We start from the raw sequence: 129,874 nt of genomic DNA, 5'->3' as shown, positions 1-129,874 counted from the left end.
ATAATACACTAATGGATCCAGCTATGAACACGAAGCTCATCATATGGACTTGCATAGCCTGCAATACCATCTTTAGCCGTTAGGTGCCAAACATTTCCTAATAAAGAGATACAAAGCTGGAAGCAAGCCTGTGAACTTAATTTATCCATGGTCCCCAGGTACTTCTGTGTGCTGTTTTCCTCTGCCATCTGAAACTCTTCAAATAGTTCAAAGATAGAGACAAAGAAATAGAAATGGAGATAAAAATTCCTGTTGACTGGTAAAGAGGGAGGAGAATGAAAGCTGAAGCAGCAAAAGGGTATAGGAAGAGGAAAATGTGAAGGAAAAAGGAATGGAAAGGAGAAAGTCAGAAAAGGAAGAGCAAGAGCACAAGGGTGGTTAGGGATTAAGGAATGTTAACCCATGTAAAGATGATACTTTTACCTTTGAAAACAAGCCTTAGTGTTCCTTGTCTTGATTCAGCGCTCTGGTTCACGGCAGGAAAAGGTAAAAGCAAAGCAGTATCCTCTTATTCAAGGGTGTGAGAAAAATGAATTGATTATCTGTAACCTTCCAGTGCTCACTGAAAGGACGGATCCTGAAGCTGAAGCTCCAAGACTTCGGCCATTTCATGAGAAGAGAAGACTCCCTGGAAAAGACCCTGATGTTGGGAAAGTGTGAGGGCAAGAGGAGAAGGGGACGAAGGAGGACGAGATGGGTGGACAGTGTCATCGAAGCTACCAACATGAATTTGACCCAGCTCTGGGAGGCAATGGGAGACAGGAGGGCATGGCGTGCTCTGGTCCATGGGGTCACAAAGAGTCGGACATAACTAAATGACTTAACAACAACAACAACAAACCTTACTAGAAAAAAAGGAAAAGGAATTATAAAGAGGAAGAGAAAAAGGCACTGGTGAAGTCCATGGTCCTCTTTTAGCTAGATTTGGAGATTGTTAAGTCAGAAAGGTCAAAACAGAACAAGATAAGGAGTAGGTTGTGGTACCAATCATGAAAAAAAAAGAAAAACCTAGATATATGGTGGAAGAAACATTTAAAACTGCAGAGGACAGACAAGAAGCTAAAAGGTGACAGAAACAGGGTCAGAACCCTAAAAGATTTTCAGTGATTGACATATAGAGACAGAACAAATACAACAACTAGTGCAAAGAAGTAGAGAAGAGCAACAAAGGGAAGAAACGGGATCTCTTCCAGAAGATCCAAGAACTCAAAGGGAAATTTAAGCCTAGGCTAGGAATACTGAAGGACCAACAGTGATAAGCACTCTATCTAATCTGGAAAAAATCAAGAGAAGGTGGAAACAATAACCTATACAAAAGAGATAAAAGAATGAACTATCACTGGATGCAAAAATGTTGAAACTGGGGCTGTCTACTTCAGGTACATCATGAGAAGGCAGAAGACCCTTGAAAAGACAATAATGCTGGCAAGGGTGGACGGCAGCAGGAAAAGAGTAAGACCAAGTATCACAGGGACTAAAGGAAGCCACAGACAAGTTTATAAAAACTGAGCAGGGCTGCTGAAGACAGTACATTTTGGAGAATGCTCATTCATAGGGTCTCCATGAGTCAGAGATGAGTCAGAGATAACTTGACGGCACATAACAACAAGAAGTTAGAAAGGGAGGTTTGGTTAGGTGTGGTCCAAGATGCAGGGTTCTTCTCCTAAGATCACCATTTTTTTCTTCTCACTTGTTCTCCTATGCCTTTAACACAACTTGAAGCTTGCCTTTTAATTTGCAAGCGTCCTTTGTGTCTTACTGCATGCAGGATCAGGAGTGGGTCTTGCGATATCTGGCACCTAACCTAGAACAGATGGGCTTCCATTTCTGAAGCTCTGTTTGCACAGCAGGGGTTTTGCTGCAGGTAAGGCTGTTGTGAACAATGTTATAGACTATCTCTACAGCAGCTGGAAGGCCATGTGTGTGATCAGCTGGCATTCCCTGCACAACCACTGGTGTTCTCTAGAGATAAGCCTGGCCACAGACTCTTAACTGAGAGACAAAACATGTTGAACCTTGTGTTTCTGGAACACATATCAAGGTACCGGCTTTCAACTCACCACCGACTAGCCAAAGCTGCTGAAGAGGAAGACCTGCTTAGATTGGCCTGTGAAGCCAGCTGCCCAGCCTGCCTTTTGGGATGAGCTGAGGAATAGTCTTAGTAAAAAGTGATAGTGCAGAAGAGGAGATTTAGGGCTTCTGTCTTTTAAGACCTGGCTAAACAGTACATCCCCTGCATGTTTATATACTCTTACCTTATCTTTGTTATAATAGCTGACATTAGATGATGCAGCTGGGACCAGAAAGGGGTGACTAAGATTGCCATGTGTGGGGATGTGCCCATGAGTGTGTGTCTTTTAAAGGTTGTTCTTGATGGAATTTGAGTATCAGCACTTGTGACAAGTGACCTGGATGAGTAGGGTGTGATAGATAAGACAGCCAAATCTCATCTCTCTCTCTCCTTTCCTGGCTTTCTAAAGATTGCTAGTTATATAGATTTATATAGATTGCTAGTTTTGGACTCTACATCCTTCCTGCTTCTTCCTTATGAGACTGCCTGTATTTCTTTATTAGAAGGAAGCAGCTATCTATCTATCTATCTATCTATCTATCTATCTATCTATCTATCTATCTATCTATCTATCTATCTATCTATCTATCTATCTATCTATCTATCTATCTATCTATCTATCTATCTCTATCTCTATCTCTATCTCTATCTCTATCTCTATCTCTATCTCTAATAGAACTGTAGAGCTGGAAGAGACCCTATGGATTATCAAGTCCAAAAAAGCACAGTGGGGAATCAAACTCCCAACAGCAGGCTCCAAAGCCAAATGCCTAAACCACTGAGGTATTCAGCTATATGCAATTCAAATATGACAATGATGCTTGTTTATATATATATATATATATATATATTCCTTTGTAGCAGCTATATAGAACCTGATGAGAATTTCAAGTCAGTGTATTTCTGACAATTTACCAAAATCCAGAAACTTCTTCATCATCAGATGGAAAGAATTTGATACTTAACAATAGTCAAACAAAGGAGAAATGGAAATTGACAGTTTCATCCATCCAGCCCTGTGTCTCTGAGTACTTAACTGTCAGAAATCTGTATTTGAATTCCAAAGTTAGTGCTCTAACCTCTTCTTCTGTTTCTTTTTCCACAAGCTCCTCATTTTCAACAGCTGTATGCAAGTAGAATATGATATTTTCCTTGCAGCGAGTAGCTCCACTTGTTCAGTCTGGCTTATGTAGAGAGGGGAGAACTTCAGTTCAGCTTCTTTGCTCATAAACATATGCGTTTCTCCACATAGGACAAACTTTGAGTTTTGAAAAGTCAAAAGCAGGAGAAGGCAGAATTGAGAGATCCTCCATACGGTAAACCACACACGCTTACAGCTCTGCTAGGATGGGTTACAGCTGTGTACCAATGGCTTTTTCATATTTCTCCACACTGTTTGTGGGCAGAGAAATGGCTTGTTCAGTTTCACTGCATATCTCCAGGGAAGGAGGAATTCTCCACAGTTTCTTAGAGGTGATCCTCAGGATTAGTAATGGCTCCAGCACAGCTGTTTTCTTTTTTCCGCCAGAAAGTTTTTGTCCTTTGCACTGCAAGCGGGAGCAACAGCCACTGTCCTGACGGCATGAGCACCGCCTCACTCCCTGCACGATGTTGTCTCTTAACTAGTGTCATCATGGTGTGGGGAAGGAGAGGAAGGAAGCCACTAGGAAAATGGTGGACAAATGTCAAAAATCATTCTGGACAGTCGCTTTCTATTTCTAGGGGAATAATTAAAATAACAATCTTCAGAGAAATTTTGGCTCAACACTTGTTATTCTCCAGTGTTCAGCATGCAGCTTTCCAAAATATTTGAGGTATACTGTACATTTCTCCTTCTCTGTAGATGTATATAATATACCTCTGCCCATGCAATGGATGTAGTAGCTATGAAGAGAGGCAATGGGGCTTTTGTATTTTCTTGAGCAATAACATTCAGAAATCTGCTGGATCTGCCTCAGAATTTTGAGGGCTCAGCTCCCCCCTCCAGGCCCTCAGGTGTCTGACATAAGTTACACCTGGCACAGAAATGAGCAAGGAAAAAAACCTGTATTTCTGACTTCCATGGCAGAGGAACTAGCTTAATGGGGCTAAGCAATGTGGCACTGCCATGCCTCGGTGGGTATTTTCATTTCCTGAAATGTATACTGTAAGGCAGACCTGGGCAAAGTGCGGCCCGAGGACCACATACGGCTCGCAAGCCGCTCCTGTCCGGCCTGCGGACAGTTTTGAACATCAAAACCATAGCTTTTTGTGTAAAGTTGATCAGTTGCTTATCTTTTAACATACCACAAAAAACCTCTTTCATATTTGTGAAGGTTAACAAGTTTAAAATAAAAACAATCATAACATCACTGTTTCATTTTATTTTTAAGTAAAGTTGGTTCGGGCCCCGAACACAGTTCAGATTTTTCATGTGGCTCCCCTTATAGAAATTAATTGCCCACTCCTGCTGTAAGGAGCATAATGGACAGAGAGGCTCAGTCTTGCCAGCCAGTTCCTCCACCTTGGAACTCAAAAATTAAGATTCTTCCGTTTTTTTCTTCTTCTCATTTATGCATCAGTGCTACATTAAATCAAAAAACCGAGGCAGCTTTTTTTGGGGGGGAGCTGAAGCCCTCAGAATTATAGATGGGGAAATTCTAGCAGACCTCTTGGTGCTGTAAATAAAAAAACAACAAAATCCCATCTCTAGTGGTACCTCATGTTAAAAAAAGTGACGTTTGTGTTGTTCAGTTATTTCCCTAAGTTTTCCTCTCCAAAGATATTCCCATTTTTCTGCCTTATCATAAAAGCTCTGAAAATGTTCTTTTAAACAACAACAACAACAACAACAACAATAATGATAATGATAATGATGATGATGATGATGATGATGATGATGTAAGCAGCTGCAGATCTCAGAAATAACACAATCAGAGCTACAAAAACTGGCAATATTACAAACAGTATGCATACCCTGCCAATACTTAACAAATACTTAGGTTTTTGGTTTAAACTTGTATCTGTTATATACCAGTCATGTTTTCATAACTTTGATTGACTGTGCCTGGTGTTTTTGACTACTGCTGCTGCTACAACAGCAACAACAACTACTATTAACCTTCGAACTGCAGAGCTGGAAGGGACCCTATGGATCATTGGGTTCAGCCTATATTACTGAACTTGCTGTAATACTGCTGCCTTTTTTGTCCCCACCCCACCCTGCTTTCTGTTATACATCTCTTCATTCATAATCCTGTAGATTTTGTGGCTTCCCACACTTCCTTCTCTGAAAAAGGTCCCATTGTGAAATTTGGCTTGTGACATTTTCTAGGGAAGTGTGAGAAGCTGGGAGGGGGGGGTCATAGATGCCACTGCAATGATTGTAAAGTGAAAGACAATGGAACTGCCCACAACAACTTGACGCACAGCGTTGAAGAATATGATTTATCATCAAAAGCTTGCTATTTGTTTTTTGTTTTGGCTTTTTGTTTTATATTCTTAGTGGTCTATTAAAGGTAGGCCAGGGCGTGGACTCACCTCCCTCTATTACCATCTCTACACAAGAATTGGAGGTTGTTCATGACTTTGTGTACCTTGGCTCAACGATCTCTGACAACCTCTCCCTAGATGTCAAGCTGGATAAATGCATTGGCAAAGCAGCTACCATGTTTTCTAGACTCACAAAGAGAGTATGGCTCAATAAGAAGCTGACGACATATACCAAGATCCAGGTCTATAGAGCCTGTGCCCTGAGTACACTCTGATACTGCAGTGAGTCCTGGACCCTTTGTGCATGGCAGGAGAGGAAGCTGAACACCTTCTATATGTGTTGCCTCCAACGGATTTTTGGTATCATCAGGCAGGACAAAGTTCCAAATAGAGTAGTCCTAGAAAAACCAACAACCATCAGATCCTGGCTGTGAACGCCTTCGAGAATACATTAAATGCTTAATGCTTCAAAAGAGCATCCAATTTATAATAATAGTCAGAGACCTAAGCCCCCATCACAGATTGCTGCCTTGAGTGGCAAAGGGGCTTGAGTAATTCAGAGAAGCTATGGGCTATGCCGTGCAGGGACACCCAAGACGGACAGGTGATAGTGGAGAGTTCTGGCTAAATGCGATCCACCTGGAGCAGAAACTGGCAGGCCACTCCAGTATCTTTGCCAATAAAATTCCATGGACAGAAACAAAAGGATAAAAGATATGACACTTGGAAGATGAGCTCCTCAGGTCGCAAGGCATCCAACATGCTACTGAGGAAGAGCAGAGGACAAGTACAAGTAGCTCCAGAGCTAATGAAATGGTTGGGCCAAAGCTGAAAGGACGCTTAGCTGCGGATGTGCCTGGAAGTGAAGGGAAAGTCCAATGCTGCAAAGAAAAATACTTCATAGGAACCTGGAATGTAAGATGTATGAACCTTGGGAAGCTGGATGTGGTCAAACAGGAGATGGCAAGAATAAATATTGACATCCTGGGCGTCAGTGAACTAAAACGGACAGAAATGGGCAATTTCAATTCAGACGATTACCATATCTACTATTGTGGGCAAGAATCCCATAGAAGAAATGGAGTAGCCCTCATAGTCAAAAAGAGTGGGAAAAGCTGTACTGGATTATAATCTCAAAAATGATAGAATGATTTCAATACGAATCCAAGGCAGACCTTTCAACATCACAGTCATCCAAGTTTATGTACCAACCACCGATGTGATGCACCAGTTGCACACACTCCTGGAGACATCTGATCTGGCCATGGTGGCATATGCCTTATTTACATCCTGGCTGAATTGCTGTAATGCTCTCTGTGTTGGGCTGCCTATGGAGAGTGTTTGGAAACTTCAGTAGGATCAGAACGTAGAAGCCAGATTGCTGACTGGTGCTGGGCACAGGGATCACATAACCCCCCTTGTTACAGCAGCTCCTTTGGCTGCTGATCAATTTCAGGGCTGAATTCAAGGTGTTAGTTCAAGGTGTTAGGCCTAAATGGCTTGAGTCCAAGCTCTCTCAAGGACCGCACCTCCCTTTATGTGCCTTCACAAGTGTCAAGATAATCAAGAAAGGCCTTTCTCTTGGTCCGGTCACCTTCACAGGTGTGCTTAGTGGGTACATAGGAGAGGGAGAAAGGTGGGTTATCAATTACAGTGGTGCCTCGCATTACGATCCCTTTGTTTAACAACGAAATCGCATTACGATGAACTTTTGTGATCACTTTTGTGATCGCAAAACGATGTTTCCTATGGGGGAAATTTCGCTTTGCGATGATCGGTTCCCTGCTTCGGGAACCGATTCTTTGCAAAACGACGATTTTCCAACAGCTGATCAGCGGTTTAAAAATGGCCACCGGGTAAATAAAATGGCTCCCTGCTGTGTTTAGGGACGGATTCCTCACAAGACAGGCAGCAAAAATGGCTGCCCTATGGAGGATCTTCACTGGACGGTGAGTTTTAAGCCCATCGGAACGCATTAAACAGGTTTTAATGCGTTTCTATGGGCTTTTTAATTTCGCTTTATGATGTTTCGTTCTACAGCAATTTCGCTGGAACGAATTAACATCGTAATGCGAGGCACCACTGTAATCAATTAATCAATCCCTCCAACTCCTTTGAACCGATCAAAAGTCTACTTTTCAAGTCACATTTTGTTGCCTTTAAATGAGTGCCTCAGCCTATGATTGGCATTGTCAGATATTCAGCCTGACATCAAAGGGTGCGTTTCCATGAGAGAACTGCACCGCAGATCATCATGTTAAGTTGCCTACAGTTTGGCAATGCAGACGTTAACACGTTATTGATTTCTAGAGACTGGATTTGTGGAACAAATGAAAAGGTCTACTGCCACCTCCTGGCACAAAGTGGTATAGTCCTTGCTCATGAAGTCTTCAGAAGCTATTTGCCTTAATTCTGCATTTTAAGAAATACAGTACCTAGGGAACACTTGACAGTCTCTGGAGATTGATATGAGGAGCAGGATAGAATAAAGGCCACGTATGGTCCTGTTGGATTTGCCTTTTGCACCCTAATTCAGGGGCAAAGGCACCATTCTTGTTTTGTTGACATTCTGATTGATTTATTCCTAGCCCCAAATATGGCACAACTTTATTAGTTACATTTATATTCCACCTTTTCTCCAGTGAGCTCAAGGTGGCACATGTGACTGTCCTCTCCCCTACTTTATTGTCACAGCAATCCTGTGAAGTCAGTCAAGCTGAATGAGAGAATGATTTGCTCAAAGTCAAGGCTGAAGACAGTGGTGTCTTGGGCCCATCGAGGTCCGTGAGGTGGAAGGTTCACGAACCAGTGATGGGCAGGGGTAGGAGCAACAGTAGGTATTCTCTCTCTCTCTCTCTCTCTCTCTCTCTCTCTCTCTCTCTCTCACACACACACACACACACACACACACACACACACACACACACACACACACCCCACCACCACCACCACCACCACCACCACCAGCCTTAACCTGAGGTGGAGTAGTTCACCATTTACCCAAATGAAATGGTTCCCAATGTGGAGTCCACCAATGTTCTTGGACTACCACTTCCAGAAGTCCTGGTCAACACAGCCAGTGGCGAAGGATTCTGGGAGTTTTAGTCCAAAAACATCTCGAGGCTCAATGTCGGGAACCACTGCCGTAATGTAAAGATGAACTGTGTGAGGGAGATAGGGGTAATTCTGATTAGGAAAATAGCTGCAGAGGAAGGGTATTGTTACTCCAGCAACTATGGAAAGGCTCACTCTTACATACTGACATTTGTCCTGCAAAGGCCTCAGTTTCTGTCTGAGAACGTGTGTAATTTTTATACAATCAACACCACATTGGCCACCCGGTTTTAATTCTTTTAAATGTTTTTCCTCCTCAGCACCAAAAGAGGATCTGGGTCTGGAGCTGGCATATCTAATACACTAGCCTTATAACGGTCAGCATACAATGAGTTTTCCATTTTCTCGCCACAGAGATAACAGATGCACTGCCTCACTAGCCCTTCCACATGACACTTCTGGTATTACTTTGCTGTTGCTTGTGCACCACCTCAGAATATCCACATCCCTCCCCCTATGAGGACCATCGTTAGAGAGAAAGAGGGCTGTGGTGGACAGTGTTACAGCAGAAACAATAATTTATTTGAGATAATGGCATGAACTGCTAGATAGCTCAGTGGTTTAGGTCCCTGGATGCGGAGTCAGAAGTTGGAAGTTCGATTCCCCACTATGCATCCTTGACAGGGGCTAGATTTGATAACCCATAGGGTCCCTTCCAGCTCTGCAGTTCAAAGATTACTCTTCAACATGAGGTGAACGGAGTGCTTGAAGACTTCTCCAGTAAGGTGGTCTGAGAGATGAGGATCTCTGCATTCCTACGCTCCCTCCAGGCAGACCCGTCTGGCACTCATAGGGGTATCTGTTCCCACTGTCAGAGATCAGCGTGGCTGTAGGGATGCTGATAGCTTGGGAGCAAAGCCAGGAGATTCCAGAGCAATGAGCTCGGAAGAGATGACCTCAGAGCGCAAGAGGTCCTGTCAGTCGGCAACAGGAGCAGCTGGCTAAACTCAAGAACTGGCAAAAAAGGGGGGGGGAAGAGTGTCCCAAGGGGAGTCACTAAGCTGCCCTCACAGTTCCTCTCATCTTCTTTCCACCTGCTGGGAAGGAAGGGTGGCGGGGGTGGCCTGCAAGATGGGAAAGGTTTTGGAGAGAAAGCTGAACTGTATCCTGGGGATTTATGGCTGGCAGGAGGTGGGAGAAGGGTTAAGAATGCTTTGAAATGAGGATGCTGTGCCCCGCCATCTGTGGGATAAACTGAAGAAATCAGATCCAATGTAAAAGAGTATAATCAAAAATGGTTTCTTTCGGACTTTCTGCCATTATATTACCATTATTGTTATTAATGAATTAAATTACATTATGACTGCTGAACAGTACTGATCCTGTGTTTAAAACATGTTGTTAATCATTGAATAGCCACCCACCCATCCATCTACAGTGGTGCCTTGCTTAACAATTACCTCGTTAAACGACGAAACCACTTGATGATGAATTTTTTGCGATTGCTTTTGCGATCGCAAAACAAGGTTCTAATAGGAAAAATTCACTTCACGATGATTGGTTCCCCCGCTAGATGATGATTTTAAAACAGCTGATCGGCGGCTCTAAAATGGTCGCCCGCTGTGCAAAATGGCTCCCCGCTGTGCTTTAGGAAGGATTCCTCGCTTTACAGGCACCAGAAAATGGCCGCCCTATGGAGGATCTTCGCAAAACGAGCAGGTATTTAGCCCATTGGAATGCATTGAACCGTTTTCAATGCATTTCAATGGGTTTTTAAAATTCGCTTGATGATGATTTCAATTAACAGAGATTTCAACAGAACGGATTATCATCATCAAGCGAGGCACCACTGTAATAGATAGATGAGTTATCTTTATTTTCTGCATAAAACTCCCCTCAAGTTCACTCTGTAGCTCACATCATTCTTTTGTTTAATTTAATCAATCTTACAATGGAAAACTGAAAAGCACATAAATTTAAAATATACTTATGTGTCCAGAAGCCATCACAATGCTACTGGTCCCAGTCTGGTGCTGGGACCCCCAATGGCAATTTCTGGATAGTAAAGCACCCCCAGGGAACCCATTGCTGGATGATGATGTCTTCTGGCTTATATGATGTATATTTATGCCAACAGAATTTCAGCTATCTATTGTTGATACTTCTGTGCCTGGAACCCTAACAGAAACTTTGCCCTCTCCATTAAAAAAATTAATGAATTAGCTTTCGTAATTGATCTTATTGTTCTTCGACTTGAGAACCCACCAAATAAAGGGTGATCCACAAATTTATCAATAGCTGTGCAACTTATAGGGTGATTCTAGCCTACACACCACCTCTTAGATTAAATTTTCCTCTGGGATTGTTGTGACAATGAAATGGGCAAGGAGGACTATTTATGCTATCTCAGTCTTTTTCAAATGTAGCTGACTGCCTTATACTGAATCAAAGCACTGTTTCTTTCGACTAGACACACCTAATATACTCGGCCACATGAGGCATCCCTGTGTCATTTGCATAATATCCAAACAGATGAGTTATATTGGCACTCAAAGCAAATTTAATTTAATTTAATTTTGAAAATTTAACCAATTTTTAAACTGAAGTTTCCCCCCCATCTCTGGTGGTTCAGATACAATAGTAACAAATAGCTAATAAATTTGCCTCTTTGTCTTGTCTTGCGGTCCTCTTCGCTTGGCTATAAATAGCAATAAAAAAATATTCAGGAATGAAGTCTCCAGTCCTAATGAACCATCCATATCATCTCAAAACTTTTAATAAAATGCATACTACTGTAGTGTAATGCATTTATTAGGATCAGTAAAATAGGCCCAAGAATGTTGAGCTTTCACTTTCTCAAAACAGTGGTTCTCAAACCGGGATCCTCAGATATTCTTGGACTACAATTCCCAGAAGCCTTCACCACTTGCTGCGCTGGCCAGGATTTCTGGGAGTTGTTGTCCAGGAACATTTGGGGACCCAAGTTTCAGAACCACTGATCTAGAACTGTTAGGGGACAGAGAAAGGAAACAAGTTCTTATGTCTTACACTTTATGGACAAATCCATCATGAAACTCTTCAGAACAAAACCCCACAAAATAAAGAGTAGTAGAGCAAGAACACTACCATCTCTTATTGGATCCCACCCTCTTAATTCTTGCACAGTGAAGTTCTCTCTGTTATGAAGATGTCCGTATTTGACTATTTTTGGGTTTACTTTTGTAAATGCATTCAATTCAATTGTTAGTAGGGAAACATTGTATTACATGTGATTACAACTTTGGGAAAAGAGTTCTAGTCATCTTCTTGGACTAAATCGCCCCCACCTCCACACTGGGACAGCTGTCAGGGTGACACCCTATCCAGATCATTCAAAGGCTAATTGAAAAGCTTAACAATGATCTCAGCTACTGATGGATCAACAAACAGCTCACTGGACTGCCACACATTCCATGTTGTGATGGAGTTAATCTTCCTGAACTAAACAAGGTTCTGGTGAGTTTTGGCACATTGTGTGCCATTTGAGACTAGAGGGCAGGTGGGGTGTATGTGGCTATATTGCCGTAGCTATAAGATTAAAAGCTGTCACAAGAGAGGAAGTGACCTCCTGGAATATCTTGCTATCAGCAATACCGGACCATAGAGGGCCCGCTCTGATACTCCTTGTTGCATATTCAGGAAATTCAATTTGGTAAAAAATAAAGGGGGGAGTTTCATAGGGATTTGGTTATTCCTTTAATTAGTAGAGTATAAGGTAGGAAACAACAACACTGAAAGAAGATATCAGCCTAGTCATCAAACAATACTCCCCCCTGGTTTGCACACAAAACTAGCACTTTGTACATAGTAAAATTCACTCTAGAGCAGTGGTTCCCAACCTTGGGTCCCTTAGACTACAATTCCCAGAAATCCTGGCCAGCAGAGCCAGTGGGGAAGATGTCTGGGAGTTTTACTCCAAGAACGACTGGAGATCGAAGGTTGTGAAGCACTGTTCTAGATGTTTTAAAGTAGAACAATATATATTTGCTTACAGTCCGAAGGAAAAAAGTGTGTGTGTAGTGTCTCCAGCATGCAGGAGCTCCTGCGTGCTTGCTACTTGGAGGAGGGTCAAAGAGAGAAAAGGGTCTGTCAACAAAACAATGCAAGCAAAAAATAAAATAAAATAAAAAAATAAACAGGAAGAGGGGATGGGGGCTTGCCTCAAATGCCATAGGTGGGGAAAGAACTTTTCCAATCAAGTTAGTGGCAAAAGAAAATCACTGATCCCCGGTGTTAGTGCATGCAAGGTTGCTATTATCCCTACAGTAATACTATGCTTTTGGTGGTAGTTATAGGGGTTGCGTGCACATTTTATATATACTGTACATAAACACACATGTATATATAGCCCATCTCAAAGTGGAGCTGCTAAATCTGGATGGAAAAAAACTGGCTGCCCTGCTAAAAATTATAGAAGCACTTAAAACTGAAGCAACTGCTTACAAGCTGTGCTAGCTCAATGAAATTCAGTCCTGGATTTTTATTTCCTTCTTTTTTGCCAGATCACATATTCCTGAAAGGCAAATGGTGGCTCTTCCAGGTCTCGTGCCCACAAGCCTTAAGGAAAGAGACGCTTTGCACTCTGCACCTTGGGAACATTTCCATCCACCTGCTGTTGTGCTAACCAGCTGAATGATGGGATTAGCGCTTGCTAAGGAAGAGTGTAACCTCCCTTATAGCACAGCGAAAAGAGATCTGATGATGGGGACAGAAGCCAAGATGGACCAGAAAGACAGCCGGCAACCTGGGCTTTCGGGATTGGAAGATACAAAAGGTTGCCCCCTCTTAAAGCCGGGGTTAAAACCGATGCACAGCTGGGTCCAGTTAAAGAGGAAACAATCTGCCTGTCAAATCTTAATGCCTTCTTAGTAATACTCAGCTCCCAAGAGGATTCTCAGAAGAATCACTTCTTATCTTTGGCACTTCCAGGTGGCTTTTTAACTGTGTAAACTGACAATATATAGAAAGAGGACCTTATGTCAGCTGCCTCATGCCTCTACATAATGATGAACATGTGTTCGTCTCGAAATTCCATGAACTGAAGGCCATTTTGGCAGATCAAGGCATGTCTGGCAGCATCTTATGACTTTCAGAAAGCCTCCTTCTCAGCCACATTCTTTTTTGGACCAGTAACTGGACCAGAAAAGAAATGCCAGGGGTCAAACGAAGAGCACTAACTGAATGGCAGTGGGAGGCAGAGCTGGCGGTGCCATTTGGCAGGTTTAGATATTCACCTCAGGTAGCAAAGGCGAGAAAGAGACAAAATGGCTGCTTTGCAATTAGATGATGACAAACCATTATCCCTCCGGAGAAACATTGGTCACAGCTGCCTTGTTCGCACAATTAACAGGCAAAGAAAGCCTTACATTTGCTTTCCAATGATAGATCACCAAATAAAGACAATTTAAGTTGCAATTTTGTGGAGCTGCAATACATTGCTGACAGGGACTCAGTTCCATAGAGTCTGCCCTCCTGATGGCATTGCTCTCAGCTTCACTGACACACCCAAACCCAAATAATCGTTAAAACAATTTCAGAGAGAGAGAGAGAGAGAGAGAAAGAGAGAGAGAGAGAGAGAGAATTGACTTAAATAGTAAACCTCAGAAGATTACTAGCAAATGTTACTTATCATATGAATAAAGAATTTTTTTCCTGTTCACTACATCACTTTTGAAATATTGCATCATTATATGCTTGTTACAAAAAGGGAGTAACTTATCATAAATTTGTACAGTATGTTGTATGAACCTTGCAATGTATTAAAATGAGCCACCAGATCACTGTACTACTCATACGTCTTCCAGAAACTCTACCTGCAATTTTAGATATTGTTACACCTATAAAACAACTACGCAGGGATGATTTATAACACAAATGAATTGCAGGAGAACCTCCCTTATTCTCTATTTTGTTCACTGGCCTTCTTACTTCTGATTGAATAAAGAATATGTGATCAAACTCTGAAATATATAGAACAGGCAAGTTGATATTGCTCAAACAATTTTAATGGTAATAGACGCCCTTTCATTTGAAAAATATTCTGAAATATTTAGTGCCAAGCATGCCAAGCAACAAAGAAATGAACAGACTATTTTTTTTCCAGCTGGAGCATTTATTCTAATTAAAGTACTAGATCCCACACCAATGTTAATTTGTGTTTTTGTGGCATTCACACAACATAAAGCTTGCCTTGACATATCCAATGACTTTTTCTGGAAGTTCACATGTTTTATATCTACCCTGGTCTCACATTGTTCCAGGGGTGGAGTTTAGTGTTATAGATCAGGGGTCCCTAATCCCCGGTCCGCAGCCTGGTAGAGGTCCGTGGGCTTCCTTGAACTGGGCCACGGACACGGATCTCCGGCACCCTGCACACATGCATGGGCATGTTGAGCTGGATGTGTCACACTTGTGGGTGGGCGTGTCACACTCGTGTGCATGTCCATAAGCATGACATGCCCCTCTGCAAAGTGAAACATGCCCACCCGTGAGCACGACGCACCCACCCATGAGCGTGACACCCACCCACAAGCGTGGGGTGCCCCCACTCCCCGCGCACGGAGCCCACACCCCCAACCAGTCCGCAATCCAAAAAAGGTTGAGGACCGCTGCTATATATCAGTGGTTTCCAACCTTGATTCCCCAGATGTTCTTGGACTAAAACTCCCAGAAGACTTCACTACTAGCTGTGCTGGACAGGATTTCTGGAAGTTGTAATCCAAAAACATTGGGGACCCAAGGTTGGGAACCACTGCTCTACTGCTTCTGGTTAAGTTGTTGTCCACCATTAGGGTTTCCTGCTTGGTAGCTTTCAATTAGCACTCAAGATAACTCAAATCCAACCAAAGTAATGCAGCTTCTGCCCAGAAGTTCCAGTAGGAAGTGGATTTTTAAAAAGTTTGTTAAAAGAGATAAGTGTCTTTCTGACAAAGAAGAGAAATAAGCTTATTTGGCTCCAAATTCCAGTAATATGGTCTTCCTTCAGCATCAAATAGCAAATGGGACAAGGAATGATTTGCCTGAAAGAGCTATAACGTGATTTGCTACTGCAATGGGGATAGGGAATGAGTAGCCAATGTTGTTAGAAGGCAGCCTCCATCATCTCTCCATATTTGCTACAGCCAATGGGAGCTCCAGCATCATTCAGAAGACCACATATTCCCTGTTCCTGAGCTACTGATTTGGCCTACTGTAGGATACAAGATTTGGCCTACTAAATGATCATATGGAGAGATGGGGGTCAAACTGCAAGCCCAAAAACTACATAAAATGATACCCACATCTCATATGTAGGATTCCTGCATCAAAAATATGTGCTTTGTCAATTTTACTGGTAAATAATCCCCTGGAGTCTTTCTGATAATCATAGACTCAGTAATTTACCAACCACCTGACCATCTAGTCCTTCTCTGGGTTCTGATGGCTTATGTTAAATCAAGGCATGTGAATCATGATAAAGTAAACAAACCAGTTACTCAGGAAGGTTTTAACAGCATTTGAATTATTTTCCATGTAGTGAATCCACTGGCCACAACAATAACACCCATTACAGACAAATGAAATATCTTCGTCAAAGTTGTATCATGCCGATTTGCCAAATCAATAAAGTTCTGGCCCAGCGATGCCCGAAACATTTGTAGAAATTTGGAACTCAACAGAGGCTGCTTCCAAAGCTCATCCTATTATTGTCAGACAGACAGGAGCACGTGGTAGAAATCCTTACTCCCCTAGGCGGCAGGGCTTAATCCGAGCAAGACAGTTCAATTCCAGAACCTGTTTTGTTTGGTAGGATTGAGTCCTGGCTCACAGACAGTAACCAAAAAAAGCAAGGTATGCCTTTGGTTTTGTGCATAGTACTTTTAAGTTTGATAAACCTGGGCTTGAGTCTGATTAGTAAGAGCTTCTAGCGAAGAAATTGGGTTAAATATGTTAGCTCTCATTTTAGAAACTGAATGTGCAGTGCTTGACTATGTCGATCAAACCATTGCAAGTTGTGACAGCAGAAGTACATTATTTTTTGTTTTCAACTTTTAATTCTCATGTTTTATCAGTTCACCAACTTTTTATGAAATATTGGGCATTGCAAATCTACTGCTAATTAGTTTGAATAATCTCAGATTCTAGAACTTTGAGATTTATGGGAAGGGACTTCTGTCTATCCAGTTTTCTCTCATGATTCATAATTCTAAATAATATATTCGCGAAGGCTTTCACGGCCGGGATCTAATGGTTGTGGTGGGTTTTTCGGGCTCTTTGGCCATGTTCTGAAGGTTGTTCTTCCTAACATTTCGCCAGTCTCTGTGGCCGGCATCTTCAGAGTGCGACTGGTGAAATGTTAGGAAGAACAACCTTCAGAACACGGCCAAAAGCCCGAAAAACCCACAACAACCAATTCTAAATAACGTTTTCATGTGCTGTCAACTTAGTTGTCTTCAATGCCAAAAAACCCCAATGACCCAATGCCTTTCTTCCTTAAGGGAGATGGTTCATTCCCATTTACAAAAAAATGTGGGCTATCTTAGTGGCTAGACTCATGCATTTCTGGTCTTACTGCAGCAGCCTGCTTTCCACATTTCCATAGGAATCACATTTGTAAGGTGGCCAGATGTTGGCAAGTGTAGGACAAAGACTAGGCTAATGTCACACAGACGTCAGCTACACAGGAGTTTATCCTGTTCTGCAATCTGCTGCTGGAATGGTTTGGATCTCTGTAAAAAAATGTGGACTACAATCATGATGTTCTTGTTAGGGCATTTCAGCCCATCCCGAACAGGGACCAATCCATCCCGGATTGGTCTAGGGCTGGAGCCTAATGCTCATGTGGAACAATTAGAATCAGTCCAAATACACTCTGTTTTCTTGCCGTGTGATCAGCAAGATTGTTCCAATGTGGGGTTGGAGGTGCGTTCTTCCTGCATGTCGATGGCAATGCGTAGAGGTGGGTGAGGTTGGGCCAACGCTGTGGATGGCACCCTCCATCCTATTTTGAAATTTAAAAAGCCATTTTGCCTTTAATGTTATATATTTTCATTAAAAAAATCTTTCCCACTCTTGCGCTGCAGGGATATCAATTCAGCTCTTTACACATGTTTATTGCCTGGCAGTTTCACAAATTTGACATTGCTCCGTATCAGTCCACGAAAACTACATAGCACAACAGGACGGTAGGCAGTAGTGGGGTTTTTTTGTTTTTGTTTTTAAAGACAGGAACGTATTCTGGTAATTGAAGAGAGCCCAAGGGTCATTTAGGGGTCTTCAGTGATGAAACACTTAGCATATTTATTTATTTATTTATTTATTTATTTATTTATTTATTTATTTATTTATTTATTTATTTATTTATTTATTTATTTATTTATTTGTTTGTTTGTTTGTTTGTTTGTTTGTTTGTTTATTATATTTATACCCCGCCTGTCTAGTCATTTCGACCACTCTAGGCGGCTAGATACCAAGTTTTTTAAAAAAACAAAGAGGAGAAAGGATAGGCTGAAAAATGGTACTCAGTGCCCCCCCCTTGTGCGCATAGCACAAAACCCACCACCAAATGCCCCAAACCCAGCACTAATGCCCACTTGCAAGCAAACGGGTGCAGGCTCTTTCCCAACCAGCTATTGTACAAGAGAAGACAGGAGATGGGAAATGAGAAGCAACCAGACCAAAAAGGAGTGATCTAATGTCAACATGTAGTTGACTAGATTGTAACTATAGCGGCTCCATGAGCGATTTCCATGTGAACGGGAGGAATGATCTAATCAACCCCCACTGTTCCAAACTGACCCAGACTTGATTGCTTCCTGTCACTAATGTTACCATACCCGCAGCTCCATCTTGTGAGGTAATCTACTACAGTAAAGACAGCACGGAGCGGAGGTGAAGTTGTGGGGTGCCGAAAGAGGGTCTCCGCTTTTCCCTCCTTCTTTGCCTTTTCCTCCCTCCCCCTATGCAGTGAATAGACATGGACACAGGATGTCACTGTATCACATTCACAGATTATAGCACAAAAGGTGGTGGGCAAGCCGGAGGAGCATGGGAAAGATAAAGGTGAAAGGCCACCAATGGCTCAGAAACAGGAGTCCAAACTCTTGCTAGGGGTTAGGTGTCTTGGCAGATGCCAGTGCCCGAAGCTGAACGCCATCGGCCGGAGCAGCCTGGCTGGTATGTTCAGGCTTTCATCTGTCCTGCAGAGATAGATGACACTCTCCCTTGCGCTCCTCCTTCCAAACTCCAGCTCCATAGGGTGTGTGGCACAAGAGACGAGGCGGAGCGTCACGCTTCAAGCGATAATGCCTGGCAGACACCCCAGCTGCAGTCTTACACAGTCTCACTTCAACAGCAGCAGAGGCAGGAGGGAAAGACTGGGCACCTCAGAGGTCTTTTGGCACAGCGGAGGACAGGTAAGTACCTTGCATAACCTCTGGTGCCAAGCCAGAGCAGTGAGGACCTGGGGGTGGGGGCAGAGGGCTCACGCATGTCAGGACCTGCACCTGTGCTGCAAAGAGGAAAGTCCTCACTGAACAATGTTAGAGGTCGATTTCAAAGAAACAGCTATGTGTTTGCTTGCAGCCTTGTGCGTCCAACATGTTATGCAAAGTTTCTAGGAAAATCAGCTGGAGGACTCTACTGCAGAGGCCAAAAGCAGAAGGCTGGGCTTATCTCTTGGTGAGAAACAATGCATACCATCAGCACCGAGTGCCAGCATACAGTGCACACTCTAGAAAGTGTCTCTGGCTTTTGTCCAGGCACTTGATATATGTATGAGGGATTGCAGCGTAGTGGCAAAAACGCACAGGGTCAGGCAGAGGAATGGTATAATGTGGAATTCCAGCAAAACCGGAGTCATTTTGCCCTGACTGCTATCCCCTTATACTGGTCCTGTTTATTATGACACAAATGGATGATGCAGTGTGATGTCACTGAATTATGTATTTTTCTCCTGTAGCCTCACATAGTTGGCTGTTAGTGGCAGAGCTGCTGCCACGTATTATGTCCTGTGACACATTACTGAGAGAAGGGTGGACATGCATGAAGAGCAATGAGAACTTTGGCTTCTTGGAGTGTGTAACCCCCCCCCACACACACACACTTTAAGATTGCTGAGAAAAGATGTTGGGAGTTTGGGAATAACACATGATGCTTTGTAGGGAATTTTCCTCATATCCACAATGAAAATTGGATTTGCCTTTGTCTAGAATATGGCTCAGACTGAGGGTAGGATACAGAAATACTTGCAGATAGGAGTGGATGCATTTCCCCCCCTGCTGTAGGCAAGTCTAGCTTCTGCCCATCTTTGCATCTCAGATTACTTGTGGTGATGCTACTCAGGTTCTATGTTCAGTGGATGTTTTTGGTGGATGCTCCATGCTTGTAGAACTCCAGTTTCTTAGAGTTTTGGGACCTTTATCAGTGGGCTTGTTTTTAGTGGTCCGTGGCAAGCAAGAAGCAGCCAACCAGTACCATAGAGACTCAGTTTGTTAGACAGTCTCAAAAATTAGTAGTCATGACAGATAGGAGATTACTAGAAGGGTGAGACATTAGGAATTGAAACAACCAGATTTATACCAGGTAGTAGATCTGCTGTTTCCCTCTTGGTAAGAGCTATCTTCCACTTTCCTTTACAGTTTTCATAAACAGTTCTTATAATTCTGTAAGTCCAGTGTTCCTTAACCCCTGGAAAATATGTTTGCTTTAACCATTTCAACCAAGAGCCAAACTATCCATTACGGATAACATATCAGTAGAAACAGAAATGGTGTAGGTACTGGAAATGTCTAATTGTTACAGCAGAAGATTTGTACTTCTCCCATAGTTTAGAGGTACCCATGTTTTGCTTTGAGATTTGTCCTCAGGAGTTAAAGCACAGGCTTTGTTTGCAAGTACAGTATCATTGCTCTGTCACAAGAATCTAAAGGAATCATGTTTCAGAAATATGTTTTCAGCTTCGAATTATGTTTTGTATAGTAATCTATATTTTGGCCCTGAATTAGTTCTTCCATCTGGATGTATTTATTTCCTCTCTTTCCTCATAGAGGTAGAAACAAATACAAAAGAAAACAAACAAAAAGCTGGGGGGAAGGGAAATTTACGGCATCAGTTCCCCTCACATTTGATTCTCTCAGAAAGCATCAGGTTGTGGGCAGAGTAGTTGCAAGAATTTGTTTTCAGTGCTGGGAATTGAGGAACCAATCTCCCTACAAATTCCTCAGTTAGATCATTTGATCAGAATATGTTTAGAGGTGAGGGGAAACTGAAGCTTGCTGACTGTGACCCTGTATAACCTAAGGGCTTATTCCTGGTCCATAGGGCATCTGGGCATTCTTATCAAGAAGGGGCTGCAAACATCACTAATTAACTTTTCCTGCTCCTTACTGCAGCTGTAAGCTGTAGCTACTGTAGAAAAGATAGCCAAGTGTAAGGTTGTGTCACTGGAGACCAAGATCATCTGCGTTCTTATCTTTCCGATCGCCATGTATGGGCGTGAAAGATGGACAATTAAGAAAGCTGACAGGGAAAAATTGATTTGTTTGAAATATGGTGCTGGAGGAGACCTTTGAAAATACTGCCAGAAAGATGAACAGGTGGGTCCTTGAGAAAATCAAGCCTGAACTATCGCTGGAAGCAAAAATGATGAAACTGAGGCTGTCCTACTTTGGGCACATTATGTGAAGGTAGGATTCTCTGGAAAAGCCAATAATGCTAGGAAAGGTAGAAGGCAGGAGGAAATGAGGAAGACCAAGTACAAGATGGACTGGCTTCCTAAAGGAAGCCACAGGCTTATGTTTACAAGAGCTGAACAGGGCAGCTGAGGATAGGACATTTTAGAGACCACTCATTCATAGAGCCACCATAAGTCAGAGACGGATTGACAGCATGTGACAACAAACTGTAGTTAATCAGGACCCTTGGGCACCTTTTGGCTCTTTAGTGTCAAGAAGGGACTCTTTCTTTCTTTATATCAGAACATTGCGCACTTTAAAAATTATGGACATGTCTGAAATATACATAAAATTGAAAACATATTAAATATTAAAATAAGAAGACTATTTGAAAACAAATTAAATATTAAAATAAGAAGACTATTTTTGACCAAAGTGGGTTACTTCAATTGCGTTATATCGGCTCTTACCTCGGGAGTGAACTCTTTTGATATTAGTTGTCTGGAGAGACCTTGTCAGAGTGAGCTTCTGAGATTTGGCCTCCCTGGCATAAAGTGGAAATAACGTGAATTCAACTTAATTGTGAAGAAACAACATCCAGAATGATTATTAGGAAGTAAATAGAGCTTTGCTTTGGGTGAAGACCACCAGCCATGCTAGAGGCCTCTAATGCGTCCATAGACTTTGCAAATTTCTGCAGTGGCAGATAGATTGTTTCCCCCCCCCCCTTATTCCTCTGAGCATGCTCTTGCAGTTATAATGAGTTCCCAAACTGTTTTCTCATTTACTGGAAAAAAAGAGAAGAAATTGGGAAGGCTGGCATGTCTTTCCTTACTTTTAGTCATTTGACATTTAACTTGCTCCGCTGTGGTTTTTAATCTGTATCCTTTCCATTTTAATGGTTTTTAACCAATACTTTGCTTGATTTCTATGGTTTTACAATGGGGCCGACTTATGAGAGTTTATTACGGTTTTCGCTAAATGTTGGTTCCATATGCTTTGATTTCTTTTTAAAACTTTGAGTGCTATCTTTTAGAGGAAAGGTGGGTTATAAATGTAATAAATCGATAAAGAAATTTGCCAGTGGAGAATGCATAAAATATGCTTCCCCCGTTGCATTAATAACACTTACCATTCTTAGGGCTACAATTTAGGAAGAAAAGAATAATTAATACCAGTAGTACTGGTATGGGCGGCAAATAGTATGAGGAGAATGGCGTCTAGCAGATGAATGACTGATCTCCCATCCCAAGACATTCCTTGTGCTCAGATTTTCAGGACATTTACCTCCTCCTGGAAAAGTATCTTGTGGCACCTTAAAAGACTTACACGTTTTAATTGTATGATCTTTCGTAGCCCATTTTTTGACATCTCATCCCTTCATGGTCAGTTAGCAAGCACGAACCCAAGATGTGCAAAGAGGAATAGAACCTCTATGCCCTTTGGAAATAACAAGAACCAAGCTGTAACTTTTTACAATGGGCCATTGGTAGTACCTTTTTCTAGTACCCCTTCTTTTTGGGACATAAAAGCTGCAGTGTGATAAATAAGGACTGCAGAGAGAGTTTTGCGAAGCTTTATTTCAACAAGTTTGCAAAGGCGGTTGGAGGGAGGTATAGAATGGATGGCTCTCGTCTAGCAAGTTAGGACCGCTCCTAAATAGCTTTTCCTTATTTGCCAATAATATTTCATTTGGGCGGAACTAATGAGAATGAAGACCTTTGGTTGGGCGATCGGATTTCAAAGCAGGAGGGTAAGGCAATAAGCTCACGGTCCAGATGACCCTATCCATTCAAAATGGGCCCATCTGCTGAATCCTTGTCTGTCTTATTGGAATACTTGCTGAGGAGAAGACAAATTTGATAGGACTGGAGGCATGCTGTGCACGCACACACAGATTCAGTGTGGTTATGTGTCCTAGTTTATAGAGAACAGTCTTTTATTTGAAGAGTTATTGTGAGGTGGCCCTCTATTTGAAGGCATCTTCCAGCCAATGGTCCATCTTACCTATGTTCTGGTTAGAGATAAATACCCAAAAGAAGGGAAAGCAGAGCGGGTCATGGTGTTCTTCCTTGACTAGATAGTGAGATGTACTGTTATTCCTACTTGAATGAAATGCAGATCTCTATATGCAAATAATTACTATATGAAAAAGTTCTAGAAATCTGTGCCATCTTTTGTTCTTTTATGGATGGTCAGATGTCTTTTCTTTGATAATGTCTAAGTGACCACTTGTGCACAGCATAGCAGATTCAGCTGTGATTCAAATATTGTTTGAGCCAGGAAGCTGAAATTATCAAATGTCAAGAAATGGTTGCACACAGAGAGCTAACTGGGACTCTTACTGTGGCCAGTGATAATAATATCACTCAGTTACCATTCATAGGTGGACCATGACATTTTCCTGCTTGGGGCAGAACAAATGTGCATATGTGTGTGTATGCACATGTATACATGTACGCACACATGCATGCATTCACGCACGTACACACACACAAAAAGAGAGAGAGAGATGTAAATAAACATACATGGCATCTGAAGCCAACCATGTTCTTTTTGAGGCAGAAAATCTCACAAACATATTTCCCTATTTCTGGGAACAAAAACAAAGTAAATAATGGGTTGCTGCCTTGTCAAGACACCCAAAATCTGCTGCATGAAGTGGGTACCTCAGTCTGGCTTATGATAGTCAGGCTGCCTCACATAAAGTGTGAAATAAAGTAAGGTTTTTGCTGAAAAGAAGCTTTCCTCTTGTTGGAAGATAAAAATGTTACTCTAGTTACAGGAAGCCAGCTTTTGGCTAAAAATCAGGAAACAATTCTTGACTGTTAGAGCAGTACGACAATAGAGCCAATTACCTGAGGAGGTGGTGAACTTTCCAATGCTGGAGGAATCTGAGAAAAAAATTGGATAGCTATCTCTCAGATCTGTTTTCATTTGGATTCCTGCATTGAGCAGGGGGTTGGACTCGATGGCCTTATAGCCCCTTCATTATTCTATGATTCTATGAAATTGTGCTTTTTGGTCCAGTGCCTTCTGCACATGAAGTGAACTTGGGTGAGGTTTGCTGGGCTACCAAAAAAGCCTGTTTCACCATCCCAACCCTCCTTTAGACCCTCCTCTGAATCATCCAGAGAGGCCAATGGGGCTGCTTGTACATGTTCAGACCCAGCTAAACAATGACAACAAGGAATGGAAAGGCCAAGCCCTTTGGACTTTGCAACAGAAGAATATTCTGTGAAACCTTGGTCTCTGGTGCTTGTTTCGAAGCAGTCACAGTACCAGTGGAAGAGGAGCCGTCCTTCATCTGATATTGAAGTTTAGGGGACGGTCCAGCTGCAATAGCCTGCAGCAATGAAAGCATAGTGAGATTTAATATAACTTTTTTGGTTTGTTTCATGTTTCTGGGGCTTTAAGAACTTTCTGAGGTAGTATAATTCACCCTAATTATTTCTTTATCACATAAAAACTATTGTCCACCAAGAACCTCCTGATGAGTGAAGTAACTTATTGAGTAGAAATGGTAAAGAACAGAAAGTCTATACATATTTGGACATATTTTAAATGCCTGTTGCTCTCGTCCAAAGACATTTAAAATTTAGGCTGATGGGTTCCAAAACTAATTTATCAGCAAATTGGAGCTCTGATCCAATGACAAGTCTTGTAGCACCTTAAAGATGAACTGGCTTTATTTGGAATAATTGTTCATGGTTTGTATCCCACTTCCACAGATATTATGGGCTACAACACATAAAAGTCTACATAAAATAAACTCACTTGGTCTTTGAGGTGACACTAGACTCTTATGTCTAAGGAAGTGGAATTGTCCACAAAAACTCACATTAAAATATAGCAGTTAGTCCTTAAAGCACCAAAATGTTTTGTTTTCTTTAATTTTTAATTTTGTTTTTGCCAGATATGTTACACAGACCAACTTCTAAAACTAGACTGTTTGTTGGTTTCGCTGTTGTTGTTGCTGCTGCTGCTGCTGATGATGATGATCACAACAAAAGAATAGCAACAGCTATCACCCATTTGCACTGTATTTGCTTTTGTACTTATCAAAATGTCTAGCTCTAAGCAAGGGAGGGAAGAATGGACCCACCTCATGCCCTTTCTCTCTGACTCCAGAAGCTTGGAAACAGATCTCTAGCAGCTTCAGGAGCGTGACAATCCCATTTGCGCCCAAATCCCCATGAACTTTTCTAGTGCATAAGAGAGGCCTCTTGGCATGGAATCAGAAGACAAGCACTCAGGGAGCACCTAAGCAGGGGAGCTGAAGCAGACGACTATGCCCATCTTTGGTGGGGCATCAGAAACTTAACACAGAACATGACATCGAGCCCATCTCCTGTATGCCTAATAACTTAGACAGGAGTGAGACTCCACCAAAAGTGGTTATTCTTTTTTAAAAAAAGTTTTCTGAGTAGCATTCCAGGATTCCAGAGTCTGGCACAGCTCTGCAACCCGGACAATGTCCTGTAAGTGGAATTAGTTGGGCACATTGATATACTTTAGCTAACACTGTTAGTTCTGCTTTGCTAAATTTGGAATGATCTGGGGGAATGTGAAATGAGGAAGTGGGGAGGGAGAGACTAATCATGGAAAGCTGCGGTTCAAAGAATAGCAGAAACAATACTGATGCAGTCTATCTTAGAAAACCTGCAGTTCATACTGCCCAAGGGACTTTCAGCTCATCCACACTGCTCATGAGAACAGCTAGTTCCTGTAGCACCATGTAATCAGCATGTGAGACTTCCCACATCTGGCATACAATTGGGTAGGATAACGACTATATGGCCCTTTCCAAGGGTAACAGGATTTACCCCTGATCATCTGCAGAGTGCTTTTAATATTCTTCATATCTTCTGTATTGGTTGATGTAAGAGATGGTCAATTCAATGCTTTTAAGGCACATAGTCTGCCCATACCTATAGTTTGCATATTGATGTATGGAAAATATATGATAACTGCATAGTGGAAAATAATAGCGTTTGCCTCTTATATGGGGATCAGATTAACTCACATTTATTGCATGTGCGTGCAGATAACAACCAAGATATTTGCTTTCTTGGCAATTGCAACTTCCTTCTGCAGTGAGATTCTTGCCAGGACATTAAAAGTCCAGCTGGGTGTCAATCCAAGGATTACATCCTGAAGTCATGATAAATAATGTTGAACAAGGGACACCTTTCATGCCACCCGAAAGGATGAATTCCTTGGAATTCATTAAATGCTGAAGATAGGCAGAATAGTTGTATACCAGATGCAAGCAGACTGTGCATTATGATGCTATTATCACAGGATAATCACAGGAATGCTTCAGCATCCAAGCCTCCCAGTCCACATGCCCACCAGATTAATCTAGCTGCGTGAATGAGTTAAGCTACAATTAGGGCTGAAGTGTCGATCCAATCAATTAACATGCTTAGACTGACTGAAAAGGTGTCTCTCATTAATCAGGCAGCAGGCTTAAAAATGGTATACATACTTAACAGCTCATGGCAAGTGTTCTTTTGAAAGAGGCATTCTTATTTTGAGTGAAAGAAAAAGGCCTTTTCTGTGACCCACAGAGTATCTGACTAGATGATACACTGAACACGTATTTAGAAGGGGTTTTCCCCTCAAGTGGGGAACGTGTTTTACCTCACCCACCTATCTTGAACTTAGTGTGCTTAATTTTGCTGTTGGGTATTAGAAGGCAAACATAGACATAATTCGCAGATCTGATTAATAATTTGCATTATTTGCATCGTGGGAGGAGAAAGAATTAATCTGAAAGAATACATGTTCCCATTGAGATCTAGTTTAGCCCCACATGCATAATTGAAAATGAATCAACTAAAGGTTTCATTTATTTGGGCAATGGTACTGAACTGGAAGAAGTTCTCTCCTTCCTCCTTGGTACCGTCTTCTTTTTTCAAAGAATCAAGCCTGAGATATGTTCCAAATGGGAGGTGAATGGTGCTAGTATGTAAAAGAAGGAGCTTGGAATTGAAGCTTGCAAATGTGAAAGCTTTAGAGACAAAGAGTGAACAAAACATGTCGACCAACCTTAAATTTGTGCTTTGTGATTGCACCAAGTTCACGCTGCCCTCTCTGCCTCTACTGATTTGGGGGGAAAGGGTGCAAGGCATGCGTGCTTCTTTGTTCCAAGGTCACTGAAAGGTTTTCTGCGTATGTAGACACCCTGGGGAGTTGCGGGGGAGGCAGAGAAGGAAGGGCACGGGCAAGGTTTCATCCTAGGGGCCTCTGTGGCAGCTTACAGGGTTGGGTCTATTTATTGCTGGAGCCCAAGAGAGACCACATAGTGAGGATGATGCGTCATTTACTGCCATGTGTTCAGGAAAGGGGCGGAGGCAGAATACATCAGTTCTATTTCTCCCTTGTCCTGCAAAGGGGACCCACAAATGGCTGCAGGTTCTATATATCCACTGCAAAGGGTATCACCCCCTTGCAGACAGAAAGCAAAACAAAACAACCCCTTCCAGTCTTGAGTCAGGGCATGGTTACACTGCTAATTTGTATCAGCTTTAGCTCTAATGTATTTTAAATTGATTTTTTTAGTCATGCAGTTTTTTGTATCACTGTGTGCGTACACTTTGCTCTCATATAAAGTAGGGGCAAAAAAACCCTTCGGGAAACTACACGTGAAATTTAAAATCCTTTCATTCATCGGCATGTTTGCAGACCATGCGGTTTCCCCTTGTCATTGATCTTGGCACATTGCCAATGATTGGAACCTTACCTTCCCATTTATTTTCAATGTTGTGCAATATTTCTTCAGTTTTCAGGCATCCTTTGGTATGCACATAGTTCTCTGTATTTTTTTTTTAAAGTAAAGTGACTTAGCGAAACAGTGATGTTCCATCAGAAACCCATGACCACCCAAAAAGGCAGCATTTAATACAACAGTGGCTTTCACCTTGCCCGAAATGATTCATGAAGAATCAATGTGTTAAATTAAAATGCCCCTGCTGGGCTCTTAAAACAAACTTTGATTTGAGGTGAAAGAAAGAAAGAAAGAAAGAAAGAAAGAAAGAAAGAAAGAAAGAAAGAAAGAAAGAAAGAAAGAAAGAAAGAAAGAAAGAAAGAAAGAAAGAAAAGATAAGAAAAGATAAGAAAAGAAAAGAAAAGAAAAGGAAAGAAAAAAAGAGCAGGCTTCACCATGTGTCATGTAGTCAGGATTTTTCAAGCCATTTTTAATATGCAAAACCTGATTCAAAAGCAGTTCTTATTGTCAGTGCAATGGCACACTTAGTAAAGGAGAAATGAATTTTTATTTTTATTTCTTTACCTTCAAAACCTACCTAAGGCTTAGGACAGGAGATATTTTTTACTTCATAATCAATACACAGCACGGGAATAGCCCCCCTGCATTCTAAAAGAGGATGCATGGGGAAAACAGAAACATTTAGGACCCAGGGTAAAAAAAAAATACAAAACATGTGCACAATTAATTCTTTGGCAGACCACTCCCAGTATGGCAATGGCCATACTAGCTGGAGAATTCTGGGAACTGCATTAAGTCACTTTTAGAAATTAACAGTGGAAAATAGGAGGGCCTGGTGTGCTCTGATCCATGGTTTCACGGAGAGTTGGACACGACTTAATGACTAAACAACAAGAAATTAACTTGAATAATTAGACTTTTCCAAATTTAGCAATGCGATTGTACCTCACTGACAGTTTCATTACACTCCTATGGGAAGTGGTATGCATGTCAAAATATTTTATCTACAATATTTCACCAACATAATTGTATAACAAAGAACAATGGAATGAAAGAGCTTCTGTACAAATTTGTATCTGGACCCTCTGGACCCTAGCACAGCTGATAAGCCTTTGGATATCCAGTGGTTACTGGACTCCCCTCTTCCTATTAGTCTTTATCCATCCAATCAATGATGAGAGATGGTGAGAATAGTAGTTAATCAGTGTCTAGAAGACCAAAGATATCCCAGCTCAGTTCTAGAGATTCAGAAGGTGGAAATAAACCATGAAAATTTTTGCTCTAATTAGATACCCTGTTTCCCAAAAAATAAGACCTAACCTGAAAATAAGCCCTAGCATGATTTTTCAGGATGCCCACAATATAAGCCCTACCCCCAAAATAAGCCCCAGTTAAGTGAAACCCCACCCTCCACCATTGTGCAGCAATCAGAAGAAGATGACACGACTGTAGAATAAAACATCCCGTGAAAATAAGCCCTAATGTGTTTTTATGGAGCAAAAATTCATATCAGACCCTGTCTTATTTTCAGGGAAACATGGAAGTAACCATTTTGGGGATGACTGGAGGGAATGGCATCAGAGAAAATTAGAGAAACAAGTCTGCTTCTACAACTCCACTTGCATGATCCTAAATCCAGATCCAATCCACTGTTATTTCCTATGTAACCCAATCCCCCACGTGGTGTCTTTTCACTTGTCCGCAAAAAAAGGAAGAGGTTTGGTGTGTGCAAAGTGTTCTCATTACGGAGAAGCCCCTGTAAAATCCTTGACGGTCCTCATTGGCAAGGAGAATAGTGTAGCAGTTCCTCTTCTTCCACAGGTGGAAGAGCCAGTGAGGGTTTACATCCTGATTCTTGCCTGACTCTGATGTTTTAGGAGCCTGCTCAATGCCAGAATCTACCAAGACACTTTACTGCCTGTGGGGCTCCTCCCATTCAAGGTGCACAATGCCCAAGGTAGGCAAAACATCTTGACATATAGGGCAAAAAACCACAGTAGCCTGGCAGTTAAAAGACAACCAAAACAAAGCAAGCAAGGAAATAATGCCCAGTAGACACAGGAGCTTTGTATTTGTATCCCAGGGGTACAGATGTGAAACTCAGCATGGGAGGTGGTCCATTCCTGCCCCCTAGAACCAGCCTGGTCCACTCCAAGCTTCTCACAGTGTGCACATAAGACAGTGGCAACATTGCACCAATTGTGGATGTAGTCTCACGGGCACTGCCTTGCCTCTCCCCTCAGCTGAATGCTCAGCAGCTGAGCAGGGAGACTCATCTTCCCACCTCCTTGTCAGAGTGGTTGGCAATGGGGAGAGGTGGGACAGCACCAGTGGGACTAGGTTCATGATTGGTGCAGTATTGCCACTGTCTGATGTGCAGGCTGCGAGGAGCAGAGAGTGGACCAGGTTGGTTCTGAGGAAGCCAGAATACAATGTTGGGGCACCTGTGGTGAGGAGTTTCATATTCATATCCTCTGGGATCAGCATATAAAGCTCCCATGTCTACTGGCCAGTTTGCAATTTTTCACGACAGCAAAAATTTGCTATGAGCTATGTAACAAATTGACCTTGTTTAGTGGCTCTTTTATGTGCATTCAGGAATGGACTGGAGAGTGCAGGGTGGAATATAGGATGCCGTCAACAACAAGAGGAACTGCCATATGGAAGAAATTGGTTCCAGCTCGTTTCCCTTCTGCTTCCCATTTAAATAGGAACTCTCCATGTCCCATAAAACATTTCACACATGCTGGGAAAAGACATAAGACTGACAGTAGATCCATGCCTCGGAAGCAAAAGGTTGACTCCTTAAGATGTGGAGTATGTGTATCAAAATAATAACACAGACAGACAGCTGAGATCTGCTCTGAAAGCCAGAAACTGGTAGCAACATGCCTGGAAAAAGGAGAAAATCAAACCTCTCTCCCCATATTTTTTCGAAATTTAGAAATGGAAAAAGAACAAGCAGAAATCAACAAACGGAGCAACAGATTATGACAGGATATGTATGTGTGTATGGTGATAGAGCTTTTGAAACCTACAGGACATCTAGAATTGCAACGGAAAAGATGTAATATTGGAAGCCGGCCCCCGCCCCAAAAGTTTTGTGGTGGAGCAAAGCGGTGAAACCAATGTCAGGATTCTTCTACATCGAGAATGATATCTATTCACCTAAGAGGTATAGATTTTTTTACAGGGGGAGAGAATGAGTTCATCCCCTTTTATGATTCCTGATGCCATCCAGTTTCATTTCTGCCCCCTCCAGCTGGACAGCAGGACAACCGAAGAAGACTTCAGAGATGTTGTTGAAAGAATGTGGGTTCTTTTCAGCTGCCTCATCTTCCTATTTTTTTGGGGGGGGGGCATCTAACACTGCCTCAGAAATGTGGCTTGCAATGAAAAATAAATGGTGCTCAGCATGGAATCTGACTGTTTTGTTGCTGAAAGTTGCATGAACATTGATGCAGGTCTCTAGAGATTTAAGTTCTACCTTTTATTGGGAATCACCCCAGACTTTGCCACTGCAGTTGAAAACCCTCACAAAAAATACCTTTTAAGTTCTTGCACGGTGTTTTTACCTTGTATGTACATACTGGGTTGATATATTGGGTCTGGAGGGAGGGCAGCTCCAATCTCCTGATGCCACGTCTATGAAAGGTCAATTCATAACTTTTGTTCCTCCATTGTCTTGCGCACACCGTGAACGTCCCTTGAATTTCCCCACAGGAAGACAGGATCACACAGAACTCCCATCCATTCCACAAGATTTGATACAGCTTAAGCCAGTACTGCTCTTCACTGGTGGAACTGTGCAACGCATGAAACTTTCTGTCAATGAGACACAAAGTTTTTTTGCTTTCCCTTTTTCATTTTCATTTTTATCTGTCTTGCACGCAATTACTATATTCGGTTTAGTGTCAAGGATCTGAAGAGTTAGTTTGTTGTGGGTTTTTCGGACTCTTTGGCCGTGTTCTGAAGGTTGTTCTTCCTAACATTTCGCCAGTCTCTGTAGCCGGCATCTTCAGAGGACAGTGCTTCAGAGAGCACAGAGTGCTGTCCTCTGAAGATGCCGGCCACAGAGACTGGCGACATGTTAGGAAGAACAACCTTCAGTACATGGCCAAAGAGTCCGAAAAACCCACAACAACCATTAGATCCCGGCTGTGAAAGCCTTCGCGAATACAGCTAGTTTCTTGTTTTCCTAACGACTAGCAGACTACCTCAATATCCAACTACTATAAAATTTGGATTTGTGATGCTTCTTTGTTTCTTCATTCATGAATTAGAACAGAAATGCTGCCATCGTTCCAGGTTATATCAGATTCTGAGAACTGCCATGAGTTTTATTCCATCGAAAACAATTTTATTGGCCTGAATTCTGCCATGCTTTCACTGTGCAATACAATTCATTTCAGCTATATTCTTTTGGATTTCTTATAGGATTTCGTCATGGATCTGACCTTGGGCATGGAGGCCCAGGCTCTCCTAGAAGACATGTTGGAGATTACGGCCCAGAATCTGGTGCACATGGAGGTGACTGAGCACTACAAAATCATCAAGGAACTGGGGAAAGGGAAATATGGGCAGGTGGTTCTGGTGACTCATAGAAAGAGAGGTAAGGATTAAAGGCTTTATGTGGTCTGGCAACTGCATCCAAGAGATCCATCTCGATAACTGGCCATATGAAGGACAAGAATAAGACTGAACACTGAAAATAAAATCAGTGACTGGGAAATTTGGGGTTTTTAGATGTTTCTGTGTTTAGATGTCTTCATGGACAGGTTTAGAGAGAATTAGACAAAAATTAGATTGGAATCTTAGGGCCTGGTTACATAAAAAAACAACCATGTTTTTGAACTGGGTTTACCAGGTTTGAAATTGATTTTAAAAATGCAAACTACGTGATGCTTAGGGAAGTAAAGATTTTCCCCCCCTCGAAACATGTTTTTTTAAATGGAAAGTGAGGTATTTCACTTGACTGTGTGAAGGTCATTTATGTTGAATTGTTTGTGAAATTGATTTATTCTGAGTCATTTTGGCATATGTGAATGCCTCTGTCAGCATGAATGGTGTCTGTTGAGTTTTTCAAGTAATAGATGCCAGGATTAGGGGTTTTACCTTCCTTCTTGCCACCAATGCCCCCTCTCCACCACCCCCAGTGTGTGTTTCCATCTCCATGCATGTGTGTTGAGCTGCAAGGAAACCTGTTTTAATTTTATTTTTCTATCTGTCACACTGAACCAGCGCTATGCCAGATTGCAAGAAATAAACATTAAAAACAACACCACAGCAGCAGTGGCTAGTGGCTGTGAGAGCCAGTGAGTGCAAGGGCATGTGGACATAGGATAAAGCCTCAAATGCAAGGATTCTAAAAAGCCCATGTATTCCCCTCGACCAATATACAACATAGTTTAAAAATGGATTAAAAGTTCTTCCAAGAGGACACACACACCAACCCCCAAACCAAGTGACTGCCACGTGACTTTAAACCCACTTCAAAACCCCGATCCATCTTTTGATTTACCTTTATAGCGTAACTGTGCCCCAACTTTCTCTTTATTGCAGGTCAATGCTGAGAAGTGATATAATGGTACAATATAGGACATATTTAGTAGGAGTGGAAAGAACTGTACTTGTGCAGTGCAGGAAGAGTAGATATGTTAAATATAAGTTGGAATTGAAATATAAAATGACAATTGATTTCTGAACAAAAACTGAGTCAGAAAAAAAAGAAATAAAATAATAGAAACACAGCAGTAATGGAAAGACTTTTTTGGTTTCATATAGGCTTTACAGCTTCTGCTATCGACTGCTGATATGTAGTTTTTATTGTTTGTGACTGACAATCTTATTCCACTGTGCAAACTATTATTACTAACAATGTGCCTTTGGTTTTAAAAAATAATGTCAACTGATTCTATGGATTCTGTGGGCCAACTTTGTTAATTGGTTTTTGGAGCCTTGTGGCACAGTGGTTAAACTGCTGTACTGCAGCCAAAACTGTGCTCACGACCTGGGGGTTCCATCCCTGACGCTATTCAAGCTGAGACCACAGAACTAAGACAGCAAAAATCACAATCAAATTCATTTAAAAAACCCCACCATTCCCTGCTTACATGTTTGCAATTCAGCATTATGGAGATTTTACACCATGTATTTTCACTGTGAGAGGTGAAATCGGTTCCTTATTTTCAGACTCTTTGAGGAAGATAATCAAGACTCGTCGAATTCAATGTTTGTCTGTTGACTAAGTACATTTACTGATATCGTGGACGGTCACCTCTCAATGTTGTGTTTCTCCGAATCTCCTGCAGGGACGCCCATGGCTCTCAAGTTGTTACCAAAGGCTAGCACCAAGCTGCAGAATTTCTTGTATGAGTATTGTGTGGCCCTTTCACTCTCTACACACCCTGCCATCGTCGGGATGTTTGGCATTGCCATAGAATCCAGCCAGCACTATGGCTTTCTCTATGAGGCAGCCCTGCACAGAGACCTTATCTCTATCATCAAGCCCAAGGTATGATGGGGAGGGGCAGGAAAAAAAGGGGGGGTTAAAACAAAACCTGTAGGGCAGGGACTCATGATACTTTATTTTCTGTATCATAGTTTGGACTGCTTTGGTGACTTCATGCATAGGCAGGGAAAGTCACCTCCAGTTTTAATGCCTATTGAGACCTGCTGTTTTGTTAAAGATCACAAAGGGAGGGAGAGATTTCAGTGGGGGAATCTAAAAGACAACAGGCAAGCAAGCAACTCTTATTATTATTTAAATACTATTCTCTTATCTCACCAGGCTGGCATCCCTGAGCCAGCAGCTAAGCTCTGTGCCAAGCAGCTGGTGAGCGCTCTGGACTTCATCCACAGCCGGGGCCTTGTGTACCGAGATGTCAAGCCGGAGAACATCCTTCTTTTCGACCGCCATTGCCGCTGCATCAAACTGACAGATTTCGGCCTGACTCGACCCCAGGGCACCCTGCTGCGTCTGGTGGCTGGGATCATCCCCTACACGGCGCCGGAGTTGAGCCGTGGCACGGGCGACACCCCTGGCCTGCCCATTGATGCCAGCCTGGATGCTTGGGCCCTCGGGGTCCTGATCTTCTGCCTGCTCACTGGCTACTTCCCTTGGGAGAAGACTGTACCTGAGGATTCTTTCTTTGAGGACTTTGTGGAATGGCAACAGTCTGGCTTGGAGGAAGACCTGCCATTTCATTGGCGCCCACTCTCTCGCGACGCTGTTGCCATGTTACAGAGCCTCCTGGCTCTGGAGCCTTTAAAGCGTGGCCCTGTACGTCGGGTGCTCAACTACCTTGACCGGCCATGGAGAGCAGAAGTGGCTCCCACAAAGCCCTAATGATGATCTAATAGAGCTGGAAGGAATTTGAAGACATGTGGGGTGGGGTGGGGGACAAAGGAAACAGTAACAAGCAATTTTTCCAAATGTAGAGGTGGGGAGGGGAATGTGTGTCTTCAGATATTGCTAGATTACGTACACCTCCCAACACAGCCAATGCTACGAGATGAAGGGAGCTGGTGTCCAGAACAATTGATGGGGAACACGTTCTCCGTCTCTGTCCTAATGCAAAGCTGCCAGCAGAAATTCAGATTTCTACAAACTCCCTTTGATTAATTTACAACATTTTGGTTTTTAACTCTCCCCAAACAGTATGGGTGGCACATTTCTAGAAGCAACCACGAAGTCACTTCTGATGTTTCAAAATATTTTTTCTCTCTCAGTTAAAAGAAGGTTCTGGGAAAATTGTGGAGTCATGGAGAATTCTGCCCGCAGAAGATTAGAAATGTATGGTTCTCCCTTTGCTTTTTACAAATGTTGCTGTTATTGTAAAAATGTACTGCATTCTCTAATATACATGCTGGTGAACACAGAAAGGAAGAAAATGGGTGAAAAAATAACTAGTTCATTGGGTAATTTGATATTCAAGAATATTGGCTTCATTTATATAACCGAGATGTAATATTTCCTAAAAGTTTAAAGTGCCACTTAAAAATCAAAATTAAAGTTTGAAATTTTAAATTCAAATTTTGAATATTTGCCAGATTTTGAATTGTTATAAGGCCTTGTTTTAGTTCTACAAGACAGGCCTATCAAAGTGGCCCTCTCATATAGCACATTCTGTTCACCAGCTATAAAAACCTGCCTGATATTGGAAGCAGCCAGCTGTGTGATAGTACTCCAAAAAAACAACAACACATGAGCCATTTTCTTGTGCTATTTTCTTTACCAGAGTACTTTTCCCAAATATCTCATCAGTAGACTTTATTTTTTTCCTAGTCTCCACATTGTTTTTAACATGATAAAGTTACAACTGCATGATTTTTCACCCATCTTTGATTATGCTCAAATGTTTCTTTTGAATGGCACCTTCCTTTTACACGGAATACCCACTTGGGTGCTATCAACCTCATCTGCAACCTACTTTCCCTTCTAAAGAGCCTGCTTCTCCAAAATATGGCATCTCTGACCAAACACCTTTAATTATCTTGCAGAGAAATTTCACTGCCAGATTTGAAGATGGTTCCCTCAATTTTTTGCTGAGAGCAAGATAATGCAGGAATCATGTCCCTAACCTGTTACACATAGAATCATAGAATAGTGAAGTTGGAAGGGGGCTATAAGGCCATCAAGCCAAACCCCTTCTTAATGCAGGAATATAAATCAAAGGATATTTGCCAGATGGTTGTCTAAGTTTCTCTTGAATGCCTCCAGTGTTGGACTACTCACCACCTCTCAAGGTAACTGGTTCCAATATCTTACTGCGCTAACCGTTTTTCCTGATATTCAGTTGAAATCTGGCTTCCTGTAACTTGAGCCCATTGTTGCATGTCCTGCACTCTGGGATGACTGAGAACAGATCCTGCCCCTCCTCTGTATGACAGCTTTTAAAGAATTTGAAAAGTGTTATCACATGACCCGTCTTTTTTATTCTCAAGGCTAAATATGCCCAATTCTTTCAGTCTTTCCTCATAGGGCTTGGATTCCAGCCCCCTGATTATCTTTGTTGCCCTCCTCTGAACTTCTTCCAATTTGTCAGCATCCTTCTTGAAGTGTGGTGTCTAGAACTGGACACAATAATCAAGGTGAGGCCTAACCATTGCTGAATAGAGGGGAACTTGCACCTTGCGGGATTTGGAAACTATACTTCTGTTAATACTGCCTAAAATAGCATTTGCCTTTTTTGTAACCACTCTTGGCTCATATTCAGCCTGTGATCTATGACAATCCCAAGATCCTTCTCGCTTGTAGTATTGCTCAGCGAGGTATCCCCCATCTTGTAACTGTGCATTTGGTTTCTTTTTCCATGGTGCAGTTCTTTGCACTTATCCCTGTTGAATTTCATTCTGTTGTTTTAAGCCCAGTGTTCCAGCTTATCAAGATTGTTTCTGCCTTGCAGAGTATTACCTATTCCACCCCATTTTCTGTCATCCGCAAATGTGAGAAGCATTCCGTGCACTCCTTCATCCAAGTCATTAATAAAAATGTTGAAGAGCACCAGACCCAGGACTGAGCCTTGAGGTACCCCACTTGTTACTTCCTCCCAGTTGGAGAAGGAACCATTAATCATCACCCTGTGTAGGTGACTCTGTAACCCAATGGCCCCAACCATTTTGGAACTGTGCACTGGTTGGGGGGTGGGGTCTGTGTGTGGGGGAGCGGGGGCACCCATCGTGCTCACGGGTGGGCGTGGCATGCTTGCTCGCATGCACGGCTGGGCATGGCATGCTCATGGTTGAGTGGGGTGCGCACGCATGCACTCAAGCACGCCATCTCCCTGTGAGAGCACCATGCCCAGCCATGAACACACCCACTCACTCATGCATGCATGCCAGCGCACCACACCCACCATGCGTACGTGCAGCAGGAGACCTGTCTCCATGGCCTAGTCCTGCGAAGCCCACAGACCGGGGGTTGGAGACCCCTTCTGTACGCAATTGTGTATCCATCTGATACTTTATCCAGCACAACAACTAGTTGCTCGTCATGATATCATGGGGCACTTTGTCAAAAGCTTTGCTGAAGTCAAGATATGTCTACAGCATTCCCTCTATCAGGGAAGTTACCCGATCAAAAAATAAGATCAGATTAGTCTGCCAGGATTTATTCTTGACAAATCTGTATTGGCTTCTAGTTATTACTGCATTGTTTTCTAGGTGCTTGCATAGTGACTGTTTTATAATTTGTTCCAGAATTTTCCCTGGGATTGGTGTCAGGCTGACTGGCCTGTAGTTCCCAGGTTCCTATTTTTTGCCCTTTTTGAAGATAGGGACAAAATTAGCCTTCTTCCAGTCATCTGGCGCCTCACCCATTTCCCATGATTTCAAGAATATACGTAATGGACAGTGGTTCTGAGAGTTCTTCAGTCAATTCCTACAGTACTTTTAGATGCAGTTCATGTGGCCCTGGAGATCTGAATTTGTTCAGGTTCATAGTCCAACCTTCCGCCTGTGCCTTCAGTGCCCTATGTCCTTACTATGAAATGTAGGGAACATAAAATCAGAAGGGGTCTAGAACAAAAGCTGTTGACCATACTTCATAAGATATTGACTGTATTGCTCCCACCTTAAATGTCTGCTAGAAGTTTTATTGTTGTTGTTTCCCAGTAAATACCGTGTTTCCCTGAAAATAAGACAGGGTGTTATATTCATTTTTGCTCCAAAAATGCATTAGGGCTTATTTTCAGGGGATGTTTTTTTTCATGTACATCTACATTTATTGAAATACAGTCATGTCATCTTCTTCTGGTTGCTTCACAAGGGTGGAGGGGGACGTTTTACTTAACTAGGGCTTATTTTTGGGGGCAGGGCTTATATTATGAGCATCCTGAAAAATCATACAAGGGCTTATTTTCAGGTTAGGTCTTATTTTCGGGGAAACAGGGTTCTCCTAGTCACTTGTAAAGGCTGCACTAAAGGTATGTTTATCTTCTGGAAAGTGCTTGATGCACTTCACACTTCAGTTAGCACCTCATAAAACAGCTACTAACTTCATCAAAACATCTCTCCTGCTACAAATGACCTTTGGTGAATGTCCCGCAATTCCCATCCTGCTTGCTCTTGTGCCATGTTCCTACTTCCATTTTTACGAGGATTCTCCACCACTTCAGCTTTCAAATGGGGTACAAACACATCTACCTATCTGTTTATTGCCCAGACATCCTATTTATATGGCTTTCATCACCACTAACTGCCAAACCCCTACTCCATGAAACAAGAGATCATCCTTGGTTATTTTGAAGTCTCACATTGACCTAACAACCACCACCACCTTAGAACTGCTGAAAGGAATCCTATGGATCATCAAGTCCATCTCCTGCATAGGACGCACAGTGGGGAATCAAACTCTCAGCCTGCAGCCAGATACCTAAACCACTGAGCTCTCCAGCATGTTTTCCCATCAAATTTTAAGGCAGCCTCAGGAAAATATTTCTACTCAACAGTGCCATTCTCTTATGACCTACTTTCCAGGGATTGCATGCCAGCTTTTGCGGGGACCAAAGGCAAAAGTGATGGTAGAATGAATCCAAAGTGGATGTGGGTATGCTTTCTCTCTTTTGCTGTTGTCACGTGCCAAATAGTTTCTAAGCTGGGATTGTTTGTGTGTTGAGAATAGCCGGGCACAAGATGGTCAAGGAGAGCCTGTGCCCAGTGTAGAGTCTGTTAGCACCCTATTCCCAGGATGAACTACAGCAGATCAGACTCTGGTCTAGTCTGCAAAGGTCAGTAAAATCAGTTCTCCTAGGCTTTCCCACAAGTTTTATATCTTGCATGTCTTTGGTGCTTCATTTGGTGTGCGCATCACCTCAGAAGCCATAGCAAGAGGGCACAGTACAGGATAATATATCAAAGGTTTCTGCTGTAGATGGACAAAGTGTGGCACCACAACTTTCGGAAGTAATGGCACAGAGATGGGAATGCCCCTGGCTACGAATAGCCATAGCTCTAGGATGTACCACATGCAGATATTCCACTCCTTGGCAAGGATCAGGTAGTAGGTGACTGGAAACACATCTTGCCTGGGGCCCTAAAAAGGTGCTGCCAGTCCATTTCCAGGCCCCTGAGTAGACAACATTGCACAGGATGACAAACCAGCCAGTTTACGGAAGCTTCCTGTGACCCAAAGCTGCTAACCAATTCCTCACGTTTTTGCTTTTTTAGGGATGGTGCCTCAGAATACTCTGCCACAGTTTCAGTCGTGTTCCAATTTTTTAATAGCAAACTCATTCTGCAACAGCTGTGATGGAAAGTCAGAAAAGAAGGTTAAGTTTTTACTTAGGAATTCATTTGCTTTAATCTTCTTGGAATGAGATAATACTTCTTCTTGGCTCTTAGATGCTTTATTTCATACCTGCCGGAATCCATAGAGATTCCATTAGTAGGTCTGGGGTGATTAATTTGCCCATTTTTGAGTGCTCAGAATCACTCAGCTGAAATATGAAAGGCAGAATTTCAAGATAATGTTACAGATCACTAAAAATTCCATCTGATGCAAAGCTTTGCACAAATTGTGGGCATGGAAAATTGAAATGTTCGCTGTAAAAATAGATGTGGAAGTATTTTCCCCCTTTCCTTACACACACTTTAGAATATATACTCTGTGTGTGTAAGGAAAGGGGGGAAAACCCTTCCAAGGTGATAAAGGCCAAGGAGATAAAATACTGAATTATAATATTCTATATCAATATGGCAAATGTTACACCTTAACCCCTGACCCCAGATCCTCTAAATGTAACACCAGAAAATGTAAAATGGGGTTGTGTTTGTTGTTGCTTTTTAAAAGAAGCTTATAGAGAGGATGAATGTAAATATTTGTAGTTAAATGTGAATGAAACAAAAGGCTTAAAATTAAAAGTGAATTATCAAAATTGGCTAGAGAACTGGATTCTTCATCTTCCACACCATGTGGAAACTTCCTGCCTTGCATATTTCATTTCTCAGAGGTAAGGTTAAGAAGACACTTGGCTTCTGTAGGATACAGATGCAACCATTATGAGAAACAGATCTGTCTGTAGCCTCACATGGTTTCTATGTTCCTCAGAGACTGCTCAGCTGCCTCGACAATTTGAACAACTTAAATCAACTTGGTGAGGCCTGTTGAAATCCATTCAGTGAAGAAGGAGAACGGGAGGGAGGCCGAAGCCTAGGTGGGTAGGGTGTCAGGGTTCTGGAAATGGATCTTGCCACCTTTGACACCCTGGCATTGTACAGCTGCTGTGGCTGCAAAGCGGAGCAGAGGTGCTGGTAAATATGCTGCCCTGCTCACAGCCTCGCCACTTGCAGGGTGAGAGGCCACTGGCCAGGTGCCTGGATCCGTGAAAGGGCAATACTTCGGCTAATGTAGCAGGGCGGATCTAGTAACGGCCTCCAAGAGGCATCGAGTGGCTGTTAAGGGGGAGGGTTGGGTCAGGAATGTGTCCCTCTCGAGGACGGAATAAAGAGATAACAAGGAGGGTGAAGCAAGGGGGGAAAAAGTTGGGGAAATGAACCCAGGTAAGAACATTCTTCTTCCTAACATGATGTCCATAGTTCTGCTGTCATTCAGTTCTAGAGTTCCCGAAGTCATGCTCTGTGAAAGACAAACAAAGAATGAAAATTTTGACGGCACATCTTCGCACATGACACCAAAGTTACAGGCAAGCAAATTAAGAAGAGGAAGTCCCAAGATAAATCTAAGTGTTAAAGCAAAACAGAAATTTGTTCCTTATGGTTTTAGTTCCCCATTTGCCCCAAAGATTCAGGACTATCTGCTACAATGGCATCACTATTACAGATGGAGACCAATATAAAAACGGATCAGTTTTTCCGACAAATATAGCCGATTCATTAAATATTCATTGATCCGTATATATGGGTTCCAGAGACCCCGACGAATATGAAGGGATGAATATTTACCCATTTTCACTCATCCTTCATATTAAAAAAAACACATTCTGCCTACCGGACACCGATCACCTGACCGGCGGCAGAAAGGCAGCCCCCAACCCACACAGCCACCCAATACCACAGCCTACCCCACCCCCTTCTTTCCCTATCTTAGGCCCCACGACACCTCCACCAACACCCTCTTACATTAATAGCTGCTGCCGATGTCTTCTGGCCTCGGAGCCATGCATGTAAAAATGGAGACTGGCTGCCCTTTGCAAAGATGGCAGCTGCAGCTTCATTTAGAGTAGGGAAGCTGCAGCTGCCATCTTTGCAAAGGGCAGCCTGGATTCCCTTTGCCTGCCTTAAGGGTGTTATTAGCCATACCTGTACAGTATTGTGTTTTTTTTTTCCTTTAAAGAAATGCCATGTCTTGATTTGCACAAATTATTTATCAGCTCTTTAAAAGTACCTGCATTTCCCTTCCAAGGTATTCGCTTTTCATTCAGAAACCAAGCATGAGCACTTTTAAAACTGTACTTCTTTCATACCAGCAAACTAACAGTGGGACACAGGCTCAAAAGGAATTTAAACTGTAAATAAGAACATCATTTTCTGTGGCCCAAGAAGGGGGAGGGGGTCACCTTGCCTTTTGGGATAAGACGCCCTCCCTGCTCAAATCACAGGCAAGACACCCCAAGTATGTTAGGCTGTGCGTAAATAGCATCACCTCTGTGCAAGCAGCTATAGCTACATTGTGGGCTAAATGCATACAGTACAATGGTATGTAGACTGCAGTTATATCCTTGCTGTTACTGAAACATTATTTGTGAGCCAGCAAAGTTCCTCAATAACTGAATGCATGCAACAAAGGCTTCTTGTGTGCGTGTTACAACTTGTAAAGTGGGGGCTGATTTCTGGCTACCCTTACAAGGCTTCAAGGTGAGATATTGGTTTTACCAATGTCATCCCCATGAATTTCCATTAAGGGGAGATTCTATTCCAAGCCTCCTAAGTCTTAGTCCATCACTCTGTTACACCACACTTGGTATCCAATGGCCTATAAGAGAAAAAAAAGCCCCCCCCCTTTAAAAATAGCCACTGATATTTCTCTCCATGAGAAAAGTGCAACCTTCTGATATATGTACATAAAGCTGTTCTTAAATGCATGGCAACCATCATTTTTTGGTCAGCTGGCAGCACTGCAGGCTTTCCTGATGCCATACAAGTGACTGAAGTGATTAAACCTACAGTACAATTACAGTCCTTGGTCTGTTCTGTTGGGTTCCTGAGGGAAATCTATTGATGCCATCAGCAGTAAGAAGCCTTAACAAAGGCCTTGCTTGCCTGTGGAATTTTGGATTTTGAGATAATATATGAAATTGCAACGAGCACCCAAAATATTGTTATTTGGGGGGCCTCTCCTGAATAACTAGCCAATATAACCACTAGCCAGTAACACAGCCAATACTTACATCAGAACATTCTTGATCAGAAAGCAAGGATTCCAGTTAAACTTACTTTGCAAGAAGGCAATACTGAAGATGTGCTCAGAGACCCCTACAGCCTTAACCAATCATACAGGATTTTGTCCTACAGAAACCCCAACCAAAGAAGAACATCTTTTTGTTTGTTTTATTTTGCACTCCTGACTTTGCTGGGAAATGCATTGGGCTGCTAGGCCTCATTTATGTCTTCTCACTGCACGCAGCTCACATTATTTCCATGAATGCAATAAAACCCGAGGGCTTCAGGTAACTCCTGTTTCACTTAGCAGACACTTCCAACTTCCTGAAATGATCAGAATATGCCCTGGACATCATGGGATCTTGCTCAAGTATCTAAACTTTAGGGGTCTGCTGCATGGTACCATACACTAAGTCTCAAGATTCTGGCCAATATCTGGAATTCCTAAGATCTCTCTGCAGGGAAATAACTCTCAAGGCGAGTGATTCTGGAGGAATACTGTAGAAAATGTGTGCAAGGGGGCTGTACGTCCAGGCTACCCATCTCTACCGATTCCCAGCTAGTACTGTTGCAGCTACTGGACACACCCTGATGCCTGCACAGTGGCTGAAATATTAGGCATGGTTTTTTTGTAATTTGTGACCACAGCCCCCGAGGTCTGTAGAAGCACCCCCAAGCCAGACTTCTAGGGGCTTTAATCAAGCAAAATTCTGACCGGTGTTTTCATGTTCTTATGGCTAATGAATTCAAATTCAGGCAGTGTCCTGCTGAGAACTACATTCTGTGAGAGCTACAAGAGATTATGGGTCTGGTAGGTTTTCTTTCTTTCTTTTGAGAGGCTTGTTGTGCAGAACCTAATGAATAGAGACTTCCACTCCTGTAATCCTTTGCAACTCCCACAGAGCTTAGCCTACCCATCCATTTTCTCTGTCTTCTTCATGGGATGGAAATGGCTTCCTGAGTCTAAATTCATTAGATGTAAGAACATGAAAACACCTGTAGTGCCTTTAATTACTTGATTACAGTTCCTGCAGACTTCTGGGGACTTTAGATCCCCCTAATCCCTTGCCTAGAAATGCCCCCCCAAGATTGCCATTTTACTTGGTTAGCTTCGTTCTGGTCATATTTTTGGCCTTTTTTCAGATTCTATCCATGCCATTTCCAGAACCAGTTGGCTCCATAGTTCCTGTCTTCCTCCCCACTCTTGACTGCTATATGTCTATAACATCATCATAAGCACCAATCCGTGGGTCTCAGATTTTGGCCTCAACATCTCAGAGATAGGATGCTGCTGACCTGACAACACAACCCACAATTTCACTGACTGGTTTTATGCATATTTCATCCACATAAACAGAAGGCAAAATCCAGGCCAGGACTCGGCAACTTTTGGCCCTCCAGTCAGGAAGAATATTTTGGAAACCAGTCTCTTTTTCCTGCCTCCTCAAACTGGTTATCCAGGGTAGATTTGCTATAAATCAAATTGATTGAAATCATGGTTTATTATTTTTTAATTGATGTTTTGATTTAAAACTCAATTTTTTAAAAATTTACTACAAATTAATTTTTTATTTAAATAATTATTTAAATCAATGTCATTAAAAACACATTGATTTTTATCCCCCCTGATACCATCCTGACATCAGAGGGCTCCATTACAGTGATGCCTCGCTTAGCGATCGCTCCGTTGAGCGATGAAATTGCTTTGCGATGGACTTTTGGCCATCGCTGGAGCGATCCCTTAACAATGTCCTCTATGGCTAAAATTCGCTTTGCGATGATCGTGGGGGAGCAATCATGGCAAAGCGAACTTTTTTAAACAGCTGATTGGCGTTTCCAAAATGGCCACCGCAAAAACAAAATGGCCGCTGTTGTTTTGCCTCGCTGTAGAGGCACCCAAAATGGCCTCCGCTGTGGAGCAATTTCACTTTAAGGCAAGTTTTTAGCCCATAGGAACGTATTAAACACGTTTTAATACGATCCTATGGGCTTTTTAAAATTGCTTAGTGATTAAATCACTTAGCGATGTTTTTTCCTGCACGGATTAACATCGCTAAGTTAGGCACCACTGTATATTTATCTTGAGGCACAAACACCCTCTGGGCCTCTCTCTCTTCGTGGCAGTAAAACAAACAAACAAACAAACAATTGTAACCAGCTCAAGTCATTTTGCTGTTTGTTGCCAGGTAACAGAAGCTGAGTAGACCAGCAGTTCAGCCTTTCTTCAACACTGACAACAGAATCATGTCCACTAATGTTGAGGGCAACAGGCTAGTACTAGGGAGTGGTGGACATGCTGTATGGTATATACATTGGTGCCTCGCAAGATGAATTTAATTTGTTCCACGGTTAATGTTGTCTAGTGAAAAATTCATCTTGCGAAATGCATGATCCCATAGGAATGCATTGAAATCTAATTAATGCGTTCCTATGGGCAAAAAAAGTCAGAACAAAGTCAAATTTGGTTTACAAAGGGTTTATTAAGTGTTCTTTAAAGCCATACGTATGGTGCAGATGATTTTAAAAAATTCAGTCAAAAAAACTTTAACTTTTTAAACATCATACAAAAAAAATTAAAAATCAACAAACACGAGGCAGGAACAAAAAACAGGAAACATTCTTCTTGCAAAGCACGGCCATAGGAACATTTGTCTTGCGAGTCATCACCCCATTGCCAAAAACCATTTGTCTTGCAAGTTTTTTGCCCTGCGAGGCATTTGTCTTGCGAGGCACCACTGTATACAGCTCTGCCTTCAAGGGACAGGAATGGCTAGAGTGCTCGGGAGGAACAGCTGTGGGGCTAGCAGTGTGGTCCTCCAGCATCTGCTGCCCCAGGCAGTTTATTTATTTAAAATATTTTCACCCACCTTTCTCCTCAAAAAAGACCCAAGGCGACTTACATCATTAAAAGACAGTATTTAAAACTGAAAGCAGTAAATGTACAAATACGAAAAAAGAATCAAACGCCTCTTTAGAAAACAGCAAACAAAAGCAATACCAAAAACATGTTCAAGGCAGTGAAGCACAATAATCCTTAAAAAACAAACGAACAAACAAAAAACTCAGGCAGCCAATCATTAAGGGGGAAGCTTAGTTGCCTCCCTCTACCTCATAATAGCACCATGGTACTGATATGACATAATAGTAGCTGATATCTGTGCTGGTATCTAATCTGATGCAATGGTGGTGGGTGGCTTTGGTTGGTGGGATGGATGGACGGCACAGCAACCAGATGTGGCTGGAGCCAGAAACAAACATGGGGATCCATTATACACACGTAAGCATTGTCTCTTTCTGACTCTCTCTTTCTCTTACACACACACACACACACACACACACACACACAGAGTCAGGCAAGGGTAGGGTTGCCAGATACATGGGTACCAAAAGGAGGACATAGAAAGACAAAAAAGAGGACAGAGGAGGACGTATTGAATGCTTCATTTGAATCATTCCGGATTAAACCCGCAATCAATACAATTTTATTACAATAGTTGCCAATAAATGTCTCTTAGTCAACTGACCAAGAAATTCAATGGAGGCTTTTTTCAAAATACCAAAAAACATTATTTAAACAGCCAATTGTACAATTATTACCTTATAATCTTTATTAATTACACAACATATCCAGGCGCCTACTGTTGTTGCTCCTTCACTTGTGCCGAGGCGAGCTTTGCGAGAAGGTTTCCCTTTCTTTCCCGCCTCCTTTAGCTGCTGCGGCAGCTGCCGCCTCTTCTCTCTTTCCCTCTTTCTCTGGCAGGAGCCTGGCACGGAGCCCCCCTCTTGCTCTGGCTCCCCTTGCCTGCAGCTTCACATCTCCACCAGCCTTCCTCAATCTTTTCTAGCCGCCTCCGCTTTCTTCTCTTCTTTCTCAATTCCTGCTGCTCGCTCAAATACCTCCGGGCAAACACACAAACTTCCCCCCCCCCAAAAAAAGATCCTGCTCTTCTCCGGCCACCGCCCTCTCTCGACTCTCTCCTTGTGTTTTTGCCCATTCCCTCTCACTCATGGTGTGTGTCTGTATATCTATGTATGTGTATATCTTGCTCTCCTTTCCTTGCTAATATTTACGCACAGCTTGCTCAAAATGAAGTCACCTCCAGAAGCAAAGGCTCCATGTGGGTGTGGCTCATTTACAGCCGAAAGTGGTGTCTTAGATTGTGACTCCCTCAGAGACTGCTTTCCACTTTCCCCCTCCCATCCAAAATTATAGCATAAAATATTACAAAAGCCGGACATTTTAAAGTTTTTTTAGGTTTGCCTGCTGGATGGAGGACATTAGGCTTAAAAAGAGGACATGTCCTCCTTTTGCCGGATGTCTGGCAACTTTAGGTGAGGGGACACAGACACCGAGACTCGGGAGGATTGTGTTGTCTAAATGTGAACATGGGATGAGACCAGCAGACCTGGTCTTGCTATCCGGTTGATGTGACCATGTTTCCCCAAAAATAAGACAGGGTCTTATACAGTATTAATTTTTGCTCCAAAAATACGCTGGGGTTTATTTTCAGGGGATGTTTTATGTTTTTTCATGTACAGCAATCTACATATATTCAAATACAATCATGCCATCTTCTTCTGGTTGCTGCACAAGGGTGGAGGGCAGGGTTTCACTTAACTGCGGCTTATTTTGGGGGTAGGGCTTATATTATGAGCATCATACTGATAGGGGGCAAGAATGAGGTTTTGATATAACATATACGAAGTACCGGCTTTACAATTTAAGACAACACATGCTATTTGATTCACATGTACTTAACATTCATAACCAGTATTTTACACAAGTAATCATACCTTGTACCTGTAATTGAAATATGATTTCTTACTATTTCCTTACTATAATGATATTCTATATGCATTTTGTATCTGTACTTTATATGCATTTTCTATAGTCAATGTATTTTGTATCCTCATTCCTGACCCCTCCTGCTTGGCGCTCACAGAAACATTCCTACATTATCACACCGCTGTTAAACTGACACAGCTTTGTGAGAACCAAACCCCCCCCCCCCATTCAAGACCAACTCACTCAGAATAACTCCTTTTCAGAGCGCTTCAGGCAAAGACTGTAACATACTGTAACTCAGATGGCTCATAATCCATTATTAACATATTTAAAGATAAGCTGCACAATGGGTCACACAAATTCACAAACTTGGCAGCCACTAACCCACAGGTCCAAAGGGGGGGGGGACAAATTGAATATTTTCTTACATCTATCACATCCAATAGGATGACCCAACAGGCACCCATAGGGTTCAGGAGACCAATAGGGGATGCTCTGCTTATTGTACTTTGTGTAAGAAACTTATAAAATGCTTTACCAATGGATGATGGGAGCTCCCAGTCCGCTTTTTAGGAACAGAGTCCAGCTATATGTTTTTAATAAATTGGCTTACATATAGACCGATCGATGCACCATCTTATCTGTTATTCCTGCCGGAGAATCAGGACCGAAATTGGGTGGTAACAATACTAGGGCTTATTTTCAGGTTAGGCCTTATTTTCGGGGAAACAGGGTATTTCTCTTTTCTTCTTCCCCTACTTGTAAACTGATTGTTGAACATGCTCAATGTCCATCACCAGTTCTTTTCTCTTCAAAGTAAATTCTTAAAGGATGTTCCTAAATTGCATGAGAAGATAGGCGGTAGAAAACCTGCAAGGCCACCTGGCAAGCACCTCCACCAGGGACCATAGAGGTGACCCAAGGAGAGGCAGACACACGGCCTTAACTCCAGTTCCTGAGCTCCTCTACATGGAGCTATGAACAGCTCCTCTACAGCATTGGCAGCTCTATATTCTATCTTTTTTTCCATGGCGCTCCTGACTCGGATCTTGAGCGTTTCATTGAGCCACGGCACACAGGTTGGGAACCCCTGGCCTAGGGAGAAATGTACTGGCACAATCTAAAGCCCTGATGAATGCAAAGCTGAAAATAACAAGTTTGCCAGGTGAACAGCAATCACCAATAGGAACAGAGGCAAACTCTGGAAAGAAGCCAAGGGTCTCAGGTGACAAGAGAAGAATGGGATTCCTGAAAATGAAAAGCACTCCCGGGACTCAAATTGTTCAGGTGAAGTCTTATTTCATCATCCAGTGGCGTCCATTGCAAACAGTGTGACGTTCACATCACATTCCCATCACCCTCCTGATTTGACAAATCATGTGACAACAACAGAAGGCCAGTCAGGCCCCCCTTGATATAAAAACTTGCCAAATTTACTCTCTTTGCTCAGGGCGAAACTGAATCAGAGAGCAGAGATCAGGAATATCATGATCTCACATCTTCTTTAAATTTGCACAGAGGGCTACTGGAGAAGGGATCACCCTTCAGCTGGGTGGATTTATTCCTTTTAACTCTTTCCTATTTGCACTCACCTCTTCTTACCCTACTGAAACTGCTACTTGCCTCATCAGGGGAGGCTTCAGTGTACCCAGACGGCTAAAATGTAAACAGAGCGGTTTGGTGACCTAATCATAGATGACTATTTTTTTCTAGATAGATATGTTTTGAGTCTAGTGCCAAGGCTGCTAGGATCACTTTCTAGTAGTCACATTACTGATGTCATATTTTCATCTGCTTGCTTAATATATGTATGCATTTGCCAGGTCTGTGTCTTGATCTTCTTTCTGCATTAGTCTTCGAAGGTGGTGAAAATTAAATTGCCTGGGAGGTTTCCCCTGTAGTCATTACCAGTCTGCTTGCAGGTGTTTAAATCATCATGAGCCACTGCATGAATAGAGTCATCTTATGAACAAGCTCAAGTTAGGAACATAATTGACTTCTACTGAACCAAACCACTGGTGCTTTTTCCTCAATACTGCTAATTCTCACTGGCAGTAATTCACCATGGTTTCAGAAAAAAAAAAAATCTAACCCTACCCAGAATTCCTTGGTAAAATTTCATGGATGTAGCTTCCTAATTTAGACAAGATCAGGTGTATTTGCAATGGCAATGTAGTTTTCAGAGAATAAGCTCGGGATGAGCCAAAAGAGTGAGGCTTGTAGAGGAAGGTATGATGTTGTCATAGAGTGGAGTGTGGTGATGTAATAGGGCAGTGTTGTTAGGGCCTCCTGAATACATTGACAAAGGGCCTCCTGAATACATTGACAAAGAGTAGACCTTTGATCTAGATCATTGGTTCTTAACCTTGGGTTACTCAGGAGTTTTGGACTGCAACTCCCAGAAGCCTTCACCACCAGCTGTCCTGAGTGGGGTTTCTGGGAGTTGCAGTTCAAAAGCATCCGAGTAACAAAGGTTAAGAACCACTGATCTAGATCAGTGTTTCCCAGCCTTGGGTCCACAGATGTTGTTGGACTACAACTCCCAGAAATCCTGGCCAGCATAGCTAGTGATGAAGGTTTCTGGGAGCTGCAGTTCAAGAACATCTGGGGACCCAAGGTTGGAAACCACTGGTCTAGATGGGCGGGATAGAAGTCCAATAAATAAATAAAATAAATAAAGCAGCAAAGTGTGTGGCTCCCTTTTCTCTGACATTCCATCACCCTGATCAGGTCCATAGCTCTCAAGCCCAGCTGTGCTATTTTTGTACCAGAAGCACAAACATCCCAAAAGCTCCTCTCCCCTTTTATTGTGATCAATATCTGATCATAGTTTGATAATTAATGATAATTCGATACTTCAATGTGGCTGCCTTCAGCTACTTGTTTAGTCCAGGGGTGTTGGAAAGTCTTTGGGTTTGAATCTTTGGTACAAAGTCCAGAGTCCCAAGGCCCAAGTCTGAGTCCCTATTAAAAATAAGCTTTTGCCCCCAGAAAAAAGGAAGAGGTAGGCGGTTCCGAGTCATGAGTCCAGTCTGTCATTGAGAGAAGCACTTGTGTCACAAAAGGGTGACTACTGGTTCTTTTGTATCCCAAGAATAACAATATTAAATAGCAAAGGACCTCACAAGACACATTAATAAATGCAAAATGAGTATGATTTATTACCTATTGATTACAATTCTAAATAAAGGGGTTTCATGCATTCAGCACATTCGCACTACATATGTACTCACCAAAGAGAAAATTCTTTATCTGCATTGTCCAAATTCCAAAGAAGGTAATTGGTCTCAGCAGACAGACAGACTAATGTTTTCCCAGATCCCTCTTCTTATATTCTATTTGGGCAGTTTTTTTTAATAGAGCATGCATAAAAGACATTTCTTTGTCTCAAGTTGCTCACAGGGCATGCGCAGTATAGATTCCTTTATTTGCCCCTAGATACGTGGTCCTTATCACTTATTGTGAAGTATGGAATGCTTAACATGTCTTCCATCACTTAGTGGACAGGTGTGGAATCTGCTTTGCTCAGGAGGGTCTTCGTACCAGGGTCTTCTTGATCCCCTTGACTCTACTCCCAGTGGCAGATGGTTTTTGTCAATTTAGTTCAGAATGTTAACAGTTCAAAAGTTCAATCTCTCACAATGAGGGCTTCTAGTTAGAAATACGAAGTCCCATAGTTCCTCTGGTTCTCTTGGTCTCCATCTTTGTGCCCTAACTCTCTCTCTGGTTGTTCTGGGTTTTTCGGGCTTTTTGGCCGTGTTCTGAAGGTTGTTCTTCCTAAAGTTTCGCCGGTCTCTGTGGCCGGCATCTCTCTCTGGTTCTTCACCTGATCCAGGCCAAACATGCACTCACCTGACACTTTAGTCTGAGTCAGGTCACTGGTGTGACTTAAGTCTGACTTGACTGCGAGGCCCACAACTCAAGTCCCCATCCCTGGTCCAGTCTACCTGAGATTGAACCCAGATGTTCCCTGGTTTCAAAGAGGCAGAATTGAGACTGAAAGACTCCTGCGAAATGGAAAATTTGGGTGAGGAAAAATTCCAAGGATTTCCAGGGCTTTCCCCTCCTCCCAGTTGGAAAAACTGGAAATTTTAAGAAAGACTGTGAAAAATACTCAATGGTTTCTATTTTCAAATTTTTAATGTTTAAAAAGAGGTCTTTTACAATTCTGTGCAAGACCTTTAAATCCAAGGTACAAAACTAGTAATGACAGACTACAGGTGTTAGGCCTGAAATTTAAATCTGTCATCTTGGAGATGATCTTGAAACTCCAAAGCAGAGTTTCAAGATCAAAGCTTACAGTCCTTACATGATGAGCATCTGGGCTCATTCATTCATTTCTTCACTCCAAGGAAATTAAATTTTACTGAGAGGCCAGAGTGAGTCAGGTGACACTCTAAGACACCCAAAGCTTTCTATTCCATCCTGCTTGTTAGATTGGCAACAGAGTTTTTACTCTGCTTAACCTGCATTTCCTAGGAACCATATTGTCTGATGTGTGAATTGAACCGGTCCAGGGTTCATTCTGGACATTCTTCTGCCCTCTTCTGTCTTAACACTGAATATGTGCTGTCTTCCAGCAAGGACCGAAGTGACAACCTCCGTACGGGTGACCTAGTTGAAAACTAACCTTTCAAGATCTCCTACAAAGATACCACAATGGATGCCAAAACGTTCTGAACATCTAAGAAGGTGGCACAGAATTGCACCTTTGTTGCAACTTTCTAGCGGTAGTATTTCGTTTTGTGGTACCGGTACTTCATCCATGGCCAGAAATGATGTTCAACTGAAATGGGGTTACATTTGGGAGCAACAAGGCAACCCGGCCCATTTGCATGGAAGGATGAGGGGTGCAAGTCTTGGAGGAGCAGGCTGGCAAGCCCCAAGGTGGTGAGAGAATGGGCTTTCATAATTACCATGACATGTTCTAGGATCTAAAATAGCACAGCAGCCGTGTTACTCACTTGGGCAGTGCTAAGCCTTCCAAGGGACATTGCAAGTCCATATCCTCAGAAGAGCCCCGACACTTGAGAAGCGAGACTACGATTTATGACAGGCTTCTCTTTCTTACCTCATTTCTACCATGATGGAAGACTCAGGCTGATTGGCTTGGGAATGTGATTTATTTATTTGTTTGTTTGATCTTTTTACAATGCCTTTCTCCTCAAAAGGACCTGAGGTGGCTTTTCAACCTTTCCCAGTATTTATCCCAATTCCTCTCTCAACATCCCTATCCTGGAATACTGTACTTGGCTGAGCCGGATCAGTCCCTGAAAGCACGGATGCGGTGGTTTGTAATAAATCAGGCAACGTACGGTAGTTTGCTATGGTTCCCACTCCACTGCTGGCTTTTTCTCATGTTTTTCTCGGGGTAGGGATGGGGTTGGGCTTGGTTTTTTGGCCTTCTCATAACAGGAAGACATTGTAGCTGTGATGCCTTGACTATTTGTGTGTCTTGCTTCACAAGTTTCCTGATTGCTAGCTAGAGCTGTCATGTGTTTTACGGAGAAAGGACTTCTTTCAAAATTGCTTTTTGTTGGAGTTACTTTCTGGCCCAAGTTTGGCTTAAAATTTTAAAAAAGCCTTTAGATTAAGGAGGAAAAAGAAGGATTTTTTTAAAGAAAGGAGAACACATGCCTTGAAATTGCCCATCAACAATTAGCAGCTGGACATCTAACTGTACTGGCACACAGCTTATCTGATCAGCCTTCCCTACTATGCAGAGAGGTACTGTATTTCTATCCTGTGTGTGTTCTGTACCATTAAGTCAGAACCAATGTACAGCAACCGAAATAGGGTTTTCAAAGTGAGATAATAAAGGAGTGATTTTACTCCTTTATTATCTCACTTTGGAGGAGTTCTATTCCCCCAGTGAATTTCCATGATCCAGGGGGGATTTTAACCCTGTTCTCCAGAGTCTTAGTCTACTATCTACGCCCCTACTGTATGGAAATGTGATTAAAATCTGTGCTCTATTTTGTCAATGTGATGGTCCCTTAATTTTGCAAACTGTGAAGGGTCACCCTAATCAAGCTCTCTGGGTAAATGAATAATAATGAATGAAGTAATAATCTGCCTTTTAATGATGCACTATATCTGCTGCCTGAGGTGCCTAGATTTTTCTAGCTCATTTTACAGCTAGCCCTGTTATCTCTTCTGCGCTAGGCAAAGGTTCTTTGAAGCATAATCATCCTTTTTGCTATTGAACACGTACTGTATTCCACTGTCCGTGTTGATCAAACAAAGTTATTGTTTAACAAAAACATACCGCACCAATTTGATCAGAAGAGAGAATGAAACAGAATAAGGTCTGTGGATGTCACTAGAGTTGTGGCTTCCAACCCTGGGTCTTCAGATGTTCTTGGACTGAAACTCGCAGAAGTCTTCATTCCTAATTGTGCTGGCTAGGATTTTTGGGAATTGCAGTCCAAGAACATCTGGAGACCTGAGGCTGGGAACCACTGCACTATTGCTTCCTATCGTAAGAGCTGTATTGACTGCATTGGACAGAATTTCCAAAGACTTCATCTAGCCTGACATGCTAAATGCCAGTTGTCAGCATGGGACTGTGAGTTTCCCTTTCAGAAATCAGAAGACGGTTACTAAATCTAGATACTGTTAATAGACACTGCTGCTGATTATCAGAAAATTTCCTCCTTCTATTTCAGGGATGGGCAAAGTGTAGGCTTCTCGATGTTATTAGACTGCAACTCTTATGAATCTTAACCAGTTTAGCCAGTGGTGAGAAATACTGGGAGCTGCCATCTGCACTTTGCTTGCTCCACTTCAATTTGTCACGCATAGCTATCCTCCACACCACATGTTCAGTTAATTTAAAGAGGATCTAATGGAAGGCAAGACACTAGGGATCCCAACTAGCTGCCAGTCTTACCCCCTCAGGGTATACAAGATTCACTCCTATCCTACTACATGTTGTATTTGCTAATCTCTACATATTGAAACTAAGATCATGGTCACTGGTCCCATCACCTCCTGGCAAATAGAAGGGGAAGATATGGAGGCAGTGACAGATTTTACTTTCCTGGGCTCCATGATCACTGCAGATGGTGACAGCAGCCACGAAATTAAAAGATGCCTGCTTCTTGGGAGAAAAGTGATGACAAACGTCGACTACATCTTAAAAAGCAGAGCCATCATCTTGCCAATAAAGGTCCGCATAGTCAAAGCTATGGTTTTTCCAGTAGTGATGTATGGAAGTGAGAGCTGGACCATAAAGAGTGCTGACTGCCGAAGAATTGATGCTTTTGAATTGTGGTGCTGGAGGAGACTCTTGAGAGTCCCCCGGACTGCCAGGAGGATAAACCTATCCATTCTGAAGGAAATCAACTCTGAGTGCTCACTGGAAGGACAGATCCTGAAGCTGAGGCTCCAATACTTTAGCCATCTCATGAGAAGAGAAGACTCCCTGGAAAAGACTCTGATATTGAGAAACTGTGAAGGAAAGAGGAGAAGGGGACGACAGAGGATGAGATGGTTGGACAGTGTCATCGAAGCAACCAACATGAATTTGACCCAACTCTGGGAGGCAGTGGAAGACAGGAGGGCCTGGCGTGCTCTGGTCCATGGGGTCACAAAGAGTCGGACATGACTTAACGACTAAACAACAACAACATATTGAAGGCATAACTATAGAGCAGAGATGGGGAACATTTAGCTTGGCAGATGTCTTCAAATTCTAGAATGCGGAGTTATTCTTTGGGAACTTTGGCCCCAGTGGACAAAAGTTTCTGCTGCAGAGTTCAACTGAACGAGGAGCAAGCTTGCTTATTTATGGATATCCACAGTGATTTCACTCCTGAGTGTCCTAAGCAGTGATTTTTCTGAACCAAGCCACCATGAACATGTTGTTGCCTAGAGTTGAGGAGACTCCTGAGAATCCCCTGGACTGCAAGGAGAACAAACCTATCAATTCTGAAGAAAGTCAATCCTAAGTACTCACTGGAAGGACAGATCCTTACGCTGAGGCCCATGGGGTCACGAAGAGTCAGACACGACTTAACGACTAAACAACATCGAGTGGTTTCTGGACCACAACTCCCAGGATCCCCCAGGGAACAAAGCTGCCTGTAGAATCCTGAGGGTTCTTCCAGAAATACAAATCTGTACAACCCCTACAAAAACAGTAGGGGTTTAGTATTAGACACAAGAATCTGACACAACTCTGGGAGGGAGTGGAAGACAGGAGGGCCTGGCGTGTTCTGGTCCATGGGGTCACGAAGAGTCGGACATGACTTAATGACTAAACGACGATGACTCTTGTTTTGGTTGCTTTTGCTGCAACAAATTAACACAGACAACTTCATTACAAAAATCCTTCCTGCTAACCATGACTTGATGTGCAGCCATTAACATTCATTTCTATCCTTATAAAAAGCTTCCTTGGGAAATCCCTGGATTTCAAGGTGCTAATAAAGGTACAGTTATAGAAACCAGGTGAAAAGAAGACATTCCCTCTAATAGCCCACTCCGGTATGAGGAACTGGTTTCATAGTTTTTAAATAGGTATTTTCTTATTCAAGAATAATGATTTTATGTCCTCTGCAGGTGTTGGTTAACTTAGCAGTGCCAGGATGATTGTCACATCAGTGGTGTTTCCATGCTTATTCCGTGTGCATTAAAGTGTTGGCGGAAGTTTCATAGACTTCCCTTTTTGCATTTCACCACATTATTTACAGTGTTTCTCTTTACACCTTTCTCTCTGTGTGCCCACATACACATCCCCCTACATTAGTGACAGCGAACCTTTTTGAGCCCCAGTGCCCAAACTGAAAATAAAAAAATAAAAAAATACAGCAGGTAGTGGCGGAAGGGGAAATCCCAGGCATGGAGGTGCCTCAAGACCCCCACTCTGGATCCACCACCAGCGCCAGCTGCTCTAGATCCTGGCCCACTGCCTGTTGGGGCACCAGCACTGTGGGTGCAGGGGGGAGAAGTAGCGATCTGGTGACTTATGGCTCATGTGCCTTCAGAGAGAGCTCTTCGTGCCAGCGGTGGCACACGTGCCATAGGTTCGCCATCACTGCCCTACATCCTTCCCCTTGCTTTCTGTATATATATCTGCCAACAGAGGATAACATTTCATGCATCTGGTTAAATGCACTCTACCCTATGAAGACTTAATGCCACAATAAATGTGTAAAACCTTATGGGGTTGGGAGGTGGTGTTTTTTTTTGCATTTCGACATATTCATGCACTGTTCAGATTTTTCCAGATAGAAAATAGTCAGAAGTGGTTTACCATCCCCTTTTTCTCGGGGCATCATAGGACTGTGCAGCTTGTCCAAGGCCACACAGGCTGGCCTTACTCTATAGGAGGCACCGTGGGGAATTGAACTGCCAACCTCTGGCTCCACAGACAGATACCTAAACTACTGAAAAAGTGTTTACATATACTTTTCGACTGATGTAAAGACATAATGTAATTCGTCAAGCTCAAACCTTTCAGAATGCAAAAGCAGGCTGTTGTATTTTTCTATAGCAAATACAGTAACCCTTTCTGCTACCATCTAGTGGTCAACACTTGAAAGACTAGTTTTTTTCAACTTTGTTTACACCACAGGAATAGCAATAGTACCCAACAGTGTACTAGTTCCAGATACTTCTAAATTAGGGTGCACTATCTATCTCTCTATCTCTCTCAATGAGTTAGGTCCCTGGCTGTGGAGCCAGAGGTTGGGAGTTTGATTCCCCCATGTGCCTCCTTGATGAGCTGGTCTCGATAACCCATAGAGTCCCTCCACCTCTATAGTTCTAAGACGATGATGATGATCTATCTTACTCCCAAGGCTACATGTGATGCTTGCCCAGGTAACAGTGGTTACATGCACACACTCGCATTCATTTGTATGTATATAAGCGCAAGCCTCTTTCAGCTGCAAAGCCCAGTGGTTTAAACATCTAGCTGCAGAGCCAGAAGCTGGGAGTTCAATTCCCCACTGTGCCTCCTGTGAGTAGAGCTGGACACGATGATCCAAAGAGTCCCTTCCAGCTCTGAAGTTTATTATTAACATCTCCATATGGGATAGGGACGTGGTGGTGCTGCGGGCTAAACCGCAGAAGCCTGTGCTGCAGGGTCAGAAGACCAGCAGTCGTAAGATCGAATCCACACTACGGAGTGAGCGCCCGTCGCTTGTCCCAGCTCCCGCCAACCTAGCGGTTCGAAAGCATGCAAATGCAAGGAGATCAATAGGGACCACCTTGGTGGGAAGGTAACAGCGTTCCATGTCTAAGTCACACTGGCCATGTGACCACGGAAGATTGTCTTCGGACAAAACGCTGGCTCTATGGCTTGGAAATGGGGATGAGCACCGCCCCCTAGAGTTGAACACGACTGGACAAAAATTGTCAAGGGGAACCTTTACCTTTTACCATATGGGATGGGAGAGGTTTCTCTTCAAACCCCTCCACAGTGATCCTGCACAGATTACTCTTTTCTTGATGAGCAGAAGAGGGGCATCTGTATTTCATATTGCCAAAGGTATATTAGCCTGCATCAATATAAGTGGAGTGTCCAGATCAGACCTGGGCAAAGTGCAGCCCAAGGGCCACATACGGCTCGCGAGCCGCTCATGTCCAGCCCGCCGGTCATCTCTCCAGTCTGGTGATCAAGCACTTGTTCAAACCCAAGACAGACTGGATTTCTCTCACTGAACAAGTTGAACATCAAAACCATTTATAGCTTTTTGTCTAAAGTTGATCAGTTGCTTATCTTTAACATACTGCAAAAAAACTCTTTAGTATTTGTGAAGATTAACAAGTTTAAAATAAAAACAATCATAACATCACTGTTTCATTTTATTTTTAAGTAAACTTGGTTTGGCCCCTGAACACAGTTCAGATTTTTCATGTAGCCTCCTATAGAAATTAATTGCCCAACCCTGGTCCAGATCAAGGAAGGTAATAGTGCCACTACACTGTACTCTACTTTGGTCAGACCTCACCTAGAATAGTATATCCTGTTCTGGGCAACCCAGGTTCAGAAGGGTATTGAGAAGCTGAGACATGTCTAGAGGAGGGTGACCAGGATGAAGAAAGGTCTGAACCCAAGCCCTATGAAGAACTGTTGAGGGAGGTGGACATGTTTAACCTAGAGATGATTGAAAGGTGACATGGTAGCTGCCTTCAAATATGCGAAGGGCTGTCACGTGGTAGATGCCACAAACTTGTTTTCATCAGCTTAAGGCAGGTCTCAACGTAATGGATCTAGACAGTAGGGGAGGACCTAGAAAAGGAGGCAGATGATGTCATTCTTGCTAATTAAACAGTCCAATCTTGTGACCTTTGTATACATTACATTGCTGGTTAAACCAAGCAAGAACTTCTGCCGTTCTTCCTCTCAGTTATCGCTGGTTTCAAATGGATTCGTCATGCTGATATAAGGAAATGGAAACAAAAACTCAGAACCCTTGAGTTGCTCCACCCTGCCCAGCGAGGGTTGGTGACGCTGAAAGGGCAGGCAAAGCACACGTCTGTAGTGCTTATGGCAGATGCGAAGCCTGGTTTGCCAGGCTGGCAAAAGAACCTGCTGTGTTGGTCACACCCTCATTCCTAAATGTAGTTCTCATTCCTAGGAGCTTTGGAGAACAGGTGAGTGTTCTGGACGCCGGCTCAGGGTTATATGTGATGAGGTTAGAAAGAGGAAGAGGAAGTGTGTGAGAGAGAAACAGAGAGAGTGTTACGAAATGATTGTCCTATACGTTGTCAATTTATATCTTTAATCCTTATGGCTAGAATCCTGTTGGCGCATGGTGTTCAACAAGTACTGTCACACAAACCATGAGTCATTAGTTGAAAAGGTATATGAGAGTTTGTCCACAGCAGTTTAAAGTGTTACATAAAAAAACACACGTAAAATGATATTCTCCCTTTTGTGTGTGTGCCAGCAATTGAAAGTAAATGATCACTTAGTCTTGGTTTAAAAACGTTAAAGAACTTTTACTATATGGCATGTAGAACAGAATAAACAGCGCTTTGACATTTTGGTACTTTATACATAGACTTGTGCTTGACTTATTTATATTGGTATACAGTATTATCTTTAAACTTGACAGACATAGTTATTCTTTCTTATATACATCTCAAACTAACATATCTTCCAGACAATCAAGCAGACATAGACTCTAAAAGAAAACTGACAAGTTAATTGACAGACAATTAAACAGTCCAATAAAACAACCATCACTTGTTTTATGTATCTATTCACTTGTTTAATATATCTATCTGACAGTTAACTTTTCTGCCTTCTGTTGGTGAAATGCCAGACAGATTCTTCTTGGTTAGAATGCTCTACCATGCAAATGGCACATTCTAGTCTTTCCCATATAAACACATGCATATCTATCAATCTATCCCCCAAAATAAGACAGTGTCTTATATTAATTTTTGCTTCAAAAACACATTAGTGCTTATTTTCAGGGGATGTCATTTGCAGCAATCTACATTTATTCAATGACAGTCATGTCATCTTTTTCTGGTTGCTGCACAAGGGTGGAGGGCGGGGTTTCACTGAACTGGGGCTTATTTTTGGGTTGGGCTTATATTACAAGCATCCTGAAAAATCATACTAGGGCTTATTTTCAGGTTAGGTCTTATTTTCGGGAAAACAGGGTATGTAGCTATCTATGCATGCTGTGTTGTTTAATTACATTTCCCAAGACCATTTCCCTGTCTGTCTGTTGCAGGCCAGATCTTCTTGTGGTTGTGTCTTCCACCAGTTCCTCTTATAAAATGCCAGGTTGCAGAATTAAAACAAAACAAAATGACAAAACCACTTCTGCAAATTCCCTTCTGGGTGTAGAAAACATCAGTTTGATTTTGGTTCAAGCGCAACACTCTCCTGATCTTCCTTTTGCGATTGTTAAACATAATAAATGAAATAAATAATAATGTGCCGTGAAGTCAATTCTGAGTTACGGCAACCCTTTGCAGGGTTTTCCAGAACACTCAAAGTGGTTTACCCTTCCCTTCTTCTGGAGGAGCCCTGGGACTGTGCAGCTTGCCCAAGGCCACAGAGGCTGGCTTGATTCATAGGAGGGGTAGTGAGGACTATCAAAAGCACCCCGTGTAAATGCATGGTTAGAACTCCAAAGACTCTTTCAGAAAGCACAGCTGATAAAATCCCTGCCTATTTATCCTTAGTGCAAAGTTTTTGTTTTTCATTACATTTATATCTCATCTGGGGTGGACAACCAGTGGGTCTCTACTTATTTTTGCACTGCCAGTCCCATCAGCCTTAGTTGCTATAGCCAATGAGGGATAATGAGAATTGTAGTTCAAGGGGTTAGGTAGTCTCCAGCTCTGATCTATTCTTATGATGCTTCTTGCACCCTCCAACACCAAAGAAAAAGCAGTGCATTCTCGAACGCTTTCACAGCCAGGATCCGATGGTTGTTGTAGGTTTTTGGGGCTGTTTGGAGGTTTCTGTGGCCAGTCTCTGTGGCTAGCATCTTCAGAAGACAATGAAGATGCCAGCAACAGAGACTGGTGAAATGTTAGGAAGAAAAACCTCCAGAACATGGCCAAACAGTCTAAAAAACCTAAAACAACCAACACAAAGCAGCTTTTAATTGAATTTTGCACTTTGTATTTTAAAAAAATATGGCGAGTTTTCTTTTGTTGTTGTTTAGTCATTAAGTCGTGTCCGACTCTTTGTGACCCCATGGACCAGAGCATGCCAGGCCCTCCTGTCTTCCACTGCATCCCAGAATTGGGTCAAATTCATGTTGGTTGCTTTGATGACACTCTCCACCCATCTCTTCCTCTGTCATCCCTTTATCCTCTTGCCTTTCACACTTTCCCAACATCAGGGTCTTTTCCAGGGAATCTTCTCTTCTCATGAGATGGCCAAAGTACTGGAGCCTCAGCTTCAGGATCTGTCCTTCCAATGAGCACTCAGGATTGATTTCCTTTAAAATGGATAGGTTTGTTCTCCTGGCAGTCCATGAGACTTTCAAGAGTATCCTCCAGCACCACAATTCAAAAGCATCAATTCTTCAGCAGTCAGCCTTCTTTATGGTCCAGCTCTCACTTCCATACATCACTACTGGAAAAACCATAGCTTTGACTATGCGGACCTTTATTGGCGAGGTGATATCTCTGCTTTTTAAGCTGCTGTCTAGGTTTATCATCGCTTTCCTCCCAAAAAACAGGCATTTTTTAATTTCGTGGCTGCTGTCACCATCTGCAGTGCTCATGGAGCCCAGGAAAGTAAAATCTGTCACTGTCTCCATATTTTCCCCTTTTTGCCAGGAGGTGATGGGATGAGCTTAGTTTTTTTGATGCTGAGATTCAGACCAATTTTTGCGCTCTCCTCTTTCACCCTCATTAAGAGGTTCTTTAATTCCTCCTCACTTTCTGCCATCAGGGTGGTATCATCTGCATATCTGAGGTTGTTGGAAATTCTCCCAGCAATCTTACAGTGGTACCTCAACTTGAGAACGTCCCTACATAAGAACGATTCGAGTTAAGAATGGCTCCGTTCACAAAAAGTTGCTTCGACTTGAGAACAGAGCCTCAACTTAAGAACCCCCAAAAAGAAAAAAAAAAACCCTTTCCTGCCCTTTTTTTTACCTATTAGGTCAATAGAAGAAAAAATAAAAAAAATTGCCCCTAGTGGTAGATACGGATTAACCAGCTTTGCATTTGTTCCTATGAGAACTAATGTTTCGATTTAAGAACTGTGCGACTTAAGAACGAAAAACAGCAGATATGGATTAAATGGTTTTCAATGCATTCCTATGGGAAATGGTGCTTCTACTTAAGAATGTTTCGACTTAAGAACGCAGTCCCAATACGGATTAAGTTCTTAAATCGAGGTACCAGTTTGCAATTCCTCCAGTCCAGCCTTGCGCATGATATATTCTGCATATCAGTTAAATAAGCAGGGGGACAATACACCACCTTGTCGTTCTCCTTACCCAATTTTGAACCAATCAGTTGTTCCATATCCAGTTCTAACTGTTGCTTCCTGTCCCAAATATAGTTTTCTCAGGAGATAGATAAGGTGGTCAGGCACTCCCATTTCTTTAAGGACTTGCCACAGTTTGTTGTGGTCCACCCAGTCAAAGGCTTTTGTGTAGTCAATGAAGGAGAAGTACTGTAGATGTTTTTCTGGAACTCTCTGGCTTTCTCCATAATCCAGCACATGTTAGCAATTTGGTCTCTGGTTCCTCTGCCCCTTCAAAATCCAGCTTGCAGTTCTGCGAGTTCTTGGACCACATACTGCTGAAGCCTACCTTGTAGGATTTTGTGCATAACCTTGCTAGCATGTGAAATGAGTGCAATTGTATCGTAGTTGGAGCGTTCTTTGGCAATGCCCTTCTTTGGGATTTAGCTGTAGACTGATCTTTTCCAATCCTCTGGCCACTGCTGAGGTTTCCAAACTTGCTGGCATATTGAGTGTAGCACCTTAATAGAGTTATCTTTTAAGATTTTAAATAGTTCCACTGGTATGCCATTACCTCCACTGGCCTTGTTGTTAGCCATGCTTTCTAAGGCCCACTTGACTTCACTCTCCAGGATGTCTGGCTCAAGGTCAGCAACCACACTATCTGGGTTGTCCGGGACATCCAGTTCGGGTATAATTCCTCTGTGTATTCTTGCCACCTCTTGATTTCTTCTGCTTCTGTTAGGTCCCTTCCATTTTTGTCCTTTATCATGTCCATCTTTGCACAAAATATTCCTTTAATATTTCCAATTTTCCTGAACAGATCTCTAGGTTTTCCCTTTCTATTATTTTCCTTTATTACTTTGCACTGTACTGTACATTTAAGAAGGCCCTCTTGTCTCTCCTTGCTGTTCTTTGGAAGTCAGCATTTAATTTTCTGTAACTTTCCCTATCTCCTTTGCATTTTGTTTCCCTTCTCTTCTGTCCTATTTGCAAGGACTCGTTGGACAACCACTTTGCTTTCTTGCATTTCTTTATCTTTGGGATGGTTTTTGTTGCTGCCTCCTGTACAATGTTATGAGCCTCCATCCATAGTTCTTCTGGCACTCTGTCCACCAAATCGAGTTCCTTAAATCTGTTCTTCACTTCCACTGTGTATTCATAAGGGATTTGTTTTAGATTATACCTGTCTAGTCCAGTGGTTTTTCCTACTTTCTTCATTTTAAGCTTGAGTTTTGCTTCCTTACCTCTCCCCCTCTTTCGCAGAGGAGAGGGAGAGGTTGGTTTAATAGGGTATGGCATCTCATTACTGGAGATCCTCAAGAGGGGGGAGAGAAAAAAAAAAGTAACACAATTTCTAAAGCAGAGATTGGGGCTCCCTGCTCTTTAGACCTGTTGCATTTTATCTCCCATCATTGCCAAAAGGGGATCATGGGAGTTGTGGTCCAAACCCTCTGAACGGCCAAGACTCTGATACTTGTCCTGTGCTGTATTTTCACAAGACATTCGTTTCCAAAGAAGAACGCACGATCATATATCGGCTTCTTTCCACCCTATCAGGACCAGATGGATTTTCGCGCTCCACCAAACACAAACACACCTTTAAGTGGAATCCACTACTGGAGCGCTCAGTGGTTTAGGCATCTGGCTGCGAAGCCAGAAGTTTGGAGTTCGATTCCCCACCGTGCCTCCTTGACAAGGGGCTGGACTCGGTGATCCACTGGATCCCTTGCAGGTCTGGAATTCCAAGATTATATTAAAGCATTCGGAGGACCGCAAAAAGGTATCCGCTCGGTTCCCCGGTCAACTCTCCCATCTTTCCCCCCCCCCCAGCCGAGGGAGGAGACAGAGTCACGTGGCGTTGTGGATCACATGATAAAGGAGAAGAGAAAGTAAACTGGTCGAGGTTCCAGCGTGTCCGTTGATTTAGCTTCCTGTTTGTTTGCTTTTTAACTGCCTCCTCTGTTTTGGCTGAAAGAGAAGGAATTTGAACTAGGTAAGGCTGAAGTTCTTCGAATCCCCTCCTGCCATTGCATGTTGCTGGGCTGTTATGATCAGGATTGGCGTGGGTGTTATCTTTGCCGTCCGCGTGTCTTGTGGAGGGAGGCGTGAGCGGATCGCCGTCCCCTCTTTTGCAGCCCGGACACGGAAGCGATTATTTAATTTCCTTGGCGGGGTGATCTAGGCTAGGGCTTGAACCCTAGCGAGCTCGTCCTGTGGACCGCTGGGATCCTGGCGGCAATCCCGTGGACTTGCCAAAACTTATTCAAGGACGTGCAGCCCCGGGCTGGGATCGTGTGCACTCGCAAATGACAATCCTACCACGTGCGTTGCGACTTCTAACACAATCTGCTGTCTACTCGGGAGTAATCCCCGTTTGAACTCAGCGGGACTTTACTCCCAGGAAGGTCGTCGTATTATTGCATTCGGGCGTACACCCAAGAAATTGGGCAGAGACTTATGCTGCACGGTTGACCCAAGAGTGGATCTTATCTTGAGTAAACAAGGATGATAAGGACTGGTGGTACCTATACAATTTTTAGCCCAAGAGGCTGTTTTCTCAGCCACCCCTCCTTTCTAGAGCAAGCATTAAAGAGCAAACAGAATATCTCCGAGACCGTACAAAGTGTGTTTCTAACTCCACTCAATAATCCAAGTGGTGCCTAGCTTTATTTCCTACAGTACTGTTGAGGTGCCCCAGGGAAGGCCTAAGATTTTCATTACAAAATTATTCTGAACTAGCTGGGCAAGCAGCTTTCATTCCAAAACCAGATTTCAGTTTGCCCTTCCTTTTTTTAAAAAAAATTTTTTAGTTTGTTTTACAAGCAAAATAAGAAACAAGAACAACAAAAAACACACTACTAGACAATATATAACATAACTAAAACATTACGTAACAAATAAACTAACAATTTAGCATAATAGTCATAGTAATTTTGATTTATTGAATTAAAACACAGTACACCCCGTCGCCTGGATCAATATGGCTACTTTCAGTTTTTCAGTTATTATTCCAAAGCCCTTATTCCCTCCGAAATTACCATGTTTCTTGTGAAGGTAAATGTCTTTCCCTTTTATTAAAGTGAATTCTATAAAATCTCCCCATATGTCCTTTAAAAGATTGTTATTTAACAATCATTTTTAAAAAATCTTAATATTATCATTGCCAGATTTTAGCTTCATACAGGGTCTGAATGTTTATTTTGCCCTGGGACATATTAAGGGCAGGGGATATTAACTAATCATGTTCAGAAAGGGAAATAGAATTGCACACTGTACTGTAGTACAGTAGTTACAAGAGGTATAGTTGAGGTGTAGTTTCCAAGACAAATACTCCCAAAGGTAACACTTGAATATTTAAAGGAGGAGTGTGGGTTCTGTTTGTTGAGCATCAATAATCTACCCTGTACACTATTTGATTCCAATGTTATGAAAGACCACAATTTTTGTTTGATTATAATTAATCTTTCCTTTCCAAAGCAGTTGGGTAGTCCTGCTGACATTCTTCTAAGGGCACTGTCAGCAAGGTGCAGAAATGGCATTTGATTGGAGTAGATCAAGATTCACAATCTCTTGTGATTCCGTGGCCAGAATAATATCATCACCATCAAAAATAATTAAAAGGAGCCAGCAAACAAATCTGTTAGTAACCCTGGCTTAGTGGGATTGGATAAGGCAGAGGGTCCTGTGTTAGCCCTCTCTCACCCTAGCCATAAAGTTAGAGTGCATTTCAGTCAACAATGAGCAGGATCTGTTCTTCCACTCAATTCTCAAAATCTAGCTCTATCAATTGAGTTAAAGACAGAATCAGTAAATGCAACAGTAGCTGAAATCCAGTAACAAGATTGTTCGTTCGTTTAGTCGTTTAGTCGTGTCTGACTCTTCGTGACCCCATGGACCAGAGCACGCCAGGCCTGCCTATCTTCCACTGCGTCCCGGAGTTGTGTCAAATTCATGTTGGTTGCTTCGCAGACACTATCCAGGCATCTCATCCTCGGTCGTCCCCTTCTCCTCTTGCCGTCACACTTTCCTAACATCAAGTTTTTTTTCCAAGGAGTGTTTTCTTCTCATGAGATGGCCAAAGTACTGGAGCCTCAGCTTCAGGATCTCTCCTTCCAGTGAGCACTCAGGGTTGATTTTCTTTAGAACTGATAGGTTTGTTCTCCTTGCAGTCCAGGGGATTCTCAAGAGCCTCCTCCAGCACCACAATTCAAAGGCATCAATTCTTCGGCGGTCTGCTTTCTTTATGGTCCAGCTCTCACTTCCATACATCACTACAACTAGAGTAAACCTAATGAATCAGTTGGTGCGTCATCACCATGTAATTTCCATTGATTCAGTGGCCACTTCTTCTTCCAATTTACTACTGGATTTTGGTCATACAGTATTCTTCTGAATTAGAGTCTGCAGGGTTATTAGAAAGGTATATTGCATTGTGACCCTCATCTGCTTTTAGGTATAAAATTGATTCTGCTCAATCGTCTGTTTTATTTAGAAGATAACATACATATAATTTGGAGAAAATGCCCAAAAGACTAATCAGCTGATAATTGTGTAGGCTCCTGCCTATTACTTTATCAGATAAATAACACTTCTATTTTGGGAGACAACTCACATGTTATTTCAAAGATAAGACACGAGACATTCAGTTTGCACTATATTAGACTGAGGCTGTCATGCTTTGGGCATATCATGAGAAAGTAACATTCACTGGAAAAGACAATAATGCTGAGAAAGGTTGGAGTTTGCAAGAGCAGAGAAGGACTGTTGAGTGCAGAGCATTTTGGAGATCTCTTATCCATAGGGTTTTATGAGGCAACCTGGCAGCATATAACAACAATGTGAAGCGCCTTATCCATCCCCCAAGCTTTCCTTAGAGTCGGGAGCCAATCAATTGCCTACACTGTAGGTTTGACAATTGTAGAAAATGATGAAAGGAACTTGTGCATCCACTGAAACGTAAGGTCACAACAAGGGAAAAACTGTAGTCACAGGATAGAGGGAATATGTATTCTTTATTCCCATGTACAGTGGTGCCTCGCTAGATGATGATAATCTGTTCCACTGAAATCGCTGTTTAGCGAAATCATTGTCTAGCGAAAAGCATTTCCCCATTGGAATGCATTGAAGCCTGTTTAATGCATTCCAATGGGGAAGAATTCTCGTTGTCTAGCGAAGATCGGCCATAGGAAAGCTGCTTTGCAAACTGCGGAGCTGCTTAAATAGCTGTCTTGAAAGCTTATGTCCCAAAAACACCCGTTTTGCGAGTGCGAAGGGAGCTGTCAAAATTGTTGTCTAGTGAAAATCGGTTTGCGAAGCAGGGACCAAACATTGTCCGGCGAAATTCCCCCATAGGAATCACTGTTTTGCGAATCGCTATAGCAATCGCAAAAAGTCAATGTCTAGCAAAAAAACTGTCATGCAGGGTAACTGTCTAGCGAGGCACCACTGTAAAATGCCCAACAGATTTTGGCCTGTCCACCTTCTTCAAGGGTTATGTAACATAAGAAGAACTACGGTTACACCATTATAACTTACTAGGGACAACATATAAATAAATTCATGTATCCATAATTCTACAGCACATCCATAATTTTTATTTTTTTAATTTTTACATAAATAATAATCTTGTCTAATAATCTTGGCATCAATATCTCAAAATTAGGATAGAATTAAAAGACTATTTCCTGTAATTTTTAGTCATAAATATAATTTATGCATAGTATATATAAATGTATTTAGTTATTTTTCTGTTTATTCAGTCTGTGACCAGCTCCACTAAGTCAGTTCTAATACAGAAGGAAGAAGGAACAGCACAGCTGTTACTCAGGGTCATGCTGTTATCATTTTAACTGTTATAATTTTAACTGCTGGTCTGCAAACATACTGAAGTGAAAGAAACAAATGTGTAATTAAAGCAGAGGAAGAAAATCTATCTTTTTATTTAATCCATAATATGTTTACTTTTATGCAGTCTATTTCTTTCTTAAGAAGTAACTTGTCCTGCATTGTGTGAGCAGTGTCCAAAGTCTAAAACTGTTGATCTCTTTCTGAATGTCTATTTTCCTAGTAATGGCCCACGAAGGAGTTTCCCATTCTTTGATTTCATACATTGCTGAAATGTTCACTTTTAAAGGGGTCCAGATGTCTTCCCAACATAGATTTTATTGGAGGGGCATCTAATAAGCAGATGTCACTTCACATGCAATATGACATTGTTTTTAATGTCAGGAAGTGCAATTTAAAAGAATTCATCACATGTAGTACAAGTGGAATTTTAATTACATGTCTGTTTCTTTCATTTCGGCATGTTTGCAGACCAGCAGTTAAACTGATAATAGCATGACACTGAATAACAGCTGAGCTTGAACATTTATATATACAGGCCTTTTTTCTTTCTGTTTTAGAATTGATTTAATGGAACTGGCCACAGACTGGATAAACAGAAAAAGAACTAAATAGAGTTAAATAAACATGGTATGCATAAATTATATGGATGACAACAGATTAAGTAAAATATTATTTTGACATCCACCTATTCTAATTTTAAGATATTGATGCCGTACACTGAAACTGTCCAGCACTGTTCACACTGACTGGCAGTACCTCTTTAATATTTATTTATTTATTTATTTATTTATTTATTTATTTATTTATTTATTTATTTATTTATTTATTTATTTATTTATTTGATTGATTGATTGATTGATTGATTGATTTATATCCCGCTCATCTGGTATATTTATACCACTCTGAGCGGCTAACAACATGAAAGTCCTTTCAGCTCTACCTAGAGATGTGGAGGACTTAAATTTCTGTACATAGGATAGAGCCCCAGATTATCACTTAATTAGCATTACTGTACATTTACCTGGGAAATAACTCCCATTGAATTTAGTGTTCATGATTTCTGACGAGACAGGTTGAAGTCTGGATGCAAACCCCTCCCCTGCCCGTCACACACGGACTCACCCTATCTGACTGGGATTCCAGAAAATGGTTTCTACTGTATTATGAATCAGGTGTTTCCAGGCAACTGTGACACATCCAAGCATGTCTTTCTTTAGAAAATGAAAGTGTTGCTCGTCACCCATGTTATAAACAGCATCTGTTTTAATTATAAGACATTGTCACATTAGCAGATTGAGTGTTGGGATTTAGGAGACCTGTGTTCGGATCCTCACTGGGCCATGTAAAATCACTGGATAGAAATACTGGTAAAACAGACCCTTTAATATCTCATATAACTTGGGAATCGTACTGGGGTGCCATGAGTCAGAACTGATTTGATGGTATATAATATACATTTTCCTTGCCTCTTTATTCATTTTTCAGGAAGCATTTTGATCAGCGAAGCATTTTTTGTGTTTTTTACCAAGAATCTTCCTTCTAGGGTATATGGTGCAGCTAAAAAATATTGTAAATAAATAAATAAATAAATTTAATCCTTTTTAGATACTGAATCCAATCATTTTTCTTGGGGATAGATTTTACACATATAATAGTTATTATAAGAGGTACATTTATTATCTGTAATTGTTCCAGAGTCCCAGATAGAAGAGTGTCACCATATTCAAGGTGGTGATGTCTTGCTAGCCCATATGTGATGATGTTACTGACATATTCACTTCGTTTCAGGGGCCAATGGCCTTTGAGGAGAGAGATCCTGGTGATCTGAAACTGCGTATCGTGGATTTGCTGCTTGGCCATCCACAGGGGGTCAACTTTGGAGACTTTTCTGGGGCTTTTTACCAGCTGCATGGCTTCCACCCGCACATCTACCTTTATGGGTACAGTTCACTGCGGCAGTTGATAGCTGACATGAAAGACCTTGTGGTTGTGGAATGTGGTTCACAGACACCAGTCATGAAGTTAGTAAATGGCTTAAATCTTGACCGCTGGCTGGAAGGAGAGGAGAATGGCCTGCAGAACCCACAAGAGGAATCTCAGTGCTTGATAAATGGGGAGCAAGCAGAACAACTGTCAGGTAAAATGATAATGGACATTTTCCAACTGGATTGGCCAGTGGGCTTCCCTTGCTGTCATTGTGTGTGAATCCTTTCTTTCCTTCCTTCTTCAGAGCGCACATAATACAGTTATTTGGGATCTTGTGGGCTTTTAAATTCTAACCTGTCAGCTGCTTAGAGTGGTGCTTGCACTAATGGGGCAGTATATAAATACAACAAATAAGGTGGAAGAGTCTTACAGCCACATCTGGTGAGTTTTAAAAGAAATTAAGCATTATATGAAGTCTGGAACAGTCTTCTGTGCCAATTCATGGGCAGTGGGTCTTCAGTTTTGATAAGTCCTCTCATATGACTCAGAACTGATCTAGCAAAAGGAGGGGAAATAAACAAAGAGGTTTTAGCAGAGAATCTGTCAGCCTCAGGTGTGGCTCTGATAGGTAAATCGGTTAAGATCCAAACAATTGTGGTAATAGATCTAAAACCAGTTTGTGGCATGGGTGGACAAGTGTGTCTTTCCAGATGGTCTTGAACAGGAGCCTTCATCAGCCCAAGCCAATGTAGGTGGGGCATTCCCAGTTCTGAAGCAAACCTTGACCTGTGATTTGCGTTGTACAGTAGGTCTGGCTGACGTCTTGGCGGCACTCTCCAACCTCCTAATGAACTACAAATCGGGCTTGAGGATTACAAAGCTGCAGGAATTCCTGCTGGCAAGTGATGGAGTTGATCTGGAGAAAGTCAGCATTGGCCAAGGTTACAAGGACGCACTGGAGTTCTTGGAGACCCAGATGCCGGAACTAAACATCCATTACCGGGAAGACCGATCAAATAGTGTTGTTCAGCTTCCTGCAGGTACAGAGCACAAGTTGGGTTTCTTTGTATGATTGAGTTTGAGAACTGATCTGTCTGTCTGTCTGTCTGTCTGTCTGTCTGTCTGTCTGTCTGTCTGTCTGTCTGTCTGTCTCTCTCTCTCTCTCTCTCTCTCTCTCTTTGCAGAAATGATGTTAAAAAAGAAAAGAAAAAGCAAGAGGGCATTTCAATGTAGTGATAAGAGTATTAGGCTAGGACTTAGGAGACCTGAGTTAGAATCGCAACTGGCCATGAAGTGCAGGGGTGATCTTTGAATCTTTATATTTCATCTGATAGGTAGGTAGTAGAATACTATTGGGTAACAAAACGTACAAAGCATAAATGGTTGATTTCTCTCTCTCTCTTGCTGTCACTCCCTCTCTCACAAACATAGATGCATGCACGGACACCTCCCCTGACCTGTGCCAGCATGCCTCAGCCCCCTTTACGGCCACCACGGGGAGCCACCATGACAGGAGAGGGGGCTGGCTAGTCTGTCACCCTCAAATTGGGGGCCACCGCTCTGCCAACAACAGGGCCCTAAATTAGCCCAAGAGCCACTTTTCTCAGGCCACTTCCTGGAGACAAATAGCAGCACAATATTGAATATTTATTTATTGAAGTGTTTATTTATTGGGGGGAAAACCCATGTATAACCAAAATTGTGCTGCTCAGATCCAGGCTGTTCAAGGGAGAAGCACAGATTACTCACCTGTAACTGTAGTTCTTTGAGTGATCCTCTATGTATTCGCGCAATTGGGGGCTCTGTGCCTGCGCAGACAATCCTACGGAATGTTGTAGAGCTTATTTCCTGTTTCTTTTGCTGAAAACCCCCTTTGTTCTCTCCTCTTTAATTATCCTTTCTTGACTCACCACAGCAATGTTTGTTCCCCCTTTTGTACAAGTCTTCTCCCTCTTTTAATTTCTGTTTCATCTTCTGGCAGGAACCTCCATCCCTGCTCATGGTCGTGTTTTTTCTGCATGCAACAGAGATGTTGTGACCCAGAGGCCAATGGCAAAAAGTGCTGGTAAAGTTTTCTGAGATAATATCAGTGAACATGTACAGGTTATAAGGTCCTTTCATCAGCAATATGAAGAATTATCCACATTTGGATGTTTTTACACTTCTCTGACATATTGATGCCAAACGTTCTTTTGACTTATGGCTTGACTATGTAGGGAATGGTGTGAGAACAAAATATAATCAATCTAATCAATAAATGTATCCGTAAGTAAAGTGAACTCTATGCTAGGCCTGACAGTAAATGTGTTCCCGAAGTTTCTCGAATGTGACCGTTGAGTCTGTAGGCATGTGGTTTTACCAGTAAAAGGTTTAGCAAAGATCACAGTGATGTTGTCAGGAGGAAAAGAGGAACTTGTAGCAGGTGTTTCAGGGCAAGGTCAGAGAAGAAGAAGCTGCAAGATGTGTTTTGAAAACTACAAATTGGGCTTGAGGATTACAAAGCTGCAGGAATTCCTGCTGGCCAGGGATGGAGTTGATCTGGAGAAAGTCAGCATTGGCCAAGGTTACAAGGACGCACTGGAGTTCTTGGAGACCCAGATGCCGGAACTAAACATCCATTACCAGGAGGACTGGCTCAAATGTATTGTACAACTAACTGCAGGTACAGGGGTGGGATTGAGAAGTGATCTTTTCTGCAAAAATGAGATTAAAAAAAGCTAAAGTGCTTGTTAACCCAAAGCTAAGGAGAGCACTATCAAATGCTGATAAACTTTGTCTCATTTAATTTCAGGGAGTAACCATTTAGAATCTCCCAAGGAAGGAATAAAGGCAGTAGCTTTTCTTAGGTCTTAGAACATTCTGCCCCCACACCTCCCAAAACCTGGTAGAAATTCTGCAGTGTAGTGGTTGGAGTATTGGATTAGGATCTGGGAGACAAAATACCAGAAAACCTGCTTGAGCGCAATGGAAGAAAGGCAGGATATTTCAGTAGAATATTAGAATATAAATTTAAGAACTATAGTGGACAACTGTGTCTTTCCAGATGGTCTTGGACTGCAGAGTAGACTTTGGTCTAGATGGGCAGGGAATCAATCAATCAGTCAATCAATCAATCAATCAATAGTGGATTAAATTATAGTATGTTACTGGTATATCCATTTAGCTGTCCTGGAGAATAGGTGTTCAGAGATTCTGACTGCGAAGAGTTCAGCTGATCCACATCTCTTTCCTGAGAGTAATCTTGTGCCCCAAGAAGATTATGTTGTAACTTTTGGACAAGCAGGGGGCAACAAGAGCAGGAGGGTGTGCTGTACAAGTCATCTCAAGATAAGTTTGTAAATAAAAGCTGAACTGTGTTATTTTTCTAGAACATATTATGGTGTAGGATCCTGACATAGAATTAGAAAATTCTAGAGCTGATCCTTAAAACCAGTCTGACTGTTGATCTTCATTGTTTGAACATCTTGTGTTATTCTGAATTTTAAAGGATATCTTTAAATATTATATTGAAGGTCTTTCATTTTATATTAAGCTAAAATCAGTAGGTTTCATCCCTCAAAGCTTTCTTCCCCATTTATAGTTGTCCTTCATGTTCCCCATAGATTCAGATTAAAATGAAATTCTTGTTTGCTTTAGTGAGACTGTTCTCTCCTCCTCCAGATTCTTCTGCCTCTTCTGATATTCAGAACTCTGTGGAAGAACCACCAAGCCAGGCACCAGGTAAAACATACTGTTTGTCATGTTGCTTAGTGCTAACATGCACTTAGTGCAATGTTGTCTAATGCTAATCAGAGTGGCAGAGGCTGATCCATTTTAATTCCCATTTGAAAACATACCCAGATAATAATGCATGTCCTGTTTTGCATTGTTGAGATTTTGGAATCCAAATTTGGAACTCTGAGGACTTTATCATATCCAGGAGTAAAGAGATACAGTGGTGCCTCGTATAACGAGTGCACCGTTGAACAATGAATCCGCATTGCGATGGGGATTTCCCCATCGCTAATGCGAGGGCATGCTCGCATTACGATGGGGGAACAGCTGTTCAGCGGTTCCAAAATGGCTGCCGGAACACAAAAAATGGGTGCCGGTACACCCAAGATGGCCACTGGGACTCTCAAAATGGCCGGTGGTACACCCAAGATGGCCGCTGGAACACAAAAAAGGGCACCGGTACACCCAAAATGGCCACCGGGACGCTCAAAATGGCCGCCGGTACACCCAAGATGGCTGCCGGAACAAGGGAAAACATCGGAGAACGGTGAGTTTTGGGCCCATTTGGAACACATTAAACTTTGTTAATGAGTTCCAATGGGTTTTTTGGATCCGTTTTACGATGTTTTCCCACAGCGGAGGTTAATCCGGAACGGATTAACCTCGCTATGCGGGGCACCACTGTACTCTAAATCAATTAATAGGTAACTGGAACCCAGAGTGCTGTATTGGACGGAGTGTTGGACTAGGTTTCTGGAGATGATCATTGAAATTTCCTCTCAGCCATGGAAACAAATCATGAGGCAGAACTGGTAGAGCCATTCTTTAAAATACCTCAATTATTTGAAAGCCCTATTAGAGTTGTTTATAAATCGATTTTGACTAAATGGTACCCAACAATAACAATACATTAAATAATTTGGTCTGGTCACAGGGGTTGTGTTTCATAGCGAGACAGTAAATTTTACTAGCAGTGTGACTGACTTGACCGATGATGCTAAACAAAATATCACCCGTTAAGTCCTGTAACGTAATTAATCTTCTGGAGAGGAGGCAGCCTGGATGCCATCTGCAATGTGTAGGCAAAACAACAAGAAACCTAGGCACAGGACTCCGAAATCAAATATCTAACACCCAAACCTAGAAGGCAACAGGACATAATTCATCTGCTTTAGAACACCCTATGCTCTAGTTTCTAAGACTACTCTGTCTGCAGACATGTTCTCTAGCAAGCTCTGTGTTGAGTGATATTCATGTTGTCCCGTTGAGCGCTAGTGTGGCAATTGTTTGAAGTAGCTTCTGTTCCCAGTGTTGGACAGTGATCCAGGTCTTGGGTTTTCATAGAATCATTGAATAGTGAAGTTGGAAGAGGCCAATAAGGCCGTCAAGTCCACGCTGCTGCTCAGTGCTGGAATACAAATGAAAGGATATATGTCAGGTGGTTGTCTTAAGTTTCTCTTGAATGTCTCCAGTGTTGGAGCACTCACCGCCTCTTGAAGTAATTGTTTCCACTGTCCTACTGCTCTAACAGGATGCTTTCCCTAACATTCAATCGAAATCTGACTTCCTGTAATTGGAGCCCATTGTTGCGAGCCTTGTGCTCTGGAATAATTGAGAACAGATCCTGCCCCTCCTCTGCATGACATCTTTTTAAATAGTGCTACATCCCACTGTTGGCTCATATTCAGCCTGTGATCTATGACAATTCCAAGATCCTTCTCATTTGTAGCATTGCTGAGCCAGGTACGCCCCCTCATCTTGTATCTGTGCATTTCGTTTCTTTTTCCATGATGCAGTTCTTTGCACTTATCTCTGTTGATTTTCATTCTGTTTGATAAGTCTTGTCCTATGGCTTGTTACTAAGAACCGATCCAATAAAAAGGATAAAAAAAGCAATGGGTTTTAGAAGCATATTTGTCAGCCTCAGGTGAGGCTCTAATAGACTAAAATCGGATCTAAATTGAGTCATGATGTAAGGGATTTAAAACAAGCTCATGTCATGGATAGGCAACTGTGTTCTTTCAGATGTTCAAGGCAACATTGGTGGGGGAATTCCAGTTTTGAAGCAAACCTTCACTTATTATTTTCATTACTCTATAGTTTTGTCTGACATAGTGGAAAAAGTCACCAACCTCCTGGCCAAATACAAGTTTGGCTTAAAGATTAAGAAGCTTCAAGAATTCCTGCTGGCTGGAGATGGAATTGATCTGGAGAAATTCAGCATTAGCCAAGGTTGCATGGACACACTGGAGTTTTTGGAGGCCCAGATGCAGGAGCTGATCATCCAGTACCAGGAGGACCGGCTCAGTTGTGTTGTACAGCTTCTTGCAGGTACAGGGGCAGGGTTGAGAAGTGATTTTTTTTCTGCAGAATTTTTTTAAAAAAGCAAAAGAGATTGTCACTCTAGAGCTACATGGAAGTACAGTACAAAAGAGCATTGCTGAATACCAATAAACTGTCTAGTCCAAGATTTGATTTCAATGAGGAAGTGACGAAAATCCCCCAAGATGTGTATAGACACAAGTAACCCTTACTAAGTTTTAAATCATCCCCCATCCCCAAAACCTTGGCAGAGTCATTTATTTATTTATTTATTTATTTGTTTGTTTGTTTGTTTGTTTGTTTGTTTGTTTGTTCGTTCGTTCGTTCGTTCGTTCGTTCGTTCGTTCGTTCATTTATTTAACTTATATGCCGCCCACTCTACCCAAAGGTCTGGGCGGCTTACAACAATTAAAATTCAACTAAAATACAATAAAAGATAAAATGTTTAAAATACTATTAAAATTGCCATCAGGACCCACAGTTGATGTTATTTCAATTAAAAGCCTTCTGGAACAGGAAGGTTTTGACCTGGCACTGAAATGTCATCAGTGTCGGCGCCAGATGAATTTCAGTCGTTGCATTGCAGAGTCATTGCAGTGTAGGGCTTAGAATATTGAGCTACAGTCTGAGAGGTGGAGATACAGGAAGATCATCCTGAGGACAAATAATAAGGACATTCCAATAGAACAGTGTGTTCCTACCTTTGGTACAACCCGGTGTTCTTGGAGTGCCACTTTCAGAAACCATTACCCAAGGGTGGAGTCACTGCTGTAGAATATTAGAGTAAATATAACAAGTGTATGTAACTGCTGGGACGTTCAGCTCTTTAGGTACCTGGCTGCAGAGCCAGACTGGAAGTTCAGTTCCCCATTGTGACTGCTTGACTGGCTGGACTCTTATGATCCATAGGATCTCTTCCAGCTCTGCAGTCCCATGATGGTGATTAAATAAAATTAAGGTATACCACTGGTGGCTATCCATTTAGTTTTCCTAGCTACTTGATGTTGAGAGAGTTAACTGCCATGAATTGAGCTGATCCCCATCTCTTAACTGGTAGTAAAAGGGAGTGGAGCAAAATTCCCGAGCAACCCTAGCCAGTTTATCAATCTTTCCCATGTCCCTGAAACTGGGTAGAATTGTAGTGTAGAGCCTAGGTTCCCAACCTTTGTTACTTGGATGTTTTTGAACTGCAACTCCCGGAAACCCCAGGCAGCACAGTTGGTGGTGAAGGCGTCTGGGAGTTGCAGTCCAAAACTCCTGAGTAAGCCAACGTTGAGAACCAGTGGTGTAAAGCACTGGTTCTTAACCTTGGGTTACTCAGGAGATGTGGACTGCAACTCCCAGACGCCTTCACCACCAACTGCTGGCTGGGGTTTCTGGGAGCTGCAGTTCAAAAACATCCAAGTAACAAAGGTTAAGAACCACTGGTGTAGAGGTTAGAGTATTGGACCGAGATCTGGGAGATGGGGAACTAGGAAGATGGTCTTGAGGACAAAGAAGAAAGAGAATATTATAGTGGACTATTCGAATATTAATATAACAGGGACATTAAAGAAAATGAAGGTATTCTGCTGGTGCATATCCAGCTAGCTGTTCTGGATGCTTGATGTTGTGTGTGTTAACTGCCAAGAGTTGAGCTTATCTCTTAACTGGCAGTAAGTGGGAATGGAGTGAAAATTTTGAATCTTTCCTTAAAAGGATTTGTTTCAAGACTGAGATCTTCATCGTGGTTTCCTGACAGCTGTGTGTTAAATTGTGTTTGTGCAGTTTAATATCAAAGTGATGCAACTCCAGGCAGTGTTCTGTTGGCTTTTGTTCATTCATGTTGTAAAAAACTGGGCAATGCAACACAGTTGCTGTTCAATATTTAGGATAGGTTCTTTTCCCACAAAAAATTTAATAGAGTGATGTCTTTTTATGCTACTTTTACTTGCTGTTATTTATGCAGTTCTCTTAGGTTCCTTGACAGCTGGGGTGGGCAATCTTAGGCCTGTCAAATGTTTTGGACTTCAAATTCCAGCATGCATGGCCAATGTTAAAGGGTTATGGGAATTGAAGTCTAAAACATCTAGAGAGCCAATGATTCCCTCTCCCTGATTTCCTTAAATGTCAGTTGCAGATCCTTATCTGAAGAAAATTACTTTGAAAGCTTTGAACAATCAGAGACATCAAAGGCAGAAAAGGTGTGCAATAAAAGCCATGTTAAGATACATTTGTAAACATAAGCTGAACCATGTTGTCCTTCCTTTGGATCCTTCATTCATCTATTTTAGAAGAATCCTGTTCTCTAGGTTCTATAACTGTTATCTTTAATAACATAATTACGAAGGCAAGAAGGGAGATGGTTAAACATCTTCATTGTAGCACTGTACCAGCCAGTTAACACATGCAGTGAGACAGGACTTCATTGCCACAGTTCAAAATGTGGTGTCTGCAGACATGTTCTTACCAAACTCCGTACAGTGGGGTCTCAACTTACGAACGGCTCGACATACGAACGTTTCGACTTATGAAGCGCTCTCATAGGAATATATGGACTCGACTTACGAACTTAGATTCCAGTTACGAACTCTTTTTTTCCCTTTTTTTAAAAGCCAAGTCATCTTAGGTTAAAAGGAAAAAAGAAAAAAATATCCCCCTCTAGTGGCAGAAGGCAGAATAGCAGCTTCCCATTAGTTTCTATGGACGAAAAGAGCAGATACGGATTAAATGGTTTTCAATGCATTCCTATGGGAAATGCAGATTCGACTTAAGAACTTTTCGACCTGAGAACTGCCTTCCAATACGGATTAAGTTCGTAAGTCGAGACCCCACTGTAGTCTAGTGATGTACACAGTGACCTGCAGAGTGTGGCAGCTGTTTAAAGTAACCTTCTATGCCAGGTGCTAGGCAGTGGATCAGGTCTTGGGTTTTGATAAATCCTGTCCTATGGCTGTGGCAGTTACTCAGAAGTGATCCAGCAAAAAGGAGGAGGGTAAGAAAAGGAATGGGTTTTAGCAGAATGTTTGTCAACCTCAGACGGCGATCTAATAGACAAAATGAGATCAAGGTTGAAACATGAAGTAAGGGAATAGACTTAAAATCCATTCATCTCATGGATGGGAAACTGTTCTTCCAGATGTTCTTGGACTGCAAGCCAACATTGGTTTCAAATGAAGCAAACTTTGACCCTTCTCTTTTGTGTTACAAAATATTAGATATTACGGCAGCAGTCACCAACCTCCTGGATAAATACGAATTGGGCTTAAAGATTAGGAAGGTCAAAAAACTCCTGCGGAATAGGGATGGAATTGATCTGCAGAAAATCAGCATCAGCCAAGGTTACATGGACACGCTGGAGTTCTTGGAGGCCAAGATGCCGGAGCTAAACATCCAGTACCAGGAGAAACGGCTCAATTGTGTTGTAAAGCTTCCTGCAGGTACAAGGGCAGGGTTGGGAAGTGATATTTTTCTGCAGAATTTTTTTTTTGAGAAAGCAAAAGTGCTTGTCACTCTAGAACTGTAGGGATGAACACAAGACGAGTTCTGCTGAATTCCAATAAAGACCATCTAGTCCAACATTTAATTTCACAGTGTAACCAATTAGACATCTCCATTATAGATAAGAATGCAGTAACCCCCACCAGGGGACTTTGTCAAATCAGGAAGTAAACAAATATTCTAAATCAATGAAGAGGTAACTGAGTAACTGGAACCGAGCGTGTTGTACTGGACAGAGCGTTGGAGTAGGACTCTGGAGACCAGTGTTCAAATCCTTGGCTTAGGAGTGGAAACTCATTTTGCAGTGGAACTGGTAGAGCCACTCCTTAAAATACCGAACCTCAATTACTTGAAAGCCCTATTGGACTGCAGCTCCCAGAAAACGCAACCAGCACAGCTGGTGGCAAGGCTTCTGGGAATTGTAGTTAAAGCTGCTTTTCCATCCATGTTGTAATGGGTTGGGTGGTCCAACTCAGTTGTTCTTAAAGTTTCAGGATCGATTCCTCTCCCACTAGAGCCTCGTGGTGCAGTGGTTAAACCGCTGTACTGCAGCTAAAACTGTGCTCACGACCTGGGGTTCAAATCCCAGGTAGCTGGCTCAAGGTTGACTCAGCCTTCCATCCTTCCGAGGTCGGTAAAATGAGTACCCAGCTTGCTGGGGGGGGGGCCAATGTGTAGCCTGCATAATTACATTGTAAACCGCCCAGAGAGTGCTTGAAGTGCTATAGGGCGGTATATAAGCAGTACGCTTTGCTTTAAATGCTGTGTTGTCCCCTTTAGCTGCCTTTTCTCACTTTTACCTCAGCAGTGCTCTCAAGTTGGTAGCCAGGGTGGGCCATTTCAGGCCTGTCAGATTGTCCCTCCCTGAACAAGCAGAGACAACAGGGTCAGGAAGGGTGTGCAGTAAACTTCATGTTAAGATAGTTTTGTAAATAGAAGCTAAACCAAATTGCCCTTCTGTAGGATCCTTCATTGGTCTGTTTTAGAATAATCCTGTCCTCTAGATTCCACAACTGTTATCTGGGAGATAACATATTATTGTGAGAGCAACTGAAGACAGGGGAAGGTTAAAGATTTTCATTCTAGCACTGCATCAGCCAGGTAACACATGCAGTGTGACAGTAATTCATTTTTCCAGTTCACATGCTCTGTCTGTAGCCATATTCTTTACCAAATCCTTTGTTGGGTGTCATGCATGTTGTGCCAATTGTTTGAAGCAAGCCTTTCCTCCATCCACCGCCTGATTTGTTCTCTGTGCTTTTTTCTCATCTGGATTATTGTGGTTTCTTTTTCTTTTTTAGTAGAACGTTGTTATGATTTTAAATTCTATTTGGATTTGATATGTTGTTACCCGCCCAGAGTAGTCGGCATGACTAGATTGGCAGGTTATAAATGTAACAAATAAATATAAATAAATAAGTAGCCTTCTTTGCCAGGGGTTGGAGAGTGGGTGAGGTCTTGGGGTGTGATAAATCCTCTCCTATGGCATGCTACTGAGAACTGATCCAGTGAGTAGAAAAAGAGTAAAAAATAAGCTTTAGTAAAATATATAACAGCCACAGATGAAGATATACTGGACAAAATAGGATAAAGATTCAAACAAAAACTAAGGGAATACAGTGGACCCTCGACTTACAGACGGCTCGACTTACAGACTTTTCGAGTTACAGACTTCTCTGGCTGCAAAATTTAGATTCGACTTGCAGCCGGAGAATCGACTTACAGACCAGAAAAAACCCAAAATGTAACAAAAATAGAATAAAAACCGCCGGTTATGGGATTAATCGGTTTTCAATGCATTGTAGGTCAATCGAGATTCGACCTACAGACTTTTCGACCTGCAGCCACCGTTCCAATATGGATTAATTCCGTAAGTAGAGGGTCCACTGTAGACTTAAAACCAGTTCATGTCCTAGGTGGACAGCTGTGTCTTTCCAGATGCTCCTAAACTGCAAGTTTTATCAGCCCGAGCTACTGTAGGTGGGGCATTCTAGTTCTGAAGCAAATACTGACATGTGATTTACATTATACAGTAGATCCAGTAGATCCGGTAGATCTGTCTGACATCGTGACGGCAGTCACCAACCTCCTTGTCAAATACAAGTCGGGTTTAAAGATTAAGAAGATCCAGGAATTCCTGCTGGCTGAGGATGGGATTGATCTGGAGAAAATCAGCATTAGCCTTGGCTACAAAACCATGTGGAAGTTCTTGAAGGCTCAGATGCCAGAGCTTATCCTCCAGCACCAGGGGAGCCTGCTCAAATGTATTGTACAGCTTCCTGCAGGTGCAGGGGTGGGGTTGAGAAGTGATATTTTCTGCAGAAATGAGGTTAAAAAAGTAGAAGCTGAAGACAGAGAATATTCCATTGGAACAGTTATTTCTAACCTTGGGTATACCTGGATTACCCAAGGTTAGGAAGCAGTATAGTAGAATATGAGAATATTAATACAACAAATACATTGAACCGCTGGATAGATTAGTAGTTTAGGTATCTGGCTGCAGAGTTTGGAAGTTCAATTCCCCACTGTGATTCCTTGGGAGGGGCTGGATCCAGTGATCCATTGGGTCCCTTCCAGCTCTGCAGTTCTCAGTTGATAGTGTTGATGCCTTCCTGTTATTATTACTGTGGGGCGGTATATAAGCAGGACACTTTTAAACTGCGAAGAGTTGAACTGATCCTTAATTCTTAATTGGTAGAAAATGGTAGCGGAGTAAATATTCCAAATTTTTCCTTGTAAGGATTTGTGTCAAGACCAATGATCGCTCTAAGCCGTACCGCCATGCATCATTGAATTGGGGCCTTGTAGCACTGGATCAGGGCTGCCAAATTGCTTCTGGTCACAGCTAATATCCCATGTGCATGGCGTGGGTTCCCCACCCAGCACTCTGCAATATTAGAAGGACTGTTGGTCAAGACTGATTATCATCTTAGTTTCTTGAAAGCTGTGTTAGTGAGAGCATGCTCAAACAGTTTAAAATCAAAGCGATGCAACCCCAAACAATATTGTGTTGGCTTTCTCCATCCATGTTTTAAAGAATAGGGCTATCTTACAACAGATGCTCTTAAAGTTTCAGGATCGGTTCCTGTCTCACTAGAAATTAAATAGAATGGTGTCTTCTCATGTTGCCTTTACTCGCTGTTTCTTATGCCATGTTCTCAGGTTCCTTGACTGGTGGGGTTGGCAATCTTAAGCCTAAAAGTCATGATAAGATAAGTTTGTAAACTGAAACTGAACTGTGTTGCTCTTCTTGAGCATATTATGGTTTTGGATTCTGACACAAAACCAAGAAATTTGAGAACTGAGCCCAGGTATCAGTCTGCTTACTGACTGTTATTCTGTGGTGTTATTCTGAATCAGAGGGTGACTTTGAGCCTTGTGCTGAGCCACTAAGAGCAGGTTTCATGTCTCAAAATTTAGTTCCCCATTTATAGTTGACATTAGAGATGGGCAGAAACCATTGGTTTGAAGATTCCTGTCAGTTTATCCTTTGGATGAACAGGAGTTGGGTGTTTCTCAGCCTCGCCTCCTCTACCTTGCACTCACTCAGTGCCGTGGCTTCCCTTTCCTGCCTCCTCTGGGCACTGTCTCTGATTGGGTGCCTGCTAGAGGAGGCAGGGCTGGGAAGTGGCAAAGCCTTTTTGTCCAAAGACCAAATCAGCACAAACCATTGAATTGGAGGTTCATACCCATTTCTAGTTGACGTCCATGTGTCTGATGGATTTAGCCCAAATGATGATTCTTGTTTGCTTTGATGAAATTGTTTTGTTCTTCTTGTATAGATAGCTCTGTAACTTCTGCTGCTTCCAGTATCCATAACTGTGTGGAAGGACCCACAGGCTGGCCACCAGGTAAGACAGTGCAATCCTCTGAATCATGATGCTCATTTATGAGATTCATAAAAGTCAGTGAGTGGCATTCCTCACTTCCAGTCTGTAGAGCGGAGGCTGATCAGTTTTAAATGCCATTTCGATAGGAATGCATGTCTTACTTTGCATCTTTGAGTTTTTATTATCATTTGTGGTCTAGAAGGCTATCGTATTAAGGAGTAAATAACATTAAAAATCATTTGACAGGTAACTAAATAATTGGGGCTGGTTACAGAGAGCATCCCCTTCATTGATTGCTGCCTTGTCATGGTGAAGGGGCTTGAGTAATTCAGAGAATCTATGGGCTATGCCGTGCAGGAACACCCAAAAAACACAGGTCATAGTGGAGAGTTTGGACTGAACGCGATCCACCTGGAGCAGGAATTGGCAAGCCACTGCCAAGAAAACCCCATGAACAGAAACAAAAGGCTAAAAGATATGACGCTGGAAGATGAGCCCCTCAAGTCGGAAGGCGTCCAACATGCTACTGAGGAAGAGCGGAGGACAAGTACAAGTAGCTCCAGAGCTAATGAAGTGGTTGGGCCAAAGCTGAAAGGACGCTCAGCTGCGGACGCGCCTGGAAGTGAAAGGAAAGTCCTATGCTGCAAAGGAAAATACGGCATAGGAACCTGGAATGTAAGATCTATGAACCTTGATAAGCTGAATGTGGTCAAACAGGAGATGGCAAGAATAAACATTGATGTCCTTGGCATCCTAAAATGGCATCCTAAAATGGATGGGAATTCAGACGATTATCATAGCTACTACTATGGGCAAGAATCCCATAGAAGAAATGGAGTAGCCCTCATAGTCAACAAAAGAGTGGGAAAAGTTGTTCTGGGATACAATCTCAAAAATGATAGGAGGCAGTAACAAAAACCATCCCAAAAAAAAGGAAAGTCAAGAAAGCAAAGTGGCTGGCCAACGAGGCCTTACAAATAGCAGAGAAGGGAAACAAAATGCAAGGGAGATAGGAGGAGTTACAGAAAACTGAATGCAGACTTCCAAAGAACAGCAAGGAGAGACAAGAGGGCCTTCTTAAATGAACAGTGCAAAGAAATAGAGGAAAATAATAGAAAGGGAAAAACCAGAGATCTGTTCAAGAAAATTGGAGATATTAAGGGAACATTTTGTGCAAAGATCGACATGAGAAAGGACAAAAATGGTAGGGACCTCAAAGAAGAGGTGGCAAGAAATGGGAGTTCCTCACCACCTTATCTATCTCCTGAGAAATCTATATGTGGGACAGGAAACAAGTTAGGATATGAAACAACTGATTGGTTCAAAATTGGGAAAGGAGTATGACAAGGCTGCATATTGTCCCCGAGCTTATTTAACTTATATGCAGAATACATCATGCGAAAGGCTGGACTGGAAGAATCCCAAAATGGAATTAAGATTGCCGGAAAAAATATCAACGACCTCAGATACGCAGATGATACCACTCTGATGGCAGAAAGTGAGGAGGACTTAAAGAACCTCTTAATGAGGGTGAAAGAGGAGGTCCTTGTCAGTTTATCCTTTGGATGAACAGGAGTTGGCCGTTTCTCAGCCTCGCCTCCTCTAGCTTGCAGTCACTCAGAGGTAGTGCCGTGGCTTCCCTTTCCTGCCTCCTCTGGGCACTGCCTCTGAGTGGGTGCCTGCTAGAGGAGGCAGGGCTGGGAAGTGGCAAAGCCTTTTTGTCCAAAGACCAAATCAGCACAAACCATTGAATCGGAGGTTCATGCCCATTTCTAGTTGCCGTCCATGTGTCTGATGGATTTAGACAAAATGATGATTCTTGTTTGCTTTGATGAAATTGTTTTGTTCTTCTTGTACAGATGGCTCTGTAACTTCTGCCACTTCCAGTATCCAGAACTGTGTGGAAGGACCCACAGGCCAGCCACCAGGTAAGACAATGTAATCCTCTGAATCATGCTGCTCATTTATGAGATTCACAAAAGTCATTGAGTGGCATTCCTCACTTCCAGTCTGCAGAGCGTAGACTGATCAGTTTTAAATGCCATTGGAAAACACACATAAATGCATGTCTTACTTTGCATCTTTGAGTTTTTATTATCATTGTGGACTAGAAGGCCATCGTATTAAGGAATAAATAACATTATGAATCCTTTTACAGGTAGCTAAACAATTGGGGCTGGTTACAGAGAGCATATAGCTCCACTCTCTGATGGTCTTTTTCTGGGACCAAGCCAAAGCATTGGTTAACGTTGGTTCTCTTGATGATGGCACCGTAGGCTGAGGTAGTCAATCTGAATGAAAGTTGCTTGATTGTTACTCTTCTAGTTTACATTAGATTGTTATTTTAGTTGACATTAAAAATTGAGCGAACAGTTGAGGAATCAGAAAGAGTAGAAAAATAAGTAAATCGTCCAGCCCACAGAGATGATACTGTGGCTGTACGAAAAGCAAGGGGAAGCCCTGTGTTTTCTCTCTGAAACCTTTCCGCTTTGTCAGTACCCTTTTCTTCCCTTCAATTTATGCATAGTTTCCAGATTCACAACAGTAATTCCTGCCTGCCTTCTGCCCTGCCTGCCCTTCCTGCCTGCCTGCCTTCCTGCATTCATGTTTGCCTTCCTGCCTGCCTTCCACTCTGCCTGCCTGCCTGCCCAGCTCACCCACCTGCCCAGCCTCCCGGCCCGGCCTCCCTTCCTGCCTGTTGGCCTGTCTGCCTGTGTGGAACTAACCAGAAGCCAGGCACCAGGCAAAACTGATGCTTTGAGTCATTCAGCAAAGTATATATGGAGTTAGGGAGGGAGGGGCTGTGATGGTTTGATATTTTTTCCAGCTCCCCAATAGGAAGCTGTAAAGGTAAAGGTTCCCCTTGACAATTTTTGTCCAGTCATGTTTGACTCTAGGGGCCGGTGCTCACCCCCATTTCCAAGCCATAGAGCCAGCGTTTTGCCGGAAGACAATCTTCCGTGGTCACATGGCCAGTGCGACTCAGACACGGAACACTGTTTCCTTCCCACCGAGGTGGTCCCTATTTATCTACTTCAATTTGCATGCTTTCGAACCGCTAGGTTGGCGGGAGCTGGGACAAATGACGGGCGCTCACTCCGTAGTGTGGATTCGATCTTACGACTGCTTGGTCTTCTGATCCTGCAGCACAGGCTTCTGCGGTTTAGCCTGCAGCGCCACCACGTCACCAGGAAGCTGTACATATTTGCAATGGCAGGCAGTTGATGGCCAAGTCCTTTGGCTAATGCATCTTTTTGAAGTCATAATAGTTGAAGGTGTACTTGTTGTCAGTTCCTTTCCTGTCCCCACAGTCTGCCAGACTTGGATCCCATACCTATATAGGTTCTGAAGTCAGTCTCTTCCTTACAGAACTGTCAGTTGCTTTCTTCCTAATCCGGGAGGTCCTTAAAGGCCAGCCTCATGGTCTGAAAGTGAAGAAGCTAAAAAAGGCCTTGAGTAAAAATTGCAGATTTAACCTGGAGACATTCAGCTCTAACTTGGGCTACAAGGATGTGATGTCCTGCCTCCAAGATATGCCTGGACTGCTTCTCCGAAACATTACTAAGCCCCGGAATTATGTTGTCCAACTGGAATCACGTAAGAAACAGTGTGATTATTCTGTACTTTTCTCTGCTTTTTTGTGATTAAAAAATCACGGCAGCTTCATTTTCAGAATAGGTAAAAGTATACCTCTTAGAGAAGAGAAGAGCAATATTTTACTTTCTTTAAAATATAATTGTAACAGTATCAAGCTTGTTCTGTTTGTTTGTTTGTTTGTTTGTTTGTTTGTTTGTTTGTTTGATTGATTGATTGATTGATTGATTGATTGATTGATTGATTGATTTAGATTTCTACCCTGCCTATCTAGACCAAAGGTCTACTCTGGGCGGCATTACAAATTTAAAAACAGTTAAACCAATAATCATGCACTATAAACCCAAGATGGCAAGATGTGAATATAAGATACAGCAGGAGGGAAAGCCTGCCCAAATAGCCTGGTTCTGAGTTTCCTTCTGAAGACACCCAGAGAGGGACCCAGGTGGATCTCCATGGGCAAGTTGTTCCAGAGGCGAGGGGCCACTGCCGAGAAGGCCCGGTTCCTAGTTTTTTCCTTCTGGACCTCCTTCGGCGATACTTGGGTCTCCATGGTGAGTGCCGGGTCCAAATGTACACCCAAGCTGCAAACCTCACTCTTGGTGGTAAGAGTCAGCCCCCCAAAGCAAAGGGAGTTTCCCAGACCACTGATGTCTGGGGCACCCACCTGAAGGACCTCCGTCTTGCCCGGATCCAGCCTCAGTCCATTCACCTGCATCCATTGCTGGACAGCTGCCAGGCAGCGCGCAAGGGACGAAACAGCATCCACTGTTGTTGAGAAAAAGGAGATGTAGAGCTGAGTATCATCAGCATACTGATGACATGATGCCCGACATCCCCTGATGACCCCTCCTAGCAGCCTCATATAGATATTAAATAGCATTGGAGAGATAATCAAGCCCTGCAGAACCCCACAATTGAGGCTCCACGGGACCGAGAAACTCTCTCCAATCTGCACTCTCTAGGGATGGTCCTCCAAGAAGGAACAGAGCCAGGCAAGAGCCAGGACACCGATTCCCAACTCAGAGAGCCTCCCCAGGAGAATACCATGGTTGACTGTATCAAAGGCGGCTGAGATATTGAGGAGGACCAGCAGAGACATTTTGCCCCATCGGCCTCCCTCAGTAGGTCATCAAACAGGGTGACCAATGCTGTTTCTGTGCCGTGGCTTGGCCTGAAGCCCGACTGGAATGGATCCAGGGCATCTGTTTCATCCAGAAGAGCCTGCTGGTGTTGAAATATGCAGAACAAAGGCAACAGTGCCTCAGGATCAAGACGTGCACCCTTTTACTGTATGTGCCCACTTGGGTCCTAAGATCTTGAAGGGTGTTTGTGGGGCGGGGGCACAGCTTCTCGGTGGTGGCATTCATTCTATGGAATATTCTTTCCTGCTAATCTGAGAGGCAGAGGCTGATCCGTTTAAATGTCTTTAGAAAACATCTGTGTGTGTTCTGTGCTGTCAAGTTAGAACTGACTTATAGCAACTCTAATAGGGCTTTCAAAGTAACTGAGATATTTTAAGGAGGGGTTTTATCAGTTCCACTCCTCCAGTGAGTTTCCGTGGCCAAGTGGAGATTCGAATCTTGTTCTTCAGAGTCCTAGTCCATCACTCTCCAGTACACTGCATGGGGAATCTTAGAAAGCATACCTCAATAGTAATACAAGCCTGATTTTATGTCCCTGAGCTTTTACTATTGTTCTGAACTGTGGATTTTTTTTTGTATCAAGGGATAAAGAAATGCTAAAAAATAATTAATAAGTAACTATCTAAGGTAATATCATCCCAGTATCTAAGGGTTTTCAAAAGGGCAGAGCTACAATAATCTGTGGCTTATGGCAGATTTCCTTACTGGCTCATGGTGTATTTCATATCATCTCACTTTTTGTGTCCTTTACCCCCCCCCCCCTTTCCAGGTGCTTGTAGCCCTGCTCCTTCCTTGGATTCAGATTTCTCTGCCTGCAATTCAGACACCACACCCTCGGGACTAAAGAGAGAGGAGTTTGGTAAGCTTGTTCTCCGAATTCTGTCTCCAGCAGACCGGTTGAGCCCTTGCTAGCTCTGCTCTGTGTATTTGTGTATTGATTCACAAGATAATGCCACAGCTCAGCCGGAGCACCCCTCAGACATAGACAGTCTGAATGAAAGCTGTCCTTTCATATTCCCAGTTCATATTTAAAAAAACGAGTCTACAATAGTGGAATCAGAAAACGCACAAGAAGTAATTAAAACAGACAGTCAGCAGAGATGAAGCAAATGGTGGCAGGACGAAAAGCAGGGGAAAGTGTTTTATTTCCTTGCTGAATCCATCCCACTTTGTCAATCTCCCTTGTTCCCTTCCATTTAAGTCCTCTTCAAGCATCACCACAGTAATGCTTTCCTTTTTAGCCTTAAGAATGTTTTACTGAATGGCATATGCACAACAGAACCAGAAACATCACAGAAAGCCACAAAACCAGACTGTGACAATTGCCCCACGTCACTCCTGTCACTCATATTCAGGATCTCATTTGCATGAGCCTATGAGAGGAGTAGAGGGGCGGAGTCAGCGGATATGAGGAGGTTTGGCAGAAGAGATGAAAGGGGAGATATAGAATTTGCACAGAGAGAGAGAGAGATAGGGAGATAGTGAGAACAGATACTAATAGAGATAAGTTGGTCAAGATAAATAGAGCAGGTGGTGATCAGTTATGTGGCAAGATATATGACATTTTAATGATTTGATAGTATACATTGAATAAAGAACATCTGTGATTCTGATTAAATTTAACACATTTCAATAAATAAGTTCTGTTTGCAGTAACCAGACAAGTGTCTGACTAAGGTTCTTTATATACTGTGGATAAAGGAAATCCACTGGTGGCAGTGAGGCAAAGAGGGAACATCACAATTGGTATCTGCTAGTCGTGGAATGACGGGTAGGTTGGGCTCGTCAGCTTTGGAAGGCAGCCCATCTAGGAGAAGGAAAACTCCGATTTCAAACCTCCACTGCCTTGTGGCTATATCCACTGATGGAAAAGGCTTCAGGAGTTAACCTTGAGGCAAAATCTGGAGCCCCGGGGCAGTTCGTGTCATTCTGGCAACTCCTGCGACGTCCCTGGAACCAGTTGTATTGGCTCTTGCCTTTCCATTGGACCATTTCAGCAACGTGGAGAGGGGGGATTTGCTGCTTTGGTAAAAACCTATCCATATTATTTTACCCAGGCTTCGTGCTCTGGAGAGGACACTCCAGCTTCGCGTACAGCGTCAAAACACTAGACGCTGTTCCAAGTCCTCCAGACAGAGCACATAACCATAGTCTCTTGACACTGAAGAATGCCTGTGTAGTGGGACAACATAGCGTGAGCCCTTTGTTTGGGGAAGCAAGCAGGGGCCACGTGGTAAACGTCACACAGACAACCACCAGCATTCTGTGTAGAGGTGAAACGGTGGCTGAATAAAAAGCAGGGGAGAGCTCTGTGTTTCTTGCTTAAACTCTTCGTTCCTCTCTTCCAGGCTTACAGCAAAATTTGTTCCCCCTTTTTGTACAATCATACCCCTCTTTTAATCTCTGTTCTCTCTTCTGGTAGGTACTGCCAACCTCACTCCCCGTCCTGATTTCTGTGCCTCCAGTGCAGACGCTGTGCCTCAGCCGCCCGTGGCAACATTTCCTGGTAAGGTTGTCCGAAATGTTGAGGATGGACATGTTAACATCTAGTATTCTAGTCGTGTTAACATCTAGTATTGTTGTTGTGGGTTTTTCAGGCTCTTTGGCCGTGTTCTGAAGGTTGTTCTTCCTAACGTTTCGCCAGTCTCTGTGGCCGGCATCTTCAGAGGATGCCGGCCACAGAGACTGGCGAAATGTTAGGAAGAACAACCTTCAGAACACGGCCAAAGAGCCCGAAAAATCCACAACAACCGTTAGATCCCGGCCATGAAAGCCTTCGCGAATACATCTAGTATTGTTCTTTGGCTCCTCCTTGGCCTTGTGTCGCCCTTCAGTTCCTTCCCCAATATAATAGCAGAATTAGAAAAAGAACAAACAAACAAACAAACAAAAAACAATGAAAGCAGACAGCCAGTGGATGAAACTGGCTGGACGAAAAAGTACGGGGCATTCTTCTATTTCCTGTATGAAATCTTTCCGCCTTAACAACACCCCTTCTCTTCCCCTGAAGTATCTTCTCCGTGCTCACCACAGCAAATTTTCCCCTCCCCTTCTCTTTTCTTCCTTCCTTTCTGATAAACATAATTTCCCTGTTTTAATTTCCACTTTCTTTTCTGGTAGGTGCCTGTAGCCCCACGCCTTGTCCTGTTCCTGGTTTCTCTGCCTGCAACACAGACACTGTGGCCCAGAAGCCAGTGGCAAAATGTTCTGGTAAAGTTGTCTAAGATAATGTGCGCAAATGTCTGGTATTGTTATTTCCTTGCTGGATCTCTTCCATTTTGCCATCCCTTCAGAGGAAGTACCTTTTTCAAGACTCACCACAGCAATGCCTTCTTTTTTAGCCTTATTTTAATTTATTATTAAGTGGAACATGCACAATCAGTTGTAGATTCCATTTATTAAATAGAATTAACAACAAAATCAGAAATATTTTAAAAAGCTACAACACCAGAGAAGAAAGGGTGTTGGCAATACAGAGATTGGGACCATAGCTAGATAGAAAGTAGGGGGAAACCCTGTACACTTCTCCCTGTACACACAAAACCCCAAACAGCAAACAAAGCCCCCAGGACCCATCGGAAATGGGGGAAAATCCCAAAAAGCAAGCAAATCCCCAAGACACATCGGAAATGTGGAAAATATCCAAAAAGCAAGCAAAGTCACCAAGACCCATCGGAAATGGGGGGAAAACCAACAAACAAACCCCCCAAGACCCATCACAACACAGAAACATAAACCTCCCAGTCCAAAACCACACTGCAAAACCCACCCAGAAAAGTTTTTAAAAAGCAGAAAGCAGCACCTTACCTTACCAAGGAGTCCGAAGCTTCCTCCGATCGCACTCACTCTAACCGCTGTCGTGAGAGAGCTACAAAGAAGCAGCCTCTTCGCCTACCAACAGCAATTTGAATTTCCCGCCTTTCTCCCCTGCCTTTTTCTGTTTGTAACTGGAAACTCCGGCCACAAGTTGAAGCAAAATTTTGCGACCGGAGCTGGTCGTAATGCGAAATGGTCATTAAGTTGGGATGTTCTTAAGTCGAGGCACCACTGTATAATCAGTCTAATCAATAAATAAGTCAACTGTATGCTAGGCCTGACAGTAAATGCATTTCTGAAGTTACTCGAATGTGACTTTTGAGTCTGTAGGCATGTGGTTTTACTGGTAAAAGGTTTAGCAAAGATCACAGTGAGGTTGGCGGGAGGAAAAGAGGAACTTGTAGCAGGTGTTTCAGGGCAAGGTCAGAGAAGAAGAAGCTTCAATATCTGTTTTGAAAAGGTCCGACAGAGAGGTATAAAGTCTATAATCTGCTGGGTAAAATAATAATCTTAGAACTGCAGAGCTGAAAGGGACCCTATGGATCATTGAGTCCTACCCTTGTTGAGGAGGCACAGGGGGGAATTGAACTCCCAAACCACTGAGCTACCCAGCAGTTTATCTATGCCTGTTTTTTGCTTTTGCTTTTGTTTTTTTTACTTTGGGACTTTCTGTGACTCAAGGTGCTTTGAGCCAGTTTGTTTGTTTGTTAAATACATTTTAATACCATCCCACTTAGTGAAAATCCACTAGTCCAGGTAGTCTTACACAAAAAATAAACAAGAATCAGGGAACAGGGAAGCCAGGTGACTGCCTCCAAGTGGGTGCCCGCCTGAGGAGGTGGGGTTTTGATGTACCAGACACCTGTTCGGCCACTAAAGGAGTGGATGTGAACCGTGTTTCGTGCCATCTGTAATCTTGATCCATTTAAATATGACAAGGCATCAAAAAATACTTGTATCTTTGGTTGAGGTGTAATTCTAAAGGGGGTGAAGAGAAATTGAATATACATTACTAACACTACATATGGACAACATTTTAAGTGATAGCTCAGATTTCTAGAACTAGATCAAGCAGTTCACCCAGAATGTGAGAGGAGTTCATTCTACCAGTTCAAAGCCTCTGTCCGCAGACATGTTCTTTACCAGACTCTGTGTCAGGTGGCATACATATTCCATCACGAAATTCTAGTTTGGCAATTTGAAATAATCATCAATGCCAGGTGTTGGACGGCAGGCCAGATCTTGATTCAGAAAGACGAAGGAAAGTATCAAAAATTTTTTAGCAGAGTATCTGTCAGCCTCACGGTAATAGGCAAAATAGGATCGTGATCCGAAAATAAACTGATGTAATAGACTTGAAACCAGTTTGTGTCATGGGTGGACAACTGTGTCTTTCCAGATGGTCTTAGACAGCAACCTTCGTCAGCCCAAGACAACGTAGGTGGGGCATTCCAGTTTTGAAGCAAACCTTGACCTGTGATTTGCATTGTACAGTAGGTCTGGCTGACCTCTTGGTGACACTCTACAACCTCCTAACGAACTACAAATCGGGCTTGAGGATTACAAAGCTGCAGGAATTCCTGCTGGCCAGGGATGGTGTTGATCTGGAGAAATTCACCATTGGCCAAGGTTACAAGGACACGCTGGAGTTCTTGGAGACCCAGATGCCGGAACTAAACATCCATTACCGGGAAGACCGATCAAATAGTGTTGTACAACTATCTGCAGGTACAGGGGTGGGATTGAGGAGTGATCTTTTCTGCAAAAATGAGATTAAAAAAGCAAAAGAGCTTGTTACCCCAGAGCTAAGGAGAGCACTATCAAATGCTAATAAATTCTGTCTCATCTAATTTCAGAGAGTAAGCATTTAGAATCTCCCAAGGAGGGAATAAAAGCAGTAGCTTTTCTCAGGTCTTAGAACATTCTGCCTCACACCTCCCAAAACTTGGTAGAAATTCTACAGTGTAGTGGTTAGAGCATTGGATTAGGATCTGGGAGACAGAAAACCAGGAGACCTGCTTGAGCACAATGGAAGAAAGGCAGGATATTTCAGTAGAATATTAGAATATAAATGTAAGAACTATATTGAGGACAACTGGGTCTTTCCAGATGGTCTTGGACTGCAAAGCCGCCTAGAGTGGTCTTTTAGAACAGATGGGCGGGGTATAAATCAAATAAATAAATAAAGTAGACTTTGGTCTAGATGGACTAACTAACTAACTAACTAACTAACTAACTAACTAACTAACTAACTAACTAACTAACTAACTAACTAACTAACTAACTAACTAACTAACTAACTAACTAACTAACTAACTAACTAACTAACTAACTAGTGGATTAAACTAACTGGTGGATTATAGTATGCTACTGGTATATCCATTTAGCTGTCCTGGAGAATAGGTGTTCAGAGATTCTGACTGCGAAGAGTTGAGCTGATCCACATCTCTTTACTGAGAGTAATCTTGTGCCCCAAGAAGATTATGTTGTAACTTTTGGACAGGCAGGGGGCAACAAGAGCAGGAAGGGTGTGCTGTAAAAGTCATCTCAAGATAAGTTTGCAAATAAAAGGTGGACTGTGTTGTTTTTCTAGAGCATATTATGGTGTAGGATCCTGACATAGAATTAGGAAATTCTAGAGCTGAATCTCACAACCAGTCTGACTGTTGATCTTCATTCTTTGAACATCTTATGTTATTCTGATTGTTAAAGGATATATTTAAATACTATATTGAAAGTCTTTCATTTTATATTAAGCTAAAATTAGTAGGTTTCATCCCTCAACGCTTGCTTCCCCATTGATAGTTGTCCTTCATGTTCCCCATAGATTTAGTTTACAATGAAATTCTTGTTTGCTTTGGTGAGACTATTTTCTCCTCCTCCAGATGCTTCTACCTCTTCTGCCTCTTCTGATATTCAGAACTCTGTGGAAAAACCACCAAGCCAGGCACCAGGTAAAACATACTGTTTGTCATGTTGCTTAGTGCTAACATGCACTTAGTGCAATGTTGTCTAATGCAGTGGCCCCCAACCTTGGGCCTCCAGATGTTTTTGGACTACAACTCCCAGAAGCCTTCACCACCACCCCTACTGGACAGGATTTCAATCTTTCCCCTGTTCCCCAAACCCAGTAAAGTTTTTGCAGATAAGTACTAGCATCTGAGAGGTGCGGAACCAGGGAAACCATTTTAAGCACAAAGAAGGAAGAATATTCAAATGAAATATAAATATAACAAGCATGTTAAATAAAAATCTGATACACAGCTAGTGCATATCCATGTAGCTGTGGTACTTGATGCTGAGAGAGTTAATTGCCAAGAATGGTGCTGATCACCATTTCTTAACTCCTAGTAAGTGAGAGTGGAGTGAAAATCCGGAATCTTTCCTTGAAAGGATTTGTATCAAGACTGAAACCATCATCTTGGTCTATTGAGAGCTATGCATTAGTCAGAATGTGCTTGCACAGCTTAAAATCAAGGCGACACAACTCCAGCCAGTGTTCTGTTGGCTTTCACCATCCATGTTGCAAAGGGCTGAGCAATCCAACACAAAAATTTTTAAATTTCCGGGATTGGTTCTTCTCCTATTCAAAGTTAAATAAAGTGTTGTCTTATATTGCTCTTGTCACTCTTATTTATGTAGTGCTCTCGAGATTTTTGATAGTTGAGGTGAGCAACCTTAGGCCTGTCAGCTGTTTTGGACTTCAGATCCCAGAGGCCTATAACTGTTATCTGGGAAATAACATCTTATTCCAAGACCAAGTGAAGAAGCAGGAAGGTTAAATATTTTCATTCTAGCTCTGCATCAGCCAGTTAACATATGCAGTGTGGCATAAATTCATTGTTCCCGTTCAAAAGCCCTATCTGCAGACGTGTTCCTGACCAAACTTTTCGTAGGGTGTCACACATGTTGTACCGTGCCGTGCTGGTGTGACAATTGTTTGAAATTGTTTTCGGTCTATGTGATGGACAGCAAGCCAGGTCTTGGGGTGTGATAAATCCTGTCTTATGACATATTACTTAGAGCTGATTGAGCAAAAAGAAGGAAAATAAGGAATAGGTTTTAGCAGAATATGTGGCAACCTCAGATGGGGATCTGATGGACAAAATGGGATAAACATTCAAATGTAAACTAAGAGATTAGAATTAAAATCAGTTCATGTAATAGGTCATTATCTGTATCTTCCCAGATGCTCCCGGGCTGTTACCTTCACCAACCCAAGCTAATGTAAATGCGGGATTTTAGTTCTGAAGCACATATTGACTCATGATTTGCATTATACAGATGGTCTGTCTAACATCTTGACGGCAGTCACCAACCTCCTGGCCAAATACAAGTCTGGCTTAAAGATTAAGAAGGTTCAAGAATTGCTGCTGGCTGGAGATGGAATTGATCTGGAGAAATTCAGCATTAGCCAAGGTTACATGGACACACTGGAGTTTTTGGAGTCCCAGATGCAGGAGCTAATCATCCAGTACCAGGAGGACCGGCTCAGTTGTGTTGTACAGCTTCCTGCAGGTACAGGGGCGGGGCTGAGAAGTGATTTTTTTTCTGCAGAATTTTTTTTAAAAGCAAAAGAGCTTGTCACTCTAGAGCAGGGGTCTCAAACTCAATTTACCTGGGGGGCCTGCTGGAGGCAGAGTCTGGGAGAGGCTGGGCTGCATCAGATTTTCCGCCAAGCGGAACAAGAGCCTGAGGAAGCCGCCCAGGAGTTTCCTTAGCCCGGGTGGGGTTTTGAGGAGGAGGAGGGGCACGCGAGCCCTCATTGCTGGCCACGACCCCCTCCGGCTCCCTCTTTACTACCACCACCGCCGCCACCAGCAGGACGAAGAAGTGGAGAAGGGAGAGAGAGCGGGTGACCGCCTAGCTGGGGGGAGTGGGAGGAGGATAGCACAACATAATTTTTTAAAAAAACCCTCACAGAAGTCACCTTGCCAAAAGAGATAAGCCCCCACCGGTGCCTGCAAAATTAAACAGAATGGGGCGCGGGGCCCCGCAGGTACACACGTGTGCACGCACACAAACACACACACGGAGGTCCGGCAACCTTCCTCTGAGGGCCCCCCTCAAAAAAAAGGCGCACTCAGCAGCAGCAGATACTTCCACCATGAGAGAGGAGCAAACTTTGCAAGGCAAGCCCAGGCAGTCTCCAGAGCCAAGGCGGCTGAAGCAGGACAAGGAGGAGGAGGAAGCACTGCCGGGCGCTGAGATGACCGCTGGCTGGGATGATTTTGGGGGTGCCGGGAGAGAAAGAGAGCCAGAGAGCTGCTTCCCTGGAAGACGCAGTGGTGGCGGCAGCTGCTGTTGGTAGCTTGGAGGCGCTTTTCAAGGATGGGCCGGGAGCGAGCTCCATTCTCAGGCATTGCTCGGCCAGCAGTGCGCGCCACTTGCCGGCTCTCCTGACTGACAGACAGGCAGGCTAGCTTGCAGGCTGCAGTTCCAGATGGAGGGTGCAAGAGGCACTGTCTTGGGGGAGAGCCTGCGAGCGAGGTGAGGCTTTGTTTGATTCTTGACAGCAGAGGACGCGTGGGTGCTTCAGGGGGCAGGCAAGGCGGGGGGCCACAAACTATCATCCGGCAGGCCGCAAATGGCCCCCGGGCCGCATGTTTGAGACCCCTGCTCTAGAGCTACAGGGAAGTACAGTACAAGAGCGTTGCTGAATACCAATAAACTGTCTAGTCCAAGGTTTAATTTCAGTAGGAAGTGACAAAAATCCCCCAAGTTGTGTATAGACACAAGTAACCCTTACCAACTTTTAATCATCCCCCTGTCCCCCAAAACCTTGGCAGAGTCATTGCAGTGTAGGCCTTAGAATATTGAGCTACAATCTGAGAGGCAGAGAATCAGGAAGACCATCCTGAGGATAAATAATAAGGAAATTCCAATAGAACAGTGTGTTCCTACCTTTGGTACAACCCAATGTTCTTGGAGTGATGTCTTTTTATGCTACTTTTACTTGCTGTTATTTATGCAGTTCTCTTAGGTTTCTTGACAGCTGGGGTGGGCAATCTTAGGCCTGTCCTATGTTTTGGACTTCAAATCCCGGCATGCATGGCCAATGATAAAGGGGGGAACAGAGTCTAAAACATCCAGAGGGCCAATGATTTTCCCTCCCTGATTTCCTTAAATGTCAGTTGCAGATCCTTATCTGAACAAAATTACTTTGAAAGCGTTGAACAATCAGAGACATCAAAGGCAGGAAAGGTATGCAATAAAAGCCATGTTAAGATACATTTGTAAACATAAGCTGAACCATGTTGTCCTTCCTTTGGATCCTTCATTCATCTGTTTTAGAAGGATCCTGTTCTCTAGGTTCTATAACTGTTATCTTTAATAACATAATTACGAGGGCAAGAAGGGAGACGGTTAAACATCTTCATTCTAGCGCTGCACCAGCCAGTTAACACATGCAGTGAGACAGGACTTCATTGCCAGAGTTCAAAATGCTGTGTCTGCAGACATGTTCTTACCAAACTCTGTAATCTAGTGATGTACACAGTGTTTGTCTAATAGACAAAATGAGATCAAGATTGAAACATGAAGTAAGGGAATAGACTTAAAATCCATTCATCTCATGGATGGGAAACTGTTCTTCCAGATGTTCTTGGACTGCAAGCCAACTTTGGTTTCAAAAGAAGCAAACTTTGACCCTTCTCTTTTGTGTTACATTATAGCTCTGTTAGATATCATGGCAGCAGTCACCAACCTCCTGGGTAAATACGAGTCTGGCTTAAAGATTAAGAAGGTCGAAAAACTCTTGCGGACTGGGGAGGGAATTGATCTGGAGAAAATCAGCATCAGCCAAGGTTACACGGACACGCTGGAGTTCTTGGAGGCCAAGATGCCGGAGCTAAACATCCACTACCAGGAGAACCGGCTCAATTGTGTTGTAAAGCTTCCTGCAGGTACAAGGGCAGGGTTGGGAAGTGATATTTTTCTGCAGAATTTTTTTTTTTTCCTGAGGATGACGGGGAAAGAAAATATTCCAATAGAACAGTGGTTCCCAACCTTGGATATAAGCCAGTTGTCCTTGGAATGCAACCCTCTGAAACTATAGCCAGCACAGCTGGTTTTAAAGCTTCCAGGAATAGCAGTCCAAGAATACCTGGATTACCCAAGGTTGGGAACCACTGCAGTAGAATATGAGAATATTAATATTAAGAAGTACATTGCATTCCTGGGTAAGTCAGTGATTTAGATATCTGGCTGCAGAGCCAGAGGTTGGAAGTTTAATTCCCCACTGATTCCTTGAAAGGGGCTGGCCTTCATAATCCGTTTGGTCCCTTCTAGTTCTAAGATGATGATGATGATGATTAAAATTTAAGGTATGCTACTTGTGCATATCTATTTATCTGTCCTGGCAACTTGGTGTTGAGAGAATTAACTGTCATGAATTGAGCTGATCCCCATTTCTTAACTGGTAGTAAAGTAGGAATGGAGGAAAATCCTGGCTAAACCTCACCAACATTTCAATCTTTTGCCTATTCCTGAAACCTTTTAGAGTCGTCGTAATGTATATGTTAGAGTACAGTGGTGTCTCGCATAACGAGCGCACCGTTTAACAACGAATTCGCATAGCGATCCGGTTTTTTGGGATCGCTAATGTGATCGCATACTGATGATTGAATAGGGCAAAAATCGCTTTGCGACGATCGGTAAGCGTTTCGCTTACCGATTTCCGCATAGCGATTTGTAAAAATCAGATGTTCAGCGGTTCCAGAATGGCCGCCGGACGCCCAAAATGGCCGTGCACAGTGTTTTCGCGTCCTGCCCTCGCTTACCGAGGGTGTGAAAATGGCGGCCGGATGGGGAAACTTCACTTAACGGTGAGTTTGGGCCCCTTTGGATCAATGGGTTTTCCGGTTCCGTATAGCGATGTTTCCCCATAGCGATGGTTAATCAGGAATGGATTAACCTTGCTGTGTGGGGCACCACTGTATTAGACTAGGATCTAACAGATGGAGAACCAAGAAGACTATTTTGAACACAAGGAAGAAATAGAATATTCCCATAAACTATTAGAATATAAATATAACAAGGGTGTTAAATAAAAGTAAGGTGGATTACTGATGCATATCCATATAGCTGTCCTGGATATTTGATGTTGAGACAAGCCTTGTGATGCAGTGGTTAAACTGCAGTACTGCAGCCATACCTCTGCTCACAACTCAGGGTCAATCCCATGTAGCCGCCTTGAGTCTGACTCAGCCTTCTGTCTTTCTGTAATGGGTAAATTAAGTACCCAGCTTGCGGGGCAATAGGTGTAGGCTACATAATTAGATTGTAAATGGTCCTGAGAGTGCTTAAAGTGCTGTAGCGTGATATACAAGGAGCATAGTTTTAAACTGCCAAGAGTTGAGCTGATCTCGTTTTCTTTACTGGTAGTAAGTAGTAGTGGAGGAGAAATCCTGACTCTTTCTTCGAAAGGATTTGTGTCGAGACTGAGATCCTCATGTTGGTTTCTTGAAGGTGTGTTACTTAGAGTGTGCTTGAACAGTTTACACTCAAAATGATGCAACTAACATTCTCTGTAATCCTCATCCCTTCATCCAAAACCTGGAAATAAACAGGCATTCATCCCGGATGCTGCTGCGCCACACCAGTGGAGCTCTGTGACCCTTCGTACGCATGCAACTTAGGAGGAACCTTGGATGCAACGCCAGACAGTATTCTGTTTGCTTCCTGCATCCATGTTCTAAAGAGCTGGGCAATATAACACAGTTGATCTTAAAGTTTCAGGATCGGTCCCTCTCTCACTAGAAATTAAATAGACTGGTGTCTTCTTTTCTTGCTGTTATATATGCAGTGCTCTCAGGTTTTTTTGACAGGCCATCCCGGGCAGACCTACCCCAGACAGTCTTAGCCCTGTTAGATGCTTTGGACTTCAAATCCCATAGGACCCAACAAAGGCAGGAAGGGTATGCAGTAAAAGTCATGTTAAGTTTGTAAAGGCAAAATGAATTATGTTCCTCTTCTTGAGGATATTGTGATTTAGGATCCCGACATAGAACCAGAAAATTTTAGAACAGCCCAAGGACCAGTCTGATTACTGACTGCTGTTCAGTGATGTTAATCTAAATCAGAAGGTGGCTTTGAGCCTTGTGCCGAGCCACTGTCAACAGGTTTCATGTGTCAAAGTTTGCTTCCCTCCATATACCCCATAGATTTACCGTATTTTTCCATGTATAAGACTATTGTCTAAATTCTTTAGACTAAAAATTGAGGGCCGTCTTATACATGGAAGTAAGCTGAGGAAAGAACAAAAACAAGTGGAGGGGAAAGCAGGCATCAAAGCGATCCTGCAGTGCTTTGATCCCTTTCTCCCTACACTTGCTAAGCCCCACTTAGATTTCTTAATTTTGGATTAGAAAAGCGGGAGGTGTCTTATACATGGGGGCATCTTATAAACAGAAAATACGTAGTTAAAATGAGATCCTCTTTGTTTTGGTGAGATTGTTTTCTTCTCCTCCAGATGCTTCTCCATCTTCTACCTCTTCTGATACTCAGAATTCTGTGGAAGAAACTGCAAGCCGGGCACCAGGTAAAACCTACTGTTTTTCATATTGCTGAGTGCTAACGTTCACTTAATGGAATGTTGTCTTCTGCTAATCATAGCGGCAGAGGCTGATCTGTTTTAATTGCGATTTGAAAACATACCCAGATAATAATGCATGTCCTGTTTTGCGTTGTTGAGTTTTTTTGTCTCCTTTGGAACTGTGGGGACTTGATAAAATCAAGAAGTAAACAAATATTCTAAATCAATGAATAGGTAACTGAGTAACTGGAACCGAGAGTGTTGTACTGGATAGAGTGTTGGAGTAGAACTCTGGAGACCAGTGTTCGAATCCTTTGCTTAGGAGTGGAAACTCATCATGCAGTGGAACTGGTAGAGCCACTCCTTAAAATACCTCAGTTACTTGAAAGCCCTATTGGACTGCAGCTCCCAGAAAATTGAGCTAGCACAACTGGTGGCAAGGCTTCTGGGAATTGTAGTTAAAGCTGTTTTCCATCCATGTTGTAATGGGTTGGGCGATCCAACTCAGTTGTTCTTAAAGTTTCCGGATCCGTTCCTCCCCCACTAGAAATTAAATGCAGTGTTGTCCCCTTTAGCTGCCTTTTGTCAGTGTTACCTAAGCAGTGCTCTCAAGTTGATAGCCAGGGTGAGCCATGTCAGGCCTATCAGATTGTCTCTCTCTGATTTCTTCAAATGTCTATTACAGATCCCAGCCCCAAGAAGATTTATATTGGAAGCTCTGAACAAGCAGAGACAACAGGGTCAGGAAGGGTGTGCAGTAACATCATGTTAAGCTAGTTTTGTAAATAGAAGCTGAACCAAATTGCCCTTCTGTAGGATCCTTCAATGATCTGCTTTAGAAGAATCCTGCGCTCTAGGTTCTATAACTGTTATCTGGGAAATAACATATTATTGCGAGAGCAACTGAAGACAGGGGAAGGTTAAACATTTTCATTCATCCATCAGCCAGGTAACACATGCAGTGTCACAGTAATTCATTTTTCCAGTTCAGATGCTTTGTCTGCAGACATATTCTTTACCAAATCCTTTGTTGGGTGTCATGCATGTTGTGCCGTACAGTGCTAGTGTGACAATTGTTTGAAGTAGCCTTCTGTGCCAGGGGGTGAGGTCTTGAGTTGTGATAAATCCTCTCCTATGGCATGATACTCAGAACTGATCCAGTGAATAGAAGAAGGGTAAAAAACAAACTAGTAGAAAATGTATCCGCCTCAAATGAAAATCTAATGGACAAAATGGAATAAAGATTCAAACAAAAACTAAGGGAATAGACATAAAACCAGTTCATGTCCTAGGTGGATAGCTGTGTCTTTCCAGATGCTCCTATACTGCAAGTTTTATCAGCCCGAGCTACTGTAGGTGGGGCATTCTAGTTCTGAAGCAAATATTGACCTGTGATTTGCATTATACAGTAGATCCAGTAGATCCGGTAGATCTGTCTAACATCGTGACGGCAGTCACCAACCTCCTGGTCAAATACAAGTTGGGCTTGAAGATCAAGAAGGTCCAAGAATTCCTGCTGGCTGAGGATGGGATTGATCTGCAGAAAATCAGCATTAGCCATGGCTACAAAACCATGTTGCAGTTCTTGGAGGCTCAGATGCCGGAGCTTATCGTCCAGCGCCAGGACAGCCTGCTCAAATGTGTTGTACAGCTTCCAGCAGGTACAAGGGTGGGGTTGTGAAGTGACATTTTCTGCAGAAATGAGGTTAAAAAAGTAAAAGCTGAAGAAAGAGAATACAGTGGTGCCCCACATAGCAACGATAATCCGTTCCGGAAAAATTGTCACTATACGGATTTGTCACTATGCGGGACAAAGAAGCCCATAGGAATGCATTAAAACACGTTTAATGCATTCATATGGGCAAAAAACTCACCGTTATGCGAAGATCCTCCATGCAGCCGCCATTTTCGCTGCCCGGTAAGCGAGGAAAGGGCGTGAAAACACAGCGGGCGGCCATTTTATTTACCCGGCGGCCATTTTGGAACCGCTGATCAGCTGTTAGAAAAAACAGCGCAATGCGAAAATCGGTAAGCGAAACGCTTACCGATCATCGCAAAGCAATGTTTTACCATTTAAAACATCGCAATGCGATCACTTTTGCGATCGCAAAAAACACATCGCTATGCGGATTTGTCGTTAAACGAATCGCTCGTTATGCGGGGCACCACTGTATTGCAATAGAACAGTTATTCCTAACCTTGGGTATACCTGGATTACCCAAGGTGAGGAAGCAGTACTAGTAGAATATGAGAATTTTAATATAACAAATACTTGAACCGCTGGAGAGATTAGTAGTTTAGGTACCTGGCTGCAGAGCCAGAGGCTGGAAGTTCAATTCCCCACTGTGATTCCTTGAAAGGGGTTGAATCCAATGATCCATTTGGTCCCTTCCAGCTCTGCAGCTCTAAGTTGATAATGTCGATGTGTTAATAATAACTTCTTGTTATTATTACTGTGACTTCTTGTTATTATTACTGTGGGGTGGTATATAAGCAGGACACGTTTAAACTGTGAAGAGTTGAACTGATCCTTAATTCTTAATTGGTAGTAAATGGGAGTGGAGTGAATATTCCAAATTTTTCCTTGTAAGGATTTGTATCAAGACCAATGATCCCTCTAAGCCGTACCAGCATGCAGCATTGAATTGGGGCCTTGTAGTACTGGATCAGGGCTGCTGAATTGCTTCTGGTCACAGCTGGTATCCCAAAATTAGAAGGACTGTTGGTCAGTCCCTCTCACGGATCTCAATGTTGTGTATGCTAACTTCCACATTCCTCTGTTTCCCCTCATTTTCCTGCTGTGTTGCAGCTCCCCCACCTTCCTGCAGTTCCCCTTCATCCCCGTTGAGTGTTCCTCTGTCCTTCGATTTGAAGCAGCCGACAAACAGATCAAAACCCTTGCCCCTTCCCCAAAATGTGGAAGAAAAGAAGAAAGGTAAGGTTGTAGTTAACTCTGAAGGATTCCGAGTATGAGGCCATATGTATGTATGAGTCAGTTGGCGAACCAGGTGTAGGATGTGTAGCTGGTTGTCAAAGAGATGGGAGAGAATATAGCTGGTAGAGGTATACAGGTAGAGGTGGGCAGTTGGAGAGAAGCAGAAGTGGGCCCAGGAGATTGAGAAAAGTAGCTGTGTATAAGGCTGACTGTTAGTTCTTATACGGTGCTGCCTCGGAAGACGAATGTAATTCGTTCCACGAGTAGCCCTGTCTTGCGAGAAAATCGTCTTGCAAAAAGCGGTTTCCTATAGGAATGCATTGCCATGCATTCCTATGGGAACCTCGCAAGATGAATGAAATTTTTTCGTCTTGCCCATCATCAGTCTCGGGGGGGGGAACAACCCATCTTTCAAAGCACGGCCATAGAAGAAGTCGTCTTGCGAGGCACCATAGCGATCGCAAAAAACAATCGTCTGGCGGGTTTTTCGTCCCGCGAGGCGTTCGTCTTGCGAGGCACCACTGTGTATGCATCTGCTGAGCCTGGTCGTCCTTATAGCGTTTAATTTCTGATTCTGATTAATAATAAGTAAAATCCTTTCTGCCTTGAAAGGAATTTTGAAGAATACTGTTAATTTCACGCAGAAGCATTGTTGAATGAGTTTGAAAATATTCCTGCCCCCAGTATTTTGATTTCACAGAGGTATGGAGATGATGTACTGCCAACAGTTAAGGAGGCACAGAAGCTTTGCACATCCCATTCAAATGATGCCTCCTATACATACTGTATATTTAGCAGGAATTATAGATGTCCGATTAAACTTTCCTTGGTGACCTTAGGTAATGTGACCTCAAGTATCTAATTAAGCTTGTTTGGCTACTGTGGATAACGCATTCCTTTTTTTTAAAAAGGGGAATCGGCCTTAGGAGACATTGGTCAAAATCCTATTGCATAGGCCCTAATAATAAAATGTATTGATGGTTTTGAGTGGATTTGAGGTTTTCTAGGGCTTATTTCCAGTTCTGCTTCATCCACACCCAATACTTCCTTCTCCATAGACACAGAACATGGTGCCAGCGACTCAAATCACTGCTTTCTTTCTTTATCTTACAGTTCATGGGATGTATTGTTTGGGACTAGTTAGCTGGGCTTTCAAACTTTTGTTGCTGTTTTGCTTTGGGTTTTTTTTTTTGTATCTCTGTCTTAATATCTGAGCAGACTGCAATTTATGTCTCGATTCTTTAAGGCAAGGTTTCTAGCTTAATTTTACATGAAATGTAGGTACTGTATTGTGCTTATATCTGGATTGGCTTAATGCATATTATTATTTTTGATGATGTTTCTGAGGTTTACATTTATGCTCTCTCCTCCCCACCCCCCGAATTCCAGTAGTATTGGCAGAAGGTGTCACGTTAGTCAACAACCTCCTTGCCATGTATACGTCGGGTCTGAGAGTTAAGGAAATGCAAGAGTTCCTCCTGGCTGTGGAAGGATTTGATCTAGAGAAGTTCAGCATCGCCCAAGGTTACAAAGATTCACTGCAGTTTTTGGTGTGTCAAGTGCCTAAACTAGCCTTCATAAACCAGGAGGATAGACTCAGCTGTGTCGTTAAACGGATATCAGGTAAAGTTTGGAAGAAAAAGTGCTAGATTTTACTCTCTTGGTAACCTGAGGCAGACGACTGAACTGTATTGTATCTTGGTCACAGACATAAAAATCACCCACAGGCTGAACTACTAAGTACCTATGATCCATTGCTTCTAGTCTTTCGAACACTAGAATTAAAGATGCCATTATAAACTGGTGTCTTTGGTTAAAAAAGAATTCTGCTTGGCCACCTCTGTTAGACTGACTGCTAAAGAATGGCTTACAGTGTCATCTGCCGTGGAGATCTTGATTTGTTGCTCCTTCAGCAAACCAGAATTGCAAACCAGGATATGTTAGTTGTTTACAGATCCTGGCCTATTTTGGAGCAGCGAACCAGGAGCCTCATTAGACAGTGTGGTAAAGAAAATGTTTCTGGCTTGTTAGATGGCCACATTGATGAGAAGGAGCAAAGTAGGAGTGGATGGCTATACACGTTTCATTCACAGTAAACCAGGATTCTCTGGAATTATAGTTTATTCTGGGCGAGTGGAACTGTATCTCTGTTTTGCTGATAAATACGATTTAATTCTGAACAGATGTTTTAAGAATTGGGACAGATTATAGCAGGTTTACTGTGTCCATTTTACTGTATATGAATGAACCTCTCATTTCAGATTTAAAGTTCATATTTAAAGTGTGTGATTCCTCTTCCCAACGCTTCAGCCAAAAAACTATTTCTGCAAGAACTGCTTATAGTGATCAAGAATAAGACCCCCTAGCTTACAATCTAAAACATTCAATACAAACAGAAACAGGAAGAAGGAGAGGAAGTCAAACTAAGGCATTGTTTTTTATTATATGCTGTGTTCTTGGGAACAAATCCGTCAACAGTTGCTGATGGCTGATGCCAGGCTGATTTTCCATTGCCTTTTTTTCCCTCAGTTGCCCTTAGTTCCCTTTCTGAATGTGGATACAAGAAGATGTGGCCTTTTAGCTCTCTGCTTTGAGAGCAGCATGTTGAACTGAGAGACATCAGTAATGTATGCAATCAAAGTAATTCGATCTAGTGGTTTTCAACCTTTTGGTCCTTTAAATGTTTTAGACTTCACCTTTCAGAAGGCCTAGCCAAGATGGTCCATGATTCTGAGAACTCAAGTTCAGAATGTCTGGCGGATCAGAGGTTATGAACCACTGGCTGGAATCCTCTTATACAGCTCCACCTCCACAACAAATGATGTCATCAGCAACAGCAAAGGGCTGCTGATTAAAGACTTCCTTTTTTATTTTCATGGTGTGTGCCACTTGCATGCAATGAGATGAAGCCAGGTGCACCCTGAAATAAAAAAGAAGTGTTCAAACAGTGCCAGTCTGCCACCAACGTTGGCATCCTTCCTATTGAGCAGATCCCACCTGCCCAATTTCAACCATTGATTTACAGTGCAACCTTAACTCAGAGTTACACCAGTGAAAAGGGGGGGGCAGGATTAGGTATACATTCCTTCTACTGACCAAAATGCCCTTTTGCTGACCAGACTCATTTCTGCTAGCTGACCCCAGGGTTCTGCCAGAATTGCTCTTTTTGGCTAAGAGATGCCCATAAAAGAGCTCCCCCTCCCCCCAAAAAGGGCAGATGGGATTACTCCTGATTCAGACTTCTACCACCTCAAGAACAATACTAGTACAAAGTTATGCCAGGACATCAGTAGTCTTAAGTAAAAACCTGGGAGAAACTTGGTTTCAGCAAAGTTTTAGCTGACCCTGGTTCATCTGGCCAGTGAATTTAATTCTGTTGATTTATGTACACTATTAATTTACTTCTAGCAAATCTTTGGCTCTGCCTTAAGATAGATTGTTTTAAATTGGCTTAATTGACTAGTGAGTAGGATTCCCTCAGTCTCTGTTTCGTACTAGGAATATTTTATCTGACTGAGAGTAAACCAGACCGTAGATTGTTAAGGCAGCTTTAGAATCCATGTTGACTCTATTTTAATATGAATGTTTCCCTTCCTGGTCTGACTTAGCAAATGGGAAAACAAAAAGAAAGAGGAAAAAGTTGCATTCTATAGTGAAAAAGTGTAAGTTGACTGTTGGAAATGTCTGCTCTGTACAGTGGTACCTCGCTAGATGACGACCCCACTATACGACGAATCTGCAGGACGATGACTTTTTGTGATCGCTATAGCAATCGCAAAACGATGTTTCCTATGGGGGATTTTTGTTTGACAACGATTAGGTCCGTGCTTCGCGAACCGTTTGTTTGCAAGTCAATGATTTTCCCAGCTGATCGTCAGGTTCCTAAAATGGCTGCCCTGCATTTTCCAGACCCATGCTTCGCAGGACAGCCATTTTAACAGCTGATCAGCGCTCTCAAAATGGCTTCCCTATGGAGGATCTTTGCTGGACGGCGAGGTAATTTCCCCATTGGAACGCATTAAACTTGGTTTCAGTGCATTCCAATGGGGAAAGGCTTTTTGCATGACGACGATTTCGCTTAACAGTGATTTTCCCGGAATGGATTATTGTCGTCATGCGGGGCACCACTGTATCTGAACTGAAATTGCCGCTAGTTCTGCATGTTCCTTGGCTTTGCAGGTATTTGCACATGGCACAAGCCTAGAATGATTGCCCTTGAGCAAGGGTGTACTTCTTGTGTGCAATCAGGTGCCAGTTGCCATTCCCTTCTACATGTGGCACATTCTTTGGAATAGCATGCATACTCTTCTGCTAATGAGTGCTGGCTTAGTAAATACTCTTTCGAATCTCCTATCCCTTTGAGATCATGCCAGTCATGATGTTATTCACATGAACTGATCTTGCCCAGCTGCTTTCTTGTTATTGGATCATGTGTTTGCCCTAGCTTATGTGACTTTTTTGACTCTTCTCTCCTTACTAGGTCCAGGTGTTGACTCTGCCCCTCCACCTTTGCAGCCGGCGCAAGTGACTGGTCCGATAAACTCAGTACTAGGTAACTCCCCTTCTTGTGTGGTTATCTGTATAAAAGTGGAGGAGAGTCCTTAGCCACATGGACACAGTGTATACTGATAAATTAGGGATGAGAAGCTTTGGAAAGCCTGAGGCCATTTTTGATCTCCCCAGTTTTGAGGAATCAAAACCACCCGATTTTCAAAAAAAGAGGTGCCTGGATAGCCACTTCTGTTTTCTATTTAAAGGCATTTTAGGGCCTAAAACGGGGTCAGGGAGGGAGGGGTAGCCTTTAAATTATGAGTTTTGCATGTGAGTAGCCATTTCTATGCCAATTACTTTGGGGTGCAGAGGTCTATGCAAATCTGTGATAGGCACATGAAGTCAGTTTCATTGTGTGATCTACAAAGTGTCATTATTTAATGGTTGAGTCATCCAAAGGATGGCTCTCTTTGCCCTATGTTTTTTTCCCCTGTGGGGAAGTGAAAAGAGGATGCATGTGGTTCTTCTTAATCAGCACAGAGAGAGATGGGCATGGTTTGACAGTTTGTGCCAGTTCCCGTGTCAGCTGAACAAGGTGTTCTGTGGTTTGTTACCCTGCCTTCTCCGGTGGTTACCCACTTGTGAGCAGTACCTCCGTTTCCCTGCCCCACCTCCTCAGGTGCCTGCTGAGTGGGCACCTGACAGAGGAGGCAGGGCACCAAACTGCAGAACACCTGTTCTGCCATTGAACAAATTGCTGAACTAGCAGTTCGTGCCCATCTCTGCTCACAGATGTTGAGCCTCTGGCCGTCCAGAGGTTGGTAAGCTCCACTTCTCATCAGTCTCAGTCATACTGGCCATTGGTGAAGCATGGTGGGAATTGTGGTTCTGCATAGTGTGGAGGGCTATAGTTTCCCTGTCCATGGGCTATGTAGTCCCAGTTGTCACACTACAACCTCCCTGACCACGCAGTCCTCATCAGACATAGCATAAGGCCCAATATAATTAACTACTAATTTTTATAACAGGCAGTTTGAAAACATAGGCATGAGCCTTGTGGCGCAGTGGTTAAACCGCTGTATTGCAGCTAAAACTGTGCTCACGACCTGGGGTTCAAATCCCAGGTAGCTGGCTCAAGGTTGACTCAGCCTTCTATCCTTCCGAGGTCGGTAAAATGAGTACCCAGCTCGCTGGGGGGGGGGGCAATGTGTAGCCTGCATAATTACATTGTAAACCGCCCAGAGAGTGCTTGAAGCACTATGGGGCGGTATATAAGCAGCACGCTTTTAATTTTCTAGTTAAGAACTTTTTATTTTGCAATGAAAGGATTTGTCCATTTGTTGACATGCATCCAATTAGGTAGCTAGTTACTTATTAAAGAGAGGTATACATACTTCTAGTATATTCTGTCTGCTTGTTTGGCTAAAATAAACAGATTAGCTTTGTTCATGGACCGTTTAAGGACCAAGCTGCCTTTTCAAGAGCTTTATTTATTTATTTATTATTTATTTATTTATTGGACTTATATACCGCCCCATAGCGCTACAAGCACTCTCCGGGCGGTTTACAATTTTTAATTATACAGGCTACACATTGCCTCCCCAGCAAGCTGGGTACTCATTTTACCGACCTCGGAAGGATGGAAGGCTGAGTCAACCTTGAGCCGGCTACCTATTTGATCCCACTGTGTGGAAAATCCTTAGGGAAAGAATGGAGGAAGAAGGCATATTTCACAGGGGAAGCTATAAAATCTGTGTAGTGGTTTGTACACTTCGTTACTTGAGTACCCTAGTAGCTTGGAAGACAATGAATAAATGTTTTTTTAAAACAAACAGGAGAAACAATTTAATTTTTTTCCAAAGCTTTGCTCAAATCTGTTTGGCTTCAGCAAGGTTGTTTACTTGGGTGTCTTTTGTCTTATGCTTTGGGACGATTATTGAAACAAATGGTAGACACTGCAGATATTTTATTGGCGTGCTTTCCACAGGAATATTTGTTTATCTGTTTTCTTTGTCCTAGGCTTTGGAGACAATGCCAAGCCTTTGTATACCGCTTGTGATGCTTCTGCAAGTAAATCTCAGGATCAGAGCTTGCCAGTTCCAGCTGCTTCTGTGTCTCCAGCAGTTGAGAATGGGCGCCACACAAGCAAGCCTGTTCCATCGCCTCCGATTTTTGCATCCTCTGGGAAACCTTGCAGTACGTTGCATTCCGAGATCGGTAGTTCTCCCCATCTTCTCTGCCCTAACTTAGGCCAGCTGCCGAGGCCATGCCAGTTGACTGAGCCTTCATCATCTAACAAAGTCTCCTGCCAATTGGATGCCAAGCAACTAAGGAAATCCATCTTGGTAAAGGACCAGCCCTCCAAGGACCTAGAAGAGGTGAAGCGGCGGGTGGCCCACATCCTGGCCACACATCCCGAGGGCCTGTCATTATTCCAGTTCCGCGTGGCCTACAGTGCCATGTATCAACAGCACCTGCCACTGGGCAACGCCTCTTCGGCCAAACAGTGTTTGCTGGAGATGCCGGATGTCGTCCGGCTGAAAGGCTGCGGAGTCCAAACGTTGCTTCTGCCCATATCATCTCCAGCAACCCCTGCAGCGCCTGGTGAGTGTTGTGCAGTGTGTTACTGTGTTTATACATTCAAAATATTATTGTGGTGAAATTAGTTTTCAAAAGAACTAGTTGATTCGCTGAGAATAGAACAAGGTGGGCAAAGTTCAGCTGTAGGACAGCATACAAATTCCCCGAAGCTGTTCTAATGAGTCCCTGGCTCCCTCTTTTTCTGATAATAATTTTTAAAAATGTGAATTGTAGCCCCCAGAAAACTCCAGAAGTTGGCTCCCGCTGCACCTTTATTGCCCCTATATACACATTTTTCAAACTTGAAAGTGGCTTTTTAGCTTGAGGATATAATGTCTACTTGCAGATTTTCTCATTATGAATAATAAAAAAATCCAGTGCTGCAACCTATTGAGAATATCATGCTGAAGATATTGTCAGCTGCTACAACATTTTTTGCTCATTCATGTGAGGAAAAGTCTTGGCTTTTTTATTGAGCAGCAGCAAAAACATTGACTTTCTGTGCAAAAAATTATGCTTTGCTTTAAAAAAAGCCAAAACCTTGTATTTTGTCTAAAATGTTCTTCTTTGTACAAAACAAAGAGGGTTTTTTGTTTGAAATACAAGGATCTAGCACAAAATGCACTTCTTTGTGTTTTCCACAAAGCTGTCTATGGCAGTTTTGGCTGTCTTTTTGTCCCTGGGAGGTTGCAGGGACAGAAAATTAGTTTCCATACCAACTAATGTCTCCCACTCCTCAGGATGAGGAGCTGTGCCTCCTGAGATTGCCTCACGCTATTACCACACTGTTACTATACTAAAAGACCATCTCATCCCCCCAAAGTGGGTGATGAGGAGTTGAGGCCTTGTGTAATTTTGTGAAGGGATGGTAGAATGTGTAGAATTCAAAAACAAAGATTCTTTTTTTAAGCACTGAGAGCGTGCCAGGCTTGCTTGTGGGCAAGTGGAACACCAAAGATTTGCCAATAAAACCTAAGCAAAGAATGATTTAAACAGTAGTAGCCATTCACATACAGTGGTGCCTCGCTTAACGATATTAATTGGTTCCAAAAAACCCATCGCTATGTGAAAACATCGTTAAGCGAAACACCATTTCCCATAGGAATGCATTGGAAACCAGTTAATCCGTTCCAATGGGAACGGATTACTGTCTTTAAGCGAAAATCCCCATAGGAAACATCACTAAGTGAAACAATGTTTCTCCCAACGGAAAGCCATTGAAAAGCATTGAAGCCGGCTACAATGCTTTTGAATGGCTTTCCATTGTCCGTTTTCGCTCATTTTTAAGTGTCTTAAAATATTTGAAACCCGTTTTAAATGCTTGGAATCGGTAGTGCACCTTGTGAAACATGTGCAAACTTAATTTGGCTTTGTTCTGAGTCTTCATTAATTTTTGGTGATTTTTTGTTTTCCCCATTGAACTCCATTGAAGGGACAGTTCAATTGGAGTTCAATGGGGAAAACAAAAAATCACCAAAAATTAACGAAGACTCAGAACAAAGCCAAATTAAGTTTGCACATGTTTCACAAGGTGCACTACCGAATCCAAGCATTTAAAACAGGTTTCAAACATTTAAAAACACTTAAAAATGAGAGAAAATGGACATCGTTAAGGGAAAATCCCCCATAGAGAACATCGTTAAACGATGCGGAAAATTCCTCAGAGAAACCCATTGCAAAGCAAATACATCGTTAAACGAAGCAATCGCTAAGCGAGGCACCACTGTAGTTTGGGGAGGTAAAGAATATGTGATAAAAACACAGAAGACAAGTCGGAAGCTCGCCTAGAGCAGCACCTGGGACAGTTACTGTTTGGACTACAACTCCCAGAATGGGGGATTCTTGAGGCTGTAGTCCAAAAAGGCAATTTTTCCAAACTTTCATTTGAAATCGTTTCATCATTTACTAATGCTTTGTCAAACAGAAGCACATCTGGGGCTGCATTTCGATTTTTGGTGTCGCAGTTCCTGACTCAGGCCACAAGAGGGCAGCCTGCTCACTGGCTCCTTGAAGGGACCTAAGCTGTTCTGTTTTTCCATTTCTTCCTGGGTTTCTGTAACGGGCTTCAGGAAAGATTTCTTGCCCATCTGCCCCCCCTCTCATTTCTCACCACTACTCTTGTGATCCATCTCTTTTCAGCCGTCGTTGTTTTTCTGCCTTTTAGGTCAGCCTGTCTCTTCCACAGTGGAAGAAACTTCTACGGTTCCTGGTCACGTGTTGCCGCCAACCAGAGCAGGGGCAGAACCTGCAGGGCCACGCAAGCCTGTTCCTCTTTCTAAGGTGCCAGAGGTGCCTCAGCAGTGCCCCATTTCCTTCCTGGCGCCAGACCACTACAGAGATCCAGGTGATAAGGAATCCTCCCTCCTCCCAGGAGTTCAGCCACTAACGGCACTGAAAACCACAAATCCTTGGGAAGAGCGTCAGAGGGCCAGAGTCAATGCGGAAGATACTTCAGGTCAGCCTGATTTGTCCAGAAAGGAGAAAGCAACGGTAGATCCTGCTATCGCTCTACCTAAAGCTAGCATTGTGGGGCCACCCAAGACATGCCTTAAGCCTCCGGCCCAACACCCTGCAGCGATGCCTAAGCCTCAACCCCGTCTCTCTCTCCTCCAGTCTTCTGAGCGCCGTGTACTGAACAATAACAAGGAATGCTCATTGTATTCTCAGTCCCTTCTGCAGAAAGCACCCATACCTAACCCCAATCCAGCATGTGCTCCCTTTCCTCCCCAGCCCCCTGTGGTTTTCCCTACAGTCCCCCAAGCCACAAGGTGGGATAAGAATTTTAGACCTAGCGGCCTTGTTCCAAAACCCACACATTTCACTAACCCTTGGAGTTTGGGTAATGGTGCTCCTGTAGCTTTTGTCCCCCAGCCGGTTTCTGACCGTTTTCAAGCATGGGCACAGCCGATCGTGTGCCCACCGGTCACGTTCCTTTCTGAAATTCCGGACCTTACCAGGAGCCCAGCGTCCTTCTTCTCAACTCCAGTAAATCCTTCTCAAATCCAGTTTCCAAAGTCTACACTGCAGAGCCACCTTCAGGCCCACACGGTCACCCCCAAGAAACCGGCTCAGGTTCCATTTCCCATCCACAGTGCAGAACAGTGGACCTATACTCAGGCTGTTCCACAATCAACTACCATTTCTCAGGTGCAAAAACCAGCCGGGACCCTGCCCCCTATTGCCGATGTCTCCCCTGCAGGGTGGCCTCCGCTCCCTTCTTCTAGAAAAGCAGCCAGTTCCATCTCACCCAAGTCTCAGGCTGTCCATCAACCTCCATGTTCTAACCACTCCTTGCAGGATGATTTGCAAGGTCTTTCTCTTACTGGGGCAGAGGAGAAGCTTCCAGACACAACTTTGGAAGGAACAACTTCTAAGCCCTCACCATCCATGTATCCAGGACAATATAGTGATGCAGACTCTCTTCTAACCCCGTCAAGTACACTATCATTCAGTTCCCATTCTCCTTCTCTCATCAATGCATCCCAACAGCCCTCATATGCTTCCTCAAGCATAAAAAAGAATACTAACTCACCCTCGGAGGCTCCAGCCTTCACAAATCAGCAACAGTCCTCTAGTAGAAGCAGTGCCTTGGCTACCTCAGACACAGGACTGGCAAGTTCACCATCATCCCTTTTAGACCCCATCACCAGCCCCTGCAACCATCTCTTGCACCCTTCATCTGGTATCGCCAGTAATTCTGATGTTCTGTTCTCTGACCGTCAGTCATTTATCCATTGTCAACCACACACCAGTGTGAATGTTGCCGTAACTATGTCAAGCACCCACCCACGGACCTCACCACCTTACTCGGTAGAGTCCACGACCAGCTCATGCCACAAAGCTTCCGGTACTTTTTGGATGGGTGGTATTGATGATGATGCTTCCGACCAAAGGAAAGCCATGCCCACAGTTGTCAAACAAACTGGCTCCCCTTCTGTTTCTTTGCCGAGAAAACAGACACCTCACAATTCCTCACCTCCACCCAAACATTCTGATAGATGTGTTATCCTATAAGGGCAACCATGAAGAAGATGCTCTAGGAAGGCTTTTTCCATCTGGAGAGGTGGGATGATATATCAGATGCATTGCGAGAATGCGTTCTGAATTGGGAAGCAGCACCCTCATGTCTGTCCAATCCTGCTTAGTATCAGGAACAGGATGTTTTGATTTGTGCCTGGTCATTGCAGTCCACTTAGGGGGAACTGCAAAATTGCACCCCAGGAAACCCAGAACAGTGTGTGGGTTAGGGTGATGTGTTGTTGCTCGGCACATGTGTGTTCTAGTCCCCACTAAAGCATGAAATGTACAGGGGACTCAAACTTATAATTCTTGGTGTCTGACCTGACTGTTACAAGGGTAAAGTGGGCATTCAGTGTATCATGGATGTTGCCAAAGTAGAAGGTCTTCATACAAACTATATATAAACGTATATATGTGTATATGCTTTCTGTACCTTGTACAGAAGACATAGCAGAGGGGATCAACTCAAATGTTGGTCAGCGCCAAATGAACGTCTACACAAATCACGGTCAGTAGATCCCGTTTCCATGCATTGATTAATGAATGCATCACAAGAATACCATCACAAATATTCCCTGTTTTGGATTGTTGAGAAAGGCTGAGGAATATTTGCCTTATGTTTGTTGAATTTATGTTAATTTTCATAAGAAAATATTTTGGAATACTGTATATTTTAATGTATGTATATGCTTGTCAAGTCGATTTTGACTAATGGTGACCCTTTCTGGCATTCTCTAGGTAGAGCATACATAGAAGTGATTTACTATTCTGTTCTTCTGGCTGCACTCTAGGATTGTGCAGCTTATGACTCCTTGAACGGGTCACAGTGAGGAATCGAACTTCCAACTCTCTGGCTCTGCAGCCAGATACTTAAACCACTGAGCTATCCAGTCAGCCAGCTGAACATGTACTGTAGTAATTTACAATATTTTTAAAAATCGGATCTTTATTAAAGTGATGACACACTGTTTAATTCCATTTCTGCATTGGAAGGTGTATCAATGCTTCCTGCTTTGGATAGCCAAGTACAAGAGTTAATGGATCTGTATGTCCAAGAAATTTAAGCAAAGGCTGAATTTTGCAGAGGAAATAATGAAAATAGCTCTGCAACCTAGGAATCTGGCTGGAGAGCCAGGGTTTGGGAGTTATTGTGTAAGAACCAACCTATGCAGCCTTGGTTAAACCACACATTCCCAGAGTGATTCTAGAAGAAGGAAACGCTAAACCACTTCTGAGTACTTCTATACCTAAGAAACACTGGAAATAGTCGCCATAAGTTGGAATCAACTTGCAGCACATAATAATTAATATATTAGTAGCTTCTTGACACAAAAGCCATAAAAGATATTCTGGTTTAGTTTGTTCTGATATTTGTGCCTGTGCCACCAAAAATAAGGATATGCCTGCCTAAGCACGCATAGCTGGGAACATTGGATATCATTCAAGGGATAACCTTGCCTCAGGCTTCCAGTGTTCACATTCTGTTACTTGAAGTGTACTTTGGGATACCTGCTACTTCAAATATTGGCCTTACTTTATGTGTGTCATGAGTGTATATCATTTCAGTTCGGAATTTGATTAAGGAATAATGGTTGGTACTGCCACCCAGTTAAAGATCCGAGATACCAAATTGCTTCTGACGCGACACTACATGTTACCTCATGATTCCTCATATTGTGAGAAATGTTCTAATTTCCCATCGTAATTGAGAAAGCTGTGATGCTTCCTGAATGGCATTTTCTAATTGGATCTTTACTTGCTAGAGAATTGGATCTTTACTTGCTAAATAATTGGTGCTCTGCTGGATGTCAGTTTTTACCTGTGGATCACACAACCTTGCTTAAGGCAGGTTTCAACAGCAGCACTCTTTCCATGTGATTTGTATTGTAAGCAAATTATTGATAATAAATTTCATGTTTGTACTGAAGAGAGATCGGTTGAAGTGGCCTTACTGGAAAGGGTGTTCTGTGATTGTACTCCAAAGAAGTTACTTTTCCAAGATCTCTACTCTGGATACCAGTTCGTACAGCTCCAGAATGAAAGGCCTCTTCAGTCCATGAGCTCTTTGCTTCTCTCTCCCCCACCCCCACCAGCCAACTACCTTCAGTTCACCAGCTTCTAAGTGAAAACGATTCTGTCTCCATTTCTCATGGGATGAAACTTAGAATCTCTTTTTCATCTAGTAATGTTGAGACTTCTTCGAATTGATAGTTTCATACTATAGCATGAGAGCTGCTTCTTTGATTTCGTGTGTGTATCCTTCCTTGGAAGCTATTCTTATTACTACCTGAATGATTGTATATGACTAAAATGACTTTCAGGCCAAATTAAAGAAATGACCAAAGGATGAAACAGGTATGCTGATAAATATGGATATAAGACTAAATTTACAAATTTCAGGTAAACAAAGACTGGAATTGTACTTTATATTTTTAAAAGTATATCTTAATAAAGCATTTGTTGCTCTTGAATCAGTGAGCCCCATATTTTTGGTCATTGTTTACTGTGTTTGTTCAGTACTTGAGGGAGGCATGCCAGTTGTATTCTTAAATAATTATAATTTTAAAACAATGTCAGTTGTTTTAAAGCTTTCATTCCTGACACGGGTTCTCATGTACATTGTTTTATGGACTTCATGTACAAGTTGAGATATGATGATCTGACACATGATGACTTTAGATGTGAAACTGGATGCAAGGCACAACGTTTGGCATGCAGCATGAGAGATGGTCTGTATATTCCATATGAATATGATCAGGCAGGTGATAGATTCCCAGTTCTTTTCATTGTTTGAGCCTATGGCCTTTGAAGAAGAGCCAAGGACAAAGCTGACTGATGAAACAATATAAGAATTTGTAACTTATTTTTCTGACATAGAGGGCAGGTTTATAATAACAATAGTGCTATATGCCTAAGAGTCTTTGTCAGTATGTTTTATCTCCAGCATTGGTATACATCTGGAGGTTGGAGAGAAAGACATGATGGAGTGGTGAGTAGCAGCTCTTATTCCTCTCTGGCCAGAGCAAGGGACACTTGAGAAGTTGACTCTCGACAAGAGGTGGGCCCAGGCATAATAGAGAGGTCTTCTTTGACCAGAGCAATGGCAGTTAGAAGCTGGGGCGGGGAGAATGGGAATTTTTTAGAAGCTGGTGCGGGGAGAATGGGAATTTCGACAGCAGCCACTGTCCAAAAAAGTTTTTAAAAAAACTAAGAGTGGACAAAATTAAGACATATCATGAACAATGCCCCCCCGACCCATATGGATCTACAGCTATATAGATAAATATATCCATACATGTCTGGCTGAGTTTAAAAACAACTTTGGGCAAAATTTTCATCTAATTACGGCGGTTGTAGAGAATGAAGATGCAAAAAAATTGCAACTTAAAAGTGTTCTTTAGAAAAAGGTAAAACAATTCTGTCTGAAAGACCTATGGGAATTAGGATATCTGATATGAAAATTGTGTGTTTGTTTAGGATTGTCATCACAACTCCCTGTACCTATTTTTTTTAAATGGTAAAATATGTCATCACCTAACAATTCCTTTCTTTTAACTCTTTGAAGGTATATGCAATACAATCCTAATGTGTTTACATTTAATGATACAATGAGTAATGTTCTCACTATAACCATAAATGCTAGCGAGGAGTGAATGAAGTGCTGAAATGGCATTTAATGTATTGTCAGACATTTGTTTCAGCACAGTACCAAAGAATTACCAACATGTTTTGGCTTTTGTGTTTGCTGTGAATGAGGTGAATGACAAGCCCAGTATTTTATCCAACATCACCTTGGGATTTCATATTTGTGATAGCTACTTGAATGCAAAAATGACTCATTAGAACACTCAGAATCTTCTCTCCAACTTGAAAAAGACTATCCCAAACTACAGATGTGATTTCCAGAAGAATGTGGTAGCTGTTATTGGGGGACTGGATTCAGAAACTTCAGGTAGCAAGTCTCTTGAAAATCTACAAAATTCCACAGGTAGGATGCTTCCTCCACCTTCTTTCCATGCAGTGGAAGGGGCTAGCAAATGATTCACAAAATTAACACATATTTCATCCTTACTTCGTAATTCACAAATGAATAATTTTTTATTAAAAAAACTAACCAAGGAGGAGCAATTTCAATGAAAATGCAACCCCAAGTCTTCTTATCAATTTACGCTTGCATAAAGGAAACTGAGTTCTGATTATGCCTTCTATGCACCCAGGAATGCCTCTGAGACTTATGTGATTTTCTTATGCAAGTATAAATCAGCAACAAGATTCTGGCCATTGCACTATTGGATACTAAGACATTTTATTTTATTCAGATGGTAAAACAAATTTAAGTTCATTGGTCCCATCTGATTTCTTACTTGTATTAAATCCATACAAGTATGGATTCCATACTTGAATCCATTGAATAGAATCCATGAGGTGATTAGACATGGTTACCATGCATTTAATTTATTGACTCAATTTAATCTACTGTATTTAGTTTTGGCCACATACATACTCATTTAAATTTTTGCACTTCTTATAAACCTTGTACATGGTCACAATTGTTGGCCAAATCCTGTGGCTTAGTCTAGTACATTACACTAGAGTAGGCCAATTGAATCTATGGAGATTTGGTGAGTCAACCTCTCTGTAAGTTCCATTAATTCAAATGGGCCTATTCTAGTTGTGACTTACTATGCTAAAGTTAGTTTCAGTTAGAGAGTGGTTCTTAACCTGGGCGATATCGCTCCCTAGGGGGCGATTTCATTTTTCAAGGGAGAGATGGAATGAAAAGGGGCGACGAGGAGGCGAAGGGACAGAAGGGGGTGATGGAGCGAGCCAAACCTGAGAAGGCGGCTGCAGCCACTGTGCAGGCAGCGAACCCAGCAGGCGGATCCAGAGCAGCTGGTTCTGGCAGCAGATCCGTTGCTGCCACTGCTGCTGCATCGCTGCTGTGCCGTCGCTGTGCCAGCGTTATGTTGGGGGAGGAGGTGATGATAACTTCCTCAATGGCTCAAGGGGGCGAAAAAAGGGTAAGAACCACTGATTTAAAACATCAAATCCATTTCTGGAATCAGTTTAAACCAGTCAAATGTGGAGAGTCCCAGCCTTTTCTCGCCATCTGGGGTGTGTCTGAAGTGTCTGAGCAAGAGAAAGGACTTCTTCAGCCTGATCAACCTCTATGGAAAACACGAGTGTTGCAGGATGGCAACAGCCAAGAAGTGTTGACTCAAGACATGTAGGTTCTGAACATCTGGACTCCAATGGACTCTGGGGTTTGCACATTTTACATGCTCCTACACGAGACCTCCCTGAAGTCACACAAATTTGCATCTTCATAAACATACATCACAAAAAAGGTTTTTATTGAAATAGATCGGTGGTTAACATGATAATTGTAGGAAAGCAATCTCTTATACAATAATAATAATGATAATGATAATAATAATAATAAAATTATATGGATTTGGTCCAACATTCTGTGTAATTTTTGTCCTCACTGCAAGGGAACCTCACCCTGTGTGCACACAGGGGAAGGGGTCATCTCAAACGGGAACTAAATGGGCATCAAGAGCGACTCCCGGTGTGCAGTCCTGATGAAGATTTTTACACACACACACAGCAGATGCAGCACAGACCGAAGGTGCATATGCACTTCCCAATGATGGAACTCCTTTTCATTTCCATCTGCATTCCCTGCATCCTTTGCTATTTCCCATGATTTGGCTTTCCTGTGACCTGGGGACCTCTCCCCCGCTGGTCATCCTGCTGCCCTCACTGATCCTATGGTGGATTGATGGGGCGTTTCCTGAAAGCTGTTCCTTCAGAGGTTTCTCTGAGGCCCAGCATACATGGACTTCTCCCATGGGCTGCCTATGTTGGGCCGTTCTCCTCAAGTGAGCTTCCAGGTCTTCTTTCTGTGGAGGTTCAGGAATGGGAGATGCCAGACTTCAATGGTGGTGGAGAGACTTCTCCTCTGTTCCTTTCTCCCAATCCTTGTTCCCTCAGACCCTTGCCCCTTTGCTGGTCTTTGCTGATAGACCTACCATAAAGAGAAAATGAAGAGAAAGGTCCAGCATTAATGAGAGTAAAGAAAAACTAGTTTTCCCATTTTCTTTTTCTGGAGAATGAACACAAGATATGCTTCCTGTCTCTATGCATTTTATATATAGAAAGCAAGCCAATAACAGTAATGCAACAACCTACCTTCGCTTGGGCGCTGGAAAGCTGGTGTGGCATTTCATGGACAGCAAAGAGGCACCAGAAACATCTCTTGATTGATTCACAGATTTTTTGAATAAAAGTGACACTCTGTAGGAGTTTCAAGAGGATAACGATATGATAACCTAATGTTATGAACAAGAGAATAAGTGTAAAGTTGAGGTATCGGATTAGAGTTGCCAAGGCTTCTTTGGGAGCAACCCTGAAACCCTGTGCTGGGTCTTCTCCATCCTTAGATCAACACAGCTGCCAGAGCACGGGAGACCCACCAAATAGACGGTTGTAACAAAGAGCCTCCTCATGGATTCAAACGTGTCATGAATGAAAGGAAAACTGCAGAAGTTTCAAAAGGATAATAAAATGAAAACAATGTTATCAAAGTGATAACAAGAAGAAAGAAGAGATCTCTAATTGGGGCTGCCAACATTTTCCCGAGAGCAACCAGGAGCTTGCGCTGTGTCTTCACCATCACTGGATCAACACAGCTGACTGAGTGCTGGTCACCCACCAGATGGATGGTTGCTGTCCTGGACCAGAGGTTTATGAAAGTGATGAATTGCATCACAAAGTGACATCACAAACAGTGGTCAAGGTACTGTTGCCTCTCCACCTGAAACATGGGAGGCCTGCTTTGTTTTCCTAATGTGAGTTTTTCTGGTCACCTCTTTGAGGGGCCGGAAAGGAATTTTTTACCTTCATCTTGATTGGCTAATGGATGGGAGGATTTTTTTTGCCTATCCCACACTGGTAAGGTTCGTTGGCAGTTTTATGGTGGAAATTTGGTCACACTGGCAGGTAGTACGGAAAAAAACAGGTATTTTTCGATGAGTCCCACTTTAAGATCAGGTAAGCTAACAGTGCATTGGACCTCCCAGGGCTGCGGATCGTCCAATTATAGCACCTGGGCGGGAAAGACCCACTGGGCACTTCTGGACCAACAGTCATCAAGTAAAGGTGGCTGAGGTCTGTTTATGTTTGTTAGCGGCCAGAAGTACCTATTTATGGAGGAAAGGAGACACAAAAGCAACATGTTTATGAAAGATATGTTTATGAAATTACCGGTATGTGCCTCAGGGGAAGTACGTACAAAAATATTAACCTTGCAAATAACAAGCAGAAGAAATATAATAACCTGGAAACAGTTCCCTTTTGAACAATGAGGGCAAAACTAAGTTACATTTTAATGAAAGAGTTACACAGTGGCTGTTGAGAGTAATGTACAACATATAATAATTATTTGGTTAAAGTGTTTCCAACATGTATTTTAAGACATTTTAGAGGCATTTTGAAATAAATAATTCATGCTTTATATATTCCTTTTATCAGTCCTCAATAGCAGGTAAATTTATTTTGATTAGTCTTTTATATTTCTGAAACTATTTCCAAAATGGAGTATCAATGTTAACTAGTTTACAGAAAGAACCAGAGAAGAGTTTCATGTTTTATTCCCGCCACCATTCAAATTACCAATTCCAATGTGTTCCTAATGTCCAATTTAAGAGTCACGTTTGTGAGGGGTACAACATCAGATGGTCCTAAGAAAATAGTAATCCAATAAGTTCTTTTAAAAATACATGGCTCCAAAATCTAGAAATATGCATATATTTGGGTAAAAATTGTGCAAATGTGCACTCAAATGTTCACATTAAAAAAAATTTTGCAACTTTTTTGTGGAAATGAGAGTGAAATTTACATAAGACAAATGAGATAGTGAGTGGAATAAAAATTGATATGGATATATCTCTCCTTAGACTACGGCCACAGAAAATTCTGTGATAGCACTCTTTGTTCATTTATTGTCTTTATAATTTGCTGTTTTGGTGCTCCGGGTTCCCCCGAACACAATAAAAATCATAATGTAAAAACAAAGGAAAAACAGTGTTGAAAGATAGTGTCAACACAATTCTGAAAGTTAAAGACTTGACTTTACATGTTCTGTGGACATGTGAAAGAAATGGTCATTAGTCCTGGATGCCTGAGCAGATGAGGGCATGTGTGTGGTAAGGAAAGCAGGCATTCCAAACTCCTGGCACTTAATTCTCAAGGAGAATCCCATGTGACTACTGAAGTTTTAATTACTTCAGGCTTGGAAGAAAATAAGTTCTAACAGACCAGTAAGTGGAGCTGTGCCAAATCAAATTTGCATTTCAAGTTGGGTGCTTCTTGTGTGGCTATTTTTTTTTCTTTACCTGGAATATAAATCTGGAATTTTCACCTCTGCTTGTCAGTGTAGGATCAGCTGTACAGCCCAGAACGTGGTTGACATCTGAAACAATGCTGGTGGTGAACATCAGCTTGTATAGCTCTTACTTGGTGTTTTCCGCCTTGAGAAAGGTTAAAAATATAGAACTGGTTAGCTCAGTGTTTTAGGTTGGGAGTTTGTTTCTTCACTGAACCTCCTTGACCAGGGCTGGACTCAATCCATATATATTCTCTTCCAGATGTGCAGTTCAGAGATTATTATTATTATAAAATTACATTCATGGAGAAAGGGCCAAGGACAGAACTGCAATAAAACTGCTCTGTATTAAGGAGAAATGGATCCTTGTGTGTGTGATTAGATGCAGCCTTTCTCGTTCAGCAGATTTTTGCAGTGTTATTTCTTCTCTATGCAACTGTAAGTATCAATTGCATCATATTCTTTTCGATATTAGAACTATAGGAAAAAGTGTCCATTCAGATGATACATATGTTGGAGAGCCGATCACCAGTTTTATAGGAGTAACATAATCAGTGCGTTGAATGGGATGTTATTGGTCTTACATTATTCCTGCTTTGGTGTCCTCTCTTATACATAGTTTTCAAATCTGCAACTGTGTTAGTCTGTTCCAGAAAACATGGAAAAAACAAAACCAGAGCAAACGAAATGTACTGTGGCACTTTAATGATGTATCTTAGTGTGACCTCTCCTGAGTCACAATCCACTTCTTTAGGAATGAAATGGATTGAAATGCATAGATGAAGTTATATACAGGTAATCTATGAAAGCTCACAATTGAAATAAACCTGTTAATCTTTAAGATGCTACGGTGTTTTTGCTTTGGATTTTGTTGTGTTTTTGTTAGAGTGTCTCACACACAGGATGTTTTAGTACCAACACTGGCATGTTTCTCTTGTTCTGTTCTCTCTGATTCATCCTATAAGCCAACTGTTGTTGTTCTTTGCCATCAATTTGCTTCCAATTTATGGTGACCCTATGAGTGAACAATCTCCAAAATCTCCTGTCCTCACCTGCCCTGCTCAGCTCTCATAAACTCAGGCCCGTGGCTTCCTTTAGGAAGGCAGTTCATCTTGCATTTTGTCTTCTTCTTTTCCTGCTGCCTTTCACCTGACACCTTGTCCACTTTTGTTTGGTGAAATGGAAAGGAATAAATCTGGAGTTTAAGAGACTTGAGCATGCTTTGAGAGAGGCTTAGCCTTCTATGGTTTACACTACAACTAGTTTATCTTTGTGGAGAAAAAGAGATTGTTCTATATGCAATAACCACATCAAAGTTCCCAAAAGAAGACATGACTTTTGGCCTGGACCCTAATATAGCCATGTTTAGATTATATAGCAGTCATACCCATTAAAACCAACAGAGGTTAGCTAATCATGACCAATTTTAATTCCATTGTTTTCAGTGTATGATTAAGTTTAGATCCAATGCATTACATCACTGAACTCCATGTTAGTCATATAGTATTCTGTTATATGCCGAGTCTTCGCCCATTTTCTTCTTCCACTTACCTCACCTCTCAGGGAAAACGAAACAAAAGAGAACATATCTTTGTTCCATATCTAGCCTTAGACTTCCATTCTCCCATCACTTGAAAATTCGAAGGTGCATATAAACAATCAGTGCAAATCAACACATTGTTGATAATATTTCTAATTTTGTGTGTTTCACTTTATAGCTCTCTGGCAAAATGATCCTGAATGAAAGGGAAAATATTTCAAGAACAGGGGTGACGGAATTTGTGTTGCTTGGCTTTTCTAGCCTTCAGACAATGCAGTTTCCACTATTCTGCCTCTTCTTGACCATATATATCTTATCAGTTACTGGCAACACTCTGGTCATCCTCATGATTCGCCTTGATTCCCGCCTCCATACTCCCATGTACTACTTTCTCAGCAACCTGGCCTGGCTAGAGATGATAATCACTACCACAGTCACTCCCAAGATGCTCAGTCTCCTCATCTCAGAGAAAAAGACTATCTCCTTCTTTGGATGTGCTGTCCAGGTGACACTGTATTTCCTTAGTGGAACCACTGAGGTGCTTTTACTGGGAGCCATGTTAATAGATCGCTACTTGGCCATTTGCAACCCACTACGCTACACGGCCATCATGAGCAACCAGATGTGCATGTTGCTGATGTTCTCCTGCTGGTTGGGAAGCTTCTTCTGTGTGGCAATTAGCGCTGTTTTCAAGGTTGGGCTGCCATATTGTGGCCCTAATGTCATTGATCATTTCTTCTGTGACACAGGGCCCTTAATAAAGCTGGTCTGTGCAGACACCACCCGGGTTCAGAAGGTAGAGTTGATCTCATCCTGTTTTACTCTGCTGAGCTCTGTTTCCGTAACTGTTGCCTCCTACTTGTGCATCATGGTCACTGTGATGAGGATGCCCTCAGTTCAAGGTAGAAAGAAAGCTGTCAGTACATTCAGCTCCCACATCACTGTTGCTTCACTCTATTATGGCAGCTCTATATTCATCTACGTTCGGCCAATTGACAGCTCTCCCACAGACTTGAATAAGATGGCCACAGTGTTCAACTCTGTGATAACCCCTTTACTCAATCCAATTTTCTATAGCTATAGAAACCAGGTGGTTAAGGATGTCCTGAAAGATACGATGAAGAGGATTGGTTCTACATTAGGGAAGCCCATTGATTAAGCCAGTAGTTCTCAAACCTGGGTCCCCATTAACATTCCCTCTAAGCTGCTCGGACACACAGCACTGCATCAGGGCCATGCAGCTGCAACCAGTTTTGCCACTCATTTAGTTCTGGTTGTGATCTGAACCCCGCATGTGTAGGGGTGGGCCCCCACTCAGTGCTAGCAAAAAATTAGAGGCAACATTGCTCCATAGATGTTCTTGGACTGTAACTCTCAGAAATCCTGACCAGCATAGCTAGTGGTGAAATCTTCTGAGAGTTTTAGTCCAAGAACATCTGGAGACCCAAAACTGGGAGGCACTGAATTAAGCATTTCCTTTCTTAAATATATTGTCTTGTATTTTTGCTCCTTGTACACCCTTGGACATAACAGAGTAACTTTTCCTTTCTAACCTAAATGCATTCTTTTGTCACCAGTACCAGACAGATATGCTCTGGCGTTTTTCCCATATATTGTCAACTGTGCTATGTGATCATAAACGCAGATACAACTAATAATGACTATGTAGAGTAAGCAGTACCAAGAAGTAAGATGAACCCAACAGAGAAGTGATGGGGTTTTGATACAGAGTTAAAACACAAAGAAATTAGACAAGTGCTCAGCCTGAGAAGAGGATGAAAACCCAATTTAACTGCAGAAAATTAGAAAAAGCAGGTGAATAATAGCTAAAATTCTGAAGTCCAACAAAAGATTCAGCTAAGAAATTTATTATGGTGTGGAATCTCAGTCCTTCCTTGTGCATGTTTTCAAAAACGATTGAGATAATTTAGGCATAAGATACTTTGCCCATAATGTGAGCATATTCTAAATCAGCTGTTGGGTGACAGCTTGCTTCACAATCTAAATACTGTATGCCTAGAAGTTCACAAGAATTAGAACTATGTTGGTCAAAAAGTTATAAAATAACAACAACAGTAATAAAAACTAGTAAAAACTAGTTACACAATATGCTAAGCTCCAGGTGTTGAATAAATGGAAAAGGCAAAGGTTTTCATTTAATCCTGAAACCGGATACGCTTTACAAATTATTTTAGCACACAAATGATAAAGTGAAGGACTTCTTCTATGGTCCAAATTGCATTGGGCTTCAACAGATGCGCAGTCTCATTTTTTTAAAATTTTAATTGTTTCTGTTACTCCAACAGTGATTGCTCTCATGCTGTTTTTGAGGGTTTAATGTCCTGATGGGCTACACAATATTCTCTACAAATGTACTGCTGATCCCTATTATTCTTAAGGTTAGTTCAATGGCCTGTGAAATTTATATTTTAAAGAAATTTCCTTTGTATTAATAAAGAACTAACAAATTATCTTAAAAAAATTAGAAAATTAAAACCTGTAATCAATCAACTGCACCAATAATATTTCATGAAGTGCAGTTTGTTTTTTCCCAGCAAAGAAATAAATGTAACTTAGTTTTGCACAAAATCATTCTAAATATATTTGCTTTCTTACTTGTATATACAATTATGACATTATGAAATATCTGTGCATTTCCCCCCTATTTAGACAATTTCAGTTTCTTGGCAAGTATTTTGTGCAAGGCATCTGCACTAACCATAATGTGCAATATTAACTCCCAAACCCCTTATTTTTATGAAAGTTTTTTAAAATCAACACTTAAGGATGCAGAAAAGTTTATTTCTTCATCCAGGACCAATGCACCAAAATGTATTTATCAATTCACCGGACCACTATATGCAGAGGTATATTCTTTTTTCTTGTTGTTTCTTGAGCAGAAACAACAACGGGAACAGGATGAGCCTTTCTATGCAGTTATAAAAGCAAAGATCTGTCTTGACTTATTCTCTTTGTGGCCTTTGCTAGAAGTGGACATACATTCAGGTCTCAAGCATATGCCCATGCCATCTGGAACTAGAATAAGGAGTAACTCTCATTAAGGCTTGATGGGTACCAATTTTGTGAAGAAGGGATAGAATTAATAATATTAGATAGATGTTGATGCAGTTAGTTAGGATAAGACCAGGCAAGGGGATGCACTGCTAGGGAACAAAGAGGATTGCTGACAAAGACACTCAACTTGTGCAAGAAAAGTGACCCAAGGACAGAGTGTTCCATGCAGAGAAGAAACCCTTAACAGGTGTTCGAACCAAAAAGTACACGAGAAGGGATGTGATTTACTGAGTGCTCAGAATTAAACTAGATAGCATTAGAAATCCAATTGGCCTCAGTGGCATTTTTTCTCTGCTTCACCACCCCCTAAGAAGCTGTAAAGAACCTTAAGGAATTTGTAACACTAATGGATTCAGGCGGTTTTACTTCAGTGCTTTTGCAGATTGAAAAAGTGTGCATTAGCAGATTTCCCCCCCGCTCTTTTTAAATTATCTACCAGCTTGGAAATTTTTGGGGTTTGTGTCCCCCTGGAATTAATTACATTCATACAATTGTAATGTGTTCAGCCATTCTTCCCCACATGGAAGGGAACCAACACCACAAAGAAATACAGAAGTTATGCATCAGTGTATTATTTTTTT

General features: G+C 42.4%; 3 protein-coding genes across 9 annotated transcripts; all 3 read left to right on the top strand.

The window, feature by feature from the left end:
* Positions 1-18,635: 18,635 nt before the first annotated feature.
* Positions 18,636-36,936, top strand: SBK2 (SH3 domain binding kinase family member 2). Its single transcript, XM_020807357.3, has 4 exons — positions 18,636-19,029; positions 32,459-32,633; positions 34,333-34,535; positions 34,812-36,936. Exons 1-4 carry the CDS (start codon positions 18,826-18,828, stop codon positions 35,367-35,369), a joined length of 1,140 nt encoding a protein of 379 aa, XP_020663016.3. The 5' UTR covers positions 18,636-18,825; the 3' UTR covers positions 35,370-36,936.
* A 22,658-nt stretch (positions 36,937-59,594) lies between these two features.
* On the top strand, positions 59,595-73,560 carry LOC144583701 (uncharacterized). The gene is made up of 4 exons (XM_078378120.1): positions 59,595-59,753; positions 70,690-71,038; positions 71,634-71,867; positions 72,809-73,560. The coding sequence occupies exons 2-4, from the start codon at positions 70,696-70,698 to the stop codon at positions 72,904-72,906; spliced, it is 675 nt and encodes a 224-aa protein (XP_078234246.1). The 5' UTR covers positions 59,595-59,753; positions 70,690-70,695; the 3' UTR covers positions 72,907-73,560.
* Positions 73,561-73,801: 241 nt separating this feature from the next.
* LOC110086450 (uncharacterized) lies at positions 73,802-118,760 on the top strand. Of its 7 annotated transcripts, none has more exons than XM_078378117.1 (16): positions 85,986-86,101; positions 87,543-87,770; positions 89,682-89,771; positions 91,335-91,418; positions 92,033-92,122; positions 94,223-94,456; positions 95,614-95,682; positions 97,013-97,246; positions 99,403-99,633; positions 102,201-102,269; positions 103,682-103,924; positions 105,073-105,198; positions 106,588-106,821; positions 109,679-109,750; positions 111,709-112,293; positions 114,434-118,760. In XM_078378117.1, exons 1-16 carry the CDS (start codon positions 86,005-86,007, stop codon positions 116,281-116,283), a joined length of 4,536 nt encoding a protein of 1,511 aa, XP_078234243.1. In that variant the 5' UTR covers positions 85,986-86,004; the 3' UTR covers positions 116,284-118,760. The 7 variants fall into 7 exon arrangements, with proteins under 7 accessions (XP_078234245.1, XP_078234243.1, XP_078234242.1 ...); XM_078378116.1 differs by having other exon boundaries at positions 103,676-103,924; XM_078378115.1 differs by having other exon boundaries at positions 103,673-103,924; positions 106,591-106,821.
* The last annotated feature ends 11,114 nt before the right edge of the window (positions 118,761-129,874 follow it).

Source organism: Pogona vitticeps, chromosome 6, assembly GCF_051106095.1.
Source record: "Pogona vitticeps strain Pit_001003342236 chromosome 6, PviZW2.1, whole genome shotgun sequence".
Taxonomy (NCBI): domain Eukaryota; kingdom Metazoa; phylum Chordata; class Lepidosauria; order Squamata; family Agamidae; genus Pogona; species Pogona vitticeps.
This window is presented reverse-complemented; position numbering and strand designations above follow the sequence as displayed.

Bases quoted from the DNA above. Each gene is read 5' to 3' on its own strand.
- SBK2 (XM_020807357.3), top strand. From the start codon at position 18,826: ATGACACTCTCCCTTGCGCTCCTCCTTCCAAACTCCAGCTCCATAGGG. The intron at 32,634-34,332 runs GTAAGGATTAAA...AATCTCCTGCAG, and splicing joins GGTGACTCATAGAAAGAGAG to GGACGCCCATGGCTCTCAAG. The intron at 34,536-34,811 runs GTATGATGGGGA...TTATCTCACCAG, and splicing joins TCTCTATCATCAAGCCCAAG to GCTGGCATCCCTGAGCCAGC.
- LOC144583701 (XM_078378120.1), top strand. From the start codon at position 70,696: ATGGCCTTTGAGGAGAGAGATCCTGGTGATCTGAAACTGCGTATCGTG. The intron at 71,039-71,633 runs GTAAAATGATAA...TGCGTTGTACAG, and splicing joins GCAAGCAGAACAACTGTCAG to TAGGTCTGGCTGACGTCTTG. The intron at 71,868-72,808 runs GTACAGAGCACA...ATCTTCTGGCAG, and splicing joins TGTTGTTCAGCTTCCTGCAG to GAACCTCCATCCCTGCTCAT.
- LOC110086450 (XM_078378113.1), top strand. From the start codon at position 86,005: ATGAAATTGTTTTGTTCTTCTTGTACAGATGGCTCTGTAACTTCTGCC. The intron at 87,771-89,681 runs GTAAGAAACAGT...CCCCCTTTCCAG, and splicing joins TGTTGTCCAACTGGAATCAC to GTGCTTGTAGCCCTGCTCCT. The intron at 95,683-97,012 runs GTAAAACATACT...TGCATTATACAG, and splicing joins ACCACCAAGCCAGGCACCAG to ATGGTCTGTCTAACATCTTG.